Source organism: Bos indicus, chromosome 7 (assembly GCF_029378745.1).
Source record: "Bos indicus isolate NIAB-ARS_2022 breed Sahiwal x Tharparkar chromosome 7, NIAB-ARS_B.indTharparkar_mat_pri_1.0, whole genome shotgun sequence".
NCBI lineage: Eukaryota > Metazoa > Chordata > Mammalia > Artiodactyla > Bovidae > Bos > Bos indicus.
In genome coordinates this window covers 40390096-40508765 of record NC_091766.1, presented here as the reverse complement: position 1 = coordinate 40508765, position 118670 = coordinate 40390096, and the positions used below count along the sequence as shown (strand labels likewise).

Genomic DNA, 118670 nt, shown 5'->3' with positions numbered 1-118670 from the left:
CTGATCACGAATCACCATAATAAATAAAATAATCATTAAAAAGTTTGCAATATTGTGAAAAGTACTAAAATGGGACACTGAGATGTGAAGTGAACAGATGCTATTGAAAAAATAATGCCAATAAATTTTTCAGTGCAGGGTTGCCACAAACTTTCAACTTGTAAAAAATATAATAAATGAAAAGGCCAATAAAGTGAACCTCAATAAAACAAGCTATACGCATAATTCAAAAAGATGTATATACACACCCACTGAAGCATTATTTGCAATAGTCAAGATATGGAACCAAGCTAAATGACCCATCATTCATCAATGAATGAGTGGATAAAGAAAATGTGGTATATATACACATGAAATACTACAGGACGATAAAAAAATAAAATCTTGCTATTTGTGACAACATTGATGGGCCTTGAGGGCATTATGCTAAGTGAACTAAGTTAGAGAAACAAAAATACAATATGATTGATTGTACTTATATGTGAACTACTAGGGAAAAAAAAAAGCTCATAGACACAGAAAACAGACTGGCAATTGGCAGAGGTGGGAAGATGGACAAAATGGACTAACAGGGACAAAAGGTATGAACTTTCACTTATAAATTAAATAGGTAATGGAGATGTAATATACATCATGGTAACTATAATTAATAATACTGCTGCTAAGTCACTTCAGTCATGTCTGACTCTGTGCGACCCCATAGACAGCAGCCCACAAGACTCCCCCATCCCTGGGATTCTCCAGGCAAGAACACTGGAGTGGGTTGCCATTTCCTTCTCCAATGGATGAAAGTGAAAATTGAAAGTGAAGTCACTCAGTTGTGTCCGACTCTTAGCGACCCCATGGACTACAGCCCACCAGGCCCTCTGTCCATGGGATTTTCCAGGCAAGAGTACTGGAGTGGGGTGCCATTGCCTTCTATTATTGCCTTAATAGTAGTGTATTGTATATTTGAAAGTTGCTAAGGGAGTAAATTGTAAGTGTTCTCATAACAAGAAAAAATTGTAACTATATGAAAACAGAATGTCAAATAGAATTACTATGGTAATAATTTTCCAATATATATGAATAGAGAATCATTATATTGTACACCTGAAACTAATATAGTGTTATATGTCCATTAGACCTTAATTTAAAAAATTAAAAGGCAAAGTGCTAGAGAGAATAATGATTAAGATCATAGCTTTCAGTATTGATTATCTCTTGCTGCTACATAAATAATCTAAGGTAAACGAGTTATCTTCCCCAAGTCAGTCTGCTTAGCAGTAAAACAGGAGTGAAAACATCTGCCTTACTGGATTGTTAAAGCCCTAAAGCCACCTCATGCGAAGAGTTGACTCATTGGAAAAGACTCTGATTCTGGAAGGGATTGGGGGCAGGAGGAAAAGGGGACGACAGAGGATGAGACGGCTGGAAGGCATCACTGACTCGATGGACGTGAGTTTGAGTGAACTCCGGGAGTTGGTGATGGACAAGGAGGCCTGGTGTGCTGCAATTCATGGAGGTCGCAAAGAATCGGACACGACTGAGCGACTGAACTGAACTGAACTGAACTGAAGATAATCATATAAAAGTGAAAGCGAAAGGAAAGTGAAGTTGCTCAGTCGTGTCCGACTCTTTGCAACTTCATGGGCTGTAGCCTACCACGCTTCTGCGTCCATGGGATTTTTCCAGGCAAGAGTTCTGGAGTGGGTTGCCATTTCCTTCTCCAGGGGATCTTCCCAGCCCAGGGATCGGACCTGGGTCTCCTGCATTGTAGGCAGACGCTTTACCATCTGAGCCACCACGGAAGTCAATCATGTAAAGCTGTTATTAAAGAATCTCACTCACACTGAGTGCTTACTCAAATAAGATAAAAAATAAAGCCAAGCCAAATCTGAAAAAAGAATAATTTGTATTTATTATTACAATAGCCTGTATCTATTTTTCTTTCTTCCTCCATACCTTTAGGATTCCTTGGTGGCTCAGACAGTAAAGAGTCTGCCTGCAATGTGGGAGACCCAGGTTCGATCCCTGGGTCAGAAAGTTCTCATGGAGAAGGAAATGGCAACCCACCCAGTAATCTTGCCTGAAATATCACATGGATGGAGGAGCCTGGTGGATTACAGTCCATAGGGTTGCAAAGAGTCAGACACAACTGAGTGACTTCACTACCCCCATACTTTTATCTTTTTTCAATATCCCTGCAACGGTTCCCTTTCTTGTATATTTTAGGTTCTGAGAGGAAACCTTAGAATCAGAAATTAGGAAAGGAAAGCGACATGATCACTTTTCATTTTAAAAAGGGAGAAAACCCTACTTTGCCCTGCTGCAACTCATGTATCAAAATCTGAGTGCTGATTTCCCATTAGAGATAAAATAATGAAATTCAGTAAGAACTATCCTAGAAGTACTTTTGATAGAATGGGTGGGGGGTGGGGGGAGAGATGAAGCAACTGGATGTTCCACAAGAATATAGGAAATATTATAATATAGCTTTGAAAAAGCAGAGGAAGAAAGGTAATTTGCATTTATTTATCCATTTCAACCCCAGAGTTTGAATTCTTTTCAAATGTATTAGAGTTCTTTAGAATGTAAGACTGTGGGGGTGGGAGGAAATATGCTTATTACCTCATCTAGACTGAAGAGCAATGGCACCCCACTCCAGTACTCTTGCCTGGCAAATCCCATGGACAGAGGTGCCTGGTGGGCTGCAGTTCATGGGGTCGCTGAGAGTCAGACATGACTGAGCAACTTCACTTTCACTTTTCATTTTCATGCATTGGAGAAGGAAATGGCAACCCACTCCAGTGTTCTTGCCTGGAGAATCCCAGGGATGGAGCCTGGTGGGCTGCCATCTATGGGGTCGCACAGAGTTGGACACAACTGAAGTCACTTAGCAGCAGCAGCAGACTGAAGAGATCTCTATGAATTTTAGATTTTATGTATAAAACCAAACATGCAGATGTAGAGAATGAACATGGGGTCAGGGGGAAGGGAGGGTGGGATAAATTGGAAGAATAGGATTGACACACATATATATATATTACAGTACCATGTGTAAAATAAATAGCTAGAGAGAAGCTGCTGTATACACAGGGAGCTCAACTTGGTGCTCTGTAATGACCTAGAGGGATGGTGGGGAGTGGGGAGGGAAGCTCAAGAGGGAGAGGATATATGTATACATATAGTTTATCCACTTCGTTGTACAACAGAAATTAAAACAACATCGTAAAGCAATTCCAATTTAAAATACAATATAATTGTATTTTAATGCCAGTTGTATAATTGGCATTAAAAATACCAATTTTTAATAAAAATGGAGAAGGGGCAACAGAGGATGAGATGGTTGGATGACATCGCCGACTCAATGGACACGGGTTTGGGTGGATTCCAGGAGTTGGTGATGGACAGGGAGGCCTGGCATGCTGCAGTTCATGGGATCGCAAAGAGTCGGACATGACTGAGCAACCAAACTGAATTTGGTATAAATAATTTTAAAATGAATACTTCATAGGTTACCTGCACACAGGACTCAATTCCCTTTCAATAGTTTCATGGATTATATCATCTCCACCAAGAACTTGAGGGTGTACAGTCCTATGGGGAGTGCAGGAGTTTGGAAATTGACGCAGCTCAGTAGTAAGACCCCTTGAATCAGCAAATAGCAACCCAGTTGCTTTCTGACAGCAATGGAATCAGTTGTGTCTTTCAACTCCGAGAGGAAACAGCTCCTTGGCAAAGAAGTTGTAGAGGGAATTCAAATGTCATTCAAACTGTCTGTTTTCTCTAGAGGCAATTGGATCTTTCAGTAGAAAACTTGAGGTGCTATGTTTCTTCCACTGACCAACACTTTTCTCCGTTTGCTCAGAATTCTACGTTCTGGGGTCTCATTTGTTGACATGACTGAGTCAAAGGTGGGCGCGACTTAACTCCTCCACTCAGAAGATGTTGGACTGTGCTTTCTATTTACTGACAAATTGAATAATCGTGCTGCACATGTATGAACTGTCATGGGGGGAGAGACCAGCATGGTACAGAGGGTCAGGGAGGCAATATAAGCCTTAGGAGGTAAGTAGGATGTGTTCTTATCAAGAAACCCCTTATCTGTTTACAAAGCCCTTATTCTTATTTTATACCACCTTTAAGCTCCCTCCCACTACCACCTCCAAAAGGCAAAGCAAGAATGCCTGAGAAAATGACCAATGCCTTGTTAATGACTATGTAGAGAGAAGTCAAACCTTCTGATAGTGATGGGAGCTATGGCAGACTTCAACCAAACTGGAAGAAAATTGCTTTCACAAACCTAATGTCCCTTTATCATCCTCAAGACTCTGTAGTTGAAGCAGGTACTTTCTCCACACATTACAGATGCAGAAATTAAGTTTCAGAAAAATTAAATGGCATAGTCAAGGTCAAAGACTATGAAGGAGAGCAAGACATATATGTAACTCTTCTAATTCATGGTTCTGATTTCCCCAATATTTCAGTGTCCCTACAGAGATAAGGCTTCCCTGGTTGCTCAGCTTGTAAAGAATCCTCCTGCAATGCAGGTGACCCCAGTTTGATTCCTGGGTCAAGAAGATCCGCTGGAGAAGGAATAGACTACTTATTCCAGTGTTCTTGGGTTTCCCTGATAGCTCAGCTGGTAAAGAATCTGCCTGCAATTCGGGAGACCTGAGTTTGATCCCTGGGTTGAGAAGATCCCCTGGAGAAGGGAATGACTACCCACTCAAATATTCTTGCCTGGAAATTTTCATGGACTACATTTCATGGGTCCCGAAGAGTTGGATACGACTGAGTGACTTTCATTTTCACTTTCAAAGAGGTAAGGAAAATCAGATAGGTGGAACTTGTGAAAGCAAGAGCAAGCACAGGAATGAGAAAGACATTTTTCATTTATTTATTTATTTATTTTATGCCAACTTTCTCAATTCATCCCAGGTGCTGGAAAATGCCTCAGCATGAGAAGTGACAACCAAAGCATTTGGGGGGATCCCCCTAAGGACTTCATCCTTCTGGGTGTTTCTGACAGGCCATGGCTGGAACTCCCTCTCTTTGTGGTCCTCCTAGTGTCCTATGTGCTGGCCATGTTGGGGAACATTTCCATCATCTTGGTGTCCCGCCTGGATCCCCAGCTCCACAGCCCCATGTACATCTTCCTTAGCCACCTCTCCTTCCTGGACCTCTGCTATACCACCACCACTGTTCCTCAGATGCTGGTCAACATGGGCAGCTCCAGCAAGACCATCAGCTACAGTGGATGCACAGTACAGTATGCAATTTTCCACTGGTTGGGATGCACTGAGTGCATCATTTTGGCAGCCATGGCCCTGGACCGCTACGTGGCCATTTGCGAGCCCCTCCAATATACCATTATCATGCACCGCCCTTTATGCCAGCAGCTAGTGGCTGTGGCCTGGCTCAGTGGCTTTGGCAACTCCCTCGTCCAAGTGGTCCTGACAGTGCAGTTGCCTTTCTGTGGGTGACAGGTGCTAAATAACTTCTTCTGTGAAGTGCCAGCCATGATCAAGCTATCATGTACTGACACAGCTGTGAATGACACCACACTGGCGGTGCTGGTGGCCTTCTTTGTGCTGGTCCCCCTGGCTCTCATCCTTCTCTCCTATGGCTTCATTGTCCGTGCAGTGTTCAGAATTCAGTCCTCCAAGGGTCGGCACAAAGCCTTTGGGACCTGTTCTTCCCACCTGGTGGTGGTCTCCCTCTTCTACCTACCTGCCATCTACATGTACCTGCAACCTCCTTCCAGCTACTCCCAAGAGCAGGGCAAATTTATCTCCCTCTTCTATTCCATTATCACCCCCACCCTCAATCCCTTCATCTATACCCTAAGGAACAAGGATGTGAAGGGTGCTTTGAGAAGACTTCTGGCAAGGATCTGGAGGTTCTGCATAAGGTACAGACCTCAGATGTGGTAGTTTCCATTAGTTAGAGAAAACTAGGCAGGTGTATTGTGTGCTTAGAGTACTTTTCATTAAGGAGTCAATAATGAAACAGTGTACTTGTTTTTGAGAGAGCCCAAAATTCGCTACCCAAAGTATCTCACTTCCTGTGTTCTCACAGTATCTAAAGTCCCACCTTTCCCAGGGATCTTTAATTCTAAGAGGCCATAATTAGGAACCGTTTAAACAGAATTGATGAAAAGATGCTTGCTCCTTGGAATAAAAGCTATGACCAACTAAGACAGCATATTAAAAAGCAAAGACATTACTTTGCCAAGGTCTGTCTAGTCAAGGCTATTGTTTTTCCAGTAGTCATGTATGGATGTGAGAGTTGGACTATAAAGAAAGCTGAGTGCTGAAGAATTGATGCTTTTGAACTGTGGTGTTGGAGAAGACTTGAGAGTCCCAGGGTCTGCAAGGAGATCCAACCAGTCCATCCTAAAGGAAATCAGTCCTGAATATTCACTGGAAGGGCTGATGTTGAATCTAAAATTCCTATATTTTGGCCATCTGATGCGAAGAACTGACTCATTTGAAAAGACCCTGATGCTGGAAAAGATTGAATGCAAGAGGAGAAGGGGGCGACAGATGATGAGATGGTTGGATGGCATCACTGACTCAGCGGACATTAATTTGAATAAACTCCAAGAGGTGGTGATGGACAGGGAGGCCTGACATGCTTCGTCCATGGGGTCACAAAGAGTCGGACACAACTGAGCGACTAAACTGAACTGAACTGAATTGATGTCCAGTAAGTGTCAAATTATTTAGCTTCTAATTTCCTGATCTTTTCCCCTTTTCATGTTCCTGTTTTTCTTCTGCTTCTCCCATTTGTCTCTTTCTAAACTTTCTTCCTTTTCGCATTACTTTTAAGCATAAATAAGGTGAAACTAAGCAATCTTATACTACTTATAAGAAATTTATGCTCTTCTTCATATATTTAAATCTTCATAAATTATATGTGCTTTTGAAAAAATTCCAAAACTGAAGTAGATTACTTTCTTATTCCTGTCTTAGGTGGTGCTTTTTTCAAGTTAAAGTTTTTTTCTATAGAAAGTTTTTTCCACCATTTACTGAGAACTAGTACAAGCATATGTATTGTGAGTATATAAAACTCTATATTGGTTCTATGAGTACAAAAACAAAAACAAAAAAATGGCATAATCTCTTTTCCAAAAAAGGGAATGCATTCTAATTGAGAACACAGGATATAAATACAATCCTAATTAATGACAATAAAAACTTTAAATAACAAGTTCAAGTTTATTGCAATAGCTAGTATTTGTAGCAGACTTCCAAAATGTAAGTACTACATTAAGTGCGTTTACACAGACCATCTTGTTTAATCTGCAGATAACTTTATAGTATAATCACTGTTATGATTCTTCATTGTCATAAAATAAATTAATTATTAGAGAGGTTGCAATAGCTTGGCCAAGGTCCTTCCAGTAAATGAAAGAACTGAGACCAGAACTAAACCAGAACCGTGTGGGCCACTTCTCTTAGTAGTAAAACAGATGATAATATTAGAACCTTATATTTGTATTTTGTTTTTTCCTGTTCTAGATTTCTTTAAATTTAATTCATTCATTTTTATCCCCCTGCCATGCATATGCCACATATGCAAGCATAAGAAATAGTGTATAATAATAGTAATATAAATAATGTATAAAAATTAAGAAAAAGCAAAATTGAAGAAGTCCTTCTACAGTAAGGACAAAAAAAAAGGAATATGAATCAGAAAGCTAAAGCATTTGATTTAAGAGGAGTGAAAAAGTGAAAAAATCATGACTATTCCTGGTACCAAGACGACGAAGGACTTTTCCCCCCTGGGCGACCATATAGCAGCCACTGGGTAGTAGCAAACATACATAATGATGCATGAGAGCTTACTCCTCTCGTTTTTCCTGATGACACAGATCCAATTCAACAAAGCAGTGTGACCTGGAAGAAAGTCAATCCACACATATAGCTATGAAATGAACTGACCTAATTCTAGAACACATGGAGAGTATTAAGTTTCTCAAAAGACATGCTAGATTAAAGATGATCTCAAGGTCTTTTCTATCTTGCAATGAGAAGTGGAGACTAATTTTCTTTTTAAGTGAGGACTGACCTTAGTGACTTGATTGACCATTTGAATGAACTTATGGTTGCTGGGGGAAAGGTAGGGAGGAAGGATAATTAGGGAATTTGGGATGGACACGTACACACTGCTATATTTAAAATGGATAACCAATAAAGACATAATGTATAGCACAGGGAACTCTGTTCAGTGTTATGTGACAGCCTGGATGGGAGGCGAGTTTGGGGCAGAATGGATACATGTATATGTTTGGCTGAGTCCCTTTCTTGTTCAGGCCTGAAACTATGGCAACATTGTTAACTGACTATACACAATACAAAATAAAGATTTTTTAAAAATAAATAAATAAAGATATGGTTGTAAGAAAAACCTGGCAGCTTCCAGATAATAATATTCCTTCTGGGTCCCTAAAATCCCTAGGTAAGAAGTCCAGCTATCCTAAGACATCCTTGTTAGGGAAACTGCAGGTAAATTCTACTATACAAAACGAACGAGGCTTCCAGCCAGCTGTGCCATACCTGAGTGGAACCATCCTAGACCTCCCCACTAGTTGAAGACCTTCTAGTGACCTTGGTAGACATAACATGGAGCAGATGAGTCTCCCTCCCAGCTGAGCTCTGCTCAAATTCCTAACCCACAAAATGGTGAGACAGAGAAGCCTGGGGGGCTACAGTCCATAGGATTGCAAAGAATTGGACACAACAGAAGTGACTTAGCAATAAAATAGTTGTCACTCTAGTAATAATAGTTGGAGAAGGCAATGGCAACCCACTCCAGTACTCTTGCCTGGAGAATCCCAGGGATGGTGGAGCCTGGTGGGCTGCCATCTATGGGGTTGCACAGAGTTGGGCACGACTGAAGCAACTTAGCAGCAGCAGCAGTTGTTACTCTAAGCCACTAAATTTCACTCTGGGTGGGACAGCAGAGGGCAGTGGCAGGCAGCCATAGATAACTAGAATACTAGGAACCCCTGGACTATTCAATATTAGTTATATAAAGCCACAGGTAAACATGGTGAATTTTCCAGAAGCATCAATGTTATGCAACATTTTAGGGGAAAATATTTAAATAACTCAACTAATAAATAAATTAAAACATGTTTATATTACAATCAACTGACATGATAGATATAAAAATATAGGTAAATTTTTATAATGAAACACAAGACTCCAAATATTTTATATGCTCTTGGTGCTCTGCTTTGTTTTACAGTAAACTTCTTGAAATTCACTTTCCTCTGCCTTTGTAACTACTTTGTAGAAAAATGAGAAAAACTTATGAAAAGGAAATAATAGAATGTGTGTGTTCTTCATGTACTCTTTCAAAAATATCATTTTTCCCAAGAAAGATTTGGAAATATATTGGTTTGTACTGTGAATATAGAGAGACTCTTTGAGAGGTTCTTGGAAGTAGTTATATGTTGCCAATTAAGAGCAAAGCCATGGTCTTCAATGGTCACATCTTGGATACTTTACTCAAAATGACTCAATGCCTAACTTGGTGTCTCAAGGTGTCTACCCTGAGTAGACACCCTCTTGAAGTGAACATGAAAGTCAGCAGAATATCAAAATCTTCCTCAAGAAAGCTTGGCAATATATATTCTAAAATTTCACTGCCACCTATAGAGGGTCAGCCTTTGATCGATAAAGGTTTTTCACACACTAAATATGGGGTTTGCAAAATATTCAGGTAGTTGTTAGCCATATCACCTTGTGGCAGAATCATTAATTATTGAGATTTGTATAGAAAAAAAGAATGATATTAACTCTAGGGTTTCCATGGCACTTATTTCTTTTTTATTTTTGTTTATTTTTATTGGATTATAGTTGATTTACAATGTCGTGTTAGTTTCTGCTGCACAGTTCAGTGAATCATTTTTAGACTGTTTTCCCATCTAGGCCACTACATAGTTTCGAGTAGTTTCCTGCACTACCCAGTAGGTATATCTATTTTATATGTAATAGTCTGTATATGACAATCCCGATCTGCCCATTTATTCCTTCCTCCCTTACCCTCTGGTAACCATAAAATTATTTTCTACATCTGTAACTCTCTGTTTTGTAAATAAGTTCATTTGTATCATTTTTTAGATTCCAGATATAAGTGATATCATACGCTATTTCTCCTTCTCTGTCTGATTTACTTCACTCACTATGACAACCTCTAGGTCCATCCATGGTGCTACAAACAGCATTGCTTCATATTTTCTTATGGCTGAGTGATATCCCATTGTATTATATATAGGTACCACATCTCAGTTTATCCATCCCTTGGTCAATGAACCTTTAGGTTACTTCCATGTCCTGGCTATCGTAAATAGTGCTCCGGTGAAGACTGGAGTACATGTATCTTTTTGAATTATGGTTTTGTTGTTGTTTTTCAGTTGCTAAGTTGTGTCTGACTCTGTGATCCCATGAACTGCAGCATGCCAGACTTCACTGTCCTTCACTGTCTCCCGGAGTTTGTTCAAACTCATATCCATTCAGTCTGTGATGCCATCCAATCATCTCATCCTCTGTCACCCTCTTCTCCTCCTGCCCTCAATCTTTGCCAGCATCAGAGTCTTTACCAATGAGTTGGTTCTTCACATTAGTTGGCCAAAGTATTGGAGCTTCAGCTTCAGCATCAGTTCTTCTAATCGGATATTCAGGGTTGATTGCCTTTAGGATTAATTAGTTTTATCTCCTTGCAGTGCAAGAGGCTCTCAAGAGTCTTCTCCAGCACCACAATTAGAAGGCATCAATTCTTTGGTACTCAGCCTTCTTTATGGTCCAGCTCTCACATCCTACTGGATGACTGTAAAAACTATAGCTTTGACTATATGAATCTTTGTTGGCAAAGTGATGTCTCTACTTTTTAATATGCTATCTAGGTTTGTCATAGCTTTTCTTCCAAGGAGCAAGCATCATTTAATTTCATGGCTGCAGTTGCTTTCTGTAGTGATTTTGGGGCCCAAGAAAACAAAATCTGCCACTGTTTCCATTGTTTCCTCATATATTTGCCATGAAGTAATGGGACCAGATGCCTTAATCTTAGTTTTTTAATGTTGAGTTTTAAGCCAGCGTATGCATGTCACTTATTTCTGACATTAATCATTTAGCAGACCCAAAGTCTAATCAGGTCACTCTTAGTCCATGAAGATAAAATAAATAAAATAAATGTTTTAATTCTTTATTTCTCTAAAGAATTACTACAATCTTCCATGTTTCCCTCATTAGCAATTATCAGATGTTTTAAAAATCATGTAAGTTAAGCACACAAATTTGACCTTTTTCAAGTGCTTTCACTTTTTTAATGCCTTTGGAACTCATTATATTTCAAGAAAAACCCAAATTTCTAAATAAAACATATGCTTATCCTTGTCCTTTCTCTTAGTTTCATCTCCTATGATGGCTGTCCATCCACCAGGCATTAGTTCTTCCTCTGCTCATCCTTGTCTCCTATATCCATATTGCAGTTGTAAAGACTGATTCAAGGCATAAGGTTCTAATGCAGCATCCTTTTTTCAGTTGATTTTGAAAACTACATTTTCATTCTACATAAATTCCAGCCAAATTCTCCAGCATAAGGATAACCATTTTATGTTATATCACATAAACATGTAAGTCTTGTGCAGTTCAATTCAGTCATTCACTTGTGTCTGACTCTTCACAACCCCATGGACCACAGCATGCCAGGCCTCCCTGCTTCCAGAGTTTACTCAAACTAATCTCCATTGAGTCGGTCATGCCATGCAACCATCTCAACCTCTGTTGTCCCCTTATCCTCCTGCCTTCAATCTTTCCCAGCATCAGGATCTTTTCAAACGAGTCAGCTCTTCACATCAGGTGGCCAAAGTATTGGAGTTTCAGCTTCAACATCAGTCCTTCCAATGAACACCCAGGACTGATCTCCTTTAGGATGGACTGGTTGGATCTCCTTGCAGTCCAAGGGACTCTCAAGAGTCTTCTCCAGCACCACAGTTCAAAAGCATCAATTCTTCGGTGCTCAGCTTTCTTTATAGACCAACTCTCACATCCATACATGACTACTGGAAAAACCATAGCCTTGATGAGATGGACCTTTGTTGGCAAAGTAATGTCTCTGCTTTTTAATATGCTGTTTAGGTTGATCATAACTTGTTACTCTCATTTTATTCTGGGGGTGGAGGTGCAGTTAAGTCATCACAGTGTTTCTCTAAGTGCTTATTTTACTGAAAATGACAGGCCTGGCATTTTATAATACAATTATGGTGCATGGTTTATATTAATATTTTCAAATTCATCACATTTGGCCATCTCTAGAACATAGTAACAACCAATGACCTTGAGAGATGTTGAAAATAGATATTACTGCTGGCACATCTTGACAATTTCTTTTTTCATCCCCTTTTATCCCAAGGATATCTGTTCACTATGTTGCTGAACTCAGGTTTGGCTGCTCGCTTCTCAAAAGTCATGAAAGAGGCCAGGTTGGTGGAAATGAAAACTTGCTTTGTTTCAGAGCCTGGCAACCGGTGGGAGGTGGAGGGAGTGGATGCCTGTCCAAAGGCCAACTCCCCTTGACAGAAACAGCACAGTCAGCTCTGGCAGTCATCTTGAAATTGGTCATTGGTAGTCCAACAAGCATCATCTTAATTCTTTTTGTTTGTTTGTTTGCTTTAACTTTTTATTTTATATTGGGATATAGCTGATTAACAAACAATGCTGTGACAGTCTCAGGTGAACAGTGAAGAACTCAGCCATACATACGCATGTATCCATTCTTCCACAAACTCCCCTCCCTTCCAAGCTGCCACATAACATTGAGCAGAGTTCCATGTACTATACGGTAGGTCCTTGTTGGTTATCCATTTTAAATATAGAAGTGTGTACATGTCTATCTCAAACTCCTTAACTGTCCCTTTCCCCCTTACCTTGATTATTTTAAGTACAGTTGATCTTCGGTTCCAGGGTCAGTTTGTTCCCATTTCCTTGAGGCCAGTTATCAGAATTCTGGCAGGTTATGTCACCACTACAGTCTGGTCATCATGTAATTAACTTGTCCACAGGGTAGATGTTTCAGTATCTATAAGACAGCTCACAGGACATGATTCAGAATATTATCTATAGCCTCTGAGAAGGAAGCAAAGGTCCTTGACTATGCTTAATGACTAAACTATTATTATTTAGTCTCCTTTGTCTGCTTTCCTTTGTTTCTGTATGTTCTCATTTCTCTGATGAAACTTATTATTTGCCTAATGTTTTTCCACAGAGAAAGGCAAGCTGAGAACATGTGGAGGTGGGGCCAAGGACCCTAGGGTCTTGCTGTTTCAACTATATAATGTGTGAAACACACATCATGAAAATTAGAATCATGATCTTACCCCAAGTATATTGAGATTTATCATTTTCTTCCTTTGAACCTCAATATCATCTATTTTATGAAATCTTCCTTGCTGAACTAAAAGAGGCACACCAAAACTTCCCCTAGTCCCATCTCCTCACCCCCAACTCCTGAAACCTCCCTTGGTCATCTCTTGGCACACATACTCAATTCTCATGTTCACTTATTTTTATTCACACTCCATACTAAATAGTACTGTGCTGGCTCTAAAGTTATTGCCTCTCAATGTCAAGTTGACTCCTTTGCATTCCTCTTTGCAGAACTGGGACTCTGAGTAAAAGGCTTCTTACTGGTTGGCTGCTTCCTATAAATTCTTCCATTTAGAAGCATGGTACTCAGGCTAAAAAAGACAGAATTACTATTTCATCCTGCTTTCTTATATGTCTCAAATTCATCTCAGCAACACTGCTTTCCCTCAGCTGCAGCAGCTTATTCCAGAGGCAGTAGCTGCTCCAGTATGCAACACTTGAAGAACCAGACCTTCATATCCCTCTGGAACACCAACATCAACCCAGCAGCTCTCCTTTCTCAGAGGCTGAGATTCAACCCCATGGGACCCTCTTCCAAAGATCCAATAAATCCAACTCACCTGCTAACTGAAGTTGCTTCCCCCATGAAACTTTTGTTTTTCTCTCTCTTGTCAAGTGGACAATCACTAATCTAATCATCTGGTTTCTATCATGACTGTACTCAAAGGGGGCAAAGACAATACAAAGAGTGCATAGGGTCAGTGTAGAAAAAAGTGAAACCAATGTTAGTGGAGTGTAGACTTCATAATATGTCAAGGTTGGACATAGAAGCAAGTCAGTGGAGTAAAAATGAATCCTTGTTAATGCATTTCAGATCATTGCCCGAATGTCCATGAATATAATTCATTGTCATCCTCGTCCATACTCAGTGTCAGCCATGCCACGGGGGAATGTCATCCCCCCACTGTGTCCACCAGGAAAGGCAGTAGTTTGAAGCAGTCTCTCCACCTGGAAAAATATTGCAGTCAACAGTTTACTGCATAACATCCATTTTTTTAAGGATAAAAATCTAAGCTTTAAAAAATCCTCTATAGTGAGAGAAAATGTCAAAGGACTAAATCTTCAGGAAAAACATGTAGCAAAATAACCCTCTGAGATATACTTTTATGTTTAAAGCCAATGGTTTTATTGAGATGTTACTTCATATCACACAATTCATTCATTTATAATGTACAATTCAATATGACACCTAAAGCACAAGCTACAAAATTTTAAAAATAAACAAGTGAAACTGAAAATGTTCTGCACAGCAAAAGAAACCACCAGAGAAATGAAAAGACAACCTAAGGAATAGGAAAAAATATTTGCAAACAATATATCTAATACAGGGTTGATATTCAAAACATATAGAGAACTTGTACAACTTAATAAAAAAAAACCCAATTAAAAATTGGCAAGAACTTGAGTAGAATATATGAAAGGCTAAAATGTACATGGAAAGATATTCGACATCACTAGTCATTAGGGAAATGCAAATCAAAGTTACGGGAAGCTATCACTTCACACCTGTTACAATAGCCATCATCAAAAAGCCAAGGGCTAAACACTGGCATGAATGTGGAGAAAAGGGAAGATTTGTGAACTATTGGTGGGATAGTAAATTTTTTCAGCCACTACTGAGGTTCTTCAAAAACATAAAAATAAAACTAGCATATGATCCAGAAACTCCACTTCTGGGATAGGAATGTATCCAAGAAATGAAAACACTAACTCAAAAACATATTTGCAGTTATGTTTATAGCAGCATTAATTACAATAGCTATGACTTCGAAACAGTCTAAGGGTCTATCAATGGAAGAATGGATAAAGAAGTTGTGACATAGATATAAGTATAGATAGAGATAACGAAATATTATTCAGCCATAAATAATGAAAAAGTCCTGCCAATTGTGATCTGAATGGACCTTGAAGGCATTATGCTAAGTGAAATAAATCAGACCAAAAAAGACAAACATTATATAATCTTAGTTTATGTGTAGAATCTAAATAAAAATAAAACCTCATAGAAAAAAGAGGTAAGACGTGTCTGGTGAGGAAGAAGGAGGTGAGAGAGGGAACTGGAGAAAGGAGGCCAAAAGACACAAAGCTCCAGTTATAAGATAAATAAGTAATAAGAATGCAATGTACAGTGGGATGATTTGAGAGAATAGCATTGAAACATGTATATTACCATATGTGAAATAGATCGCCAGTCCAGGTTCAATGCATGGGACAGGGAGCTCCAGGCTGGTGCATTGGGAAGACCCTGAGGGATGGGATGGGGAGGGAAGTAGGAGGGGTTTCAGGATGGGGAACACATGTACACCCATGGCTGATTCATGTCAATGTATGGCAAAACAACACTACAATATTATAATTAGCCTCCAATTTAAATAAATTTTTTTAAAAAAGAATGCAAGGTAGAACATGAAGACTACAGCTAACATAGCTGTATGCTATATAGGAAAGTTGCTAATAAAGTAGACCTTAGAGTTTTCAACACAATGATTTTTTTCCTTCTTATTCCTTCTTTTTTATTGTTTCTATATGAGAAGATGGATATTATTGAATCTATTGTGGTAATCATTTCATACATATATAAATCAAACTATAAAGCTGTACACCTTGAACTTGTATAGTGAAGTATGTCAACTATTTTCAATAAAACTGGAAAAATGGAAAATTCAATGGCTTTTAGTATATCTACAGATTTGTAAACTCAGCACAATTTTGGATTTCTTTTCTTCAGAGAATGCTCACTCTCCTTAGTCATCACACCGCTAAAAGTTCATTCCACCACACCCCTAGTCCTAGGCAACCATCTATTGTCTGTCTCTATAGATTTGCCTATTTAAGACATTCCTCTGAAATATTTGAGGTGCATTTTTTCTTCCCAGTGATTACTGGTACCCTAGAGTTTCCCCACTGAGGCTGAAGCATCTGCTGTTTCAGTAGTGTAAAGAAACCATTCTTAACTTTGACATTTATCTTTAAAAACCTAAAGGAAAACAACCCTGAAAATTCATTGGAAGGACTGATGATGAAGCTGAAGCTCCAATACTTTGGCCACCTGATGCAAAGAGCTGACTCACTGGAAAAGACCCTGATGCTGGCCAAGATAGAAGGCAAAATGAGAAGAGGGTGGCAGAGGATGAGATAGTTAGATAGCATCACCGACTCAATGGACATGAATTTGAGCAAACTGTGGGAGATAGTGAAAGACAGGGAAGCTTGGAATGCTGCAGGCCATGGGGTCACAAAAAGTCAGACACAACTTAGTGACTGAACAGCAAAATTCAGTTTCTCAACAAAATTTCCTGGAAATTGTTCTAGCCTTTCCATATGGAATAGTTTTGGTACTCTTGTCAAAAATAACTTGACCCTATATGTGTGGTTTTATTTCTACATTCAATATTTTATTTCATTGTTTTATATAACATAATTTCTATATATATGGAATAATTACTTGATAATTATGATCAAAACTTTAAGAACCATAGAGTCTATGTAAAAGAAAAAAAAAAAACTAAGTGGAAAATGTGGCCATGATTATTTGAGGGTCAGGAATTTAGGCAGGACTCTACTGAATGGTTCTTCACTGACATCTGCATGGTCCCAAAGAATCAGAGTCAGGAGCTCTGGCTTGGTGTGGTGTTCCATAAGAGCTAATAGGAAAAGGATACACATTCAAACTTTTCAAACTTAAGACTACAGAAGCAGGGACTTCCTGATTATCCAGTGGCTAAGACTCCATGCTCCCAATGCAGGGGAATTACTAAGTTATTAAGATCAAACCTGGGTTTGATCCCTGGTCAAGGAATTAGATACCACATGCTGCAACTAAAGATTCTGCACACCACAGTGAAGATTAAAGATCCCCATGCAGTCAAATAAATTAACTAATTAAAGTAATATATACTTTTTTAAAAAAGGACTACAGAAGCAGAAGTCAAAACTCAACAAGAAATGACCATTTTCCACCTTTTCCCCCCACATATAGTCATGCACTCCCTCATTCTCTTCATTACCTGCAAGGTATTTGTCTTTGTCCTTCTTACTTTCTTCTCAGTCTCCCCATGTAGTTTCCCAACTAAACAACTTCAACCTGAGAAGAGAATGCAACATAACCAAGCACTTTGGTGGCTGTGTTCTAGGATGTTGGTCTCTCTGCTGGTCAAGGTAAAGCTCACCCCCAGCCTTCCTCTCTAATCTACCTCCTAACCCACCCTGTGGCAGGTGGCCTGACAATTTGGTGCATGAGAAGAGTTTTCCCTAGTACTCCAGACCTACATATTTTTACAGAACCAAATGAAGGAGATGAAAATGGGTAGGCAGCCACCAGAAACAGCTTTGTTGATAACTTCTCAGTTCTTCCAATAGATATATAAACCCTGGTTTCACAATGGTACCAAAATATGCATTCACTATTCAGAGATGTTTTTATTTCAGGCATTGGCATCTGCATTATGTAAGTCATTGTTATTAGTAGTTACTTGATAGTGTAGCCATAACAAAATCTAAGTGGCAAAGGGAAGGTGCAGGCATCCTCTAGTCCAAGGCCACGGTATAAAGGAAGAGGAAATGGAGTGCCCAAAAATAAGGTAATATTCACAGGCTTCTAAATGATAACTAAGTGATAACTGATCTGAGATGGAAACTTAGGAAATATGTTTGTGCTTTTTAGAAACACGGCACTTCCCCTCTAGCATATTGTGGATTTTGGCTTTTGTAAAATTTTTTGTACTTTGTGCCATGAAGTAAGAGAAAGAGAAAACCTACAGATAGATCTTTCCCCCTTGATGTTTTTCAGCCTATCATTTTGTCTCTACCATAGGGGAAAAAGAAGCTTCTCTTCTGTGTAGCTCAGTCGGTAAAGCATCTACCTGCAATGCAGGAAACCTGGGTTCAATTCCTGATCCCCTGGAGAAGGAAATGGCAACCCACTCCAGTATTCTTGCCTGGAGAATCCCATGGACAGAGGAGCCTGGCAGGTTACAGTCAATGGGATCACAAGAGTTGGACACAACTTAGCGCTATCTTTCTTTCTTAGGAAAAAAATATGTATATAGTTGGCTTTGCATTTGTCCTTATGTACATACATAAAACTATGATGGTGACTACTGCAGGAAAACAGAATGGAGTTAGAATGAGAAAGTTTAATGCTTCTTTTTACATAAACTCAGTATACATGAGGGGGCTTCCCAGGTGGCACTATCGGTAAAGAACCCTCCTGCCAATGCAAACGATGTGGGTTCAGTCCCTGGGTCAGGAAGATCCCCTTCTCCCCCTGGGAGAAGGACATGGTAACCCACTCCCATATTCTTGCCTGGAGAATCCCACGAACAGGGGAGCCTGGCAGGCTACAGTCCATAGGGTCCCAAGAGTAGGACACAGCTGAAGCAACTTAGCACACATGCACGCAATACATTAATTTTCTTTTATAAGGACATATATAATTTATTTTGTGCATGTGTTCAACTGCTTTTCACATTTTTCAGTTTCCATATCAAACATTTTAATTTACACTTAAAACAATTTTTGGTTACAAAAAAAAAAATACTTGGTTGGCCAAAAAGTCATTTGAGTTTTTCCTTAACATCTTATAGAAAACCTAGACAAACTTTTTTTTGCCACAGTAGCCCTTTTCAGCTGACAGAATTTTTAAAAATATTTGGATCAGTATTATAAACACAAAGATGACCCACCAGTTGAAGGATACATGTAATTTAGAATATAAATAAATATATATATATATATATATATATGAAATATTTTCTCCTGAATCCCAAAGTCTTTTCTGAGTATCTTTACATTTTTGTCCATGAGGAAGAAATCACTAGATTCTGAATCCAAACACCAGACTAGGGAAAGCATAAGAATGGGACCCAAACTGAGAAGGCTCCAAGGTCAATAGGATTTATTGAGTTTTCTGCTTACTGAATGGTTTAAAAACAGTAAAATCTAACTTAGATGAACAGAAAGACAGGGCGAAAGTCCCTTAAGGTGGATACCTATAAATTTTCCATCTCTAATAACTAGGAGCAGATATGGTTAGATCCCAAGGTGATGGAGAACTCACCATAGGAGACATTCAGACACAAAGCTGATTTTCTTCTGGGAAGGCAGTCCCAGTTGCCTCATCAGTCTCAGCAAGCTGAGGCTTCTTGAAATAGGCAGGAAATTTCCACAGCACTAGTACTGTCATCTCTTCATGATTCTGTGCCCAGGATGCTAATAAAGACAGGTCTCTAATTTCAACACTTCTTCAATGACCATGGTGTCCTGGAGGTAAGCCATTCATACCCTTGCTAAGGCTATGATCAAACTTGGGCTGATATACTATAAAATGCACATGAGAAGGGAAAAGGAACATGTGATGCCTTTGGGAATGGCTATGATTAGGTACATCGAGGGGAAAAGTAAACCTACTCCATGCACAAAGAACAATATGAGCAAATCACACTGGTAAAAATAAAAATAAGAAAACCAGAACTGTCTTATGAAGTATGAGGATGTGAAGTTCAAACATGATAGGATATTATTGAGTTATGAGAAAGAAGGAAATCCTACCATTTGCAACAACATAGATAGAATATGAGGGCATTATGTTAAATGAAATGTCAAGACAAAAGTAGGTAAATACTATATGATATCACATGTGTGGAATCTAGAAAAACTGAACTCACAGAAACAGAGTAGAGTGGTGGTTGCCATGGGCTGATGGGTGCAGAAATCAGGGAGATGATCAAAAAGTACAAACTTACAGTTAGAAGGTAAATGACATCTTGGAATCTAATTTATAGCACAATTATAGTTAAAAGTATCATATTATGTACTTATAAGTTACTAAGTCTGTAGATCTTTAATGTTCTCACTAAAACAAAAACAAAAAGTAATTATGTGACATAATGGGCCTATTATTGAGGTTTTGGTGGTAATCATTCTTAATATATAAGCATATCAAATCAACACATTGTGCACTTTAAACTTATACAGTGTTATATGTCAATTAAATCTCAATAAAGCTGGAGAGGCAGGGAAAAGAAGCAACTTCATCTGAAAAAAAATTATGCCCAGAGTACTTGAAGGCGGAACAGTTAGTCAAAGGGTAAAAGCAATATTTCTCTTTCTAAAAGACTAATTAACCTGGATTTAACAGTGGTCAGCTGAATGAGAAGAAGGCAAAGGCACTCCACTCCAGTACTCTTGCCTGGAAAGTCCCATGGGCAGAGGGGCCTGGTGGGCTGCAGTCCATGGGATCGCAAATAGTTGGACACGACTGAGTGACTTCATTTTCACTTTTCACTTTCATGCATTGGAGAAGGAAATGGCAACCCACTCCGGTGTTCTTGCCTGGAGAATCCCAGGGACGGGGGAGCCTGGTGGGCTGCCGTCTATGGGGTCACACAGAGTCGGACACGACTGAAGCGACAGCACCAGCAGCAGCAGCTGAATGAAACCCAATGAGAATGATTACCATTTATTGTGTGTGGAAGATAGCATACAAATATTTGTGGGAATGCTACTTTTTAATTAATATAATTCATTTTCAGAGAAATTTTAGGTTCGCAGCAAAATTGAGGGTAAAAAATTCCCATATATTCACTCCCCCTATACATGAATAATCTCCCCACTATCAACATCCCACACAACAGTGGTACATTTGCTACAACTGTTGAATCTACATTGATAAATCATTATCATCTAAACCCAGAGTTTACCTTGAGATTCACTCTTGGTGTTGTACATTCTATAGATTTTAATAAATGTATAATCATGCATATCCACCATTATAGTATTGTACTATAATTTCACTGCCCTAAATATCCAATATGCTCTGCCTGAGAAAATGGTCTTTGTTTGAAAATTTTGTCAGTGATTTGTCTGTCTTTGCCTGGATTTATAAAGTGAGGAAAACATACAAATCAACATTTTCTGTAATCATTTTGGACATTTTTACTACCAATTAGCTTGTGTTATAACCAAAAGTTTATAACAATAGATACAGTTTATCTGTGCTTCACAACTTTATGATTTTTGTGTAATGCTTTGTATTCATTTTACATTAAATTATTTTCCAAATAAGTAGTAGAGATAGATGTGAATTCACCAAGGATGAGCCCAGTTCCACTCAAACCAATAGATTTTAAGACTGATGCTTTTGCATTGCAGTATTCTGACAATTCTCCCCAGATGATCAGCTCTACTGGTCATGCAGAGTATGTGGTCCAGGATGGGTGAATTTCTCAAAACCAAGAAAGGCTAAGGAGAGTTCATGGAGAATGGCAAAAAGTGGGGCTCCAGACTGCTAGTACATGGCAACTGAGAACCAGAAAGGTGATAAAGTCAATCAACATTTTCCACCTCCTGGGATCTGTTATTGCCCCTCACTCTCTATAATCTCTGCCCCGGTGTACATGCCAGCTTTCAGCATCAATGACGTCATTATGTAATGGGAATACTTTATGGCAAGTGGATCTACATTTGTTCACTCAAGAGTGCTCTGGAAAAAACATAGGTTCTGGTAAGAACAAAACAAGTAAAAGAAGTTTCCACAAATTCTTGGGTCCTCAAGGATTTGTAATAACCAGTGTTGCGAAGATTGACAGGAATAGCTGGAGCTTTGATTAGAAGGGTCACAACATCTGTGAAAATAAAGAGTTTCAGAAGTTTATCACTGATAGACTAAACATTGTATGACTGAAGATTTGCCATTATAGAATAGGATGCTGCAACACAGATAATGGATGATGCTTTCTGAGCTTCAAGTACAAGGACCAGGGTTTCTAGAACAATATAATCCTAGACCTGGAAGTATTATATTTCATTGTTTATAAATTATTAAATTAGAGGCTACAGATAAAGTGAATATATTTCAAATAAACACATAGTAATTAATTGTTACTCGCTCAATCATGTCCAACTCTTTGAGATCCCAGGGACTGTCACCCACCAGCTCCTCTGTCCAGAGGATTTCCCAGGCCAGAATACTGGAGTAGATAGTCATTCCTTTCTCCAGGAGATCTTCCCAACCCAGGGATTGAACCAGGTATCCTGAATTACAGGCAGATTTCTTGACTGTCTGAGCCTCTAGGGAAGCCCCAAAATAAATAAACCACAAATAAACACATCAGTTCAGTTCAGTTCAGTTGCTCAGTCGTGTCCAACTCGTTGCGACCCCATGAATCACAGCACGCCAGGTCTCCCTGTCCATCACCAACTCCCGGAGTTCACTCAGACTCGCTTCCATCGAGTCAGTGATGCCATCTAGCCATCTCATCCTCTGTCATCCCCTTCTCCTTCTGCCCCCAATCCCTCCCAGCATCAGAGTCTTTTCCAATGAGTCAACTCTGCATGAGGTGGCCAAAGTACTGGAGTTTCAGCTTCAGCATCATTCCCTCCAAAGAAATCCCAGGGCTGATCTCCTTCAGAATGGACTGGTTGGATCTCCTTGCAGTCCAAGGGACTCTCAAGAGTCTTCTCCAACACCACAGTTCAAAAGCACCAATTCTTCAGCGCTCAGCCTTCTTCACAGTCCAAGTCTCACATCCATACATGACCACAGGAAAAACCATAGCCTTGACTAGACGAACCTTTGTTGGCAAAGTAATGTCTCTGCTTTTGAATATTCATAGTGGTGAACAAAATAAACTCTTCATGGAGCCATTAAGTGATAGCTGAGTACTCCCCTAGAAGATAAAGTAGGATTACCACACAGATCTCATGACACCTAACATTAGAGACTTCCCCTATCAGAAGTGCAGAGCATGTATCAGTAGCATGTTATGTTGGAAAAGAGAAACTTGGAGCTACAAGGGAACAGAGATCATTTAGATGAATATATATATATATATATATACACACACACATATATATAGCTAAGGAGTCAAGGAATATGGTAAACGGAAGGCAGAATTCACCAGAAGGAAACTTAATCTACCTTTGCTACATCCCTACTATAGCATGGCCCAGAAACTACCTCTTCCCTTCATATATTTCCATAGTGCCATGTTAAGCTAGCACATTCCAGATTCAGCTTCCAGCTCCAAGTAGGTATCTCCTACCTGAATCGATCACAGGCTGGAGGGTAATGAGAAAATGAATGAAGCATAAATTCCTCCTTGAAGAAAATTATATTGATACAGAAATGCATCATAAGGACTGTTTTGGGATAAATAATATCAGTTAGAAAGTAAATAAACGTAGTCACAAATATTGAGCAATAATTAATATCGGCATTATTACTGAAAAGTATTAATGAGAAACAGATACTGTTATGATGCCTGCTTTGAAAACCAGTGGTCAGAAATGGCACTGTTGTCCTAAGTGTTAAAAAATGGGCAAAAAGAAAAGAAATTGCACCTTTTTAACTGAAGTTGCAAAGTGATAAATATTTAGTGAGTGCTTTACTTTGAAAGTCCCTTAGAGGGATGCTGAAATGAATTAGGTGAAGTTCTTGTCTCAGGGAAGTGAAAATCTCATAGGCATATATGACAACTTTCTTATTCAAAGGGCTCAAGCTCATTGTGTATATTTCCCCTAATTGAAAGTTCTATGCATTTTTGGAAGCCAGAGAAAGTAATATCTGTGAATAATGAGCAGAGCAATTTGGTATTTACTTGGAGTTTCTGATACCAGAGATTTGTCACAATATGTCAACATTTAGGACTGCTATTTAGAAGAGAACACAATAGATAATTGTCACATGAGAATGAAAATGAATCTAGTATGAAATTAGATGAATAAAAGTATAAATAGATAGGATGCATTTTTTAAAATTATCAACTATTAATGTAAGAGAACTACAGTAGGAGTGCTTGGGTGATACAAACTGAAATTGTCAGCAATCCAAGTATTTAAGATTTAGACCAGGATAGAAATGTGAATATATTAAAGTCTTTGATAGCAACCAAGATAACATTTTCCTAGATTTCAAGTAGCTGAAATAAAACTAATCTCCATTTGGCCTCAGAGGTGGTAGGCACCATGATGATATGATCATCAGAGTAGCCAGAGGGCATCGGAAAGAAGCTCGCTGCACTTGTACAAGGACAGGTTCAGCACGATGCTAGCTAATGGCAGGGCTGTGGGGAGGTATCAGAAGATGGGAAATAATCAGAGATCCCTAGCAGGGTGAGGAGGGGACCTAGTTATGACTGTTCATCTAATTAATTAAATTTATGCTATGGGAAAGTGAAGGTCCTAAGCAGATGGAGGAGAAGGAGGATGAGAAAACAGCCATTTCCCAGAGGACTGTGTGTGAAGCTCAGGACTTGCTGCAGCATCCTAGCATGAGGGAAGCCGGACCTGCACTGCTAGTAGTGAGTAATGAAGAGGAAAATGCCAGGGAACACTGCCAGTAACACAAGGGAAAGTTTGGGCATGCACTTAGCTTATGTGTTTAGCAGGGAGTGGAAAAGCTTCATTATTTCTCCTATGCCATACTTTATATCATTATATTATATCCGACTCAGAAACACTTTATGATTCCCCAAAATATGCACAAAGTCCAGGTGAGACATTGCCCTTCCGTCAATGACTACCTCTTTTGTTGTTAGTTTTCTCTTTTATGTTTTCCTGGAGTATAGGATCATATACATGGATTCTCTATTCTTCTCCACCACCTGTAACCATGACTTCCTTTAGTTTAGGCCCTGAATGGGGTTTCCATGAATTATCAAGACTAGATAAGTAGAAAGACAGGGGAGGAAAGGCAAGTTAGGGACCAGCATCCTGAGGAGGAACCACAAAGCCGGCACCTCAGGGTTTTGGCGGAGGTTACATCCTAAGTGCAGCCCATTAGACCACCCAGTGCTGGTTAGAGAGGAAAGACCTGCAGTGAAGGGTAGGATGTCCTTACCCTTTTTCTGACCCACCTCTCACAAGCAACACCATCAGTAAAATCAATCCCTCCTAGCATCAGAGTCTTTTCCAATGAGTCAACTCTTCACATGAGGTGGCCAAAGTACTGGAGTTTCAGCTTTAGCATCATTCCTTCCAAAGAAATCCCATGGCTGATCTCCTTCAGAATGGACTGGTTGGATCTCCTTGCAGTCCAAGGGACTCTCAAGAGTCTTCTCCAACATTACAGTTCAAAAGCATCAATTCTTCAGCGCTCAGCTTTCTTCACAGTCCAAATCTCACATCCATACATGACCACAGGAAAAACCATAGCCTTGACTAGACAGACCTTTGTTGCCAAAGTAATGTCTCTGCTTTTGAATATGCTATCTAGGTTGGTCATAACTTTCCTTCTAAGAAATAAGTGTCTTTTAATTTCATGGCTGCACATAGACATGTATTATTAGGAAAAAATCACAGGCAGCTCCATGGAGTTGGGGGTAAAATGGGACAACCATATCTTATAAGCTAAAATGTTTTGGAAGGAAGATCAATTAGCCAAGGCTTTTCCAGATGTGGGAAGAGAGTATCTAAGAGGCTGCTTGTTGCCAACCTCTGAGCACCTGCACACACACTGACAAAAAGTACATATCAGCTCACAAAATCTTGGTGGCTTCATTACTGCTTGATGGAAATGCCATTCAGTGACACAACATTAGATGTCGAATTCTGCTCACTAGCAAAGAGTAGATATGCCTCAGGATGAGTACAGAAATGGATTGCTTTCGGGGGAGGGGGGTGGTAGAGGGAGTGGGATGGGTGCAGAGTTCCAGTTAGAGTAAACAGATTTCAATCAAAATCACTTACATAGAAGCTAAAGGGCAGCCTTGATTCCAAAGAAGAGATTAGAAGAATCATTTAATGCTACTACCGAAGGATGGCAAGGGTTGAGGTGTTTTGTGGAGGCTTTATTGCAGTTTTACTGAGTTACAGTTAACATACATCACTGCGTAAGTTTAAAGTGTACAGCATAATGGTTTGACAGACATACATTATGAAATGATTACATGCTTCATCTCGTATAGATGGTATAAAAAGAAAAAGGGAGAAAAAAATCCTATCCTTCTGATAAGAACTCTTAGGATCTGTTCTTAGTAACTTTCATGTACATCATAAAGTGAGAGTCTAATTGCTCAGTCATGTCCTACTCTTTGCAACCCTATCGACTATAGCCCACCAGGCTCCTCTGTCCACGGAATTCTCCAGGGAGTGGATAGCCATTCCCTTCTCCAGGGGATCTTCCAGACGCACGAACTGAACCCAGGTCTTTTGCATTACAGGCAGATTCTTTACCATCTAAGCCACCAAGGAAGCCCATTATAAAACAATGTTAACTATACTTATCATGTTGTATTATATCCCTTACTATTCATTTATCTTATACTGGAAGTTGGTACATTTTGACAACCTTATTCCAATTCCTATTCCCCCAACCTCTGCCTCTGGTAACAACAAATCTGATCTCTTTTTATAGGAGTTGTGTTTCGTTCTTTTTGCATTCCACATTTAAATGATATCATACTGTATTTGTCTTTCTCTGTCTGACTTACATTCAGAAAACGAAGATGATGGCATCCGGTCCCATCACTTCATGGGAAATAGATGGGGAAACAGTGGAAACAGTGTCAGACTTTATTTTTCTGGGCTCCAAAATCACTGCAGATGGTGACTGCAGCCATGAAATTAAAAGACGCTTACTCCTTGGAAGGAAAGTTATGACCAACCTAGATAGCATATTCAAAAGCAGAGACATTACTTTGCCAACAAAGGTTCGTCTAGTCAAGGCTATGGTTTTTCCTGTGGTCATGTATGGATGTGAGAGTTGGACTGTGAAGAAGGCTGAACGCTGAAGAATTGATGCTTTTGAACTGTGGTGTTGAGGAAGACCCTTGAGAGTCCCTTGGACTGCAAGGAGATCCAACCAGTCCATTCTGAAGGAGATCAGCCCTGGGATTTCTTTGGAAGGAATGATGCTAAAGCTGAAACTCCAGTACTTTGGCCACCTGATGCGAAGAGTTGACTCATTGGAAAAGACTGTGATGCTGGGAGGGATTGGGGGCAGGAGGAGAAGGGGACGACAGAGGATGAGATGGCTGGATGGCATCACTGACTCGATGGACATGAGTCTGAGTGAACTCTGGGAGTTGGTGATGGACAGGGAGGCCTGGCATGCTGCAATTCATGGGGTCACAAAGAGTCGGACATGACTGAGCGACTGATCTGATCTGATCTGATCTGTCTGACTTATTTCACTTAGCATAATGTCCTCAAGATACAATGACATTGCTGCAAATGGTAGGATTTCCTATATATATAGGAAATCCTATATATATATATATATATATATCCTATATATATAAATATATATATATATAGGAAATCCTATATTTAAAAATATAGGTAGGATTTCCTATATATATAGGAAATCCTATATATATATATATATATATATATATATATATCACAGCTGCTTTATCCATTCATTCAACAGAGAGGTTGTTTCCAGGTCTTGGCCATCGTAAACTCTGCTACTATTAGCACAGGAGTGTAGATATCTTTTTGAGTTATTGCTTTCATTTCCTTTGGCTCTATTGCCAGAAGTGGATTTGCTGGATCATACGGTAGTTCTAATCTTAATTTTTTGGGGATCTCATATATGTTTTCCATTATGTCTGCACCAGTTTACAATCACACCAACAGTGCACAAAGGTTCCCTTCTCTCTATATCTTTGTCAGCATTTGTTATCACTTGTCTTTTTGTGATGGTCATTCTAGCTGATGTAAGGGGATATATCATTGTAATTTTGATTTACATTTCCCTAATAGCTTGTGATGTTTAGCATTTTCTTGTGTTCCTATGGCTTTTTGTATATCTTCTTTGAAAATATCTATTAAGGTTCATTCAGTTCAGTTCAGTTCAGTCACTCAGTCGTGTCCGACTCTTTGTGACCCCATGAATCGCTGCATGCCAGGCCTCCCTGTCCATCACCAACTCCCAGAGTTCACTCAGACTCATGTCCATCGAGTCAGTGATGCCATCCAGCCATCTCATCCTCTGTCGTCCCCTTCTCCTCCTGCCCCCAGTCCCTCCCAGCATCACAGTCTTTTCCAATGAGTCAACTCTTCGCATCAGGTGGCCAAAGTACTGGAGTTTCAGCTTTAGCATCATTCCTTCCAAAGAAATCCCAGGGCTGATCTCCTTCAGAATGGACTGGTTGGATCTCCTTGCAGTCCAAGGGACTCTCAAGAGTCTTCCTCAACACCACAGTTCAAAAGCATCAATTCTTCGGCGTTCAGCCTTCTTCACAGTCCAACTCTCACATCCATACATGACCACAGGAAAAACCATAGCCTTGACTAGACGAACCTTTGTTGGCAAAGTAATGTCTCTGCTTTTGAATATGCTATCTAGGTTGGTCATAACTTTCCTTCCAAGGAGTAAGCGTCTTTTAATTTCATGGCTGCAGTCACCATCTGCAGTGATTTTGGAGCCCAGAAAAATAAATTTTGTCACTGTTTCCACTGTTTCCCCATCTATTTCCCATGAAGTGATGGGACTGGATGCCATGATCTTCGTTTTCTGAATGTTGAGCTTTAAGCCAACTTTTTCACTCTCCACTTTCACTTTCATCAAGACGCTTTTGAGTTCCTCTTCACTTTCTGCCATAACGGTGGTATCATCTGCATATCTGAGGCTATTGATATTTCTCCCCGCAATCTTGATTCCAGCTTGTGCTTCTTCCAGCCCAGCGTTTCTCATGATGTACTCTGTATAGAAGTTAAATAAGCAGGGTGACAATATACAGCCTTGAGGTACTCCTTTTCCTATTTGGACCCAGTTTGTTGTTCCATGTCCAGTTCTAACTGTTGCTTCCTGACCTGCATACAAATTTCTCAAGAGGCAGGTCAGGTGGTCTGGTATTCCCATCTCTTTCAGAATTTTCCACAGTTTATTGTGATCCACACAGTCAAAGGCTTTGGCATAGTCAAGAAAGCAGAAATAGATGCTTTTCTGGAACTCTCTTGCTTTTTCCATGATCCAGTGGATGTTGGCAATTTGATCTCTGGTTCCTCTGCCTTTTCTAAAACCAGCTTGAACATCAGGAAGTTCATGGTTCACGTATTGCTGAAGCCTGGCTTGGAGAATTTTGAGCATTACTTTACTAGCATGTGAGATGAGTGCAATTGTGCAGTCGTTTGAGCATTCTTTGGCATTGCCTTTCTTTGGGATTGGAATGAAAACTGACCTTTTCCAGTCCTGAGGCCACTGCTGAGTTTTCCAAATTTGCTGGCATATTGAGTGCAGCACTTCCACAGCATCATCTTTCAGGATTTGGAATAGCTCAACTGGAATTCCATCACCTCCACTAGCTTTGTTCATAGTGATGCTTTCTAAGGCCCACTTGACTTCACATTCCAGGATGTCTGGCTCTAGGTGAGTGATCACAGCATCGTGATTATCTGGGTCGTGAAGATCTTTTTCATACAGTTCTGTGTATTCTTGCCATTTCTTCTTAATATCTTCTGCTTCTGTTGGATCCATACCATTTCTGTCCTTTATTGAGCCCATCTTTGCATGAAATATTCCCCTGGTATCCCTAATTTTCTTGAAGAGATCTCTAGTCTTTCCCATTCTGTTGTTTTCCTCTATTTCTTTGCATTGATCGCTGAAGAAGGCTTTCTTATCTCTTCTTGCTATTCTTTGGAACTCTGCATTCAGATGCTTATATCTTTCCTTTTCTCCTTTGCTTTTCACTTCTCTTCTTTTCACAGCTATTTGTAAGGCCTCCCCAGACAGCCATTTTGCTTTTTTGCATTTCTTTTCCATGGGGATGATCTTGATCCCTGTCTCCTGTACAATGTCACGAACATCCATCCTTAGTTCATCAGGCACTCTATCTATTAGATCTAGGCCCTTAAATCTATTTCAGGTTCATTACCTATTTTTAATTGGATTATTTGGTGTCTTTTTTTTTGTTTGTTTGATTGCTTGGTTGGGATTTCGGGCGATGTTTTGCTCTTTTTTTTTTTTTTTTTTTTTTGCTATTGAGTAGTATGAGTTTTTTATATTTTAGATATTAACCTCTTATCAGATAAAGGATTTGCAAGTCTTTTTTCTCCCATTTTGTTGGTTATCTTTTAATTTTGTTGAACATTTCTTTTTGCTGTGCTGAAGTATTTTAGTTTTATGTAGTCACGTTTATTTTTTATATTGCTATTTATGCTTTAGGTGTCACATTTTTAATATTGCAAAGACCTATGGGGTTTTCTTCCCTATGTTTTCCTCCAGGAGTTTTATGTTTCAAGTCTTACACTTAAATCTTTAATCTATTTTGGATTAAGCTTTGTGAGCTGTATAAAAAAGTTTCGTTCTTTTTACATATGAATATTCAATTTTCCTAGCACCATTTATTGAGCTCTCTTATTGTTGGCTCTCTTGGCAAATGTTAGTTAAAAGTATGTACTAAGTTTGTTTCTGGGCTCTGCGTTCTATTCCAATTATTCATTAGTCTGTTTTTTTGCCAGTCTCATACTGTTTAATTTCCTAATTTTATACTATAGCTTGAAATGGAAGTGTGAAACTTCTCACTTTGTTCTTTTTCCTCAAAGTGAAAGTGATAGTTGCTCAGTTGTGTCCGTACATTAACTTTGTATCCTGAAACTTTAATGACTTTGTTAATTTGATTGAATAGTTTTTAGATGGTGCTTTTAGGATTTTCTATACATAAAATTCCCCTTCATGGATCACTGCCTTGTTGTAGCAAAGGGGCTTGCATAACTCAATGAAGCTATGAACCATGCCGTCATGCAGGGCCATCCGAGATGGATGGGTCATAGTGGAGAGTTCTGACAAAATATGATCCACTGGAGGAGGGAATGGTAAACCACTCCAGTATATGTGCCGTGAGAACTCCATGAACTGTATAAAAAGGCAAAAAGATATTGTTGTAGCCAAACACCCCGGGAAACAAACTCACTCAGAAGGACAGTGCAGATAGTGGAGTGCAGTTTATTACACCAGCAGGTCCAGGGCAGAGTTTCCTCTTTAGCCAGGGACCCTGACCATTTTTTGTGTCTGCCTTTTATACCTAGTGTGTATGTACCCAAGCCCACATTCCCAATTTTCTCAAGTCTGCTCTGGAAAATGTTAGAAGGAGATATAATTAAGTTATAGTCATGTTTCACATTCTGAAAGCCAACTAGCTATGCAGTGTAGCCCACATCAGTAAGTACCATTAAGATTACAGAAGGTATTCAATAACATAGTAAGTTATCGTATTCTTCTCCTAAGGAGTCTAGGTATGAGGTCAGCCTGGTCTAGTGTTCATCCATCCAGGAGGCCTGCTCACCCATTGGTATATTATCTCCATGGTTACCAGATGTGTAGTCCAGAGTTCATTAAAGTATAAGGTGGAGTTGGAGACGGCAATGGCACCCCAATCCAGTACTCTTGCTTGGAAAATCCCATGGACGGAGGGCCTGGTGGGCTGTAGTCCATGGGGTCACTAAAAGTTGGACACGATTGAGCGACTTCACTTTCACTTTTCGCTTTCATGCATTGGAGAAGGAAATGGCAACCCACTCCAGTGTTCTTGTCCGGAGAATCCCAGGGACGGGGGAGCCTCGTGGGCTGCCGTCTATGGGGTCGCACAGAGTCAGACATGACTGAAGCGACTTAGCAGAAGCATAAGGTGGAGTTAGTTCAGTCTGGGCGATCTGCTTCTTCCCTTCTTCAATATGATACTGAAAGATGAGCCATCCAGGTCAGAAGATGTCCAATATGCTACTGGGGAAGAACAGAGGACAAATACTGATAGCTCCAGAAAGAAGTGCCTGGGCCAAACTGGAAACGACACTCAGTTGTGGATGTGTCTGGTGATGAAAGTAAAATCCGATGCTGTAAAGAACAGCACTGCAAAGGAACTTGGAATGTTAGGTCTATGAATCAAGGTAAACTGGACCTGGTCCAGCAGGAGATGGCAAGAGTAAAATGACATCTTAGAAATTAGTGAACTAAAATGGATGGGAATGGGTGAATTTACTTCAGATGACCATTATATCTACTACTGTGAGCACGAATCCCGTAGAAGAAATGGAGTAGCAAGAGTCTGAAATGAAGTGCTTGGGTGCAACCTCAAAAATGACAGAATGATCTTGGTTTTTTCCCCAAGGCAAACCATTCCACATCACAGTAATTAAAGTCTATGCCCAAACCACCGACGCTGAAGAAGCTGAAGTTGATCAGTTCTATGAAGACCTTGGGCTTCCGTGATAGCTCAGTTGGTAAAGAATCCACCTGCAATGCAGGAGACCCTGGTTTGATACCTGGGTAGGGAAGATACACTGGATAGGGGATAGGGGCTCAGCTTGTAAAGAATCTGCCTGCAATGTGGGAGACCTGGGTTCTATCCCTGGATTGGGAAGATCCCCTGGAGAAGGGAAAGGCTTACCCACCCCAGTATTCTGGCCTAGAGAATTCCACGGACTGTATAGTCCATGGGGTTGCAAAGAGTCAGACACGACTGAGTGACTTTCATTTCACTTCATGAAGACCTCCTAGAATTAACAACAAAAAAAATTTCTTATTCATCATAGAGGATTGGAATGAAAAATAAGAAATCAAGAGATACCTGGAGTAACAGGTAAGTGTGGCCTTAGAGTACAAAATTAAGCAGGGCAAAGGCTAACAGAATTCTGCCAAGAGAATTCACTGGTCATAGTAAACACCATTTTCTGAAAAGAGATGACTTTACACATGGGCATCACCAAATGGTCAGTACCAAAATCAGATCAATTAAATTCTTTGTAGCCGAAGATGGAGAAGCTCTCTATACAGTCAGCAAAAACGAGACCGGGAGCTGACTATGGCTCAGATCATGAACTCCTTATTGCCAAATTAAGACTTAAATTGAAGAAACTAGGGAAAACCACTAGACCATTCAGGTATGACCTAAATCAAATCCCTTACAATTATACAGTGGAAGTGACAAATAGATTCAAGGTATTAGATCTGATAAACAGAGTGCCTGAAGAACTATAGACAGAGGTTCATAATATCGTACAGGAGGCAGTGAACAAAGCCACCCCAAAGAAAAAGAAAGGCAAGAAGGCAAAGTGGTTGTCTGAGGAGTCTTTACAAATAGCTGAAGAAAGAAGAGAAATGAAAAGCAAGGGGAAAGGGGAAAATACACCCAACTAAATGCAGAGTTTCAGAGAACAGCAAGGAGAGACAAGAAGGCCTTCCTCAATGAATAATGCAAAGAAATAGAGGAAAACAGCAGAAGGGGAAAGACCAGAGATCTTTTTAAGAAAACTGGAAATATCGAAGGAATATTTCATCCAATGATGGGCACAATAAAGGACAGAAAAGGTAAAGTCTTAATAGAAGAAGAGATAAAGAAAAGATGGAAAGAATACACAGAAAAACTGTACCAAAAAAAAATCTTAATGAACTGGACAACCACGATGGTCTGGTCACTCACCCAGAACCAGACTTTCTGGAGTGTGAAGTCAAGTGAGCCTTAGGACATGCTGTCAATAAAGTGAATGGAGGTGATGGAATTCCAGCAGAGCTATTTAAAATCCTAAAAGATGGTGCTATCGAAGTGCTGCACTCAATATGTCAACAAATTTGGAAAACCCAGCAGTAGCCACGGAACTGGAAAAGATAAATCCTCATGCCAATTCTCAAGAAGAGCAGTATTAAAGAATATTCAAACCACCGGACAATTGCACTCATCTTCCATGCTAGTAAGGTTATACTCAAAATCCTTCATGCTAAGCTTCAGCATTGCATGAACTGAGAAAACCAGATATTCAAGCTGGGTTTTTTTTTTTTTTTTCACCATATATTTAAGGTTTCTTTATTTAAAAACACATAGGGGATGCAAATAAGAAGATATACTTTGAATCTAAGCTTGCAGATTACACCTTTTCTTTAATAGCCTGATTTGCTGAAAAAGTATATGATAAATTGTTGAAAATGAAGGCTGTTTTTTCAGTAGTTACTGAGTTTTAAGGTTTCCTTGGTGATGGTAAATAATCTGCCTGCAATTCAGGAGACCCAGGTTTTATCCCTGGGTGGGGAAAGACTCCATGGAAAAGGAAATGGCTACTCACTCCAGTATTTTTTGTCTGGAGAATTCTATGGACAGAGGAGCCTGGTGGGCTGCCGTCCACAGAGTCGCACAGAGTTGGACATAAATGAGCAACCAACACTTTTACTTTTTCACTCAGTGTTAAATTCTAAGATGGATATTAACACCACATATACATACATACATATATGATATTAAAATAACAATTGATTCAGACTCATCAGATTCATACATACATATATTAAAATAACATTTGATTCAGATATATATATATTTATTAAAATAGCAATTGATCAAAATAACAATAGCTTAGACTCATTAAAACAACTTTCTTGTTAAGTAATAATTATTTTTCTTCCCTCACACAATTCATTTCTCATCTAGATTTTTCCAAAGAAGGCTGTTATTGTCACAGACCCTTCTGTTATTAGAACTTAGGAGGTCATTTCTTATAGAGTAAAATGTCTCATACTTACATGGAGATTTCCAAAGATTTAGCATCTTTATTAGTTCTTAAGATCTACTATGATATCATTGCACAGAAAGTCAACTTCTAGTCAACAATTTTAAAATAATCTGACTCTGGATGTTCAGAACTTTAGTTAGCTCTCAATTGCTGTAACTGTGGATTTTTTTTACTCCTCTCTTGAAAATACATATCAATAAAACCAGAAAGCAACAGTCATTCACTGGCAAGTAAATAGCTGCCACATTGTATATGTTTTATTTAGAGCACCAGTGTTTTGGTCATTAAATGGAGGCAAAATGATTTGTGAATACTAAGTGCCCTGCAAACAGGTATTAGCATCTATGAATTTTGCATGCCACTTGGACTAGGCTGTTAATCAAGCTGGATTTAGAAAAAGCAAAGGAACCAGAGATCAAATTGCCAACATTTGTTGGAACATAGAGAAAGCAAGGGAATTCCAGAAAGACATCTACCTCTCTTTCATTGACTACGCTAAAGCCTTTGTCTGTGTGGATCATAATAAACTGTGGAAAACAAAGAGATAGGAATACCAGAAGATCTTACCTGTCTCCTGAGAAACCTATATATGGGTCAAGAAGCAACAGTTAGAACCTTGTAAGGAGCAACTGACTGGTTCAGAATTAAGAAAGTAGTACGACAATGCTGTTTATTGTCACCCTGTTTATTTAACTTATATGCAGAGTACATCGTGCAAAATGCCAGGATGAATGAAACACAGGACGGAATCAAGATTGCTCAGAGAAATATCAACAACCTCAGATATGCGGATTATACCACTTTAATGTCAGAAAAGGAAAAGGAACTAAAGAACCTCTTGATGAGGATGAAGGAGGAGAGTGAAAAAGCCAGCTTAAAACTGAATATTTAAAAAACCAAGATCATGACTAGAGAAGGAAATGGCAACCCACTCCAGTATTCTTGCCTAGAGAACTCCATGGACAAAAGAGCCTGGTGGGATACAGTCCATGGGGGTCACAAAGAGTTGGACACAGCTGAGCGACTAACACTGAAGATCATGGCATCCAGTCCCATCACTTCATGGCAAATAGAAGGAGAAAGAGTAGAAGCAGTGCCAAATTTCCTCTTCCTGGGCTCTAAAATCACTGTGGATGGTGAGTGTAGCCATGAAATTAAAAGATGATTGATTCTTGGGAAAAAAGCTATGACAAAACTAGACAGTATGTTAAAAGCAAAGACATCATTTTGTCAACAAAGGTCCATATAATCCAGGCAATAGTCTTTCTAGTAGTCATGTATGGATGTGACAGCTGGACCATAAAGAAAGCAGAGCACCAAAGAATTGATGGTTTTGAATTGTGTGTTGGACAAGACTCTTGAGAGTCCCTTGGACAGAAAGGAGAATAAACGAGTCAATCCTAAAAAAAATCAACCCTGAATATTCATCAGAAAGACTGATGCTGAAGCTGAAACTCCAGTACTTTGGCCATGTGATGTGAAAAGCCAGCTCTTTGGAAAAGACTCTGATGCTGGGAAAGATTGAAGACAGGAGAAGAGGAAAACAGAGGATGAGATGGTTGGACGGCATCACCAATTCAATGGACATGAATTTGAGCAGCCTCCAAGAGATGGTGAGGGACAGGGAAGCTTGGCATGCTGCAGTCCATGGGGTTGTGAAGAGTCAGACATGACTTGGCAAATGAACAGCAACACAGAATTAAATCATCTTCGAATTAAATCATCTGCAAATTGGAATCCTTTCCAATTCTATTGCCTTTTGTATGTCTTTCATGCCTGATTCCTCTGGCTAGGACTTGTAGAACTATGAGTGGTAAGTGAGTGAATCCCCTGTATTATTCCTAATCTTAAAGAAAAAGCTTTCAAACTTTCACCATTGAGTATGATGTTAGCTGTGGACTTGCCATATATGGCCTTTATTATGCTGAAATAGGCTTCCCTGGTAGCTTGCTGGTAACCAATCCACCTGCAATACAGGAAAAGACCCTGGTTCAATCCTTGGGTCAGGAAGATCCCCTGGAAAAGGGATAGGCTACCCACTCCAGTATTCATGGTCTTCTCTGGTAGCACAGATGGTAAAGACTCTGCCTGCAGTGTGAGAGACCTGGGTTCGATCCCTGGGTTGGGAAGACCCCCTGGAGGAGGACCTGGCAACCTAGTCCAGTATTCTTGCCTGGAGAATTCCCATGGACAGAGAGGCCTGGAAGGCTACAGTCCATAGGGTTTCAAAGAGTCGGAAATGACTGAGTGACTAAACACAGCACAGCATGCTGAGATACTTTCCTTCTATACCTAATTTGTTAAAAAGTTTTATCATGAACAGATGTTGAATTCTATAAAATGATTTTCTGTATCTATTGAGATTGTCATATGATTTATCATTTCATTTTATTAATGTGTTGTATCACACTGATTGATGTACCTATGTTGAATTATCCTTACATCCCAAAGCCAAATTCCATTTCGTCATGGTGCATGATTCTTTAATGTGCTGCTGAATTTGATTTACCAGCATTTTATTGAGAATTTTTTCACCCATAGGTATCAGGGATATTGGTTTTAGTTTTCTCTTCCAGTAGCATATCTAGAATCTGACTTTGGTATCAGGGTAATGCTGGAATCATAAAGTGAGTATGGGAGTTTTTCTTCACCTTTGATTTTTTGGAAGAGTTTGAGAAGGTTTGGCATTATTTGTTCTTTGGGTATTTGATAAGATTCACCAGGGAAGCTGTCTGATTTTGGGTGTTTCTTAGTTGGGAGAGTTTTGATTATTCATTCAATCTCCTGACTAGTAATTGGTCTATTTTGATTTTCCATTTCTTCCTGATTCAGTCTTGGTTGTTTGTATATTTCTAAGAATTTTTCCATTTCTTGTAGGTTGTCCAGTTTTTAGCATGTAGTTGACTGTAGTGGCAAGGGTTAATTTTGAACATTCACTTACCATATTCTTGGCTTCTAGGAAAATGCTAGAATTATCCAAGTTTGAAGAAATGAACAGATGAAAATATCCAAAAATTAACAGGATGAATAAAAGGTCAGCAAAACATCAGAAAAAAATATTAATATAAGATAATAGAGACAGTTTTCTAAAATCACAAATCACTTTTCTCTGCTACCTCTAGGTGATATTCTAATTGATGTCTTGCTTCTTGCAGTCCCAGATGGGCACTAGATGGACATGTCAATGGCACCATCCCAGATGACTTCATCCTTTTGGGTTTTTCAGATAACCCCAGCCTTGAAATGACCCTTTTTGTGACTGTGTCTATCTCTTACATGGTCACCCTAATGGGCAACACCACAATCATACTTCTGTTCCACCTAGACCCCCACCTCCACACCCCCATGTACTTCTTCCTCACCAACCTCTCCCTCCTGGACCTCTGTTTCACCACCAGCTGCATTCCCCAGATGCTAGTCCATCTCAGGGGCCCAGACAAGACCATCAGCTACCTGGGATGTGCAGTCCAGCTCTATATCTTCTTGGGACTGGGAGCTGCTGAGTGTGTGCTGCTGCTGGTCATGGCCTTCGACAGATATGTGGCAGTATGCCGACCCCTACACTATACAGTCATCATGCAGCCTCACGTGTGTCACAAGCTAGCATTTTTGGTCTGGACAAGTGGGATATTTGGCACCTTGGTGCAGTCACCCACCACCATGAAGCTCCCCTTTTGCCATCATCACCGGGTGGATGACTTTGTCTGTGAAGTCCCTGCACTGATCCGTCTGGCCTGTGGGGACACACATTCCAATGAGCTCCAGATTTCTGTTATTGGCTCTGTTTTCCTGATGGTGCCACTCCTGCTCATCCTTATCTCCTATGGTCACATTGCCTGGACAGTGTTGGCCATCCAGTCCCATGAAGGGAGGAGGAAGGCCTTCCAAACCTGTTCCTCTCACCTGGTGGTTGTTTTCCTCTTCTACTGCACAGTCACTGCTGTCTACATCCAGCCCCGAAGCCATTTTTCCCAGAAGGGAGGAAAGTTTCTAACTCTTTTCTACACTGTGGTGACCCCCACTCTCAACCCTCTCATCTATACCTTGAGGAACAAGGACATGAAGGGGGCTCTCAAGAGGCTATTTGGGAAAGACAGAACATCCAATGTGCAGTAAGCAAATCAGCTCAGATTCATGAGCTAATTTGTCAGCCTTTGTCCAGTTCAGTTGCTCACAGCATTAAATATGTGGTATTTCTTTTGTGGGAACTCTCAATTATCAACAAGAATATGAAAGGTCAAAAGCCTTATTTGTCCAGACAGAAGATCCGTCAATACTAAAATCTGATGCACCCTGCAATATTGTTCTTAAATTTAAATGGAAGTGCAACATTGTTCCCATCAGGTTACCAGCACATAATAGACACCATATATTTTATTTTTTTCAGTTTTTATTGGAGTATAGTTGCTTTACAATGTTATGTTAGTTTCTGCCATACAGCAAAGTGAATCAGTTATACATAGACATATATCCCTCATTTTTAGTTTTCCTTCCCATTTAGATCACCACAGAACACTGAGTAGAGTTCCCCGTTCTAGAGTAGCTTCTTATTAGTTATCTGTTTTATATATAGTGGTGTATATATGTCAATCCTGATCTTCCAATTAATCCCATTTCCTTCCTCCTTGGAATCCATAAGTTTGTTCTCTATGTCTGTGTCTCTATTAAAAGAGAGAACTTATTATAAGGAATTATTAACTAGCTATTGAAGGAAGGAAAGGCAAAAGGAAGTAGCTACAACCCCTAGCACTAAGGAAGCACAAGAAAATGAATGAAATTGCTAAATCTGACTATTGAAAAGAGCAACCTCAAGATGCCACCAAGCAACAAGCAAGGTCACCTGGACAGGCTTTTTCTACCTGCAAAGGTTTTCTTTCAATGGAGACCAGTTAGACCAACTCCCGCTCATTGTCAGCACTGTTGGGTTTACCTTCTGTGCTGTTTCTTTTAGTAATACCTGGTTGGAAGACTGCCTTCGAAGGGATAGTATCTATAATAGTAAGTGGAAATCTTGACCAATTTTCACAGCTAATGACATCACCTCAGTTTCAGTTTTGGCCCTAAAAATGGATCTGCTGCTGCTGCTAAGTCACTTCAGTCGTGTCCGACTCTGTGCGACCCCATAGATTGCAGCCCACCAGGCTCCCCCGTCCCTGGGATTCTCCAGGCAAGAACACTGGAGTGGGTTGCCATTTCCTTCTCCAATGCATGAAAGTGAAAAGTGAAAGTGAAGTCGCTCAGTCGTGTCCGACTCTTTGCGACCCCATGGACTGCAGCCTACCAGGCTCCTCCGTCCATGGGATTTTCCAGGCAAGAGTACTAGAGTGGGGTGCCATTGCAGGCTGCATCAATTCTGGCTGATAGGTCTCTGGGCCAGATATTCCAGGACTGGGAACAATTTGAACAACAGGAATGAAGAAGGGAAAAACTTATTAAGTTATGTCACCCAGTTTGGCCACAATATCAGTTCAGAAATTGAAAATGGAATGAAGTACACTGTGTTCAAATTTTCATGGCCTTGCATTTAGGTAATAGAACCCAAAAAGAAGTTAAGGCATGTGTAACTTGGAGGGATAAATCCAGGAAGTACATACAGGACATTTTAATAGACCCTCCCTACAGGACCATGCAGTCAGTATACTTAGTTGGGAATGAGGCCATCCGTGAGGGAAATCCACAATGGAATTACTTGGTGAATTCAATTGATAGAAATAGATGGGACCATATGATTACCCATTTAATAGAAGGTATGAAGAAACTTACAGTAAAACTTGTTAAATATGAAAAGGCAAAAGAGGTCCAATAAGGGTCGGATGAAAATCCTGTAGTATTCCAAAGGAGACAAGTGGAGATTTTTTAAAAGTATGCAAACATAGATTTCTCCTCTCCTGAAGGACAGGCCCTTTTGGATTCCATAGGCCAGTCTTCCCCAGACATCAGGCACAAAATTCAGAAAGTGATTTCTGAATCACTTCAGTGTGAGTTGTTCCAATTAGCTTATTCAGTTTCAATAATAAGCATATGGCCTTAAATGCTGAATGCACCCAGAGAAATATTTTAAAGGCCCAAATGTTGGAAGTAGCTTTTTCTGCTCGGAGAGCCCAAAGGGGAAGCTGGTTTTTCTGATCCAATCTGGCCCTGGCAGACCAGCCGGCTTACAAGTACCCAGGCAGGACTAGTGTACTCCATGCAGATGAAAGGGGCACTGGATGAGGATTGCGATCAAGGAGACCCTGGCAAACAAGCAGCACATTGGAAGAAGGAATGCCCCAGATGCCAGAGAGTGGTGGGTGGCCCCTGGGCCATCGATAGTTTTGCAATCAGAAGACTGAAGGAATCAAAAAGTAGCTCTGACTAAAGATACCATCTGCCTAAGTAATGTAAAGCCTTGGGTGGTCTTTGATGTGATGGACTGCTTGATAGAATTCCCTATAGATTCTTTTATTTTATTTTATTTTATTTTATTTTTTAACTTTACAATATTGTATTGGTTTTGCCATATATCAAAATGAATCCACCACAGGTATACATGTGTTCCCCATCCTGAACCCTCCTCCCTCCTCCCTCCCCATACCATCTCTCTGGGTCGTCCCAGTGCACCAGCCCCAAGCATCCAGTATCGTGCATCGAACTTAGACTGGCGACTCGTTTCATACATGATATCATACATGTTTCAATGTCATTCTCCCAAATCATCCCACCGTCTCCCTCTCCCACAGAGACCAAAAGACTGTTCTATACATCAGTGTCTCTTTTGCTATCTCGTATACAGGGTTATTGTTACCATCTTTCTAAATTCCATATATATGCGTTAATATACTGTATTGGTGTTTTTCTTTCTGGCTTACTTCATTCTGTATAATAGGCTCCAGTATCATCCACCTCATTAGAACTGATTCAAATGTATTCTTTTTAATGGCTGAGTAATACTCCATTGTGTATATGTACCACAGCTTTCTTATCCATTCATCTGCTGATGGGCATCTAGGTTGCTTCCATGTCCTGGCTATTATAAACAGTGCTGCGATGAACATTGGAGTACACGTGTCTCTTTCAATTCTGGTTTCCTCAGTGTGTATGCCCAGCAGTGGGATTGCTGGATCATAAGGCAGTTCTATTTCCAGTTTTTTAAGGAATCTCCACACTGTTCTCCATAACTCTTTTGTGACCCTGGGGAATGTAGCCCTCCAGGCTCCTCTGTCTATGGGATTTCCCAGGCAAAAATACTGGGGTGGGTTGCCATTCCTCCTGCAGGGGATCTTCCTGACCCAGAGATCAAACACACCTCTCCTGCACTGGTAGATGGATTCTTTACCACTGCACCATCAGGTAAACCAGTCTTTTCTGTAAATATTAGTAAAAAGATTTAGCCGTCTAGAAAAATGAGTTTGATTTGTTCCATCTGCCAGAAGCCTAATTGCAATCCAACAGTTTGTAGCTGATGAGTTTTATGATATTGTACCTGACTCAAGGCTGAAATTTTGTAATGGGAACTATGAGACCTCTGTGTGTGTGTGATTGTTAAGAATTTGTGTGTTACCGCTGCATGGTATTGCCAAAAATTAATTCAAAAGAGTTCTATTTAATTGGCTTAAAGGAAATTGAGTGCTTATACAAATACTCAGAAATAGAAAATAATCCAGCCAGAATAAATTTCAGGTTCATATCATCTGGAAAATACTCAGTACTAAACTCATATTTAGTACTAAATGTGGCTTAACCTTGTTGAATTAATATATACATGTCTTTAGAGTCATCAGTGTTAAGTACAGAACTTCTGTTGTACCTATATTTACTAGAGATCAAATAAGACCTTATTCTGTTACAAATTTGTTAACAGGAAAGGTGAACTTAATGTGGAAAAAACTTTTAAAGAAAGTAGAATGTGTGTTTTCAGTAAAGAAGATACAAGGAATGAAATTGTATTTTATTAAGGGAGAAGAAAGTAACTCTGTCTTAAAGCTGACCATTTCTGAAGAGAAAAAAATTAAGTGATATATATAGAAAATGATGGGAAGGTTTTTGGAAAGTGGACCCTGAGGAAAGTGTTTTGTGCATTGTCAGGATTGACTGTGTTTAGGATAAATTTAACTGAGTAATGAATTTTAAAAGTAAGCTGATGTAAGACTTGAATGGGCTTCCCTGGTGGCTCAGACAGTAAAGAATCTGCCTGCAAATGCAGACCAGGGTTCAATCCCTGGGTTGTGAAGATCCCCTGGAGAAGGAAATAGCAACCCACTCCAGTATTCTTGAATGTGGCTTTTCTCTCTGTTAAGAAGACAGGAGACCCAGGTTTGATCCCTAGATAAGGAAGATACCCTGGAGAAGGGAATGACTGCCTACTCCAGTATTCTTGCCTGGAGAATTCCATGGACAGAGAAGCCTGGTGGGCTACAGTCCATGAGGTCACAAAGAGTCAGTTAGCAACTGAGCATGCACACATACATACATTGTGAAACAATCATCTCAATCAAGCTAACTAACATATTCATTATCTCACATAGTTGCACTTTTCCTTTTGTGTATACATGTGTATTTGCGTGAGCTGAGAACATTTAAAACCTACCCTCTTAGCAAACTTCAAGGATACAATTCAGTATTGTTAACTATAGTCACATTGTTGTACATATAGCTTTGCTTTTAAAGTTTGTCTTCATTACATTTGTAATTTATTTGTATTATATAAGGCAGAAATATAATGTTTCTATGTACATGGCTGCTTGTCCCAGTCAGGTTCATTGACTAGTCTTTCCTTTTCTCAACATTTTTGGTGTCATAAATCATATTACCATGCATGCCTATGCTTGTGCATGAATTCTATCCTGTTTATATTACATCAGTCAGTTATTAATCTCTAGTGTGTCAAGTTCTGCTATGTTGTTGAGTTTCTTCCAGATATGCTTTGATTCTTATTTTTCATATTCATTTAAACATTATCTTGCTCAATTCTGTGGAAATCTCTGTCAGTATGTTAATAACAATTGCATTGAATTTTAGTTTGAGGGGAGGGATAATCAGCAGTGAATGCTGCTGAATCTTCCCATCCATGAATATGACATATCTCTCAATCTCTCCATTCATTCAGGTCTTCTTTTGTATGATTTTTATACAATTTTTAAGACATTTATTCCAGATGAATATTGACTGAAAGAAAAATATACAAGTTAAATTTTATTCAAGATCTTACTGAGGACTTTAGCCCAGGAGACAGCCTCTCAGATACCTCTGAGGAACTGCTCCAAAGAGGTAGGGGAAGAAGCCAGTATACATGAGATAAATCCAAGACAAATTCTTAAAACTGAAGGCCTTAGGGAATGAGTGTAGCTAAGAATACATCTTGGTAAAAGATTATTGCTAGTCACAAAGAAAAAATATCTCAAGTTAATGATTACTGTGCTTTTTTATGTAAGGTAAGATGAAAGAAACTGGGTTTATTAAAATTCTTCCTGAGATACATCTAACTAAGAAAACTGTTTGCCCACAACACAAAGCATCTTGTAGTCATCTTTAATTTCCTCTGTCTGAAGCACAGAGTGCACTGTTGGTCAATGACTACAGTGGATGTAGTAATTCAATTCAATTTAATTTGTAGACTTCAGTTCAGTTCAGTTCAGTCGATCAGTCGTGTCCGACTCTTTGCAGCCCCATGAATCGCAGCACACCAGGCCTCTCTGTCCATCACCAACTCCCAGAGTTCACCCAGACTCATGTCCATCGAGTCAGTGATGCCATCCAGCCATCTCATCCTCTGTCGTCCCCTTCTCCTCCTGCCCCCAATCCCTCCCAGCATCACAGTCTTTTCCAATGAGTCAACTCTTCGCATCAGGTGGCCAAAGTACTGGAGTTTCAGCTTTAGCATCATTCCTTCCAAAGAAATCCCAGGCCTGATCTCCTTCAGAATGGACTGGTTGGATCTCCTTGCAGTCCAAGGGACTCTCAAGAGTCTTCTCCAACACCACAGTTCAAAAGCATCAATTCTTCTGTGCTCAGCCTTCTTCACAGTCCAACTCTCACATCCATACATGACTACAGGAAAAACCATAGCCTTGACTAGACAGACCTTTGTTGGCAAAGTAATGTCTCTGCTTTTGAATATGCTATCTAGGTTGGTCATAACTTTCCTTCCAAGAAGTAAGCATCTTTTAATTTCATGGCTGCAGTCACCATCTGCAGTGATTTTGGAGCCCAGAAAAATAAAGTCTGACACTGTTTCCACCGTTTCCCCATCTATTTCCCATGAAGTGGTAGGACCGGATGCCATGATCTTCGTTTTCTGAATGTTGAGCTTTAAGCCAACTTTTTCACTCTCCACTTTCACTTTCATCAAGACGCTTTTTAGTTCCTCTTCACTTTCTGCCATAATGGTGGTGTCATCTGCATATCTGAGGTTATTGATATTTCTCCCGGCAATCTTGATTCCAGCTTGTGCTTCTTCCAGCCCAGCGTTTCTCATGATGTACTCTGCATATAAGTTAAATAAGCAGGGTGACAATATACAGCCTTGATGTACTCCTTTTCCTATTTGGAACCAGTCTGTTGTTCCATTTCCAGTTCTAACTGTTGCTTCCTGACCTGCATACAGGTTTCTCAAGAGGCAGGCCAGGTGGTCTGGTATTCCCATCTCTTTCAGAATTTTCCACAGTTTATTGTGATCCACACAGTCAAAGGCTTTGGCATAGTCAAGAAAGCAGAAATAGATGTTTTTCTGGAACTCTCTTGCTTTTTCCATGATCCAGCAGAGGTTGGCAATTTGATCTCTGGTTCCTCTGCCTTTTCTAAAACCAGCTTGAACATCAGGAAGTTCACAGTTCACGTATTGCTGAAGCCTGGCTTGGAGAATTTTGAGCATTACTTTACTAGCAATTGTGCGGTCGTTTGAGCATTCTTTGGCATTGCCTTTCTTTGGGATTGGAATGAAAACTGACCTTTTCCAGTCCTGTGGCCACTGCTGAGTTTTCCAAATTTGCTGGCATATTGAGTGCAGCACTTTCACAGCATCATCTTTTAGGATTTGTAGACTTGGATGGTGACAAAAATTATCTTTGCTTTTCTTTTGCCTGTACACTTAATAACTTTTATTGCTATGATTAATAGGATTTTGTTATATTTTAAGTGGCAGGTGTTTAGAAATAGTATTTCTTTTTAATTATTTAAACTTTTTATTTGGAAATAACATCATATGTACATAAAAGATGCATGAACAAGAACAGTTTAAAGGATAATTTAATAACTCCCCCACCCCAACATCTACCCATTATTAACACTGACATTGACATTCTTGAATATAGTCTCCTTTACCTTTTCATAGAACTTCCTCATTTGGAGTTTGTGTGGTGTTTGCTAATTAAATTTTGGGTTCTCAACCAGAAACACGCAATAATTGATATCAGTTTCTCCTCAAGTCATCTTACCTGAAAGAAGGCGTCCATCTGCCCTCCCTGATATTTTTTATTAGATGGTCAGGGTACTGTCTAGTTTCTGCTTTTTATATAGTTAGTATTTTTCTTTTGCAACTGATTAGCCAATGTAAAAAGATAATTTCAGACTACATAAGAATCCTGCTCATCATTTAAATTTCCTATTAGGTTTTAGCACCCATTGCTGCTTCATGCCTGACTTAATTTTTACTATGATGATTGGAAAGAATGATTTCTTTCCAACTGTTTGTATTGATGTTTGCATATTGATTTTCTATCCATCATCTTTACTTATTTTTTAGCTCTCCTAGTGAGGAAAACTTCATGGATTTTTCCAAGTTAATAGTTATACTGTGGGGTCTTTATTCAGATATTTCTCTTGACCTTTGAGAGGTAAAATCTTAATTCAATTTTGAGAGCCTAGTGCACAGAAATGTTTCTATCTTTCCAGCTTAACTGTGTGTTTCTAATTATATTTTATCCTGAATGTCAAGGTATTTTTAGCAGAGAGGCAGTCTGCAATACCTCACTTTACTAAGATGCAAAAATACAAATATTGAGACTAGAGTTACTCAAAAGCGCTGGTACTACAGACGACAAAGACAAAGACTTTGCATCAGAATATAAATCACATACTGCTTCCCTATTGAAAGAGTCTTACCATGAAAAAAAGTTAGCTCATCTAAAAAAGCAGTTTTGATCCCTGGGTCTGAAAGATCCCCTGGAGAAGGAAATGGCAACCCACTCCAGTATTGTTGCCTGGAGAATTCCATGGACAGAGGAGCCTTGAGGGCTATACTCCATGGGTTGCAAAGAGTTGGACATGATTGAGTGACTAACTTTCACTCTTTTCAGAAATCCAATGGCTACACTTTGACAAGCAAGGTCTAGATGACTCACTTGAAAAAGGAAATAGTATTTCTATCTTGAACAATTCCATGTGGTTCGAGAGTTTCTCCATGTGTGGAAAAGTAATTAATCAATACATATTAATGAGTTAATGCTGTGTGAAGTGTGATAGATGAAATGCTCTTGTGATGAGATAAATCCAAGACAAATTCTTAAAACTGAAGGCAAAATGCATTTTCTACATAATACTTCTGTTTATGAATATAGGCTCCATCTACTCTAAAATTTTCCTTTGCATGATTTTCAACCTCCTGTCTTACCAGAACTGAAATTTCAACCATCAGAGTTAGAGGGATTTTTTTCCTCATTCATTACAATTGAATCATTTGGCAAAGAGATTTTTTTAATACATGAAGCAATTTAATTTATCTTTAGTAGTTTAGATAAATAAGTAAAAGGCTTTCTAGGCACCCTCTCTTAAAACCAAGGAAAGGAAACAATTTAACTCAATAAATACAATAAAGATTTTTTTCTATTTTCAAAACTTCCAACCAGCTATAATACAATAAAAATCAGTTATTTTATTAGAATATATAACAGTTAAAAAATTAAAAATAAATAAGTTGCTGCCACAAAATTGCAGCATAATATATAGTTAACTCATTCTGTTATGGTCAGTTAAGAGAAAGATGGCAGGAAAGATGATATAGTCAAAGAAAAAAAGTGGGGAGAGGTACAAAGGAAAAGAGAGTTAGAGTAAAAAGAGAAAAAGAAAGAAAAAGTGTTTTCCTGAATGAGTTAGATACATGAGGTCACCAAGAGGAACACATCCTCTGACTGAGCCACTTCGGTAAGAACTGTATCATTTGATGATTTTACTGCACTGGTGTCTTCAACCTAGGGGTAAAGGAGATTCTCACATTCACCAAGCAGAAGGACCATCAGCAAGTTTTCACTCTTCCTCACTGGACCAGAAGAATTGCAGAGAGGTGATCTTAATGCTGAAGGAGGAATGCTCACTACCACTTGTCCACACCTGAATGGCAGAGTGCTTCCACCACTACCGAGAAGGCTCAAAGACAATGGTTAATTCAGGCTTTTCTTCTTGAAGTGTTTCTAGGGCACGTTTTGTGTCATAGTTGAAATACATTTCACACAACCTATAAAAGCAAAAAGAGAGCCTTGGATTACACTCTTCAAATGAACACTTTGAGAGTTTTGGGCTTTAAAAATCTCGTCTCCTCTCTTAACCTCATACTTCTAAGCTTTCCAGTGCTACATATCATGCCTAATGTGATTTCTGTTACATTTTTAACCTTCATGTTTGGAAATGTTTAAAAGTGCAAATATAAAGAGAATAGTATAATTAATCCTGCCATCTAGCTTTGACAGTTAACAACTCATGGCCAGTCTTGTTTCATCTATTACCCACCCAACTCCTCACATCAGTGGATTATTGTAAGCACAGCAGTTCAAGCATCTATAAATATATCAATGTGTGAAATGAAACAACTTTTAAAAGAGAATTACAATGCAATTATCATACCCATAAAGGTTAACAATAACTTTCACATATCAATATATGTCCAACCAGTTTTTCAATTTCCTCAATGGTCTGATAAAATTTTTATATTATGTTAATTTAATCAGGAGCCATATAAAGCCCACACATTGAGAATTCCCTGATGGTCCAGTGGTTAAGATTTGGTGCTTTCACTCCTGTGGTTTAGGTTCAATTCCTTGTCAGGGAAACAAGTTCCCATAAGTCACAGCCCACCCCTCCACTCTGCCAAAAAAACCCCACATATTGTAATTTCTTGGTACACCTATCAATGATATGAGTTCTTCCTCCATCTCTCTCTCTCTTTTTTTTTTTTAATCTCCCTTACAACTTAAGTAAGAAATTATGCTATTTGTCCTGTATCATTTCTAGTAATCTTGATTTGGGTATGTTACGGATGCTTTATGTTCCTTCAAAATTCATATGTTAAAGCCTTAACCCTCAATGTGATGGTATTTGGAAATGGAGCCTTCAGGATGTAATGAGGGTTACATGAGTTCATGGGGATGAGTCCTCAAGATGGGATTAGTGCCCTTATAAGAAAAGATACCATAGCATGTACTCTCTATCTCTGTCTCTGTCTGTCTGTCTTTCTCTCTGTATACCACATAAGGGCACAACAAGCCCAGAGGAAAGCTCTCTGCTGCTGCTGCTAAGTCACTTCAGTCGTGTCCAATTCTGTGTGACCCCATAGATGGCAGCCCACCAGGCTCCCCCGTCCCTGCGATTCTCCAGGCAAGAACACTGGAGTGGGTTGCCATTTTCTTCTCCAATGCGTGAAAGTGAAAAGTGAAAGTGAAGTCGCTCAGGCGTGTCTGACTCTTAGCGACCCCATGGACTGCAGCCTACCAGGCTCCTCCGTCCACGTGATTTTCCAGGCAAGAGTACTGGAGTGGGGTGCCATTGCCTTCTCCAGAGGAAAGCTCTCACCAGAAACCAAATCAGCCAGCACCATGATCTTGGATGTTCCACCCTCCAGAACTATGAGAAATGAATGACTATGATTTGTTTAAGGCATATAGACTATTCTGTTTTGTTATGGCAGCCTAAGTTCACAAGGCAGGTTGACTGCATCCATGGATTCCCCAGTCTGTGTTGAGCTTATCCCTCATCTCCAGAGTGTCCTAAAGATACAGATTATAAGTAAACAAGCAAATGATATAGCTTATATGATGGTGTTCAACACAGTGGAGGAAAATAAGCAGAGAAGAGGAAAGGCATTGCTGGGTTGCTATTTTCATTAGGATGGTTATAGTCAGACTCACAGAAAAGACCTCTGAGCAAAGAATTTAAGGATTCACAGGAATAAGACATGTGGACATCAAAGTGTAAGAAGTCCCAGGCAGAAGGAACAGCAAGTGTATAGTGTCAGAGGTGACACTGTTTTTTGAAACAGCAAAGAGAACAGTGTGAATGGAGAAGGAACTAGGGTTAGAAGATGACTGCAGAAATAGCAGGATTATGTGGGGCCTTATACACTGCCATGAGTTTGTGGCTCTTGCTTTGTGAAACAAGCATGCTAGTAGGAGTGATATGCTCTGACTCACATTTTAGCTATACCCTCCATCTGCAGTGGTAGATGCAGAATAGCCTAGTAGAATGCCATCAGGACAGTCCAGACAAGAGGTGACAATGGCTTGAGCCAGAAAAGGACCTGTGAAGCTAGCAAAAAGTGGTCAATGAGTGGGCATGCTGTGAAAACAGAGCTAAAAGGACATGCCAATGGACTGGATATTCACATAAAGAAAAAGTGTCAAAGACAACACAAGGCTTTCTGTACCTGAACAGTTCAGACTGAGTTACCATTGACTGAGATGGGTGAGAAACGGATTTTACACAGAGGGGACAGCACAGGTTTGGGTTTGGACACGTCAAGTTTGGATGGCTTATTAGATATCCAAGCATAAAGGTGAGACAAGCATTTAGACATGGAATTCAGGGAGATATGAACTGGAGGGAGGGGTACAGCACATATGTGGTAAAACCAGAAGACTACATGATATTAAAAAAAAAAAAAAAAAGCAGAAAGTATAGAGAAGAAAAATTAACTCAGATTGAGTTCTGGGTATTCGGCATGCAAAGGTCAAAATGAGGAAGAGAAACCAGAGGAGACTGAGCAGAAATAGCCAATGTAATAGGAGAAAATTCAGAGTAGAGTATGTTGTCCCTAAAACCAAGTGAAGGAAATGTCTTTCGTGAAGGATGTGATTACCAATGCTAGCAGAAGTTACGAAACTAATTAGGAAGCTCTTACTAGAGAGGTAATCAATGAGTGGCTTAGTGGTATCATTGATGATGGAAGGGAGCGGATGGTCCCAACACCCTGAAGATAGGCCAAATTTTATGAATTTGTGATCTTGATGTTTCTGGAGCACTTTTCAATTAGAAATTCTCAGAAACAAGATGCACAACACCCTACTATGCAAGGACTTTTACAATAGATGGGTCTAATTTTACAAAGTACAATACCTTGTATAGAAATGTAATTCTATTTAGCTACTTTCTTTGCGAATTGTTTCTTTCAAGAATACGGATGGAAAGTCTTTTCACACCCAACTGAAATTTAGTTATTCCAAACATCTGGATGAAGTTGAATATGGAGTTCATGACTCACATACAGTATATAGTAAAAAAAAAAAAATCTGCAATTGAACAAGGCTCAACCTTCAGACTGAGCAACTAAACTGAACTGAACTGAATAACCTTACCCAGAGTGCAAATGAAGCCATCCTGGATTTTGGAAACTGCAAAAATTTTTCTTTAGCACTGTGAGCCCTGCCATACAAATCTCTGCAGGGCACACTTACCTCAGGCTTTTCAGGAGGCAGCCCTGCTGTTTGAGCACTTCACAGAGAAGCATGACCCCCAGATCACCCAAGTCGTTGTTGCCTAGGCACAGCTTTCGCAGGCTCTGGTTAGAAGTTAGAAGTGTAGAAAGATCCCAGCAGCAGTGTGATGTGAGGCTGCAGTTGTCTAACCTGCAAGAAAGAAGGCGACTTTTTAAAAATGTCCCCTTAATTATCCTACACAGGTTTCCCAGATCTTAGCCTGTAATGTTTCAAATGTAGGAAAAGCTCAGGATTAACAAGCTTTGAACTGCTTTATGTGCCAAGAGTTATTCTCTCTTCTTTAAATGAGAATATTTTTTCCAATCTACTGGATTGTGCAGATCAAATTAGTAAGAGCAGTTTGTGAAACAGTTCTTCCCAATTCTGTGCCTCCTCACAAATTTTCCTAAAACAAAAGTGCGTACCAACCCCAAGGAACTCTAGTATTCACCTTTACACTATCTAGAAGTACAGCTCCTCCCAGTACCATAATCCTGTAATAATCCAAACCCTAGGAAGACATATCGCTTCTCATCATTCTCCCAAACTACCCCATTCCCTGGGGCCACTATGCATTCCCATCACCATAATAAGCTAAGAGACTTACTCCAACACCTGAAGCTTGCAGTTGCGGTGCAAGAGTCCCTCACAGAGTAGCTTGACCCCCATGTCTCCAAGAGCATTGCCCTGTAGGTAAAGGTGGGTGAGATTCTGATTTGTACTGAGCACTGAGGATAGAGCTGGACAACAACCTGATGTAAGGCCAGAATTCACCAACCTGTGGAAGGAATAAGGAAAAGAAAATTCAATGTGGGGTGGGGAGGATAAATCAGGAGCTTAGGATGAACATACACACACTACTATATATAAGATGATAACCAAAAGGACTATATAACACAAGGAATTCTACTCAATATTCTGTGACAACCTATATAAGAAAATAATCTAAAAAAGAATGAATATAGGTATATGTATAACTGAATCACTTCACTGTACACCTGAAGCTAACACATTGTAAATCAACTGTACTCCAATAAAAGTAAAATAAATTAAAAAAAAAAAAAAAAAAGAATCCTCAATGCCCAACCTTTCTTGGACATCACACAGCTGTCTCAACATAGGAATGTCATCTTATCTGAAAAGTTTCACCCCTCAACTTACAGACCAGAAGCCAGCATCTTGAATATAATCTGTAAACAGTATGACTCCTTATCTCTGGCCTCATAAAAGATACAGATGATGTCTAAGCAGATGCTTTCCTGGGGTCAATAGAAGAGACAGAGCAAAAGCAAACTGATTCACATTACCTCCACATTTCTCCTTCTTCCTACATATATTCCCTCTGGCTATACATGTTCCTCACAACCACTTCTTCAAGAAAGACATCCCAGATTATCTCTTACTATTAATACTAATTCTCATTATTTTCATATTAACAGTGCAGAGACTACCTTATTTGATTTTTCTATCAACTGGGCAAGGGGGCAGTGTAGCTCTAACTGTAGAATATTTTTTTACAGGTGAGAAAGCTGAAGCTCATCAAATCATGTTCCCCTTAAGGTCAAAGAGAAAGTATTTGGAAGAGAAGGAACCTATACTAACACCTTCTAGAATCATCCCCTGCTCCGTTGCCCCTTCTATCCACCTCATACTATGTTCTGCACTATAAAGGGCCTAGTTTTGCATTATACTCAGTAAAATTAAGACTGTTGATGTACGACTACTCTTGGGTCAAGTTGAGCATACACCATATATTTGTGAAATGTATACCATATGTTTGTTAAAAAGCATTTCACAAGCTGCTCAACTTTATAACTAGATAATATTATAATATAGCATTATCACCCAACAACATCATGAGGGCTCTGAAATAGAGAGCTGTGTCACTTCTGAAAAGAAGCTCAGAGGGTGGTATAGTATACAGAAAGTCACAATGTGAGACCTTGAACAAAGCCTTTATTTAAGAGTATCTCATGCAGGCACATTCCTTTCTGCCAGAACCCTTAACCATGATATGTTTTTAAATTCTAAGGTATCTTGGAATCAGGAAAAATAGAAGAAAGTCATTCAAATAGTATAGCATGAACAGATGACCAAAAGGAAACAGAAGTACTTACCCACCCACTGGTCTCCATCTTCATAGTTAAGGATGAATCACAACAAAAAGACTGAGCAAGCAAGACAATGAGGGAAATGAAGCCCGAGATGGGTGAGCAAAAGAAACTGAGTGGTTTATAGCAAGTTTTATCTCCAGCTAAGAAGAATTTTATCAGAGGATCTTTAGTGAATGTGCAGAAGGGTTTTTCAGGACTCCTGGCTGTTAGAATGAACGTTTGTAGTCCCTTACCCCCAAATTTCATATGTTGAAATCTTAACTCCCAATGTGATGGTATTAGAATGTGGGGCCTTTGAGATGTGATTAGGTCTTGAGGGTGGAGTCCTCATCATGGGATTAGCACCCTTATAAAAGAGACCCCAGAGATTTGCTTTGCTCCTATTACAATGTGAAAAAACCAGAGTGGCTGTATGTAAGGCAGGAACAGAGTTCTTATCAGGAACCAGGTGATCTACAGGCCTAACCCTAACCCTAACCTTGGATTTCCAACCACCAGAACAGTGAGAAAGAAATATTTGTTGTTTGAGCCACCCAGGCTGTAGTATTTTTGTTATTGCAGTCCAAATGGACTAAGATACTGGTAAAGATGAAGAACGCTCCAGAAGTCTAGAGATAGTCATCAAAAAGGAAAGGAAGAATATTTTGAAAGTTACAGAATAGTAATTTTTACCACTGTTTCCAAAAAAGGGTTGGAAGGTATTATACAACAAATGTCTGAGGAGAAGTACAATGAAGTGGCAGCAATTACCAGCAGATAGGGTGGTTTTGTTAAGAATAAGTCACATCAGGCTTACCAAAACCACTGAGATTGACTGAAGGGTACACAGAGCATATAGTGAAATGTTTAGAAAATCAAACCACCAAGCCCTACCAAACAATCTATTAGGTTTGAGGAATGTAACCAACATCCTATATCTTGGTTTCACCCAATCCATTCAACTCAGATCTACATTTACATTCACTGAACATAGATATTTCACCATGTATTATATGGTGATTGATTTTTTTAAAATTATTAATGATTTTGTGATTTATGTCACAAAAATGTCTCACAAAGAAAACTGAGGAAGAAGGTCTAACATCTACTGAGTATCTACTAAGTGCCTGGCTGTGTGATGATACATTTAAATAGGATTATTTCATTGAAGTATTACAAAACCAAGATGCAGGTGTTATTTTTAGCTTTATTTTTAAATAGAAAAACTGAGAATCAGAGAACTTAATTGAATAAGAAGGAGTTTTCTAGATGAATGGTGGGAATGGGAGAGTAAGGGTAACCCTTCAGGCAAAAGGAAAATGCTACACAAGGGTGAGGAAGGGCGAAAAACTAGCCAGATTCTTAGAATTAAAAATTAATTTAGTATGACTCAAAACAGAGTGAAGGGCCTGGTAGGCAAGAGGGAAGGAGCAGTGATCTAGGGCTGACTTCAAAGAAAAACTTCTGAAAGTTTTTTGAGCAAAAGTCCAATATTAACCAATATGCACTTTAGAAAATTCCCTGCAGTGTTATGTAAAAGAAAGATGAAAGGCAGAGGGGATTGAAAGTAAAAACAAAATAAAAATTATCCTCTGTTTACTTGTCAGCTGCCTGGAAAGTCCCACTATTCAACAACATGGAATAGACAGGGCAAGAAGAGGGCAAAGGAGAGGGATGAGAAATAAGTTACAAGAAATAAAGATTTGCAAATGCTTAGTATGCGATGCTTGTGTAACACTGTGGAGGGGGCAGGGGCAATATATAGTCAGAAAGAAAGGTCTAAAGTTCAAAATAAGGAAATTTGACTGTTTCTAACAAAATATAAAATGCCTAAGTTTTGCCTTATTAATTCTACTTATAGGTTTCTGTCTCAAAAGAAATATGCTTACATAAAGTATATACAAATATGCATTTTTCAGAGTTATTTGTAACAGTAAAAAAGAAACTCATATAATAGTACATCATTCAATGAGCAGCAAACTACATTACTGTAATGAATACTACAGAGCATTACCAAAATCTGTAGATTTGTATATAGCAGCATGGCAATGTGTCCACAATAAATGAAAAAAGCAAATCATGGAAAAGTATCCACATACTGATTCCTGTTTGGACAGACATAGTGTTATGGGTTGAATCATGTCCCCCAAAATTTCATATGTTGAAGTCTTATCCCCTAGTACTTCAGAATGTGACCTTATTTAAAAATATGGTTATTGAAGGTGTAATTAGTTAAGATGAGGTAATTAAAGTAAGCTCTAGTCCAATAAGACTGATATTATTATAAAAGGGGGACATTCAAACACAGAGACAGACACACATCAGCACAGTTAGAATACCAAGTGCTGAAAAAACTAAGACTGAAGTGATGCACCTACAAGGAATGTCAAAGATTGACAGTAAACAATGAGAAACTGGAAGAGAAGTATGAAACAGATTCTTCCTCACAGCCATCAGAAGAAACCAACCCTGACAACACCTTGATCTTGGCCTTTTAGCTTCTGCTATTGAAATAAAATAAACTTTGGTTGGAACTATTTTAACAGCAGAATACACATTCATCTCAAGAGCACTTGAAATATTTTCTAGGATGGATCATATGTTAGGCCACAAAACAAATCTTAAAAAATTCAATAAGACTGAAATTATGCCAAGTATCTTCTCTGACCACAGTGGTACAAAACTAGAAATCAATAACAGGAGGGTAACTGAGGAAACTCAAATACATGAAAATTTAAACAACACTCTTCTGAACAACCAATGGGTCAAAGAAAAAATGTTACAGGAAATAAAAAATAGCTTGAGTTAGACAAAAATTAAAACACAATATACCAAAACTTATAGGATGCAGCAAAATCATTTCTGATAGGGAAGTTTCTAGGTATAAATGCACACATCAAGAAAATTGAGAGATCTTAATTAAGCAGCTGGACTACCCTGATGGCTCAGAGGTAAAAAATCTACCTGTCAATACAGGAAAAACAGGTTCAATCCCTGGGTCAGGAAGATCTCCTTGGAGAAGGAAATCCCAACCCACTCCAGTATTCTTGCTTGGGAAATCCCATGGACAGAGGAATTTGGCAGGCTATCGTCCATGGGTCCCAAAAGAGTCAGACACAAATTAGCTACTAAACAACAGCAACAATTAAACAACTAACTTTACACCTCAAGGAACTAGGAGAAGGGGAATAAAGTAAGCCCCAAAGTTAACAAAAGGAAGGAAATAAAAAAGATTATAGCAGAAATAAATAAAATAAAGAACAGGGAAATAATAGGAAAAATATTAGCCAATTAAGTAGGCCCTTAGACAATTTACAAACGTTTAGCTAGGAAAAAAATAATAATAATAATAAAGAGAGAGAGAACCCAAATCAATAAAATTATAAAAAAGGTGAGACATTAAAACTGATACCACAGAAATACAAAAGATCATAAGAAGTGCTATAAACAACTATAACCACCTGGACAATCTACAAAATCTGAAAAATTCTTAGAAACATGCTAAATACCATTGACTCAGAAATAGAAAATCTAAACAGACTAATCACTAATAAAGAGAATGAAGTAGTACTCAAAAAAACTCACAACAAAGAAAAGCCCAGGACCAGATGACTTCACTGATGAGTTTTAGTAAACATTTAAAGAAAAATTAATGCCAATTCTTCTCAAATTCTTCCAAAAATTAAAGAAAAAGGAAAAATCACTAACTCATTTTATGAGGCCAGTTACCTTGATACCAAAAAGGACACTATAAGAAAAGAAAACTAGAGGCCAATCTCTTTGATGAATATAAATTCTCAACAAAACACTAGTAAATTAAATTCAGCAACACATTATTAGGATCATGCACCATAATCAAGTGGAATTTATCTTCAGATGCAAGGACTGCTCAACATATGCAAATCAATCAATGTGGTATATCACATTGCTGCTGCTGCTGCTAAGCCGCTTCAGTCTTCTGTGACTCTTTGCGTCCCTATGGACCATAGCCCTCCAGGTTCCTCTGTCTGTGGGATTCTTCAGGCAAGAATACTGGAGTGGATTGCCTTGCCCTCCTCCAGGGGATCTTCCCCACCCAGGGATTGAACCCATCTTCCCCACCCAGGGACTGAACCCATTTTCCCCACCCAGGAATTGAACCCATATCTCTTGGGTTTCCTTGCACTGGCAGGCAGGTCTTTACCACTAGCACCACCTAGGAAGCCTGATGTATCACATTAATGAAATAAAATTTAAAAATTAAAACAGACTTATGGACATGGTAGAGGGGAGAAAGGAGGGGGTGGGGTGTACGGAGAGAGTAACATGGAAAACATACAATACATATGTAAAATAGATAGCCAACAGGAATTTGCTAGCCAATGGGAATTTGCTGTGTGACTCAGGGAACTCAAACTGGGGATCTGTAACAACCTAGAGGGTGTGATAGGGAGGGAGGTGGCAGAAAAGTTCAAGAGGGAGGGGTCATAGGTATACCTAATGCTGATTCAAAAAGTTTCATTCTTTTACATGTGAATATTCAATTTTCCTAGCACCATTTATTGACAGACTGTCTCTTCTTCTTGAGTATTATTGGTTCTCTTGGCAAATGTTAGTTGAAAGTGTATACTAACTTATTTCTGGGCTCTATATTCTGTTCCAATTATTCATTTGTCTGTTTTTGTTGCCAGTGTCATACTGTTTAATTTCCCTAATTTTATACTATAGTTTGAAATGGAAGTGTAACACCTCTCACTTTGTTCTTTTTTCTCAGGCTGAAAGTGTACATGAAAGTTGCTCACTCATGTCTGACTCCTTGTGACTCCATGGACTATACAGTCTATGGAATTCTCCAGTTCAGAATACTGGAGAGGGTAGCCATTCCCTTCTCCAGGGGATCAAAGTATATTATAAAATCATAGTAATCAAAACAGTATGGCAGTGGCATAAAAACAGACAATAGGTCAATGTAACAGGATCAAGACCCAAGAAATAAATCCATAAATATGCAGTCAACAGATATTTGACAAAGGAGCCAAGAATATTCAATGCTGAAGATAATCTCGTCAATAAATGGTGCCGGAGAAATAAGACATTCATAATAAAGGGAATGAAGCTAGATCCCTGTCACACACTACTCCCCAAAATCAACTCAAAATGGATTAAATACTTAAATGTAGGGGTGTCCCTGGACTCAGTGGTAAAGAATCCGCCTGCCAATGAAGGACACAATGTTTTGATCCCTGACCTAGGAAGATCCCACATAACATGGAGCAACTAAATCTGTGTGTCACAACTATTGAGCTTGTGCTATAGAACCCAGGAGCCACAGCTAGGGAAGCCCACATGCCCTAGAACCCGAGCTCCACCACAAGAGAAACTACCACAGTGAGAGGCCCATACACCACGACTAGAGAGTAGCCCCCACTCACAGCAACTGGAGAAAGCCCACACTCAGCAACAAAGATCCAGCACAGCCATAAATAAATAAAATTAAAAAAAAAAAAAAAGATTGAGAGGGACACAGGACGGAGTTTTAAAAAAAAAAAAAAAGACTTAAATGTATGAAAGCATAGAACTCTTGAAAGAAAATATAGGAAACAAAACTCCTTGACGTGGAATTAGTGATCATTTTCTTTAATATGACACGTAAAGCATTAGCAACAAAATTTAAAATAAACAAATGGGACCACATAAAACTAAAAGCTTTCACTTATCAAAAGAGACAATTAACAGTGAAAAGACAACTTATAGAATGGGAGGAAATATTTGCAAATCATGTATCTGATAAGAGGTTAATAGTTATATCCAAAATGTATAAAGAACTCATACAACTGAATAGACAAAAACAAAACAATCCAATTTAAATATGGGCAAAGGACCAGAATAGATATTTTCCCAAATATATTCAAATAGCCAATGGGTACATGCAAAGTCATCTGGAGAAGGGAATGGCAACCCACTCTAGTATTCTTGCCTAGAAAATTCCATGGACAGAGCAGCCTGGAGGGCTACAGTCTATGGGGCCCTAAAGAGTTGGACTGGAGGAGGAAATGGCAACCCACTCCAGTATTCTTGCCCGGAAAATTCCATGGACAGAGGAGCCTGGCAGGCTACAGTCTACAGGGTCGCAAGAGTCAGACATGACTGAGCGACTAAGCACACACATACAATGCAAAGTCATACTGAGATATGACTACTCACCAGGGATATGTAAATTAAACCACAATGAGATATTACCTCATGCCTGTCAAAATGACCATCATCAAATGTGTGTGTGTGTGTGTGAAGCCACTCCAGTCATGTCCGACTCTTTGTGACCCCATGGACTGTTGCCTGCCAGGCTCTTCTGTCCATGGAATTCTCCAAGCAAGAATACTGGAGTGAATTTCCATGCCCTCCTCCAGGCAATCTTCCACATCTCTTATGTGTCCTTCATTGGCAGGTGGGTTCTTTACCACTAATGCCACCTGGGAAGCCCATCATCAAAGATGAGTGATAACAAATGCGAGGATGAATGTGCAGAAAGGGAACTCTTGTACACTGTTGATAGGATTGTAAATTGGTATAGCCACTATAAAAAACAGTATGGAAGATCCTAAAAAACTTAAAAATAGGACTACCATATGATCCAGCAATTTTACTTCTGAGCATATATCCAAAGGAAATGAAACCACTATCTCTAAGGACTTGAAATTAGTATGTCAAAGAGATATGATAAAAGTATAGATATCTACAATGGAATACTCATCAGCCATAAAGAAGAAAAAATGGTCACAATTTGCAACAATGTGGATGGATCTTGAGGCATCATGCTAAGTAAAATAAGTCAGACAGAGGAAGACAAATACTGTATGACCTCATTTAAAACAGAATATTTTAGAATTTAAAACAGAAATGGAAACAAAAAACTCAAACTAAATTCATAGAAAAAGAGATCAGATTTGTGATTACCAGAGGCAGGGGAATGCAGGAGGTGGGGAGGTATAAGATAAATGAGTACTAGGGATATAATGTACACCCTGATGACTAAAGGCAACGTATCTGTATGGTATATTTCAAAGTTGCTAAGAGAGTGATTCTAAAACATTTTTGTAGCTGAGGTGATAGATATTATCTATGGTAATCATTTTGTAATATATGTATATCAAGTCATTATGCTACACATCTTAAACGTACAGTGCTGTGCATCAACTATATATCAAAAAAATTGAAAGAAAAAAAGTGAAAACAGAGACTTCCCTGACAGTCCAGTGGTTAAAACTCCACACTTCCCCTACAGGGGCTCGGGTTTGATCCCTGATTGGGGAACTAAGATCCCACATGCCACGCAGCACAGCCAAAAAAAACCAGTTTGTTAATTTTAAAAAGAGAATTTAAAAAACGATGTCTGTTGTTTAAGTCACTCCCTTTGTCATACTTTGTTACAGTAGCCCTAGAAATCTAACACCCACAATATATTAAAATAGGTGGGTAGATGGACAGATAAATGGATGGATAATTGCTCATTCATAACAAAATGTCTGGAAGTTTGCTCATCAGCCTGTTGCAAATAGTTCTCTCAGGAAGTGAGCTGAAAAGGAGCTTTCACTTCTTACTTCACATATCTTTATTATTTAATATTTTACACTAAGCATGTATTACTTTTGTAATTAAAAACTTCATAAGCAGGACTTCCAGTTTCCAGACCAGCATGTAGAAAGCTTAGAAGTTGCTGTTTCATCCTAACAATAAGTTAAAAGCTGAATAAGTTGACAAATCAATTCTTCTTAAATCCACAAGAGAAATGTGGTCACAGCACAACCCACTGACCCTAAAATGACACACAGGCAAATACAAAGAATCACAACTTCCTGGATCAGAAACCGATGAGCTTAAACCTCCATGGGAATCACTGGCCAGGTAAGAAAACCTGGTGGCTCAGTCAGTAAAGAATCCGCTTGTAATGTGGGAAACCTGGGTTTGATTCCTGGCTCAAGAAGATCTCCTGAAGAAGGGAATAGCTACCCACTCCAGTGCTCTTGTCTAGAGAATTCCGTGGACAGAGGAACCTGGCAGGCTAGTGCGCATGGACTCACAAAGAGTCAGATACAACTGAACAACTAACACTTTCACTTTACTTCAAAGGCTAGTTGTGGACAAGTCTAAGAGATTAAAAACATTAGGAGGACTCAGTCATAGAGGGATCTACATACTTCTGTGAGTTTTATTTCCAGGGGTGCTCAACCAGGTTTTCACACTAAATATAAGAGAAAAATCCCTCTGTGCTTCCAGCTGGGGAAGGAGTAAAGAACTACTTTATTTTATTTTGCCTTGCTTTGTTCTACTTTGTTTTATTTTTTAGAGAATGCCCAGTTTATTATTGGAAGGGAGTAGGGGAGAAGGACATGCACATGAGAACCATTTGTGGCTCAGACCTGGGACTCTGGGGGTGGACAGAGTTGTTCAAGGGTCTCTAGTCCTGAGTGTCCTCCTGAGTTTGGTCTTGCAGGCAAGACACTATGGTTCCAAGAATAAAAAGAATGGAGGAGAGAAGCCAGGTGCCCAGTCATAACCAATACGTAGAGCTGAGTGACAGGCACTGAAGGGCTTGGGATGGACTAGAAGCAGTACCCTTAAGACAAATTCCTCCAACTTATTTTTCCTTTTTGGCTATGCCACGTGGCATGTAGGATATTAGTTCCCCAACCAGGGATCACACCTGCACCCCCTGCAGTGGAAGCACAGTGTCTTAACCACTAGACAGTCAAAGAAGTCCCAGGAACATTTATAAATACAAAAATACTTCAGAGATACTGTGAGTTCAGTTCCAGACTACCATAATAAAGGAAATATCTCAAAAAAGTGAGTCACATGAATTTTTTGGTTTCCCAATCAGGAAGATCCCCTGGAGGAGGAAATGACAACCTGCTCCAGTATTATTGCCTAGGAAATCCCACAGGCAGAGGAACCTGCCAGGCTACAGTCTATGGGGCCGCAGAGAGTGGAACATGACTGAGCAACTGAGCACAACAGTAAGCGCATATAAAAGTTACTTTTACACTATTCTATAATTAAGTCTGAAATAGCATTATGTCCAAAAAAACGTGAATACTTTAATTAAAAAATACTTTATTACTGAAAAATGCTAACCATCATCTGAGCCTTCAGTAAGTCATAATCTTAGTTGGTAGGAGGCCTTGACCTAGTGTTGATGGCTGCTGACTGATCAGGGTAGTGGTTGCTGTGGGTTAGGGTGGCTGTGGCAATTTCCTGAAATAAGACAACAGTGAACAACAAAGTCCTACTGTATAGCACAGGAAACTATATTCAGTATTCTGTGATAAGCCATAATGGTAAAGAATATGAAAAAGAATGCATATATATGTATAACTGAGTCAGGTAGCTGTATGGCAGAAATTAAGACAATATTGTAAATTAATTATACTTCAATAAAATTTTTATAAAGAGACAACAATGAGGTTTGCCACATCAATTGATTCTTTCTCTCACATGAACACTTAGAAGAACTGTATGGTTATTAATTGACCTATTTCAATATTGTGTCTCAGGCCCATTGACAGGGAGAGACATGGAAACAACCAATTAGTAGAGCAGTCAGAACACATACATTTATTGATTAAGTTCACTGACTTATACAGATGTAGTCTGTGGTGCCCCCAAAACATTTCTAACAGAAACATCAAAAATTGCTGATCACAGATCACTGTAACAAATATAACAATCAAAAAGTCTGAAATACTGAGAGAATTTCCAAAATGTGACACAGAGACACAAAGTGAGGAAATGCTATTGAAAAATGGTATGAATAAGACTTACTCAATACAGGGTTGCCGCAAACCTTCAATCTGTAAAAAATGCAATGTCTGTGAAGCATAATAAAGCGGAGATAAAAAAAAAAATAGAGGCATGTCTATATACCAGAGTACTCTGTTCCTTTCATCTATACTTGTCCTCAGGAGAAACTAATTACCCAAAGCCTAACCTGCTGGGATAGTATTAGTCTAATTGATCTCAAGGAAGAGAAATATTCAGCTTCGGCCCTCTCTGGCCATCTTGTTCTGCTGAGAAGGGAGAAAAGAACTGAGATGCAGTTGAAAACCACTGAAAAGTCACAGTCCAGAGGTATAAATTCACTAAAACTGAGACCTAATCACAGGACTGCTTCCTCTCTGCTCAGCCTGCATTACCACATTATTGAAGTTCTATTTACAGTAGTTCCCTTTCCAGTACAACATGTTCAGTCTTCAAGAATAAGTTACAGGACATTTTAAAAGGCGAAAAAATAAAGTTTGACGAGACAGAGAAAACATCAGAACCAGAGTCTAAGATGGCAGGAATGTGAAATTATCAGACCAGGTATTTAAAATCATTATGATTAATACCCTAAGAGCTTTAATGGATTAAGTAGACAGTGTGGAAGAACAAACTGGCAAAGTAAGAAGAAAGATGGAAATTCCAAGAAGAAAACAAAAGGAAATACTAGTGATAAAATAGTAAATTATTTTTTATAATAATAATAAATAATACTATTTACTATAATAATAGTAAATAGTAAATTACTATTTACAAATAGTAAATTAAAAAAAACTGTAATAGAAAAAAGAATGTCTTTAATGGGATTGTTAGTAGTAGTAGACTGGACATAGCTGAGAAAAAAAATCTCTGAGTTTGAAGATATCTCAATAAACACCTCCAAAACTGAAAAGTAAACAGGGAAAAAAAAAAAAAACAGAATATCCAAGAACTGTGAAATAACTATAAAAGATGTCATATGAGTATAAGATACACATAATGGGAATACTAGAAGAAGACAAGAAAGGAACAGAAGACTTACAGGGAAGGAGTATGACCAAGAATTTCCCCCAAATCACAGATCCAGGAAATTCAGATACACCAAGTAAGGTAAATACCAAAAAATGGAGGAGTGTGGGGGAATCCTACAGATTGGCATATCATTTTCAGAACACAGAAGATCAAAGGTAAAGGAAAAATCCAGAAAGAAGCCAGAGTAGGGGGAAGTACTTTATCTGTTTAGGAGCAAAGATAAGAATTACAACTGACTTATTATCAGGAACTATGTAAACAAGAAAAGAGAGGACTGAAATATTTAGTGTTGAGGGAAAAAAAATTCTAGAATTCTGTACCCTTTGAAATTAGCCATCAAGAATAAAAGAGAAATAGTTTCTCAGACAAACAAAAATTGAGTGAATTTGTTGCCAATAGAACACCTCACAAGAAATGAAATTTTCGTAAGTTTTTAAAGAGAAGAAAACAATATACAAAAGATGTGCAAAAAAAAAGGAAGAGCACCAAAGAAGAAACAAGTGAAAGTGAAATAAAAATTTACTTTTCTTATTTTTAATTGATCAAACAGATAGCATCATGTTCAAAATAATAGCAATAATGTATTCAATTATTTATATTTATGTGTATATATACACTCATAAATTGACTGAATGACTAATTATATAAGGATAGAAGGAAGGAATTAAAATTACTTTGTTATTATAAAATAGTTACATTGTAAATGTCGTTTAGGGTCATTTGAAAGTAGATTAGTTGTAAATATGTACTGCAAACTCTGGAGCAACCACTAAGAAAAGTTTTTTTAAAAGTAGGATGGAGGGAATTTCCTGGCCTTCCAGTGATTAGGAAGGTGCTTTCACTGCCGTGGGCCAACTTCAGTCCCTAGTTAGGGAACTAAGATCCCACAAGCTGGAGAGCAAGGCCAAAAAAAAAAAAAAAAGGGCAAAATGGAATTATAGTAAAGGTTCAATTAAAGTCACAAAAGGCAGAAAAGGAGATGAAAACAACAATAAGATCAAAGAACAAGAGCAACAAATGGAAAACAGGAACAAATATGAGATATTAGTTCAATTAAGTCGATAATTAACTTGATTATCAATGATCTAAATGAATCAATTAAAAAGCATGTATCAGAGAGCGAACAAAAAAGTAAGACACAACTGTATATTGTATATAAGAAATCTACTTTAAAAATAAACACATACAGTTTAAAAGCATAGGAATAGAAAATATAAAAAATAAAATAAGTGTAAAGGAATAGAGAAGGATATACCATGCTAACACTAACCAAAAGAAAGCAGGGGGAACAAAGGAAGCGGAAACTATGTGGTGTATATACACATATATATGCAATGTAATATTATTCAGCCTTAAAAAGGAAGAGAATCCTGCCATTTGTGACAACATGAATGAACCCAGAGGACATTATGCTAAGTGATAAAAGCCAAAGATCTTTAAAAAAAAAAGTCAGACTCACAGTAAACAGAGTAGAATAGAGAATGGGGGGATAGGGGAAAAAGGAAGATACTGATCAAAGGGTACAAACTTTCAGTCCTAAGATGAGTGCGTGCTGGAGACAATGTACAGCATGGTGACTGTAGTTAATATGTTGTGTGTTTTATATTTGCCAAGAATAGATTCAGACTGGGCTTCAGACCCAGGCTGTCCAACTTCAGAGCCCACAGTCATAACCACTCTTCTTCCAGAGTAAGGGGAGGGTCATCCTTCTAGCCGTAATTTAACAATCCTGAATACTCATTGGAGGGACTGAAGCTGAAGTTGCAATACTTTAGCCACCTGATGCAAAGAGCCAGCTCATTAGAAAAGACCCTGGGAAAGATTGAGGGCAGGAGGAGAAGAGGGAAGCAGAGGATGAGATGGTTAGATAGCATCACCAACTCAATGGACGTGACTTTGAGCAAGCTCTGGGAGATAGTGAAGGACAGGAAAGCCTAGTGTGCTGCAGTCTTTGAGGTTACAAAGAGTTGGACATGACAGAGTGACTGAACAACAGCAATGGACTTCTTCATCCAACAACAGAGGAATACACATTCTCTTCAGGTTCGCACCTAACATTTACCAAGACAGGCCACATTCTGGGTTATAAAATGTATCTTAACAAGCTTAAAAAACAGAAATCACACTGCAATCAAATGAAACTAGAAAAAATAACAGAAAAATAGCTGGAAAATTCCAAAATATGTAGACACTAAACAACACACTTTTAAATAATGTTTTAAATACTCAATACAACATACAAAACAAAGAGTGAACCTTAATGTAAACTATGAACTTGGGTGATTATGATGTGTCAATGTAGGTTCATTAGTTGTATCAAACAGCCACTCTGGTGGGACATGTCAATAATGGGGGAAATTAAGCACATGTGGTATGGGGGCATATGGGAAATGTCTGCATCTTCTTCTAAATTTTGCTGTGAATCTTAGTTGACTCTAAAAAAAATGCCTATTTAAAAAGAAAAAAGCACAAGAGCAATATCTAAGTTTGACGAGCCACCTGTATACAGGTTGTTTTCAAAGCTGAGGATCATAGGAGAATTCCCAAGGAGTGTGGAAACATTTAGTGAAAAAGAAAACCAACGGTGAAATCCCCAGATGACAGGAAGAGAAGTCAAGGCAAACCCGGAGAAGCAGAAGCTATAAAATTAGTAGGAAAGACTGCTGCTGCTGCTCAGTCAATTCAGTTGTGTTTGACTCTTTGTGGCCCCATAGACCACAACCCACAAGACTCCTCCATCCGTGGGATTTTCCCAGCAAGAATACTGGACTGCAAGTTCAATGCATGAAAAGGGGCACTCAAAGCCGATGCACTGGGACAACCCCAGGGGATGGGATGGGGAGGAAGGTGGCAGGGGGGTTCAGGATGGGGGACACATGTACACCCATGGCTGATTCATGTCAATGTATGGCAAAAATCGCCACAATATTATAAAGTAATTAGCTTCCAATTGAAATAAATTAACTAATTAAAAAAAAAAAAGAATACTGGACTGGATTGCCATGCCCCCCACTCCAAGGGATCTTCCCGACCCAGGGATCAAACCCACATCTCCACAATGGAAATTCTAGGAACTTCCTAAAAATAAGAGAAAAGGATTTCAAGGAGGAGATAAACAGAATTAAAGGCAGCAGGTTTCAACTAGGATTAGGATTGAGAAGGATCTACAAGAGTCAGAAATAGGATCATTGAAGGTCAACTGAGAGTTTATGCTCTGAGCCTCTTTGCTTTGTATGGAGTGTTTTCCCCTGGCTTCTTCACGGATCCCATGTCACCTGCATGAGAGGCATTTACTGAACACCTGGACAAGGATGTAGCTCTCTCTGCCACTCCAGTTTTTATTATACTATATATATATATATATATATATATATATATATATATATATAATTTTACTTGTCTATTGTCTAGCATCTATCATCATTCCATATGAGAATGTTTGTGAAAACAAGGTCTTGGTTTGTTTTAGTCACTGCTGCTGTCAGCACCCATGACTGAGCCCCCAGAGTACCTAGAAAATAAAGTGACCAAATCATACCTGTTGGACAAACCAAGAGTGGCAAAAGCCAAATTGTTGTGGCAGAGCAATAATATAAGGGAAGGAAATGAAGGCATTGAATATAGCCTTTTTTACTAAATTGATGTGGCAATATCTGAAGAAGAGCAATGCGGAGAGGCTCAGGGAGGTAACAGGGCTTTGTTTTTATAGATTTTGATTATGGACTAACAGATTATTCCTCAGCAAAGACCCTTTCTGCTCCACTTAGTAATGATCTAGTTGGTATTTATGTCAGTAATGTGAATGAAGACATTTACAGTTTGCTTGTTATATGTCTGGGTAATATTGACAGGATCGTGATTCAAAAATGCCTAGACAATGAGTCAAAAGAAAGATAAGATGAAAATTAACAGACCTAAATGTGACAACCCATATAGTTGGATAGAGCAGGATATAGAAGCCCTTTAGACAGCCTATTGCTGCTGCTGCTGCTGCTAAGTTGCTTCAGTCATGTCCGACACTGTGCGACCCCATAGACTGCAGCCCACCAGGCTCCTCCGCCCATGGGATTTTCCAGGCAAGAGTACTGGAGGGGGTTGCCATTGCCTTCTCCAGAGAGCCTATTAGCCAACTTATTATGAGGTTTTTCTGGAGTTAAGGGAGGGTTTGGTGGATCACACTGGACTCTCTGCATTGGGTTCCACTGCCTTTTATCTGGGTGTCCTTGGACAAAGGTTTTAAACTCTTTGAGCCTCATTTTATCCTCTTTAAATTAGAGATACCGATATCTACTTGTCAGTTTTTATGAGGCCAATGGAGAATAAACCATGCAAAAAACACAGAAGGGCAGTGTTACATGGTCAAGTGCATGTAACAGAGGGTATTTCTGTGGTATAATAAGAAATATATTTGGTCTTTGTCCCTCACTCCTATCTCAGAGGTCCTAAAAACCTTGGAATTTCCTGGGGGCTTCCCTGATAGCTCAGTTGGTAAAGGATCTGCCTGCAATGCGGGAGACCACGGTTCAATTCCTGGGTCAGGAAGATCCACTGGAGAAGGGATAGGCTACCCTCTCCAGTATTCTTGGGCTTCCCTTGTGGCTCAGCTGGTGAAGAATCTGCCTGCAATGCAGGAGACCTGGGTCGATCCCTGGGTTGGGAAGAGCTCCTGGAGAAGGGAAAGGCTACCCACTCCAGTATTCTGGCCTGGAGAATTTCATGGACTGTATAGTCCATGGGGTCACAAAGAGTCAGACACAACCGAGTAACTTTCACTTTCAAGAGTGTCTATTGCTAATCAAAGGAGCCTCTTTTGATCACATTTGAGTTTATGTTAATGGGGTGACTTAAAGTGGGGCCCTTAGATTGGCTCAGGATAGGGCTAATCATCAGAATGGCCAAGTGGTTAGAAAGTTGGAACTTTCAGCCCCACCCACTAACCTCCAGCAAGGAGAAGGAAGGAAGGCTGGAGATTAGGCTCTATAAAATCTCTTGAACAATGAGTTTTGGAGATCTTCTGGGTCAGTGAATCTAACCAACCTGGCATCTACATACCAGGAGGATGGAGCACCCCAACTCCATGGAGAGAGAAGCCCCTGGGCTCCAGACTCTTCTCTACCTCATCCTATGTGTCTCTTCATCTGTTTGTATACCTTATAACATCTTTTATTTAAAACTGTAAACATAAGTATCTCCCTGATTTCTGTGAGTCAATCTAGCAAAGTTTCACACCTGAATAGGGGGCTGTGGGAATCCCCAATTTGTAACCAAGTCAGATAGAAGTGTGAGTAATCTTGGGACTCACTACTAAAAATTGATGTCTGGCATTGGCAGGGCTAGGGAGGCAATCTTGTAGGACTGAGCCCTTAGCTATGGGGTTAGTGTCGAAATCTAACTGACTTGCAAGACACCCAATTGGTGCCTGCAGAGAATTGGCTATTGGTATTACAAAACATCCAAAGTTGTGTGTTACTATTTCCCACAGACTTCCAATAGAACTCATGATCTGGTGTGACTGCCAAAAATATAAGGAAACCTCAGTCCTCACCACTGACAACATAGTGCCCTACCATAAGAGGTGAAAGTTCCACCACACATTGTTAGGAGTGTCATGTTCAGGTCTGAGTACTGCACTTCAAATAGGGACATTAAAAGACCAACTCTTACCTAGGAGAGCATAACTAAATAGGTGAAAGTACTAAACCATGTCCTAGTTAAATATTTAGAGACATCCAAGTAAAAGATGAGAAGAACTAGAGTGTGAGTGCTGCCTCTAAGGAATCAAGATCAGCATCTCTTAGCAGACTCTGAGGAGCAGAACAAGGGCCAATGCACAAAACAATAGAAGGGGCTATATGGAAATAAGAACTGCAGGCATTGCAGCAATGACTAGCATGCTTAGAAGTTTTCACACATAAAATGGGTGAATGTCTTAGAAGCAAGTGTTCGTTCAATGATGAACTGAACTGTACAATTCCTAGGGTTTCTTTCGACTCTGAGAGTCTCCAGACTCTATATGTAATAGGAAAGAACAAATCTGACTCCATATTAGACCTAGTTCTTTCATTTTAACCTTGGGCCCTGTTGACTGTGCTTAGTCATGCTGGCTCTGCACCCTTGTAAAAGAATGTTCCTGGGTTTCCCTGGGTGGCCTAGTGGTTACGAATCTGCCTGGCAGTGCAGGGGACAGGGGTTTGATCCCTGGGCCAGGAAGATCTCACATTCCTCAGATCAACTACTGAAGCCTGAGGATCTAGAGCCCATGCTCTGCAACAAGAGAAGCCACCACAGTGAGAAGTCCATGCAACCACAGTGAAGTGCAGCTTCTGCTCACCAAAAGTAGAGAAAGTGCTCACAACAACGAAGACCTAACACAACCAAAACAAATGAAAATTAATTAATTTTAGCCATTTGCAGCAACATGGATGGACCTAGAGAGTGTCATACTGATTGAAGTCAGATTAGAGAAGGAAAATATCACATGATATCCCTCATATGTGGAATCTAAAAAGAAATGATGCAAATGAACTTACTTACAAAATAGAAAGAGACTCACAGACTTAGAAAACAAACTTATGGCTGTCGGGGGAAGGAGAAGTTAGAGACTTTGGGAAGGTCATGTACACACTGCTGATGCTGCTGCTAAGTAGCTTCAGTCGTGTCCAGCTCTGTGCGACCCCACAGACGGCAGCCCACCAGGCTCCCCCGTCCTTGGGATTCTCCAGGCAAGAATACTGGAGTGGGTTGCCATTTCCTTCTCCAATGCAGGAAAGTGAAAAGTGAAAGTGAAATCACGCAGTCGTGTCCAACTCTTAGCGACTCCATGGACTGCAGCCTACCAGGCTCCTCCATCCATGGGATTTTCCAGGCAAGAGTACTGGAGTAGGTTGCCATTGCCTTCTCTGCATGTACACACTACTGTATTTAAAATGGGTAACCAGTAAGGACCCATTGTATAGCACATAGAACTCTGCTCAATGTTATGTGCCAGAATGAATGGAAGAGGGGTTTGGGGGAGAATGGATACATGTATCTGTATGGCTGAGTCCCTTCACTGTTCATCTAAAACTACCCCAACATTGTTAATCGATTATACCTTAATACAAAATAAAAAGTTTAAAAAATAATAATAAATTAATTTTTTAAAATTATTGTTAAAAAATGTTCCTATTGCCTGAAATATACAGAATAGCCTATTCTCAAGGCTCTGATCTTTAAGAGTCATTTGGACATAAAGAGTTGCAGAACAGAGAATAACATTTATCTTGGAGGTTTACAAGAACAGCTTTACCTGCCCTACATGGACAACTGCAAGAACAGAGGATTCCAACACTAAGGAGTTTGCAACAACCAACCGCATCCCTCCCTCAACTTGCCTTTAAAAGTGCTTTGCTGAAACCCTTAATGGAGTGCAAGGTTTTGAAGTGCAAGAGCCACCGATCTCCTTCATGGCCCTGCAATAAATCTTTCTCTGTTCCAAACTCCAACATTTCGATTTGTTTGGCCTCACTGTGCTTTGGGCATAGGAACTTGCATTCAGTAACATGTAGACATAACAATTTTGGGGGGACCCAAAATCATTGCAGATGGTGACTGCAGCCATAAAATTAAAAGACACTTGCTCCTTGGAAGAAAAGTTATGACCAACCTAGAGAGCATATTAAAAAGCAAAGACATTACTTTGACATTACAAAGACATTACAAAGGTCTGTCTAGTCAAGGCTATGGTTTTTCCAGTTGTCATGGATGTGAGAGCTGGACCATAAAGAAGCTGAGAGCCAAAGAAGTGATGCTTTTGAACTGTGGTATTAGAGAAGACTCTTGAGAGAACATTGGACTGCAAGGAGATCCAACCAGTCAATCCTAAAGGAAATTAGTCCTGAATATTCATTGGAAGGACTGATGCTGAAGCTGAAACTCCAATACTTTGGCCACCTGATGAGAAGAACTGACTCATTTGAAAAGATCCTGATTCTGGGAAAGATTGAAGGCGGGAGGAGAAGGGGACAACAGAGGATAAGATGGTTGGATGGCATCACTGACTCAACGGACATGAGTTTGAGTATACTCCAGGAGTTGGTGATGGACAGGGAGGCCTGGCATGCTGCAGTCCATGGGGTTGCAAAGAGTCAGACACGACTGAGTGACTGAACTGAACTGAGACATAACAAACTTATTAGCAGTAGGTAGTATCTAGTACTTCAAACTACTTCAGATATTGTCTCTTCCATTCTCTACCCTCAACTCCATCTGATTAATCCTTTTTAGAGTAACCCCATTCATAGTTTCCAAATAATGTATCACTGAAAAGAAGTTGCTTTATTGCCGAGACGTTCATGAAGACTTACCCCAGTTTTTGCAAGTTACAGTGTGGATTCTTTACTTTTTCACACAAAATCCCAACTCCTGAGTCTCCCAGAGCATTTTCCCCCAAGTAGAGTCTGGTCAGGGAATGGTTGGTGCTCAGGACAGATGCAAGGTCCTCACAGCTTGCCGATGTGAGACAGCAACTGACCAACCTTTCAGAGAGATGGCAGATGGTCACAACACCTCTCTCAGCCCAGTCCACGCACTGCTGTGAGTCAAGACAGCACTTGTCCTGTCCTTGCCTATAGTCCAGTCCGCACATGAGAAGAGTATATCCAAGCTCTTTACCAACTTTTTGTTTCTTTTTCTGTTTGGTGAATTAGCAAGAAAACACCCTCAAAGCCCATGCAATGTTACATCTTCCTAGATCTCTACCTTTATTTTTATTGAGGCAAAATATGTATAGCATAAACTGTACCATTGTAAACATATGTTCATTTATAAGTGTTACAATTTAGTAGCACTTAAGTATATTCACATAACTGTGCAACTATCACCAGAACTCTTTTCCATATTCCCAAACTGAAATTCTATACTCATTAAACAATAACTCCAAATTCCCTTCCCCCAAAACCCTGGAAACCACCATTCTACCTTTTGTCTCTATGAATTTGACTATTCTAGGTATTACATATAAATGGAATCATACAATATTTTCCCTTTTGCTTCTGGCTTATTTTACTGAATATATAGCCCTGTTGTGTTTTGCTTTTTTATAATAGCCACCCTAACAAGTATAAATTGGCCCTACCATTTTCAAGTGATTTTTTGTCTTCTTCAAAATTCAAGTCTCCCACAGGCATTCAGAGAAGAGCTACATAGACTGTCAAGCAACTGCATTGCTTTAGCCCCATTTTTCCTATTTAACGTGAACCAGGGCCTTATCATCAAGTCCCAAAACTCTTCTAAAGCAAAATACATTGGTTTTATTTTCTTAGCTAGGTTGTAAATACCTTAAAGGCAAGCATAATATTTCTGATTTTTTTAAGTTCCCCTCCAGGTCTGACTATGTGACTTTTCCCACAAAAAATGCTAACTAAATTAATTATTGACAAACATGCAGAGATAAACACAAGGAATCCTCTAAGTAGCCCAAAGCCATTTTCACATTAAAATTCTAACACATCATGGCTCATTAAAGCCACAGCTATTACTTCATGAGGGAAATTAGTTCAGCCTCACCAGAGCTTCTTCAGATTGCAGAATAGATGCCTCAGTCCCACACACAGAAGTCTGATCCCGAAGTCTCCCAGGGCATTGTGGCTCAGGTCCAACTCCACCAGCTTCTGGTTGTTGCTCAAGACTGAGGAGATGTTGAAGCAGCACTGATGGGAAAGGCAGCACTGTCCCAACCTTCATGACAAGCACAGAAACAGAAAAATCTCAGAGCATAGGCCGCTTTTCTGTCACTGCCTTCTGGCCTCTGCTGGGTTTTAGCACCAGGCAAGGGCACTGTGTTCACATGTTACAAAGAGAATTAAACTCAATTTATAATTAAATTTTCATGAAGGAAAGTATCATCTTGGGACTTCCCTTGTGGTCCTGTGGGTAAGGGTCTGTGGTCCCAATGCTGGGGGTCTGGGTTTGATCACTGGTCAGGAACTAGATCCCACACTCCACTCTGAATATCAAAGATCCTGAGTGCTGTAACTAAGACCCAATGAGGTCAAATGTAAAAATAAATATTTTTTTAAAAAAAGGAAAGTATCATTTCATCAGAAAATCCTGACTACAGCTCAAGACATATTGGGAAAACAAATTCGACTCAGTTCTAGTGAAGTGGATGAACCTAGAGATTGTCATACGGAGTGAAGTAAGTCAGAAACAGAAAAACAAGTATTGTATATTAACACATATATATATGGAATCTAGAAAAATGGTATTGTTAAACCTATTTGCAGGGAAGGGATGGAGACACAGGCATAGACAGCGGACTTGTGGACACAGTGGGGGAAAGAGAGGGTGGGATGAATGGAGAAATAGCATTGACATATACACACTCTGTTAAAGTAAATAGCTGGTGGGAAGTTGCTATGCAACACAAGGAGCCCAGACTGGTACTCTGTGATGACCTAGAGGGGTGGGTTGAGGGGAGGAGAGGGAGGCTCAAGACGGAAGTGATATATGCATAATTATGAGTGATTTACTTTGTAATATGGCAGAAACCAATACATTATAAAGCAATTTTCCTTCAATTAAAAAATAAGTAAAAAAAAAAAGGCATATTGGGAAGATAGTTCTCAGGCTCTGTGGCTCACAATCTGTGACCATAGCTGCCAGGGAGCACCCTCTAAATAATGGGCAATTCTCAAGTATTTAAATGGCATGTTTCTGTTTCATAAATGAAAACAATGGTTAGCCGATGAGCTCCACGTCTTTACCACATGTTCCTAACAGCTGAAACTCCCTCAGATGGATACTGCTCTCTCTAGGGCTGTATGCATCTTCCTTTTCCCTTGGACAGTCTTGTCCCTGCTGTTTTGTTTGATGTTTTAATCCCAGCCCTCCATCTACACTGAAGGAGTGAGCATCTCTAATTCTTGATTTGCTTTCCACAGACACACACCATCACCATCATCACCACTATCAGCACCACCACCAAAACAATTATTGCTCTCCGAGAAGCAAGAACAGTATTCCAGCTCATTTCAAATGTCCTAGGAGCTTGTGGGACTACCTTTTCTGTCTCCATTTCCACACCAACTAGAAGCAAATAGATAACTAAATCTTTATCTGCAGAACATCTCATGCTCACACATGTCTCCCTGTTTGTGTCTCACTTTCTAGAATCACAGAGGGGCATCTCATCCACAGGGTGATGGAGAGAGCGGCATGGTATAAAGGTAGGGAGGAATGTTAAATGTTAAAATCAGCCAGAACCTCGAAGGCAAAAAGAACACTTTATAATTTACCAAAACAGGTAAGAAAAAGCTCTTAAGCAAGGAACTGCCATGATCAAAGCATAATCTTTTAAATATTAAGTAACCCTCTGTCTTCTGTACAGAGAATGAATGGTGGGTGGCGAAAGTAGATGCAGGGACACCAAACAGACAACATTCATCTGATACGTATTTTTGAGCACAAACAAATGGTAAGAGCTTGTCCAGACATTATGGAGACAATTGCAGGACAAACATGAATCGTGTCATGAGAAGTTAATGGTCTTGGAGGGCATTGCAATATCTAAGCAAATAATTGTGGTTGTTGGATCTGGGCTGCTGGAGTTGAGACAGGCTGGGACCTGGGACCCTTTACTGCAGTGCTTGCACCTGGATGAAAGTCTCCTCGGGCAATAGAATACAAAAGAAACTATAAGGGAGGAATTCCCTGGTGGTCCAGTAGTTAGGATTCCACAATTCATATGTAGGGGAAGGGGCCTGGCCACACAAGGTAGCGCAAGAAAAGGGATATTAAAAAAAAGGAAAGAAACTATAAGGGACTAAAAATAACTTCATGCACGCATAGTTGAGGCAAATTATGAATAAAAAGATACAAAAAGGCCCAAATCCCGACTGCCATTTCTGAAGTACCAGGAGCAAAAGTACGGTAACTGCACACAGTACCGCTGAGGGGGTGAGCAAACCACCTAAGCCATCCCTCCGGTCCAACCCACTGATCTGCCCCTACCCTCACTGCATTTAACAAACCAACTCACCCCACCTCAGAGAGCCAGCAAGGGTACCTTTTCTTGTTTTCACTCCCTCATGCTGCAACACTACCCCCAGTAAAGCCATGGCTTTACTTCCTTATTTACTTAAAGTTTCTTATCCGGCATTTTACTGATTTTTGTTGATTAAAGAGTCTATGGGGGGATTTCCCTGGCAGTCCAGTGATTGAGATTCTGCACTTTTAATGCAGGGAACATGGGTTCAATTCCTGGTCAGGGAACTAAAATCCCACATGCCCAGTGGTGTAGCCAAACAAAAGGCAAAAAGAGTCTAAGGGACTTGCCTGGTGATTCAGTGGTTAAGACTCCGCTTCTACCACAGAGGACATGGGCTCAATCCCTCATCAGGGAACTAAGACCCCATATACTGTGTGGCACAGTCAAAAAAGAAGTCTAAGGACCCTGGATGGATGGTAACAAAATAAGAATGAGGAAAAGTGGAAAATGGCTTGTACAAGGGTGAAATTAAGAAGACTGGTGATAGGGTGGTTATTAAGAGTAACACAGAAAGGTATGAAAATGTCCTGAGGTGGTGGGCTTTAAAACTGGCTGTGAAGTCCAGATTTGTGATGCAGGAGGGTTGCAGAGATGGCCCCTACAACTATGTACTTGATTCAGGGCATGTGAGTCTAATTCACAGTGTGGGCTCATCACTTCAGTCACTCAGTCGTGTCCAACTCTTTGCTTCCCCAAGGACTGCAGCACACCAGGCCTCCCTGTCCATTACCAACTCCCGGAGTTTATTCCAACTCACGTCCGTTGAGTGGTGATGCCATCTAACCAATCTCATACTCTGTTGTCCCCTTCTCCTCCCACCTCCCACCTTTCCCAGCATCAGGGGTCTTTTCCAATGAGTCAGTTCTTCACATCAGGTGGACAAAGTATTGAAGTTTCAGCTTCAGCATCAGTCCTTCCAATGAATATTCAGGACTGATTTCCTTTAGGATGGACTGGTTGGATCTCCTTGTGGTTCAAGGGACACTCAAGAGCCATTAAAAAGAATACATTTGAATCAGTTCTAATGAGCTGGATGAAACTGGAGCCTATTATACAGAGTGAAGTAAGCCAGAAAGAAAAACACCAATACAGTATACTAATGCATATATATGGAATTTAGAAAGATGGTAACAATAACCCTGTATGCAAGACAGGAAAAGAGACACAGATGTATAGAACAGTCTTTTGGACTCTGTGGGAGAGGGACGGGGCCAGGGGAGGGGGATGATTTGGGAGAATGGCATTGAAACATGTATAATATCATATAAGAAACAAATCGCTAGTCCAGGTTCGATGCAGAATACAGGATGCTTGGGGCTGGTGCACTGGGATGACCCAGAGGGATGGTACCGGGAGGGAAGTGGGAGGGGGGTTCAGGATTGGGAACACATGCACACCCGTGGTGGATTCATGTTGATGTATGGCAAAACCAATACAATATTATAAAGTAATTAGCCTCTAATTAAAATAAATAAATTTAAATTAAAAAGAACACTGAAACTGATTATAATTTGATCAGCTAATGAGTTATAATAAATGTAATCCAACTGAAAAAAAAAAAAAAAGAGTCTCCTCCAACACCACAGTTCAAAAGCATTAATTTTTTGGCACTCAGCTTTCTTTATAGTCCAACTCTCATATCCATACATGACTACTGGAAAAACCATAGCTTGGACTACATGAACCTATGTCACAAAGTAATGTCTCTGCTTTTTAATACCCTGTACCTGGGATTTCTTTGGAGGGAATGATGCTGAAGCTGAAACTCCAGTACTTTGGCCACCTCATGCGAAGAGTTGACTCATTGGAAAAGACTCTGATGCTGGGAGGGATTGGGGGCAGGAGGAGAAGGGGACAACAGAGGATGAGATGGCTGGATGGCATCGCTGACTCAATGGACGTGAGTCTGAGTGAACTCCGGGAGTTGATGATGGACACGGAGGCCTGGCGTGCTGCGATTCATGGGGTCGCAAAGAGTCGGACAACTGAGTGACAGAACTGAACTGAACTGAACCGGTTGGTCATAACTTTTCTTCCAAGGAGCAAGCATCTTTTAATTTCATGGCTGCAGTACCATCTGCATTGATCTTGGAGCCCAAGAAAATAAAGTCTGTCATATTTCAAGTTTCCCCATCTATTTGCCATGAAGTGATGGGACCGGATGCCATGATCTTCAGTTTTTGAATGCTGAGTTTTAAACCAACTTTTTCACTGTCCTCTTTCACTTTCATCAAGAGATTCTTAAGCTCTTCTTTGCTTTCTGCCATAAGGGTGGTGTCATCTGTATATCTGGGGTAATGATATTTCTTCAAACACTCTTGATTCCAGCTTGTGCTTCCTCCAAACCAGCATTTCACATGATGTACTGTGCATAGAAGTTAAATAAGCAGGGTGACAATATACAGCTTTGACTTACTCCTTTCTCAATTTGGAACCAGTCTGTTGTTCCATGTCTGGTTCTAACTAATGCTTCTTGACTTACATACAGATTTCTCAGGAGGTAGGTAAGGTGGTCTGGTATTCCCATCTCTTTAAGAATTTTCCACAGTTTGTTGTGATCCACACAAAGACTTTGGCATAGTCAATAGAGCAGATGTTTTTCTGGAACTCTCTTGCTTTTTCTATGATCCAACAGATGTTGGCAATTTGATCTCTGGTTCCTCTATCTTTTCTAAATCCAGCTTGAACATCTGGAAGTTCACAGTTTACATACGGTTGAAGCCTGACTTGGAGAATTTTGAGGATTATTTTGCTAGCATGTGAAATGAGTGCAGTTGTGCAGTAATTTGAACATTCATTGGCATTGCTTTTCTTTGGGATTGGAGTGAAAATTGACCTTTTCCAGTCCTGTGGCCACTGCTGAGTTTTCCTGATGTACTGAGCACAGCACTTTAACAGCATCACCTTTTAGGGTTTGAAGTACCTCAATTGCAATTCCATCACCTCCACTAGCTTTGTTTGTAGTGATGCTTCCTAAGGCCCACTTGCCTTTGCATTCCAAGATGTCTGGCTCTAGGTGAGTGATCACAGCATCATGGCTATCTGGATTATTAAGATCTTTATTGTATAGTTTTTCTGTGTATTCTTGCCACCTCCTCTTAATATCTTCTGCTTCTGTTAGGTCCATACCATTTCTGTCCTTTATTGTGCCCATCTTTCCATGAAATGTTCCCTTGGTATCTCTAATTTTCTTGAAGAGATCGCTAGTCTTTCTTGTTTTACTGTTTTCCTCTATTTCTTTTTTTATGATTTTTTTAATTTTATTTTTTAACTGTACAATATTGTATTGGTTTTGCCATATATTAACATGAATCCACCACAGGTATACACGTGTTCCCCATCCTGAACCCTCCTCCCTCCTTCCTCTCCGTACCATCCCTCTGGGTCATCCCAGTGCACCAGCCCCAAGCATCCTGTATCCTGCATCAAACCTGGACTGGTGACTCGTTTCATATATGATATTATACATGTTTCAATGCAGTTCTCCCAAATCATCCCACCCTCTTCCTCTCCTACAGGGTCCAAAAGACTGTTCTATATATCAGTGTCTCTTTTGCTGTCTCATATACAGAGTTATTGTTACCTTCTTTCTAAATTCCATATATATGTGTTAGTATACTGTATCGGTGTTTTTCTTTCTGGCTTACTTCATTCTGTATAATAGGCTCCAGTTTCATCCACCTATTAGAAATGATTCAAATGTATTCTTTTTAATGGCTGAGTAATACTCCATCGCAGCCCTGTTTATAATAGCCACAACATGGAAGCAACCTAGATGTCCATCAGCAGATGAATGGATAAGAAAGCTGTGGTACATATACACGATGGAGTATTACTTAGCCATTAAAAAGAATACATTTGAATCCTCTACTTCTTTGCATTGATCACTGAAGAAGGATTTCTTATCTCTCCTTGTTATTCTTTGGAACTCTGCATTCAAATGGGTATATCTTTCCTTTTCTCCTTTGCCTTTAGCTTCTCTTCTTTTCTCAGCTATTTGTAAGGCCTCCTCAGACAACCATTTTGCCTTTTTGTGTTTCTTTTTCTTGGGGATGGTCTTGATCCCGGACTCCTGTACAATGTCACAAACCTCTGTCCATAGTTCTTCAGGCACTCTGTCTATCAGACCTAATCCCTTGAATATATTTCTCCCTTCCACTGTATAATCATAACAGATTTGATTTAGGTCACACCTGAATGGTCTAGTAGTTTTCCCTACTTTCTTCAATTTAAGTCTGAATTTGGCAATAAGGAGTTCATGATCTGAGCCACAGTCAGCTCCTGGTCTTGTTTTTGCTAACTGTATAGAGTCTCTCCAGCTGCGGCTACAAAGAATATAATCGATCTGATTTCAGTACGGCCATCTGGTGATGTCCATGTGTAGAGTCATTTCTTGTGTTGTTAGAAGAGGGTGTTTGTCACAGTGTGGGCTCATAGCAAGCACTTTATTATAGACCCACATGATATGCCCTGTGACAATTTAATCCATGCAAAATATTTTAATGGGTTCCAGGTCAGGTAGCCATTTCTGTATCTGAGGAAACTCTTCTATTCTCATCTATAAGCATGACTAATGAAGAAATGGAAGACACTAAAAGTCATGCCCTTTCCTTCAACAAATGACTTATTTTCAGTTCCCCTTTATTCTTCCCCATCTGAAACTTCTCAAATAACTGTCCTCCAAACCATTGGCCTTCCCATTTGTAATAGGCTGAGCTGCGTCCCCCCAGAAAAGTTCATGTTGAAGTCTCAACCCTTAGCACGTTAGAATATAACTAAATTGGATTTTTAAAAGGTAATTAAGTTAAAATGAGGTCATTAGGGCAGGCCCTAACCCAACATGACTGGTGTCCTTGTATGAAGAAGAGATCAGACACACACAGAGACCATGTAAAGACACAGGGAAAGGACAGTGATCTACAGCCAAGGAGAGAAGCAGCAGAAGAAACCAACACTTCTGACAACTTCATCTTGGACTTGCAGCTCCCAGGATTGTGAGAAAGTTAATTTCTATTATTTAAGTCTCCCACTCTGTGGTACTTGGTTATGCCAGCCTTAGAAAATTAATAAACTGCTAAAATGGTCCTTCTTCTCCCTTTCTCTCTTTCTCACATACACATACACACATATACACACAGATTCTTACCACAATCTACGAATGTTACAGCCAGGTTGTTGGAGTGTTTCACATAACACGTTCATGCCTGGGTCTCCCAGGGTATTGCCACTGAGGTTCAATTCAGTGAGATTCCAGTTATTGCTCAGGACTGAGAAGATGCCCCTGCAAATGCTGGAGGTCAGATAGTTCACCAATCTAGAAATTGGAAGGAAGGAAGAAGAGAAAACAAAGTGAATCTCTAAGAATAGCAAACTGAAGTTGGAGCCAGGAGTGGATGACACTAGTGCGAAGGCATCCTAGGAATTAAGAAATGTGTCACAGAACCAAAGACTGGGCTCTGAGGAATGCAAAAGGCCAGAGGAGTCCTGGTAAGGCTATTCTGCACATTTTATGATTAAAAGAGTCTGTGATGCACCAAGGAAACCAGAATTGAAAAAGACACGTGTACGCCAATGTTCATAGCAGCACTGTTTACAAAAGCCAGGATATGGAAGCAACCTAGCTGCCCATCGGCAGACCAATGCATAAGAAAGCTGTGGTACATATACACAATGGAATATTACTCAGCCATTAAAAATAATGCATTTGAATCCGTTCTAACGAGGTGGATGAAACTGGAGCCTATTATACAGAATGAAGTAAGTCAGAAAGAAAAACAACAATACAGTATACTAACGCATGTATATGAAATTTAGAAAGATGGTAACAATGACCCTATATGTGAGACAGCAAAAGAGACACAGATGTAAAGAACAGTCTTTTGGACTCTGTGGGAGAAGGCAAGGGTGGATGATTTGAGAGGGTAGCACTGAAACATGTATATTATCATATGTGAAGCGCATCACTGGTTCAGGTTCGATACATGAGACAGGGTGTTCAGGGCTGGTGCACTGGGATGACCCTGGGGGATGGGATGGGGAGGGAGGTGGGAGGGGGGTTCTGGCTGGGGAACACATGTGCACCCATGGCTGATTCATGTCGATGTATGGCAAAAACCACTACAATATTGTAAAGTAATTAGCCTCCAATTAAAATAAATTAATTAATTTTAAAAAGGAAAAGAGCCTGTGATGAATAGATAAAAAAGGTGTGATATATACATACACAAACACAAACACACAACAGGATACTACTCAGCCATGGAGACTCAGACACAGAGAATGGACTTGTGGACACAGCAGGAGGAGAGGGTAGGACAAGTTGAGAAAATAGCATTGACATATCAGTTCAGTTCAGTTCAGTTGCTTAGTCAGTCATGTCCGACTCTTTATGACCCCATGGACTGCAGCACACCAGGCTTTCCTGTCCATCACCAACTCCCAGAGCTTGCTTTGACATATATACACTAACACATGTCAAATAAATAACCAGTGGGAAATTGCTATCTAACACAGGAAGCCCAGCCTGGCACTCTGTGACAACCTAAAGTGTAGGATGGGAGTGAGGAGGCTCAAGAGAAAAGGGATATATAGAGAGAGAAAGAGGCAGGATTGATTCATGTTGATGTATGGCAGAAACCAACACAACATTGTAAAGCAATTATTTTCCAATTGAAAAATACAAAAATAATGAAAATTTGTCATTTGCAACAACTTGGATGGACTTAGAGGGTATTATAGTATATGATATCACTTATATGTGGAATCTAAAAACTAATACAAATAAACTTATTTGCAAAACAGAAAAAGACTCACAGACATAGAAAACAAAATTACAGTTATCAAAGGGGAAGGGGGAGGAGGGATAAATTAGGAGGTTGGGATTAACATACGCATACTACTATATATAGCTTCCCAGGTGGCTCAGTGGTAAAGAAGGCCCCTGTCAAGCAGGAGACATGCGTTCGATCCCTGAGTCGGGAAGATCTCCTGAAGAAGGAACTGCCAACCCACTCCAGTATTCTTGCCTGGAAAATCCCATGGACAGAGGAGCCTGGTGGGCTAAAGTCCATGGAGTCACAAAGATTCAGACACGACAGTAACTAAACCACCACCACTACTATATATAAAATTGATAACCAACAAGGATCTACTGTATAGCACAGGTATACAGTATTGTTACAACAATAACTTGTAACAACCTATTAGGAAAATAATCTGAAAAAGTATATGTATATATACATATATATAAAACACACACACAACACACACACACACACACACACACACACACATATATATATATAACTGAATCACTGTGCTATAGATTTAAAAATATGACATTTCAAATCAACGATACTTCAGTTTAAAAAACTAAAATGGGAAAAGATGAGGGGAGGGAATCATTTGGGAGTTTGAAATGGACATATACACACTGTTATATTTAAAATGGATAACCAAGAAGGATCTACTTGCATGGCACATGAAACTCTGCTCAATGCTGTATGAAAGCCTAGATGGGAGGGGAGTTTGGGAGAAAATGGACACATGTATATATATGGCTGAGTCCCTTCTCTTTTCACCTGAAACTATCACAGCATTGTTTGTTAATTAGCTATATCTCAATACAAAACAAAAAGTTAAAAAAAGAAGTACACATTACTATGTGTAAAATAAATAAAATACAAGAATAAGTTGTACAACACAAGGAATATCACCAATAGCTATAAACGGAATGCAACCTTTAAAAATTATGAATCACCGTATGTAAAATAGGTAGCCAATGGGTATTTGCCGTATTACTCAAGGAAATCACACTGGGGGCTCTGTGACAACCTAGAGGGGTGGGATGGGAAGGGAGGTGAGAGGGAGGTTCAAGAGGGAGAGGACACATGTATACCTGTGGCTGATTCGTGTTGATGTATGGCAGAAACCAACACAATATTATAAAGCAATTTTCCTTCAATTTAAAAAATTTTTTAATTTAAAAAAAACAATTTTTTAAAAATTATGAATCACTGTGTTATACACTGGAAACATTGTATATCAACTATATCTCAATGAAAAATAATAATAATATTTTTTAAATTACAAAACAGCCTGTGACTTTGGCTGACTGTGAAGAGCCTCTGGTTCCTCCCTCAGGAATCCTTCTCCTCCTTCATCAATTGGCTACCCTGCCCATGGCCCTGGACACTGCTAAATGACCCAGAGGCTGGTTCTTACGTTAGCTGCATAATAGCATCAGTACTGATCACAAAAATCCCTATGCCAGGCCATGTCATAGGAATAAAGCCAGAATCTCTGAGGTAGGACCAAGCATATTGATATTTTTAAGACTTCCAGGTGATTCCAAAGTGCTACTCCTGTTAAAATGAAGATCCCATGGGTCTAGGATCAGACCTGCGGTCCTTCACTTCTAACAGGCACCAGGTGGGTGCTCATGCTGCTAGTCCTTCGAAGGCTCTACAACACACTAGGCAAGCTCCTGTCTGCAGAAGAAGGTAGCTGTCATCTACCATGATGGGCATCAGGCTTTTTCTTCAAGGTTTTAGTCTGAGTTTCTGCCAGCCTTCTTCACAATCCTGTGATCGTAGGTGTCTTGTTTTCTGAGCCTCATTTTTAGTGCCCTAGTGAGATCTTATCTCAAAATATGGTAGCAGCTGGGGCTATATAGTTTGAAAAAAAAATCAATATGTAAAAAAGCTAGAAGTCTGGGACCTTGAGGAATTCAGACTGCTCATGTCCAGGTTGTCCTCAGAACTGAGCCCTTGGTGGCACAGTACCAAATCTACCAAATCTTCTTTCTCTCGACAGGTATCAACTGGTATGCTTCTAAGAATGAGATACTGCCAGAAAGCCTTCACATTCAGTTGCATTAACTGAGAGCACTGAAAGGCCATCTCTTGTAATAAGTGACAAGTGGAACATCTACAGAGATTTTATTTATAAGACTGAACAAACTAAGCAAAAATCTTTCTTGCAGTCATAATATGCATGCTTATTTCTAAAGACTGAAAATGAAAGTTCACAGGATTTGCAAACTATATTAGGCTCTTTCATAGGTGCTGTAGTCCCCCCTGTTCTCGCTCTCTCCCTCTTCCATCTTCTTTCTAGCTATTCTGAACTATTTGCCATTGTTAAAATGTACCTGCTTTCCCATCCCATCTTTGAACACACCATCCCCTTGGTCTAGGCTGCCCCTTGCACATTCTTGGCTCTTTCATACTCCATGCTTCAGGATCCAGCTGGTCAAGGGCTCCCCCTGTGTGCTTCAGATGCACTCCACCAATATTCTTACCAAAGCCCGCCCCCTCTACCAACAGCCCTGGTTTCCTTCCTGGCCCCACAACCCAACTGTAAGTTGTTGTGAACAGGACCTGGGTCTTAGCCACTACTGAAGCCTCAGCAGGTAGTCCTTGATGACCGAAAAATAAATAGAAAAGTCATCCTAGTAGCGATGCCAAGGAAAAGAGAGGGAGCTAAAAGCTTATTGCTGCCAGTGAAAGGGCCAGCTTCTTTTCTCCTTAATTTTGTCCCATGTCAAGTGTCCTCTATAGAGGACAAACCCAAGCATTCACAGAGCAGACAGCTCCCCACAGCCACTGAAGCTGTGGTAGTTTCTGCCCAAAGATTTAGAAGTCAAGGAACTCAACCCTTTCAATGAACACACACAACTGATTTCCACCCCTCTAGCAACTGAGTAAACAGACCTTGAAGCGGGTGCTGTTGACAAACAACAGTGTTAGTTCTTCAGTCATGTATAACTCTTTGCAATCCCATGGACTGTAGGTCACCAGGCTCCTCTGTCCACTCTCCTGGCAAGAATAGTGGAGTGGGTTGCCATACCCTTCTTCCGGGGGTCTTTCTGACCCAGGGAACAAACCAGGGTATCCTGCTTTGCAGACAGATTTTTTGCCATCTGAGCCACCAGGGAAGCCCTAGCTGTTGACAAATGCCTGGCTGCAAGCACAAAGTGAGGGCCTTGGAGCACTCTCTCCTTTCCAGCCCTATTTCCCTTCATTGCTTGTTCCAGTGAAGCCATGTCCCTCCCCATTTTCTCCTACGTAAATGCTCTTCCTCAGACCATATCCATGTCTCCTTCATATAAGACCCCACTGCCAGGACTTTTCTGGTGATCCAGTGGTTAAGAATCTGCCTGCCAATGCAGGTGACATGAGTTCAATCCCTCTTCCTGAAAGATTCCATCTGTACAGGCCAATTAAGCCCACGTGCCACAACTACTGAAGCCTGCATGCCTAGAGCCTGTGCTCTGTAACAAGAGAAGCCACCCCAGTAAGAAGCCTGTGCACCACCACTAGAGACTGGCCTCTACTTGCAGCAACTAGAGAAACCCCACACACAGCAAGACCTAGCATAGCCAAAAATAAATTAATTATATTTTTTAAGAGATTGTCTAGGTAATAAAAATTTCCTTTTCCTTCTCTGCCACCCACCTACATTCTCTCAATCTTTCAAGGCAAGCTCAAACTTCACTCCTCCAAGAAATCTCCCCCAAGCATCCCACACTGAGGTCCTCTGTCCTCTGTGTTCCTGGGCAGAATCATACTGGTTGTTCTGCCCCTTAGGTGACAGGCTATTAAGCAATAAAGTCCCAAGTAAATTACAAGCAATTTGAGTTTATGAACATTTTCTTCCATTATTTTTTTCACAGAACACATTGTGCTAAATTGGCATCCACCAAACATTTGCTTATTGTTTCATTGGCTTTTTTCTCATGTCATTTGTCCACCTACTCTTCCTCTGCTAGTCAATATCTGCCAATGAAGGGGTCTGGTAGAAATAAGTAATGCTGGCATTGTTTTGTAGCTGTGGAAACTGCATTTGCAAGACTGTTGAAAACAAAGGAAAGAGAGCAAGTGCCAAGAATCAGATGACTAGAAAGTAGAAGACATATAGTACCAATTGCCTGAAGCAAGATCTCCTTACCCCTGAGAATATGCCACCTCAAAATCAGAGAGAACAGAACGGTCCATATGAGAGTGTCTAACTTCCTCCTCTTCTTCCTCCTCCTTGGGTGAGTTATGGAGCAACCTCAAGGAAAGGGATTCCATATGGCGACAGTTCTCAATACAAAAAGAAGAAACCACATGGTCCATTCTGGTGGACAGCTTGATCTCAATTTTGGGGAAATGGCTCATGGCCCTTTGCACAAAGTCCTCCTCCTGCATCTCATACAAACAATAGAACAATTCCAGCTGGCTGGGCTCAATCTGTAGTGTCTTGGCATTGGCTTTTGCTTCAATCCATTTCAGCAGCTCCAGCCTGATTTTCTGAGAGATCTTACAACTCAGTTTTTTCTCTAAGTAGGAGGTTCTCTCCTGGTTTATAAGGCCAAAGAGGAAACGGACAACAAAAATCAGATATCCCTTTTCGAATTTGCCGTAGTTTTCGAGAAGGACCTTCACATCTCGGTTGGGAAGCTTTGAACAAGCCTGAGGCGTGTTCCTCATCTCCCCATGATTATCTTCTTCCAGCAGGTAGTACATGGCAGCAAAGAACTCCTGGAAAGTCATGTGGATGAAGCTGTAGAATTTCTCGCAGTCCACTTCCTTTTGGAACAGGTTCATCCTCAAGAAAGCAGACACATCTGCCTTCTGCAGGCCATGATTTCTGAGATCGCACTCCTGAAATAGGATTTTCTGGTTCCAGATTCCATCTGCAGCCAGTGAGCAGAGACCCCAGAGGGTAGCAGAGTTGTGGTTCTCCTGGCTCCCTCCCTGAGATTGCAACAAACTGGAGAGGAAGAAGATATACACTGCAGTGGTGGTCTTGGATGTCCGAGCAAGACTCTTACCACTATCCATCTGCTGTTTCAGCCCAGTGCACACAATCCAGCAGACCAGAGGAATAAAGCACATGGTGAAGAGGATCTCATTCTCCTGAATCAGTCTGAAGGCTTCCCTTGCTTGCTGCTCATCTGAGAAATACTTTAAGAAATATTCCTTCCTCCTGGCCTCTGAGAAACCCAGGATCTCCACATGACGAGCCTGGCCCAGCAAGTGCTGAAGTTTCTCCAGGGCCACGGGTCTTGTGGTGATGAGGAGGGAGGCCTCAGGAAGCAGTCTTTTTCTGATGAGGCTGCTCAGGAGAATGTCTCCCCGCTCCACCTTCCGCCAGTTTGTGCAGAGTGCTTCTGTGTGCTCATCAAAGGCACCTTGCAGCTCATCAAAGCCGTCCATGAGGAAGAGGATCCTGGAAGGCTTGCTTACAATCTTGCCTATGGGTGGGTTTGGGCCAGGGCAGCAGCTGGCAATCAGGTCCCCCAGACTCCTCTGCGTCCCAAGGCTCACCTCCCGGCAGTGAATGTAAAACAAATAGTCAAATCTATCCTGGTAAAGTTTCTCTGATGCCCAGTCCAACATGATCTTCCTAGCCAGTATTGTTTTCCCAATGCCCGCTGCTCCCTGGAATACCACTGTGTGCACAGGCTCAGAGTGCTGGTCCTCAGGATCAAACAGCAATTCCAAGTTCACAGAACTCACAGGGCTATCCTGTATCTTGGCCCAGGTCCTACCAATGGCCAGGAGCTCATGCTCCCTCTCCTGTTGGCTCCTGTGTTCCTTGATGAGACGCAGCCTGGTGAAGCGTTTGTTGAGGTTCACGCTCTCACCCAGACGGGCATTCCTGTCTTCAATACACTGGAATTTGCTTCTCACATATTTTCTGTACTTCTTACAGTAATCTGTGTCAGAGACAGAAAGTTAGACTTCAGAAGAAGCTTGATCACATCCACCAGAGACAAGCTATCAACAGGGGCTGGTGGTCTCTAAGGAATGGAAACTGATATTGAAGAATGGGAGTTGCAATTTCTTGCCACTGCCTGGGGTATGGATAGCCCCAGAAAATGTAGGGTGTCGAAATCTTCCTAGACACAGTTGAACAGAAGAACAACAAAGTGCCATATGCTTTGGCCCTGGCCAGAAAGTCTTTCTTCATTCAATCTTACTCCTTTACGTAGTCTGCAGCTCATGCCCTATAAAACCTGAAACATTCAGTTGTTCACCCACAGTTCTGGGACTGCAAGGAGTGAAACATGCATCTATTTCTTAAGCTAAAGTGGATTTCCTAAGACAGACCTTTTCACCCCAAGGAACATGTTAGGATCACCAAGTTATCCACCTTCTGAGCTTCAAGTACCTACAGAACCAGGTCTCTAAACCCAATCAGAAATACCAACTACATTGCTTACCTTTTTTTTTCCTACAAATAGAGATTCTGGAAAGGTATCCCAGTAAACCCATCCATTCTTCTTCAAGGCTTTCCTCCTGACTTAGCACAGAAATATCTGCATTCTCTGAGAAATAAAGGAAGAAAATACAAAGTGTCAAAAACCAGGACTCCTGATTAAGGTGATGTCATTGAAACCTAATGACAAAGGTCCATCTAGTCAAAGCTATGGTTTTTCCAGTAGTCATGTATGGATGTGAGAATTGGACTGTGAAGAAGGCTGAGCACCGAAGAATTGATGCTTTTGAACTGTGGTGTTGGAGAAGACCCTTGAGAGTCTTGTGGACTGCAAGAAGTTCAAACCAGTCAATCCTAAAGGAAATTAACCCTGAATATTCATTGGAAGGACTGATTCTGAAGCTGAAACTCCAATACTTTGACCACCTGATGCAAAGAGCCAACTCATTAGAAAAGACTCTGATGCTGGGAAAGATCGAAGGCAGGAGGAGAACGGGATGACAGAGGACAAGATGATTGGATGGTATCACGGACTCAATGGACATGAGATTGAGCAAGCTCCAGAAGATGGTGAAGGACAGGGAAGCCTGGCGTGCTACAGTCCATGGGGTCTCAGAGTCAGACACAACTGAGCGACTGAATAGCAAAAACAATTGAAATCCAATAGCCAGCACCTGGCACAGGTCAAAGCCACCTGCCGTGAACATCTCCCAAACCAAAATACAGCTCAGTTGAATGTCCAGTTGGAGGCATTCCTGTACTCCTAATTTCAAAGCAATGGATACCAACTAATATTGTGTCCTCATTGTATCCAGGCTTGGAATCTATCTCCCAAGCTTGGAAATCAGAAGGCAAACATATGAGGCATCAAAGTTTCTCATCCTCATTTAGCTTTGGCAGACTCCCTCCCTTGTGCTCTGGTTTTGAGACCATCCCCACACTCTCAGGTATCCCCAGGATGGCCAAAGGCCAGCAGTATCATCTATCCTTGAGCCCAAATGCCTGGAATTCATCTGACCCATATTTGGAATCTTCAAGAGCAAGAATAACCCATCTGACTTATATCTAATTCAGAATTTTGACTAACTTTAGATTTACTTAGAAAGTTTTAAAAGTATTGATTCTAGGACTCTACTCCTAATGATCCTTCTTCAGTTCTCTGAGGTGGAGCCCAGGCACCATTATATTTATCTATTTTTAAAATAATTTTTATTGGAGTACAGTTGATTTACAATGCTGTGTTAGTTTTCTGCTGTACAGAAAAGTGAATCACACTTATACATACATATATATATATATATATATATATACTCGTTTTTAGATTCTACTCCCATATGGGTCATTACAGAGTATCAAGTAGAAGGCACCTTTTTATTTTAAAAGCCCCACATGCATCCACAGTTGAGAATTACAGACCTAAACAATCAATAAATTACACATCCAAAAGAAGTATCTTATAGGAGAAATTAGACACAGCAGAACAAGAGATAGGTACCAGGGCAAATGCATGGGACAGGTAAATTTAGGTGGGCAGGAACTCCAGAGCTATATAAAAGATTCCTGAGGTGTCTACTTATTCTGAATGCAAATGCTCTTAACCCCCCACACACAAAACCACAAAATAAAATCTAAACATTAACTCAAACCAAGAGCAAAACTTAATTTTTACCTAAAATATAACACTAGCCAGCCCCCTGAAACAAAAAACAAAAACTTCTAACCCTAGGTATAATTCTTCCACCCCCAAAACCTACGCCAAATGGTATAATGGTTATTCGACCAAAGAGACTCTTGGCATTGAATCCAGGCTTGGCTCTGGTTAGAACAGAGCTATGGACAACTATAACTTTTTCCAGGCTCATTTTACATGGTTTTGCAACCATTCTCCAGAATTATTTTTCATCTGGTGAAAATGAAATTCTTTATATCCATTAAACAACAGTTCTTCATTCCCTATTCCTTGCAGCCCCTAGAAACCATCACTTTGTCTCTATGAATTTGTCTACTCTAGGTACCTCTTATAATGGAATCACAGAATATTTGTCTTTTTGTGATTGGCTTATTTCACTTAGTATAATGAAATTGAAAACTTATTTGAAAAAGCACAGGGTTCTTGTGAGAAATAAATAAAATCCATAAAATCTGCTTAGTGAACTATTTCTGCAACCACGATTGCAAGTGAAAGTCTCAGTGCCTCACTCTTGTCTGACTCTTTGTGACCCCATGAACTGTAGCCTGCCATGCTCCTCTGTCCATGGAATTCTCCAAGCAAGAATACTGGAGTCAGTTGCCATTCCCTTCTCCAAAGGGTTTTCCCAACCCAGGGATCGAACTCAGGTCTCCCACATTGCAAGAAGATTCTTTACCATCTGAGCCACCAGAGAAGCAACCTTGACTATTACACTTTAAAATGGTTATTGAGAATGTCAATACTGACACAATTATAATTAAGCCATTATACACAATTTGTTTATAACATCACACTGATAAACACACCTGCCTTCATGCACCTATTTTTTATCTCCCTCATTAGATCCATATTTCTTCCCCACCTCACTCTGCTTGTGATCCGCTGATCTATTTTATATTTGCCAGTATAAATACTTTTTAATTACCTTTAGATATGCCAACATGGACAAAACAAGGTTAGAAGAAAAAACAGGGTAATCTGAAAATAATTCATTAGAAAACAGAAGTTTAAGTCTATAAAACTGACTTCAAATGGCATAGATGTACTACATATACACCACCATTTTTGTCTGTTTCAGAAACACTGATTCATTTTTATTACTCTTTTTTACTAGCTCAACATCATCATCTTGTGATTTTCTAGGTTCCTCTGAGCCCTTTCTTGTACCCTTCCCTTGCTCAGAACACCAAGCCAGAAGGAAGAACCTCACCATATGTCCACAGAGATGAAGAGGATTTCTTTCACTAATTCCAATGCCCAAATTAATGGCCATAGGAAAAGCTTTTCTCCAGAAATTACATACTTCTATAAGCTGAGAGATTGCCCCCAAGCCATGGGAAACAGAGATCCAAGTCTGTTGACCATGCAGGTAGATACTTAGATGCTAGATGAAGACTTGGAGAAAGTCCAGGCCCAGGAGAGATGTGAATAAAGTGTAACTAATTAAAGAAGGTTCTTATGGGTATGTGAGCCCTGACAGGTTTTTAAAGGAATTAGAAAAAAGAAAACTGCTTTCCTCCATCTTCTCATAGCACTATCATGAGAAGAAAAAATAGATGATAAAGCCAAGATAATAAGTGATTAAAAAACAAACATATCAGCTTTGATTTGTCAAAGGATACCATCAACAGAGTGAAAAGACAACCCTCAGAATGGGAGAAAATATTTCCAAATCATATATTTGATAAGAGGTTAATATCCAGGATATATATATATATATAAATGAAATGAAAATGAAGTCACTCAGTCATGTCCAACTCTTTGCGAGCCCATGGACTGTAGCCCACCAGGCTCCTCGGTCCATGGGATTTTCCAGGCAAGAATACTGGAGTGGCTTGCCATTTCCTTCTCCATATATATATATAAAGGACTCCTAAAGGTCAACAGCAAAAGACAAACAACCCATTTAAAACATGGGAAAGGAATTGTATAGACATTTCTCCAAAGATAAGCAAATGACTAACAAGCACATGAGAAGAGGTTCAATATCACTAGTCAATAGGGAAATACAAATGAGATACCATCTCATGCCCATTAGGACGGCTACTATTAAAAAAAGAAAACATAAATGTTAGTAAGGATTTGAAGAAATTAGAACCCTTGTGCACTGTTAGTGGGAATGTAAAATGGTGCATCTACTGTGGAAAACATTATGGCAATTCCTCAAAAAATTAAACTAGAATTTACCATATAAGCCAGTAATTCCACTTCTAGAAATAAACCCAAAAGAATTGAAAGCAAGATCTCAAAGAGATTTGTACAACCATGTTCATAGAAGCATTATTCACAATAGTCAAAAGCTAAAAGCAATTAGAAAGTCCATTGATGGATGAATGAATGAACAAACTGTGGTATACACATATCACAAAATATTATTCCACCTTAAAAAAGAATGAAATCCTGACATATGAGACAATGTGCGTGAAGCTTGAGGAAGTTTATGCTGCTACACAAAAAGACAAATATTCTATGATTTCACTTATAAAAGGTACTAGAATAGTCAAATTCATAGAGACAGAAAGTGGTTGTCAGGGGCTGAGGGGAGGGTAGAATTGTTTCATGGGTACAGAGTTTTGCAAGATGAAAAAGAGTTCTGGAGATTGAACAACTGTGTGAATGAGCTTACCACCACTGCATCATACACTAAAAATGGCTGATAGTAAATTTTATCTTATGTATATTTTATCATGATTTTAAAAAAGTACTGTCTTCATTCCACTCACCCCATTCTGGCTCTTCCCTCTTAGCTTTCTCATAAAGGTCTCTCCTGTTGATTGCAGCAAAAATCCACTTGGCCATGGCCCATGCCTTCTCTTCCCCGTTGAAATCAATCATCAGAGTGGCTAGATCCACGTGATCTGCTTTTTCTGTCTGACCCCGAGGAATTGAGGTGCAGCCCTTCTGACTGGGATAGTCTTCTAAATGCATCTTGAATTTCTTAAAGTCTATGTCTTCCAGGTCCTCCAGGTAACGAGCCAGCTTGCAGCGGACACTTACCATTCTCATCTGCACACCCGGTCAGAGTCCTTGGGCATAAATCCACACTTGGAAGTTAGGTGGTGCAAATAGCATATGGTTAAGAAGTCTTTTCAGAAATTTACCCTCAGAGAGAATTAAAGTATCAAAAACCCAGAAAATTGAAAGGAAAAAAATATCACTGGATTCGAACAAGTTGCCATCTTTAGCTTTTAAAAATGAGTCAAATTCTTACCAGAAAGTCTTTCTATTGGCTCAACCCAGGTGTGTGTCCTGAGCCATGGAAGAAAGGTGCCCCTATGGAGAGAAACAAAATCACCAATACAATCACATTAACAGTGCAACGTAGTCTTAAACCGCTTCCTGATGCCGTCTTGATGTATCACCAAGAGAACTTTGATCCCACTGATTACTGGCTATGTATGACCCTGGGCAATCTCTCCACTATTTTTCAACTTCAGTTTCCTCATCTATAAAATGGCAGAGTGGAAAAGATTTTTTTACCTTCCTCCCAACTGAAAGACTCTGGTTTCTTGTTTCTGTTTCGAACCAAGGAAAGATGAATAAGGGACAAAAGAAGAAAGGATACCAGGAATGAGTAATTATGGTGATGACAGAACAGCATATGTCTAGAGAGAAGGAAAGAGAACATAGAAGCATGCAGAGGAAGGCATAATCTGCAACAAACCCTTTATCAACACATTGATTGATTAAAACTGAAATGGGATGGAACTTGGGGTAATAAGGAAGAATGATAAATATATACATTTCTTTAATGTCTCCTTGAAAAATTCACAATTATAATAATTATTAGAACTCACATTTATTGAGAGCTTCCCATGAGTTAGGTGCTATACTGATGCACAAAACTGAAAAATTATATTCCTAGTTCCATGGTATGGAAGTAGAAACTGAGTCTTAGGCTAACTGACTTGCCCAGAGTTTCACAGCCAGGAGGGACAAAGCCAGGATTTACACTAGGGTCACTGATTTCTGAGTCATGCCCCTAACATTGCATTTTTCTCTGCATAAAAAGTGTGAGACCATTTCTTCCACCATTTAAGTAGGTATCTCAGTCACGTAGGAGGAAAAAATGGTTGAAGATGATAACAAAATATAGATGAAAGTGAAAGTGTTAGTTGCTCAGTTGCGTCCGACTCTTTGTAACCCCATGGACTGTAGCCCACCAGGCTTCTTTAAAATTCTCCAGGTAAGAATACTGGAGTGGTTTGCAATTTCCTTCTCCAGGGGATCTTCCTGACCCAGAGATTGAACCCATCCTGCATTGCAGGCAGATTCTTAATCGTCTGAGCCACCAAGGAAAACCAAAAATCAGATTGTTAAAAAACAAAAGCACTTTCCCAGGTTTTATCACACAATCTCATTGTAATGTTCAATGTCTCGGTTTCCTAACTAGACTTCAAGTTCCACAAAGACTTGAAATCAGCGGCTATATCTCTTGATCATACACAATTTCTAGATTTTGGATGGATGAGCACATTGGCTTTGTTTGGAATTGAACTCTTCATATTATTGAACTTAGAAAAGAATTATAGGAAGGGAGAAGCCCTATGAGCCCAGGTCTCCTGCATTGCAGGAAGATTCTTTGCCATCTGAGCCACCAGGGAAAGCTTATGAAGCTTTCAAACTCTCCAAACTGGAATTCGTAAAAGCCCAGTTTAATGTTCAAGACATTTTAAACATGTTCAACACTCCTTCTGTCTCCATTCCTGCCTCTCCACTCCTTGCATCATGCATCGCCCACCCCTCGCTGCCCCTGTCAAGTCCATCCCCTATGCATTTGGCAGGTGGCAGGAGGAGAGGGGTTACTCCAGACAGATCCACCAGCTCTGCCAACCCTCTCAGGTCCCATTGCATCAGTCTTTCCATCCACATCAGGACTCTGCCTCTCCTCTGTGCTACCGTATCCCTAACCTTAGTGCACCCCCACCCTGACCCTTACCTTCTCTGTCCCTTGGTTTCTAAATATGCTCATTTCCTTATATGCATCCCATCTATCTACTTCCTAGGGGAATGAGTGTGAGCCATGGTCACTGTTCCTGACCCCCACTCCCCACACACATGCACTGGCACACATAGCGACCAAATATTGATAAACGTAAAAGAAACATTCCAGAAACATTGTTGAAGGATAGACTTGAAGGCTGGCAGAAGGAACCTCTAGTCAAATCCTGCCCCTTGAAACAATTTCCCCACTCTTCCCCAGGCTATTTCAGCCACCCGGCTCCACAGAGCTGGACTCACCCAGACGTCAGCCTCGGGAACAGCCGGAGAAGAAACTAGATGAATTTATAGCAGTCACAACCCAGCAGGAAGGATGTGGTCTCAGTTTGGAGCAAACAGGCTTGCATCACAGGCAAAAGCAGAGACTAACGGTTACTCACATCACTGGATTTTCCAAACTGAAGCTCTCAAAGCTGAGCCTGCTTTCAGCCAGAGATACCTGGCCTCCCCTCAATGGCCACTGGGGTAGAAAAGGGGAGGAAATTCAACTGCTGCTCAATGAATGTTCCCTCTGACTCTGACAGCAGCCATGTGAGTGTTTTGATGACACAGAGGGGGCTGTGATGGGGAATACCATAGCAGCATAAACAGACAATTAAAAGCATAACCTGGCTATCAAACTGCAGATCCCATTCACTTTCAAGCTGTCACATGGAGGAGGTCAGTAGACAATATAGTAACCACTGACTGTTATTTTTCTTCACCACTTAATTGAGGTAAGTATATACCTGTGAAACCATCACCACCATCAAGGCTATAAGCATATTTATCACCTCCCAAAGTTTCTCCCCACCCTATTATATGGGGAAAATTGACTCTGTGTGTGTGGTGAGAACACAATATAAGATCTACCATAAACAAATATTAAGTACACAATTTAGTATTATTAGCTACAGGCTCTATGCTATAGAGCAGATCTCCGGGACTTATCCAACTTGCATAATAGAAACTGCCCACTTTCTGACTAACATTTCCCTCTTTCTGTCCCTCCCCAGCCCCTGGAAACTGTCATTCTACTCTATTTCAATGAGTTTGACTATTTTAGATCCTACATGAGTGATTTCATTTGGTATTCATCTTTCCTCTCATTTATTTCATTTTGTCATCAAAATCCATTCATGTTGTTGCAAATAGTAGGATTTCCTTATCTATCATGGTTGAATAACATTCCATTGTGATATTTTTCATATATGTATATGCTAATATGCATATGAAATATTCATATGAATATATGAAATATTCCATATATATAGAATATATATAGTTCAACATATATTCCAATAATATACTCCAATGTATATTCCAACATTCTAAATATATATTTATGTATGTATATATATATCACATCTTCTTTATTCATTCATCTACTGATGGATGCTTTGGTTGTCTTTATTCATTCTTCTGATTATGAACACTTATGCTGTTTCTGTGTCTTGGATATTGTGAATAAAGCCACAGTGAGCATGGAAGCACATATCTCTTCAAGATCAGATCCTGATTTCAATTCTTTTGGATAGGCACAAACTCTACTCTCCCACTCACTGACTTATTTGTTCAACTAAAATTTATGGAGTACCTAGTGTGTGTCAAGCATGAACACAAAGCTGAATAGCAGCTTGCCTTACCCAAGAAGAGCTAGAGAAGATAGATACACCCAGACCTGCTTTTCTAATTGTTACCATGTCTGCAGGACCACAGTCCAATAATAGCATGAGTTCCATGGAACATGGTAAGTGAGAGGCACTCAGCACCCCAGGGAATGCAGGAAACTTGGAGCAAGAAGAAAAAGCATTCAAGTCTAACCTAAGGGTACAGAGGCATTGGTGGATGACTTTGTCTCCCTGTGTCTCAGTTTCCTCATCTGTAAAATGGGGATAACAATAGCACCAATCAGAGATGGTTGTCATAAAAATGAAGCAAATGGGTAAATGTGAGGCCTTTGGAACAGAGCCTGAATCACAGAAACTGGTATCAGTGGTTAGCTCCTCCTCCTACTGTTGTTACAGAATGGTGTGCAAAATGCCCTTGAGAGAGTCAGTTCCTAGGCAGGTTGATAAGAAGTCCGGGGTCCCCTAGGAGGAGAGAGGGGTCTGGGGCTCCCAAAGAGTAGATAGGGATCTGGAGTTCCCAGGGAGGAGAAAAGGACATTTTTTCTACATTCCTTAGTCACATAAAATGTTTTTTTCTTTACGCCCAGAGCTGATGATTACACAATAAAACAGCTCAGCTTAAACTCTGTACTAAGGATTATATAACAACAATATGTCCAGCTTGAGGACAGTTTCTCCTACTTGAAAACCTTCTGATTAATCCTGTTATCCTAAAATGTATATTATGCGAGTGAGTCTGGTAAGATCTTTCTATTGTTAGTTCTAATTCTGTCATCTTAAAATGTAAATTGTGAGAGTGGGTCTAGTAAGACTCTTAAAAGCTTGATACATTCTTCTGATTTACTGTAATAATCAATTTAAAAAGTATATAACTCCCTTGCTAAGACTAGGGAGGGGGCACTCTCCATCCCTCTTCTGATGTCTATTTCAGAAGCTTTCTCTGTCCCTTTTTATACTTTAATAAAACTCTGCTATACAAAAGCTCTTGAGTGATCAAGGCTGGTCCCTGGTCCTGAAGCTAAATTTTCTCTGGAGATCACAAATCTGACATCGTTCACAGTAAGCTATGACTCTGAGAGATGAAAGAGAGACATCTACTCCCTCTGAAGCAAGGGCAGGATAGCAGACCTGAGTCTCAAGCTCTGCATGTTGTTAAAGGCCAGGGTGCATGCAGGAGCTGTGAGAACTCCAGATGCTGAGGCTACAGAGAGAGACAGCAGATCAATCAACCAATAACTGAGAGGGAAATGCAAAGTAGAAAGCAGAGTTCAAATGTCATTCCAGAATTTTGAAACAATACTCTAATCATGTATAAAAACTAATCAAGAAAAAGAAAAACAAACAAACACCATGCTTTGGCTGCCTGTTATTCTGCATTCTAAAAACATTGTTTCAGATATGGGACTATCAAAATCAATACAAATAATAAACAAAGAACGCCATAAAAATAGAATACAACAATTTTCTTCCTATCTATTCATCAGTCCCTTCTAAAACCTTGGTGAATAACAATGAAATATTGTGTACCAAAGAAAAACAAGTATACCCACGAAACACCTGCAACTCACTTCTGTAAAGCAGAGTTGATTGGAGTTCTGGGTATTGCCAAATTTGCCACAAACTCTTTCTAATTGAATAATCTACAGGAAACCAAACCAAAATGAAAGTAAATCCACATGTTGCCCCAACCCATTTTCAAGTACATATGAGCCATCCCTGATTGTACAGGTGGGAGCAAAATGAGGAAATGAGATAGGGATTTTTTTGAACAACAACAACAAAAAATCCAGACATGAGACATAAAAGTATAGGCATGGTGACAAAGATCTAAAACATATAAAGTCAAGATTCTATTGAAAAGTCCAAAGCAAAACAGCAATAACAGTGAGAAAAGGGAAAGCGAAGTTGCTCAGTTGTGTCCGAGTCTGCAACCACATGGGCTGTAGCCTACCATGCTCCTCCATCCATGGAATTTTCCAGGCAAGAGTACTGGAGTGGGTTGCCATTTCAAGTTACCCTAAATACTTCATGTGTCTCTGGGCCTGAATGCTTCCAAATCCTCACCCATCTTGCCCTTCCCTCGACCTCCACATAGTTAACGTGATATGCTAATTGCCCTTCCTGAGCCTGTGGGGAAAGTAGTTTCAGTTCTACAGGAGAAGCCGGAAGGCACATTGCTTTCCTGGCAAAGATACTCTTTTTTTTTTTTTTTTTTAATTTATTTTTAAATTTTATTTTATTTTTAAACTTTAAAATATTTTATTAGTTTTGCCAAATATTGAAATGAATCCGCCACAGGTATACCCGCGTTCCCCATCCTGAACCCTCCTCCCTCCTCCCTCCCCTACCCTCCCTCTGGGTCGTCCCAGTGCACCAACCCCAAGCATCCAGTACCGTGCATCAAACCTGGACTGGCGACTCATTTCATACATGATATTATACATGTTTCAATGCTATTCTCCCAAATCTCCCCACCCTCTCCCTCTCCCACAGAGTCCATAAGACTGATCTATACATCGGTGTCTCTTTTGCTGTCTCGTACACAGGGTTATTGTTACCATCTTTCTAAATTCCATATATATGCGTTAGTATACTGTATTGGTGTTTTTCTTTCTGGCTTACTTCACTCTGTATAATAGGTTCCAGTTTCATCCATCTCATTAGAACTGATTCAAATGTATTCTTTTTAATGGCTGAGTAATACTCCATTGTGTATATGTACCACAGCTTTCTTATCCATTCATCTGCTGATGGGCATCTAGGTTGCTTCCATGTCCTGGCTATTATAAACAGTGCTGCGATGAACATTGGGGTACACGTGTCTTTCCCTTCTGGTTTCCTCAGTGTGTATGCCCAGCAGTGGGATTGCTGGATCATAAGGCAGTTCTATTTCCAGTTTTTTAAGGAATCTCCACACTGTTCTCCATAGTGGCTGTACTAGTTTGCATTCCCACCAACAGTGTAAGAGAGTTCCCTTTTCTCCACACCCTCTCCAGCATTTATTGCTTGTAGACTTATGGATTGCAGCCATTCTCACTGGTGTGAAAAAAAATATGGAACGCTTCATGAATTTGTGTGTCATCCTTGCGCAGGGGCCATGCTAATCTTCTCTGTATGGTTCCAATTTTAGTATATGTGCTGCCGAAGCGAGCACCAAAGATACTCTTTTAGGCTGTAGGCATTGCAGTCACTTTCCAATCGTCAACCCTGCACTAACCAATAGAGTAGCTACTAGTCTAGTCACACATGGCTACTGAAATGTAAACTTAATTAAAATTAATGATTCAGGGGGGCTTCCTTGGTGGTCCAGTGGCTAAGACTCCACACCCCCAAAGCAGGGGGTTTGCTCCCTGATCAGAGAGAACTGATTTGGGAACTAGATCCCAAATGCCACAGCTAAGAGTTTGCATGAGGCTTCCCTGGTGACTCAGTGGTAAAGAATCCACCTGCTGATACAGGAGACACGGGTCTAATCCTTGATGAGGGAAAATCCCACAAGCTGTGGAAATACTAAGCCCATACTCCACGACTATTGAGTCTGTGCTCCAGAGACCAGGAGGCACAACTACTGAGCACACGTGCTGCAACTACTGAAGCCTGTGCTCTACAAGAGAAGCCACAGCAACGGGAAGCTGGTGTCCTGCAGCTAGAGAAACACACGCGGCAATGCCAGCTGGCAAAGCGTCTGCCTGCAATGAGGGAGACCCAGGTTCAGTCCCTGGGTCAGGAAGATCCCCTGGAGAAGGAAATGGCAACCCACTCCAGTACTCTTGCCTGGAAAATTCCATGGATGGAGGAGCCTGAGAGGCTATAGTCCGGAGTGACTTCACTAATGAACACCCAGCACCATCAAAAATCAATCAATAAATCAACATTTTTAAAAAAGAGTTTGAATGCTTGAGTCCTAACGGGGAGGCTAACTAAAAACTGAACATGCTGCAATTAAGACCTGGCACAGACAAATACATAAATAAATATTTTTTAAAAATCAATTCAGTTCTGGCTGCACTGGTGGCATAATAAGGGCTCAGTAGCCACATGTGGGGATGGTACAAAAGAGTACACGTATATCACAACTGAGTTTTAATGGTCAGCCTTGGTCTGACTCAAAGGCTAGAAGGGCATCCTTGAGCTTAATTCCTAATGCTTGGAAATCTTAAATTATTTCCTGCTGAATATTATTCTATCAGACATTACATTGTTGAAGATATATATAAATATATATATGATTACTTATTTTTTAAATATATATATATGCACTTAGCACTTATTAATACATGGTATAGACAAATTTGGAAGACCTGTATCTGAAACTACAAACATGAAGTTAGAACACAGAGAGAATTTTTATTTTTTGCTTTAATACAGAGGACTTTCATTGAGTATGTTGTACAATATACATTTCTTCATTGACTGGCTTTTTCCCAACAAGCATATGTAACTTTGCAATTAAAATAGGAAAAAAAAAGAATGCTACCTAGCACAGCTATCAAGTTGGTGGGTTTTGATGGCCTTGAAATAGGATAGCAGTGACAGTTGGGCTTCCCTGCTTTTCCAGCCTCCATCAGTACCCCAGTCCTCTAACTGATAACACTCCTTTTATTGCTTCTCCCCTATTAGGTGCTGATTCTTTCTCCTATGCCTTCTAATCCACGTCAAGACATGAACTGCAAAAGGCTAAACACGCTGTGATGAGTGTAGAATTTCACAGAAGTGAAACAGATGCTATAGATGGTCAGACCACCATCCAGTGGCCACCTTCTTTCTTGCTCAAAGGAACTCAATTTTGCGCAAGAATTCACCTCTTCCTCACAGAACTTGGGAAAATTTCACTCTCCTCCAATTTAAGGGGTGTATTCTGGTTTATATAACTCAATCACTAGATCCTGCTCTCCTAGTAATTATTGTTTAAGGAGTGGGCTGGTAAGTTCTGATTAAAAGACCCGGACTCCACAGAAAAAAGTCTGCTCTAAAGATTCTCCATATTTGGCCATTTGCTGCCAGTAGATGTGGTCACATTGGGATATTATGCTCCAAACTGCATGAGGGAGCACATAACACACTAAGGATGGCACGGCTGGAGATGGAAGGAACATGTCCGCTGAAGCAACCAGCCCAACAGTGCAAGGCCCGTTTAATATGAGTCTTCTGCTCCTTAGATCCAAAGGCAACTTACACTTACATGCCTTTGTTGAGGCATGATTGAGTTCTCTGTGAGTTTTTATTTCCCTGAAGTCAACACTGAACTAATACTCACTACTTACAGACATAGCATGGCTGAAAACCTGTGCATGGGCTCACAGGTGGGCATCAGTGCCCTAAGAACTGTTAAATTGTTCTAAAAATAACACAGTTGCCAGCCACTACCGTTTCCTCACCGTTTGCTACTCAATTGAAAAAAAGTAACCAAGTCATTTATATTTTATTATATTGATAAAATACAAACACTTTTACATATAAAAGGGTAAATCCAATCTGTCCTAGAATTTTTTTTCTTTTTGCATGATTTTGGTGCCTTTTTCCATTTTATCTCCTTTAAAATAAGTTTTTTTTTTTTTTTTTGGCCATGCTATCCAGCTTGCAGAATCTTAGTTCCTCAACCAGGAATCAAACCCATGTCCCTTGCAGTGGAAGCACTGGAGTCCTAATCACTGAACCACCAGGAAATTCCCTAAAATGAATGTTTAATTAGTACTTCCTTAGGAAAAGAAGGCAAATCCTTAGCTGTGAGGGTTAGAGGCAAAACTTTTAGCCTCACAAGATATTTACATTTTAAAACTGGTTGCCAACAAACAAAATCAGAGGTTTTCCATAAAACAGATGTCAGCTTTGTGTCTAAAACTTAGAATTCTAGAACCAATCCAAGCAGCACTCCTTCAATATGGAACCAGGAGCTGGAAAAGGAAGCCACACTGAGCTAACTTCAGTTTTCTGCAGTCTCCGTGACTCCCTCCAACCTCTTAGATTCAGCCCATACCTCCTTTTATATTTGCTTGCTTGGAACTTGACTTTGAATTCCTAATTCCTCAGTCATATCTTCCCCACCCCCACCCCCAGATTTATTGAGATATAATTGACGAATAACACTGTGCACGTTTAAAGTGTAGAACATGATTTGGTACACATTATATATTGTGAAATGATTACCATAAGATTAGTTAACACATCCATCACTTAACATAGTTACCTTTGTGTGTTTGTGTTGAGAATTGTGTGTGTTGTGTGTGTGTTGAGAATATTTAAGATTACTCTCAACAATCAAGTATAAATACATATTATTAACTCTTAGTCATCATGCTATATATGAGGTCCCCATAAGTTAACTCATCTTATAACTGAATGTCTTATCTTTAAGCAAAGAAAATAAACATTTCAAGTTTTTTCGTCAGAAAGAAGGGATATTTGGTAAGGTTCAGTTATATGTATATTAAAAGTCATTTTAATATACCTGTGTATAGCCAAAGGTGGAAGCAACCCAAGTGTTATCAACTAGTTAATACATTAACAAAATATATTATATATATACCATGGAATATTATACAGCCTTAAAAAGGAAATTCTGACATATATTACAACATGAACCATGCTGACATTATGTTAAGTGAAATAAGAGTTACATAAAAACACATGCTGCTGCTGCTGCTAAGTCACTTCAGTCATGTCCGACTCTGTGCGACCCCATAGACAGCAGCCCACCACTTATATAAGATTCTTAGAATAGTCACATTCACAGAAACAGAAAGAATGGTGGCTGGAAGGGATCCAAGGCCGGGGGTGGGTGGTGGGGAGGGGGAAACAGGGATGCATTTAATGGTGACAAAGTTTCAGTTTTGCAAGATGAAGAATTCTTGGAATTCCCTGGTGGTCCAATGATTAGGACTCTGTGCTTTCATTGCCAAGGGCCTGGGTTCAGTCCTTGGTTGGGGACCTGAGATCCCACAGGCGGCATGATAAGGCCACATAAAAAAAAAATGATGAAATGTTCTGGAGATGGGTGATGTTAATGGCTGCACGATGATGTGAATGTATATCACACTGCTGGACTGCACACTTAAAAATCATTAAAATGGAAAATTGTGTGTTATATATATTTTCTACAGTAAAAAAGAATATCAATTATGTTACACATTTCCACTCCTCATTTTCTTTCTCTCTCGTTTAACCCAGAAGAATAAAGAAGTACAAACGCTACTCCTAGCACTCAGTTAAAAATAAGCAATTATATTTCGCTATACCAGCTACCTCTCTAGCTGGTATATTGCAATTGTGGATCAATTGCAATACTTAAAATGTTTATATAGAGACAGAGAAAAGATGAAAACAGACACACACCACATTTTTGCTTCCCCCAAAAGGTTATTGTGTGGGAAGAAGACGACATTCTCCTTCGTGCAGTTCTGTATTGTCTCTATCATAATGAAGCCCCCATGGACCGAGGAGCCTGGCAGGCTACAGCCCATGGGGTCACAGAGTTGGACAGGACTGAGCAACTGAGCACGTTGTCCATAGAAGGCAAGGACATGATGAACCTTAGAAACCTTTTAAAAGTTATGGGGAAAAGCTAAAAAGATTTCCTATTAAAGAGAGAAGGAAGAGAAACCTCTAACCCTTGTGTCTCCTCTGAAATTAATCCAGAACAACAGAGAAAAAAAAAAGAACTTCCACTTCTATGAAGTCACCAATCATGAGAGGGCCCAGGGCTCTTGAAGCCTAGAACTGGAGTGAGAAGGGACATAATGAGAGAGACCATCTTCAGGAAAATAAAGAGAATCCAGAGTTTTCCAGAGTAGGGAACACACACTAGTGGGAAACAGCAACCCCAGTCCCACCCTCCTTGCAATTTCAAGGTCTGAGTGTTTGGGCAAATCACCAAACATCTTTGAACCCTGTGGACCACAGTAGTGGCAGGATGTTGGGATATTACGGGGACATACATTTTCAAGAGTGAGTGATTATCTGCTACTAGTGTGGGGAGAAACTGTGAGTGAACCAATAGAAGACTGATTCTTTTTTTTTTTTTTTAATTTTATTTTTAAACTTTAGAAGACTGATTCTTGCTGACACTGGTCAGCTAAGGAGAAATCCAAGCTAAATCACCCAAAATCTGTGATGTGCAGAGTTTTGACACATGTCAAGGAACTTCCTGTTTTTTGGAAGGGGCCCACACCCAGCTGAGAGGAACAGCGAGAATGGGACAAAAGGCAGGAATGTTGTACTCATGCTGCAAGCCTGCTGATGTGCATGGGTCCCTTCTCAGAAGAATATATTCAAATGCATAAAATAAAGCACATAAGATCACAAAGGAAGATGTTGAAATAGAGGTACCAAAATACTTTTAAGTTTGTGGTATTTATGCCCAATAATTCATAATTTGAAAGAAATGATGAGAGTAACTGGTATGTCAGGCTTTCTGTAAAGTGATATGAAAATAACTCTAATTTCCACTGGTGACAAATGTGTAGGATACATGGGCTGTGTTGCCTGCATTAGAGAAAAATCAAGATCAAAATTTTTCCCATCCAAAAAAAAAAAAAAATTTTTCCCATCCAAGTTAACAGACCCCACCAGACGACATCCACAGAAGCCTCGGGGATATACGCTACCTCTTCCTCCAATTGAAGTGAAGTGAAGTGAAAGTCGCTCAGTCATGTCCAACTCTTTGAGACCCCATGGACTGTAGTCCATGGAATTCTCTAGGCCAGAATACTGGAGTGGATAGTCTTTCCTTTCTCCAGGAGATCTTCCCAACCCAGGGATCAAACTCAGGTCTCCTGCATTGCAGGCAGATTCAGTTTTTCCAAAAAAGCTGTTCAGGAAAAACTCCATTATTTTAAAGAAAAGTGATATTTTTTTTAAAAAAGAATGATCATGAAAACTATATAAAGATAACACAGGAGGAAAAAACAAAAGAAGTAAAGGCATCTGGCAAATAAAAGATAATGACAAACACTTCAATATAGTAGCATGGTGGAAGTTAGTAGCATTCCAAAGCAAGGGGAAGTTAGTGGGGCAGGCACAATAATGCACTCCCTCCCAGCATATCCACATGCTAATCCCCATAAATCATGAGTATATAACCTTATATGACAAGGGGAATTAAGGCAGCAAATAAATCAAGTTTGCTAATGAGGTGACAAAATTGAGGAGAGTATCCTTGATCATCCAGGTAGGACTAATATTATCACAAGGGTCCTTATAAGTGGAAGAGGAGTGAAGAAAAATTCAAAGTGATCTGATGCAAGAACACAGGGAAAAAGAGACATCTGCTGCTGCTGCTGCTGCTAAGTTGCTTCAGTCATGTCCGACTCTGTGCAACCCCATAGACGGCAGCCCACCAGGCTCCCCCGTCCCTGGGATTCTCCAGGCAAGAACACTGGAGTGGGTTGCCATTTCCTTCTCCAATGCCTGAAAGTGAAAAGTGAAAGTGAAGTTGCTCAGTCGTGTCTGACTCTTAGCGACCCCATGGACTGCAGCCCACCAGGCTCCTCTGTCCACGGGATTTTCCAGGCAAGAGTACTGGAGTGGGGTGCCATTGCCTTCTCCGAAAGAGACATCTAGAAGCTGGAAAAGGCAAAGAAACAGATTCTTCCCTAGAATCTCTAGAAAGGAAGGCAGCCTTGCTGACACCATGATTTTAACACTGCGAGACCCATATTTGAATTCAGACCTGCAGAACAGTAAGATAATCATTTTTTATTGTTACAAGCCAATAAGTTTGTGCCAAGTTGTTATGGCAGCCACAGAAAATGAATACAATTAAGAACCCCTACTTCTGGGACTTCCCTGGTGGTACAGTGGATAAGATTCCACCTGCCAATGCAGAAGACACACAGGTTTGAACCCTGGTTAGGGAAGATTCCACATGATGGGAAACAGTTAAGCCCCTGCACCACAACTATTGAGCCCTCAATCTAGAACCCATATAACACAACTGCTGAAGCCTGTGTGCTCTAGGGCCTGTGCTCCCCAACAAGAGAAGCCACCATGATGAGAAGCCCGTGTAACACAATGAAGAGTAATCCCCACTCACTGCAACTAGAGAAAGCCCGTGTGCAGCAATGAAGACCCAGCACAGCCAAAAATAAATAAAGAAATAGATAACCCCTAGTTCTCCCAGAATAGAGAAATAAACCCACATACCAATTACTCACATATCACATATAAATAAACCCACATATCAATTAATCTTTGGGGACTTCCCTGGTGGTTCAGTGACTAAGACTCCAGGCTCTCAATGCAGGGGGCTTGGGTTCGATCCCTGGCCAGGGAACTAGATTCTACATGCTGCAACTAAGACCCGGTGCAGTCAAATAAATAAAATTTTTAAATTAATTAACTAATTAATTTTAAAAATTCATCTTCAACAAAGGAGGTAAGAATATACAGTGGAGAAAAGAGTCACTTCAGCAAGCAGAATGGGAAAAATGGACAACTGCATGTAAATCAATGACGTTAGAACACTTCGTCACATCATATAAAAAATAAACTCAAAACAGCCTAAAGTCTCAAATATAAGACATGGTATTGAGCTTCTCTGGTGGCTCAGTGGTAAAGAATCCATCTGCCAATGCACGAGACAGAAGTTCAGTCCCTGGTCTGAGCAGATCCCACATGTCACAGAGCAACTAAGCCCATATGCCACAACTATTGAGCCTGTGCTCTACAGCCTAGGAACTGCAACTGCTGAGCCCACTCACCCTAGAACCATACTCTGCAACAAGAGAAGCCACCACAATAAGCTTTTCGCTTTGGTTCAGCCTCTTCATTCCTTCTGGAGTTATTTCTCTATTTTTCTCCAGTAGCATATTGGACACCTACCAACCTGGGGGGTTCATCTTTCAGTGTCCTAACTCTTTGCCTTTTCATACTGTTCATTGGGTTCTCAAGGCAAGTATGCTAAAGTGGTTTGTCAATTCCTTCTATAGTGGACTATGTTTCGTCAGAACTCTCCACCATAACCTGTCTGACTTGGGGGCCCTATATGGCATGGCTCAGAGTTTCATTGAGCCATGAAAGGCTCCTGGGTTTCCTTATCACCTCCTACATATCCAGGAAGGGCACTAAAGACTCCTGTGATGAAACTCAGTTCATCCTCCCCAAAATGTAGTACCTTGGTATATTGAATATTTTGAGCTGAAGGAATTTAGAAATGGGATGTGCAGGAAGGACTTTCTGACCTTTCCTCAAAGCACGTCATGAAATCCTCAGGTAAGAGGACCTTCCCTATACCTGGTAGAAAGGCAAATCCTCATCCTAAAGGGATACAAAGAGGAATCAATGAACAGGCCTTGCTAAGTTCCCCCTAGTTTACTGCACTTAGCTCATACCCTTTTTCTGTCTGATCACATCTTTCCATGACTTTCCACTTTTCAATAAATCTATCATAATGTTTATGTTTAATTGCCTTTTCAGGTCTTCATTTCCTTATGAAGGCTCTTATGTCATGTAAAATGTTAGTCATTCAGTCATGTCCAACTCTTTGCAGCCCCATGGACTGTAGCCCACCAGGATTCTCTGTCCATGGAATTCTCCAGACAGGAATACTGGAGTGGGTAGCCATTCCCTTCTCCAGTGGATCTTCCCAACCCAAGGATCATTGCAGGCAGACTCTACCATCTGAGTGCCAAGGAAGTAAAATTTGCATTAAATAAATCCATACACTTTTCTTGTGTTAACCTATCTTTAGTTACAGGGGTCCCAATCGAGAATTTAAAAAGTTGAAGGAAAAAGTGTTTTTACTCCCCAACATCTCCAACCCAGAACCACCAAGAGCAAAGATAAAAAATGTTGCAAGAAAATAAAATTGCTAGAGGCAGAAAAGGATGGTTAGTTCAGTTCAGTCTATCAGTCGTGTCTGACTCTTTGCGACCCCATGGACTGCAGCAGGCCAGGCCTCCCTGTCCATCACCAACTCCCAGAGTTTACTCAAACTCATGTCCATTGAGTCAGTGATGCCATCCAACCATCTCATCCTCTGTTGTCCCCTTCTCCTCCAGCCTTCAATCTTTCCCAGCATCAGGGTCTTTTCAAGTGAGTCAGCTGTTCACATCAGGTGGCCAAAGTATTGAAGTTTCAGCTTCAACATAGTCCTCCAATAAATATTCAGGACTGATTTCCTTTAGGATGGACTGATTGGATCTCCTTGCAGTCCAAGGGACTCTCAAGAGTCTTCTCCAACACCACAGTTCAAAAGCATCAATTCTTCAGCTCTCAGCTTTCTTTATAGTCTAACTCTCACATCCATACATGATTATTGGAAAAACTATAGCTTTAACATCCCCTGGAGAAGGGAATGGCAAACTACTTTGGTATTCTTGCCTGGGAAATCCCAAGAACAGAGGAGCCTGGCTGACTACAGTGGGGTCGCAAAGAGTCAGATATGACTGAGCAACTAACACACACAAGGTGATAAAAGGACTGAACACCAAAATCAACTAATTGGATTCAGTTGACATATATAGACCACTCTACCTAAAAACAGTAGAAAACAAATTTTTTTCAGGGGAACACTGGAACATTTATCAAAGTATACCATGCCCTGCACCACTGAGGGAAAAAAAACAAACCCTCAACGTATGATTTAAATTCTTTGAATTACATTGAGGTTTTTTTTTTCCCTCAGTGGTTCAGGGCATGGTGAAGTGAAGTGAGTGACTGTCATAAGTGAAGTGAGTCACTCACTTCACTTCACCATGCCCTGAACCACTGAGGAAAAAAAAAAAACAAAACCCTGAATGCAATTCAAAGAATTTAAATCATACAGAGCATGTTCTCTTGTAATAATGGATTAAACCTAGACAACAGGAAAGTTGTAAGACAATGGGAAAATCTCCATGCTCTTTTCACTAGCATGAACCCAAATGACATCTACAAATGTCCGTAGATGAGAAACAACAGGGCCTCATGCAGGCCAGCCCCATATCCCACATGCTCCATATGAGTAGGCAAAACAGGAATATTGGTAAATATCCATTTAAAAAGAGCAAAATCCCCAGGAAGAGATTCAAACAGGATGTAGTAAACCATATGTTAAGAACTGAAAGTACATTTCTTGTTAGTAACCTGAGAATAAAGCCAGTTAGATACTATATATGCTTTAAACGTTTGTAAAATATTAATAATAAATTGTAGACAAGTAAGAAATACCATCTAATACACAATATTGCAAAAGAGATTGAAGCTTCCTAAAATATGTGAAAATGTCACTTGTACAGTTTTGGAGCAAATGTAATTAAACATTGCGCAAACCAGTGTTAGATGAACTGACTTTGGGGCAACTGATTTGCTTCCAAAATCAGGGGCACTAGGGAAGAGTCCCAGGCTTCTCAGTTCACACGCAGGATTGTCTGTTCACAAAACAAGTCATTTTACGTCCTGGAAAAAATGTAGAGGCTTAAATTTACTTTACTTAGGCGGCCATCAGCACCACCTCTGAGGACAGATGTTGGTAAAAAGGAGGGCAGGGTTTTGAGTTTGGAAGAAGAATCAAGGTGAATAGAGAGAGTTAGAAAGAAGTGTACACTAAAAGCACCTCCTTGGCCCCTATTGTCATGTCACCCACGATTAGCCTTGATGAGGGGCAGAGACAGGTCTCAGAGATGGAGAGGAACATACATGGAATTATTATATTTTTCAATATATAAATGTATCAAAGCAACATGTATATTTTAAACTTCCACAGTGTTATATGTCAATTATATCTCAATAAAGCTACAAAAAATAAAGCATTCAAATATATAATTTGAACTATATTTGATATACATAGAGATGTCTGTGTATGTATACCTCACTCATTCTCCAAAGAACTCAACAAGGAATTCCCTGGCAGGGCTATTATGATAGTTCTAAATAAAGTCTCCCTTACCATTTTAACAAATGTCAGAACAACTATTTAACAACAGCTATTGCTCACGTTCCTAATAGTATAACGTAATCCACTTTGCCTAGAGTCCCAAAGTGAGATCTTTGTGCTAAAAAGAAAAATTTCAAAATTTTGCATCAGGTCAAATATTTCCTTCATTCTTTTTGTGCACAAAATAAACCTGTCATAAGACATTTGCAAATGACATATCCAGTAAGGGGTTGATATACAAACTATTAATATAAAACTCAATATCAAAATTTTTTAAAGCATTAAAAAACAGGCAGAGGATCTGAACGCTTTTCCAAAGACATACAGGTGGCCAGTAGGCACATGAAAAATACTCAGTATCACCAATTGTCAGGGAAATGCAAATCAAAACCACAATGAAATTTCACTGCCAAGGGTTCAGATTTGATCCTTGGTCTGGGAACTAAGATCCCACCACTCACATGGTGTGGCCAAAAAATAAATAAATTTAAAAAGAATTTAGCTACAATGAGTTATCACTTCATGCTTGGCTACTATCAAAAAGACAAAAACAACAATTGTTGGTGAGGATGTGGAGAAAAGGGAACCCTCATGCACCACTGGTGGGAATGAAAACTGATGCAGCCACTGCGAAAAATAGTATAGAAAAATTAAAAATAGAATTACCATACAATCCAACAATTCTACTTCTGGGTACCTATTCAAAGAAAACAAAGACACTGATCCAAAAAGATATGCATCCTTATATTCATTGTAAATTCCAAGATATGGAAGGAACCATCAACAGATGAATGGATAAAGAAGATATGGTTCACATATACAATGGAATATTATTCACCAACAAAAAGGAACAAATTTTAGTCACTTCTAGTGAAGTAACTTCGGAGAAGGCAATGGCACCCCCTCCAGTACTCTTGCCTGAAGAGTCCCATGGACGGAGGAGCCTGGTGGGCTGCAGCCCATGGGGTTGCTAAGAGTCGGACCCGACTGAGCGACTTCACTTTCACTTTGCCCTTTCATGCATTGGAGAAGGAAATGGCAACCCACTCCAGTGTTCTTGCCTGGAGAATCCCAGGGACGGGGGAGCCTGGTGGGCCACCGTCTATGGGGTCGCACAGAGTCAGACACAACTGAAGTGACTTAGCAGCAGCAGCAGCAGCAGCAGGGAGATAACATAGATCCTCTCATACATTAATGCACATATATGGCATCTAGAAAAATGATACAGATGAACCTAATGCAGGGCAACTATAAAGATGCAGATGTAGAGAACAGACTTGTGGACACAGCGGGGAAGGAGAGAGTGTGATGGATTGAGAGAGTAGCATTGAAGCACAATGCATTACCATATGTGTAGTAAAGAACCAGTGGGAATTTGCTGTATGACACAGGGAGCTCAACCCGGTGCTCTGTGACAACCTTGAGGGGTGGGATGGAGTGGGAGATGGGAGGGAGGGGTTCAAGGTGGAGGGAATATATGTAAATCTATGGCTGATTCATGTTTATGTATGGCAGAAACAGCCACAGCATTGTAAAGCAATTATCCTCCAAATAAAAATAAATTAATTTTTAAAAAGAAAATATGGTATATATACATATTACTCAGTCATAAAAAAATAAAATAAAATCTTACCATTTGTGACAATATGGATGGACCCACCAAGAGGTGAAATGTCACACAGAGAAAAATAAACACCATATTTCACTTACGTGTGGAATCTAAAAACAAGAATAGATTCATAGACACAGAAAAAACTGGTAGTTGCAGGAGAAAGTGAAATAGGTGCAGGTGATTAGGAAGAACAAGTTTTCAGTTATAAAATTAATAAATCAAAGGGTGTATTATTCAGGATAGAAAATACAGTCAATAATATAATAACTTTAATAGTAACAAATGGTAACTGGACTTAGTGTGGCAATTACTTCATAATGTATAAAAATATTAAACCACTATGTTGCACATATGAAACTAATATAACATTATATGTCAAACATAACTTAGTCCTTTTAATGAAAAAGTGAAAGTGGAAGTCACTCAGTCGTGTCCGACTGTTTGCGACCCCATGAATTATACAGTTCATGAAATTCTCCAGGCCAGAATACTGGAGTGGGTAGCCTTTCCCTTCTCCAGGGGATCTTCCCAACCCAGGGATTGAATCCAGGTCTCCCGCATCGCAGGCGGATTCTTTACCAGCTGAGCCACAAGGGAAGTCTTTTTAATAAATAACTAATATTTTTAAAAGTTTTTAAATAAAAAGAACCTATCATTGCACTGGACCTTCAGTTTTCTGTAAATGGGAGGTTTATTCAAGGTAAATATTTAAAACACACCACAGTTTCGTAACCCTGCTCTGTCACTTCTTCTTTTTTTAATTTACAAGGATTCTCAAAACAAAAAAGGAAAGGAAAAAAAAAAATGGAAGTGGCCTGGAACTGCTGTCACAACGCTTTTCCTGCCCACATTCTGGGCACTTCTCCTTTCCAGAACCTGCCTCCAGCTGCGTCCTGGACAGGGGTGAAGGGGTCTCAACACTTCTTAGGTTTAGCCTCTGCTCTCCTCTTTAGGGTTCTAAACAAAACCGGCCACCTGGCCTGGCGTAGCCAGGTCTACAGTGGGAACAGCTAACCTCATTGCTTAACTAGAGTGGGAAAAGCCTAGTAAGTTTGCTTCTGCTATTCTCTGCTACCCTCTGCTGGTTATGATTGTTAGTAGCACTAACCCTTCCACCTTCCTCCTCCTTAGCTAAGGAAACTAAGATCAGAGAGTGCAGCAAGGATCACAGAGTGCAGAGAACAAGAGAAGGGAGAAAGCTAGTCACGGAAGGAAAGATTGTGCAAGGTATTGGAATTTCCAGGAGAGAGGTGAATGATAGGATACTGGAGAAAGATGTTATTTTTCTAGATGAACATAATATAGTTACTTAAAGGGACTTTCCAGGAGGTCCATGGATTAAGACTCCGTGCTTCTATTGAAGGGGTCAAGGGTTCATTCCCAAGACAGGGGAGTTCCGTGTGCTGTGTAGTCGACAAAAAAAAAAAAAAAAAAGTTACTTATAGGAAGTAGGGGAGAAATCCCCCTGTTGTAACCAAGAGCCCCACATGGTAAAGCATTCACCATAATGGGGCATCTCCCTCCTCCCCTCTTGCTTAGGGTGACCAAATGCCCTTCTGTGCATCCTTCATCAAAACCTTTTCACAAGAAAAGCTCTTGTGAACAGGCAGGAAAGCCTTTTTCAATTGTTTAGAAATAAAAAGATATTAGAAATCATCCAGTCTAATACTCTTACTTTATAAAAGGAGACACCAAGACTTAGAAAGATCAGCTTGCTCAAGCTTTAAAACATTCTCAAGCCTACAGCAGCAGTTCTCAAAAGAGAACCACTAAAGACCCCTTCACACTCTCAAAAATAAGAATCCCAGGGAACATTTATGGAAGGAGCGTATATATTGGTATTTACTGTGCTGTGTGCTGTGCTTAGTTGCTCAGTCGTGTCTGACTCTTTGCGACCCCATAGACTGTAGCCCACCAGGCTCCTCTGTCCATGGGATTTCCTGGGCAAGAATACTGGAGTGGGTTGTCATGCCCTCCTCCAAGGGATCCTCCCAACCCAAGGATGGAACCAGCTCTCTCACATTGCAGGTGGATACTTTACCATCCGAGCCACCAGGGAAGCCCGGTATTTACTGTATCAGAAATTAAAACAGAGAAAAATATGTTCAATAATCAGTAATTTATTGAAAGTCGCAATAATAAACCTATTTTAATAATAAAACTATTTTTCATAAAAATGACTATGTCCTAAAACTAAAAAATGTCTAATGAGAGAAGTAACATTGTTTTATACTTTGCACATTTCATTGCTGTCTGATTTAGTACAGAAGAGCGGAATTCTCAAATCCACTTCTGCATTCAGTCTGGTACAATATTATACATCATGTTACCTGCCAAAAATTCCACTGTACCCTTATGAGAGTGAAAATAATGTCTCAACATTATTATGAGCATGGTTTTGACCTTGTATATCCTCTGAAAGGATGCCAGGGTTCCACAAGGATTCCCTGACCACATTTTGAGAACTGTAGGTGAACACCTGTAGTCAATGTGTCTCAACTCTCCATCTGCTACCTTTACATCCTAGGACACTATTATAATTATGTTGCTGCTAAGTCACTTCAGTCGTGTCCGACTCTGTATGACCCCATAGACGGCAGCCCACCAGGCTCCACCGTCTCTGGGATTCTCCAGGCAATAACACTGGAGTGGGTTGCCATTTCCTTCTCCAATGCAGGAAAGTGAAAGTGAAGTCGCTCAGTCGTGTCTGACACTTTGCAACCCCATGGACTGCAGCCTACCAGGCTCCTCTGTCCATGGGATTTTCCAGGCAAGAGTACTGGAGTGGGTTGCCATTGCCTTCTCTGATAATTATGTTATCCTTTACCAATTAAAAAAAAGTGAAAATTTCTGTTAGAGCATTATAGAAAACTCTGAAGACTACATTAGGGATGTCAGACTTGTAAAAAGAAGTTGCATGAGTCACTTCAAAAGGTCAGTTTTCTCTTCAGGGAAGCTGAACTAAAATTATGAAACATATAGGCAAATGTTGCTGTGGGTAGTGAAAACAAGCAGTGGTTTCTAGCACTTGGCAATCCAGATAGGAGCTATTATTTGGCACTGAACTGTTTTTCGCTAGGGAACTATATATGACACAATATAGGGTGAAAAACAGTAGTGCTGCCATTAATTTAACAATAGTTTATAGCTTTAGTCATAAAGTTTAGGACAATAAGTGAGTTTAAGACTTTTAAAGTCTTCATCCCATGATTAGGAAGACAACAAAGGTTACTGTGTGGAGGAAAGTTTCAGTCCTGAGACCTACAGAATGAAGAAAAGGCTCTGCAAAGCCAGGTATCTGCCTGTCTCCTGCTTCTTCATAGCTCTCAGCTCTGTTTAGCTCTGCTTGGCTCCACACTCTCCTACCTATGCCCTCTGTTTCATGACCCCAAGAAAGGTATCCTTTTTTCCAGATTTAATCCAGACAAGGCCCCAGGTTCCGAGCACAGCAGGGTGGGAGGTCCCAAAGCACTGCACGCACCCCTCAGGGCAGCCAGACTCGCTGGACCTGGACAATGAGCTGCAGAGAAAGAGAAGAGGAAATGCGGGGCCAGAACTCTGCTGGACGCAGGCCATGGGGGTGGCAGATCGACCCCAGAGCAGCCAGAAGCAGCAAGGCCAGGAAGCCAGACATCCTAGAGTGTGAAATCAAGTGGGCCACAGAAAGCATTCCTAGGGATGAAGCCAGTTGAGGTGATGGAATTCTAGCTGAGCTATTCCAAACTCTAAAAGATGATGCTCTTAAAGTGCTGCACCCAATATGCCAGCAAATTTGGAAAACTCAGCAGTGGCCATAGGACTGGAAAAGGTCAGTTTTCATCCCAATCCCAAAGAAAGCAATGCCAAAGAATGTTCAAACTAATGTACAATTGCACTCATTTTACATGCCAGCAAAATTACATTCAAAATCCCCCAAGCAAGGTTTCAGCAGTACATGAACTGAAAACTTGCAGATGTACAAGCTGGATTTAGAAAAGGCAGAGGGACCAAAGATCAAATTGCCAACATATGCTGGATCACAGAAAAAGCAAGGGAATTCCAAAAAAACATATACTTCTGTTTCACTGACTATGCTAAAGCCTTTAATTGTGTGGATCACAACAAACTGGAAAATTCTTAGAGATGGGAATACCAGACCACCTTATCTGTCAAACCTGTATGCAGGTCAAGAAGCAACAGTTAGAACTGGACATGGAACAACAGAATGATTCCAAATTGGGAAAGGAGTACCTCAAGGCTGTATGCGTCACCCTGCTTATTTAACTTACATGCAGAATACATCATGTGAAACGTCAGGCTGGATGACTCACAAACTAGAATCAAGATTGCCAGGAGAAAGCTAGAGCACTTTCTAACACCATACACAAAAATAAACTCAAAATGGATTAAAGACCTAAATGTAAGACCAGAAACTATAAAACTCTTAGAGGGAAAACATAGGCAGCATACTCACTGACATAAATCACAGCAAGATCTTCTATGATCCACCTCCTGGAGTAATGGAAATAAAAACAATAATAAATAAATGGGACCTAATTAAACTTAAAAGCTTTTGCACAACAAAGAAAGCCATAAGCAAGGTGAAAAGACAACCCTCAGAATAGGAGAAAATTACAGCAAATTAAACAACTGAGAAAGAATTAATCTCCAAAATATACAAGTAGTTCATGCAGCTCAATACTAGAAAACAAACAGCCCAATCAAAAAGTGGGCAAAGACCTAAACAGACACTTCTCCAAAGAAGGCATACAAATGGCTAATAAACACATGAAGAGACGCTCAACATCATTCATTATTAGAGAAATGCAAATCAAAACCACAATGAGATATCATCTCACACCAGTCAGAATGGCTGCTATCAAAAAGTCTATACAATAAACACTGGAGATGGTGTGGAGAAAAAGGAACCCTCTTATACTGTTAGTGGAAATGCAAACTGGTACAGCCACTATGGAGAATAGTGTGGAGATTCCTTAAAAAAACAGAATAGAATTGCCATATAATCCAGAAATCCCACTGCTAGGCATATACCCCAAGGAAACTAAAATTTAAAGAGACACATGTACCCCACTGTTCACTGAAGCACTATTTACAATTGCTAAGACATGGAAGCAACCTAGATGTCCATCAGCAGATGAATGGATAAGGAAGTTGTGGCACATATACAAAATGGAATATTACTCAGCTATAAAAAGAATGCATATTTGAGTCAGTTCTAATGAAGTAAATGAACCTAGAGCCTATTATACAGA

The 118670-nt window shown here is 39.9% G+C and overlaps 3 protein-coding genes and 1 non-coding gene across 14 annotated transcripts; 2 read left to right on the top strand and 2 right to left on the bottom strand.

Annotated features, from left to right (window-relative positions):
- Positions 1–4943: 4943 nt before the first annotated feature.
- LOC109561943 (olfactory receptor 2B11) lies at positions 4944–6493 on the top strand (the record flags this gene model as incomplete). The annotated part of the gene is given in 2 exon segments (XM_019964796.2): positions 4944–5871; positions 6477–6493. Coding segments are annotated over 2 exon segments (945 nt in total), but the record flags the coding sequence as incomplete, so codon positions are not given.
- Positions 6494–33767: 27274 nt separating this feature from the next.
- LOC109561009 (olfactory receptor 2H2-like) lies at positions 33768–38981 on the top strand. The gene is made up of 3 exons (XM_070792280.1): positions 33768–33816; positions 35570–35672; positions 38021–38981. Exons 1-3 carry the CDS (start codon positions 33768–33770, stop codon positions 38979–38981), a joined length of 1113 nt encoding a protein of 370 aa, XP_070648381.1.
- An 8532-nt stretch (positions 38982–47513) lies between these two features.
- Positions 47514–96735, bottom strand: NLRP3 (NLR family pyrin domain containing 3). Of its 11 annotated transcripts, XM_019964766.2 has the most exons (11): positions 96585–96735; positions 94555–94616; positions 94067–94369; positions 89658–89762; positions 87395–89150; positions 81594–81761; positions 73966–74136; positions 72765–72935; positions 52128–52298; positions 51500–51670; positions 47514–48291 (listed from the first exon to the last, which is right to left on the bottom strand). In XM_019964766.2, exons 3-11 carry the CDS (start codon positions 94347–94349, stop codon positions 48192–48194), a joined length of 3096 nt encoding a protein of 1031 aa, XP_019820325.2. In that variant the 5' UTR covers positions 94350–94369; positions 94555–94616; positions 96585–96735; the 3' UTR covers positions 47514–48191. The 11 variants fall into 11 exon arrangements, 9 of the variants coding, with proteins under 9 accessions (XP_019820325.2, XP_070649480.1, XP_070649481.1 ...); XM_070793379.1 differs by lacking the exon at positions 96585–96735 and having other exon boundaries at positions 94555–96513; XM_070793383.1 differs by lacking the exons at positions 47514–48291; positions 96585–96735 and adding an exon at positions 63412–63440 and having other exon boundaries at positions 51531–51670; positions 52128–52207; positions 94067–96530.
- Positions 96736–101001: 4266 nt separating this feature from the next.
- LOC139184323 (U6 spliceosomal RNA) lies at positions 101002–101108 on the bottom strand. The gene has a single exon (XR_011567901.1). It is a non-coding gene; the product is annotated as a U6 spliceosomal RNA (small nuclear RNA).
- Between the last annotated feature and the right edge of the window lie 17562 nt (positions 101109–118670).

Excerpts from the sequence above, each read along its gene's own strand:
- LOC109561009 (XM_070792280.1), top strand. The coding sequence starts at position 33,768 with ATGGTCTGGTCACTCACCCAGAACCAGACTTTCTGGAGTGTGAAGTCA. Across the intron at positions 33,817-35,569 it reads TTTCTGGAGTGTGAAGTCAA|AGTACATCGTGCAAAATGCC; the intron begins GTGAGCCTTAGG and ends ACTTATATGCAG. Across the intron at positions 35,673-38,020 it reads GCGGATTATACCACTTTAAT|TCCCAGATGGGCACTAGATG; the intron begins GTCAGAAAAGGA and ends TGCTTCTTGCAG.
- NLRP3 (XM_019964766.2), bottom strand. The coding sequence starts at position 94,349 with ATGAGAATGGTAAGTGTCCGCTGCAAGCTGGCTCGTTACCTGGAGGAC. Across the intron at positions 81,762-87,394 it reads GAGGTGGCATATTCTCAGGG|ATTGGTGAACTATCTGACCT; the intron begins GTAAGGAGATCT and ends TCCAATTTCTAG. Across the intron at positions 52,299-72,764 it reads TGTAACTTGCAAAAACTGGG|GTTGGTGAATTCTGGCCTTA; the intron begins GTAAGTCTTCAT and ends TTCCTTCCACAG.